This window comes from Nymphalis io, chromosome 11 (assembly GCF_905147045.1).
Source record: "Nymphalis io chromosome 11, ilAglIoxx1.1, whole genome shotgun sequence".
NCBI lineage: Eukaryota > Metazoa > Arthropoda > Insecta > Lepidoptera > Nymphalidae > Nymphalis > Nymphalis io.
The window spans coordinates 8,814,493-8,958,671 of record NC_065898.1 but is presented as its reverse complement, the minus strand read 5'-3'; the positions used below and the strand labels follow the sequence as shown (position 1 = coordinate 8,958,671).

Below are 144,179 nucleotides of genomic sequence, written 5' to 3'. Positions count from 1 at the left end.
AAAATCGAATCGATAAACAGTAATCGATGTAGTTTGTCGATAGTCGATTACTGTTTCTTAGTGTTTCTTAGATTTTATTAAGAAATATTTGTTTAATTATTTAATTACCAGTTAAAATGATTACTTCATTTGTAATATCTGATATGGACGCTGCGCAAGCCTTACTGGACCTTCATCACGGGACAAGAACTGTGGTAAGCATTTTAAGCAGCTTTATTAGCTCTACAGTAGGTAATATTTAAGATAAATATTTTTTTAAATATTCGAATTAATAATCTAATACTACATTTTTGCAGCCAGCGCCACTGCCACTTCCTAATACAAGCACCCCAAAGAGTATTCACCCAAATATTGTAATGAAAAATCTAAGAAAAATAATTTAAAATATGTCAAGAATAAACTGATGTCTGACAAAGGAACGCAAACTGACTGAGTTGAATTTACCCGAAATTAAAAAGACGTATATTATAAAAGAATTACACGCTGAAATAGAATGTCTTAAGTAAAAGCTGAAAAGAAAAAAAACGGAAACATCCTCAATTACTGTTTCATATGTAATAAACATGTAATAAATCGGGTGTTTCTAGTGATGAATATTCGGAAAACACATACCGCCGAAAATCCTACAAAAGTAAAACAAAACAAACTACTACTACTGACTTTGTTAGTAAAATATTACTTGCTTAATAATATAGTTTTTTTAATGTTAATTATTTGACATCACTAAATAACTTCTATTTATAATTATTTTTAGAGTCCTCTTGGAAACTGTGATTCAACATTTGCAAATGAACGCGATGACTTTACAAACAGTAACATGAGAGCTCGTAAAGAAGAGAAAAGAACTTTAAAACTAAGAAATACGAATTAGTCAAATAAAGAAATGGTATGGGTTTTGGCGCCTTAGTTTATTTTAAACGGAATATATTTAATAATTAATATAAACTAAATCAAGGCAAGGAAATAACTCCATAGAGCGCCTTGTCATTCAAGGCAAGGTGGATGGCACCAGACCACGTGGAAGGACGCCCATGCGATGGACCGGCCAAATAAAAACAACTGTTGGCGGTCCTTTGCATGAATGCACGAGGCTTACCACTAACAGGGACATATGGCGAAGGCTAGTGAGGCGAATAATTTTCACATCTGCGCCGAATAATTCATAATACTTCATGGCGACCACGATCGCTCTGACAAGAGTGTCACGACGAAGAAGAAGATAAACTTAATACTTTTAGGTTTTAATTGGAGACGAAAATCCATCAGTTCCAGCCAGACTTTTCAAAAACATGGACTGGACATCTTATACGAATCGCACTCGTAAATTTTTGACAGCTGTCTTTTCAAGAAAGTAGGTTTAAGTGACATTCTTGGATATGTTCACCACTTCAAAGTCGATATTCATATTATCATGGAACAATATTCTTTTCAGGGTATTGGCGACTCATTCGTTAACAGGAAAGCCTTCACCAGCTTTTCCTGACAAACCTGATATGATATTGTTTAAACTGTGGTAGAAAATTGTTCTGTACCAGAGAATGTAGTAAGGTAAAGCTTAACTAACTTTCATTAATGTAAAGATATATTGATTTTATATCAGTTTGTATTCATTTTTCTTATTTCTTGTATTTAGAACCAGCATAACCACGAAATGTGCTGACGAAAGCAAAATGTTTACAACCCGTGAACAAAATAAGAAGAAGCGCAAAATAGTTGAGAAAGAAAATATTTCTCCCTATGAATCCGATTGCTCGAATTCATCTAATTAATAGTAAACTAAAAATTAGAATTAGTTATTTGGGGTCAGGGGAACCGGGACACAAGTTTCAGGTATGTAAGATTATCAATCTAATATGTGGCTATTTTATTTGTCCAATAAATGTAGTGGGTTCCAATAAATAATATTAAAGAATAATTAAGTTCTGAAAATTTAGAATACCGATTATGTTATCTAATGTTTCAGATAAAATGCAGTATCCTCTTAACGTGGATCGTGAACGTCTGGACGCTACGTAGTTCCGCCGCTGGATAGGGACTCGTAGTGCCAGTCTCAAGCCTGGAACTAGGAGGAGAGCTGGCTGCATGCAATATTGAAAACGTGTCATATCATTTTTTTAACCATATACTATTATAATTTAATTTTTTAATTGAATAATATTTTCGCCTACCAACTGAAAATTTTCAATAAAACATAGACACGGGTGCTGTCGTTTTAATTTACTCAAACATTAATATTTACAAAACAATAAAATGAATCAAAACAACTTCATTTTTAATGTGGTAATCATTGAGTGCAGTAAAATTAAGGGTACTACTCGTAGACAGAGAAACTAAGCTTATCTGCCTGCGGTACTACTGTAGTGTGAGTGATATACCATTATAAATTGTGATATGAATATTTATATATATATATATATATATATATATATATATATATATATATATATATATATATATATATATATATAAGTTAAGTTTAGTTATATATAAGTTAAGTTAAGTTAAGTTTTACTCCTTAAATTACACCTACTTAAAGCCTCTTTTAATCACTAGAGGAGTAAAGACAAATAAACAAACTTTGACATTCAATTGACGTGATATAATTGTTTGAGATCATAGACTAGTTTCTCTGTCTACGGTTGAGATAAAAAATAATCTATGATATTCGTTATAGGTACGGGAAAAATTGCGTTTTGAATCTGTTTTTTTCATGATCCTTTTTTTCTATATTAAATATATTAATTAAAATTTAGTATGATAGGCCGCAGCCCCACCCTATCTCAATGATAGAAAATTCTTCATATGTTATCTAATTCATTCTTAAAACATAGTATTATGTAAAAGAGCAAACTATCAAATAAAAGCTAAAAAGTTAAATTGAAAATATTAACATTTAACTTATTACAGATAATAAATGCCAACATTCCTTGTCCCACCTAGGGTGGTTAACAGCATAGTTGGAAAATTGAAACATTAGATACTTGACTTAGACAGAGAAACTAATAGACCAAGGGGCCGTCAAACCGCGATTGAGACAGAATTAGTATGTCAATGTGTGCGTATAATGTTGCCATAGTAACTGCATTCACAGACATTTCATTAGCTGACGCTGCCAGCACTTACGTGATAAATAATTATAGGTTATGATTAATAAACAACAGAAAATCCTATTATGTTCAGGATTTTAATGCGACATAAGGTTGCGTAATATAACATCAATAATGATCACTGATAAACTATAATTAGGGATAAAACCGTCATTCTTACGCGTGATAATACACGCCGGCAATTTGCTACTTGCTATCGCTTTAACATGAAATAAAACGACAATGCACCATTGGATAATCTTCGATATGATATAAGGATGGTTTTCACTGGGTTAGAATAGTTTTCTAACATAAAAATAAGCAAAAATTGAACAATAAACACAATGAACTGATATATAAATATATGATAATACTAGTTATGCGATAAGGAACAAAAGATTTTATAATTCTATCTTTGTCTTTTGTAACGTAATTTTCGTTCTCTTTCTTGTATAAGTAAGAAGGAAATCGTCATTGCGTCTATTACTTTCTCTGTCTACGATATGAATCTATACGCCATTTTTTCGTGAATCCTTAGTGAATTTTAGTTACCTAGTAATTGTATTTATACAATGATGATTGTCTGACTATAACTTTAGATTACCGATTCATTGATTATTATTGTAACTTACCGATTATTAGATTACATCAAACTCCATAACAAGGCTACTAAGGCGTACCTACTAAAAGCAAATCTTAACCAACATTGTTGCAGCCTCAAATATGTCTCCAATCTATGGAGTGCAAATGTATTGTAAACATATAGGTAAAATTGTAAAGGTATTATTTTATTCGTAACAGTGGTAGTCGTGTAAGTCGTGCCAGTGGTACGAATTGCGACAATTTTAAAAGCTTAATTTGAAAATTAATTTAAAAAAGATTTAGTTTTATGATAACTAACTTATAATAGACGATACTAAAAATACTAAACCCTGAATAAACATCCAATGAATGTAGTTTATATGACACGAAAATTCTGTATGAATCGATTTTTTTTTTTTAATTCTCTCGTCTTTACTAAAATAATAATAAATTTAATTTTTTTTTTTGAGTTAAGTAACTAAGTACGTACGACTCTTTTTATAGAGAGAAAGTCATAAGATTAATCTATTACACTGCTTTACAATGGTTGACAGTCGCGAACGACTGACACAAAAAATGAAAACTCAGTGGTAGGTACCTAGTTGACCCTGCTACTACAAATGTTCAAATGTGTACCCTCGATCTTAGATTAAACTTTACATGTTTACATTGGGTTATTTCGATGCTGTTATATTTATGAGCAAAAAAAAAAACTAAGATACCGTTATGCTTTATTTTCATATCTATAGTTACAGTTACCGCGGTTTGTTGGTAATGACATTTAAATTTGTACTTGATTCATTATGGTCATTGTGGTAAAAAAAAAGCTAAAAAATATATTTTATTTTATAGTAATTACATATTTTCAATTGAATAATATATAATTGAATAAATGGTAAAAATTGATCTTAGATCTTTGTCTCCTTAATCTCAAACAGTGGTGGATTCGCCCGATGTCGCAGAAGATGGCGGGACGTTCTCTCGGTTTTGTTGTTCGCGCTTTTTTCTGTACCGTTGACGATTTCTATATAACTTTGCTTCGTCCGAACATTTTGTCGTAATTGAACTCCTGTAATTTTTTTAACACTAAGTCTCCGGACTACAAAAACATATTTTGTCATTTGCTTAATTACTTTTAATAATTAGTTTTAGGTAAAAAATTTTTTGTTAGATGGTATAATACAAATATATTCTATTTTCTTAATAAAATATCTAAACATTAAAAAGTTTAAGGGTACAAAAGTTATGGGATTAAAATATGAATACCAACCTAACAATCCTTTTAGGAACATTGCACCTTTCAGCGACGGTGTTGACAATATCGTCTACTAATTTGGGGTCCAATTGCTTTTTCGGTGGTTTATTCGCAAACGCTGGTGACTGCTTTCCAGTTAAGGAATGAGTGGCTAGAATTCTAAAAAGGTTTATTTTTAATTTAATCATTTTTATTAATATTTTCAAAGATACTTAACGTATTAAGACATAGTCCTTTATTTTAACATTTGGTGCCGCAGATTTCAGTTTGAGGCAAGTGACTCTAATAACTTCGTTTATTAGGGACATTTTTTAAATTAATGTATAATAAGGATCAGCAGCGGATTAAACGAACTTGACCACCGAGGCAATTCGTTTACGTACCATATTTTATTAGGCTTAATTTTAATGAAAAATGCTTTCAAATATTAATCTCGGTTATTATTACGTTATTAATTAAACTATATATTTTTTTAAATATATTTTAATTTTACTAAGAATAATTAAAACGGAGCATTATACAAGGACAATGTAAGAAATAATGCATTTGATTAATTTCTATTTAAATGTTAACCGGAATTAGTAATTACCTTCTAGGAAAGACGGATTGCAACAATCGTCTCGTCGCTGAGGTGTGAGAAGTCCAATCGATTTCTGCCATTAGTCTGGCAGGCACGGTGACATTGCCGTTTCCAATTGAAACCTACGAATTAAAAATACTTTAATAATTATATTGATTTCGCTGTCAGTATAAGTAGGTAGTTGTTAATTTTTTTCATTATTCACTTATTTATGTTAGAATTTATATTAATCAATAATGGCTTTTATTTATTGATTGATCTTTTCCCTATAAACAGGTGATTAAGGTATTATATAGTCAGCACCTCATTACAGCGCCACATACAAAATAGACCATAGAATAAATATAATAGCTGTCTTTAAAATAATCGAGTATAATAATTTATTAAATATTTTGTATCGTAATTCATAATAAAAAATAACTTTAATCTAATGCTATTTGTTTTTATTTAATAATTTTGAAATCAAATTAGGACCATAGAAATTCTATAATTCAGTTGATTATGAGTCCTATGTAATATAAATATGTTTGCAGCCTTTAAGTTGTGGAAGCACATATATAAAGATCCCGGATGGACCAATAATAATGTTGCTGGATTTTTTTTAAGAAATTGTCAGTAGCAGCTCGGACTTCCGAAGTTAGCAGTTTTAACACCCTTGCCTCGGAAAGCACGAAAGCCTTTAGATCTGCACCTGGTCTCTTTCAGTAAATTACTTTTACCCATTGGACGCCAGTGATAGAGAGATACGTTATATATTCTGTGCTAATATTAAAGTCTATTTGGATCATTAGGTCAAGTTTACGTCGAACTTTAGAGATAATTAAATTTTATATACTTAACTACTTATGTATACACATGAATAATTTATAAACATACAAACCATATCAACATTGTTAACCGACAATGGCAAACATGCGTTAGTAGTCTGCGCTGATACTCTACGTATTTTTAAGCCACCAGCCATCTCATCCATTTCGAGCTCAACACTTGACGTATTTTGAAGAACAATGGTCGGTTCTTCTACTGCTAAAATCTCTTCATTCTCATCTAGTCCTCGATCTTCAGATGTCCTATCCATTATTGATCGACTTTTATTTTTTTCGGAATTATATAATACGGCTAGGACCTGCTGGTACAAGTGTTTTAATGCCGTTTCCAGTTCTTCTAAATTGACAATTGAAGGATAATCGAGAACAGGATCGGTCTGCGTTCCTTGATCGAATGTCAGTTTAAGATTCTGAACGTTCCTCTGATTTGCGGCTGAAAAATAAAAGAAAATCTTGTTATTTATGACTTAAATGGCTAAGAGTAAACCTATTATGACTGGCTTAATAATACATTCAGCATTGCATTGCTTCTTTCCTATTTTTGATTTTCTATAGTCAAAAGGGAATACGTTATATACAGGAGAAGGTAACCCAAAGCTAATATGTGGTATATTATATATATTTTATTATATATTTTAATCGTAACCTATTGACATAATTGAAAATGTTTGAATCAGTGCTGTAACTCGGCGGCCGACCAATCATCGTCAGTTGGCTGACTCGCCTAGCGTTGAAAGTTTTCAAGGTAAAACAAAAAACTTTTTAATTTAATTTAATCGTATATTTCGAACACTTAGTCTTTTACTATATCTATACCTATATATATATATATATAATAAAATGTAACTGATCACTGTCTGTACATGGAAGATATTTGAGTAAAACTATTATCGTGGGCCTTAAGGTTTACGCGTTCTTTCCCGACGAGCTCACTTTTTACACACAATCAATGCATGACAAAATAATATTGTTCACGATTTCGCAGAAGATTATTGTTTTTATAATTATTTAAGCACATCTGTTATTTGTCGATTATTATTTTATGTGGTATACATACTTAATACTTATACAACTTTTTGAAGAACTCAAATACTAATTAGTACCTCGGTAGGTAGGTATATATTAAACATAGGTACTCCATTTATATATTTTATATACGAGGATATAGTAAAGATTAAAAAAACCGTATTGATTAATGTGAGATTGCTTCTGTCGAAAAATAAATGCTTCAAAAATGTATACTACGACGCGATCTCGATATCGATATACGATCTTCTTACAATTTATTATATTCATAAAATATACGAGATTTTATAAGTCTTAATAACTATAAGGCTGGTCACAGTTAAATAAATTTAGGCTTAGATATATAATGACCGTTTTTACAGTTATATGATTCCCCTAAATTAAGCTAGGTGGCTCGCTTGAAAATTTTTAAATTATTTTTTACAAATTTTCGCCCGTGTATTCAAGGGAGGTATATAAGTTATAAATATAGTATAGTTCGGTCAGTAATAGTATCGTTATAATATTCTAATAATATTTTACTTCAGTTATTAATTGATCTAAAACATTTGAGAAATGCATCGGTTGCGTACTCTCATGTGTAACGAAATCTTTTGTTTGATATTTATTGGGAGACAAATGTTGGGTACTTAGGTATCCTTAGTTCAAAAGAAACCATTTTAGTTTTATCGTTACCTGCGTTGCGACGCCAATAGATATTGTTTCGACTGTTAAAATTTAAACATTATAGATTAAAATTAATCCTTATTCAGATTTGTTATCTATCTATAATAAAAGAAGCTATCACTTACCACGTGTGTTGTAGCGAAGCTCAAGCAGCGCTTCAGCCGCCTCGATATCGGTGAACATCTTGTAAAGGGAAATGAATTGCAATTTAAAATAAATAAATATTTCTTAATAAAAGCTCACTAAGAAACAGTAAAATTATCGATTCGATTTTGTTTAGTAGTTACAGTTCAAATAAGATTCCGATAGCAATTGTCAGCAGTTATTCAAGGTACCGTGATTTTAAATTGTCCATTTCAGGTATAAAATATAAGGTACATGTTTTATGCATTACTTTGTATAACAAGGCAACCTCAATAAACCTATTGTTTATTTTCCTTATCCTTTTGGATCCTCTTTTCTAGAACGAATGTTTCTACTTGTATCTTTTTAAACTAGTAGGTATTATACTAAAGTTGTACTAAGTAATATAACCGATTAAGTCCAAATAAAGTTAAATGAAATCATTTTTTGAAATGTTTGTTAACCCTTATTATACAAATTTCATTATTTAGTAATTATATTTTGTCTGAAAAAATACATGTTTAATACAATATTTTTATTAAATCTATTAACAATAAATTTGAACGCAAACATTTATTAATTAAACAACTAAATTTAAGCGGGTGGCCTAGCCTATAAGGTCATGATTATTTTATGTTATGTGGGTAATTGGAATGCCGGAGAGACTTCATCTAGAGTTCCCATTAAATTTTAAAGTCTATTTTTTAAATCATTTGCAAAATAAAATTAAAAATAATGAGGTCTCATTGCATACCACTTTTTTTCTCCCTGGACACATTTCTATATTTAAAAATAGTGAATTAAATCTTTTCACCATCTAGTAAATCACTAATAAACAATAAAAATTAAATATTTGTTCGTTTCATCATAAATACAAATTATATAAATGAATATTAAATCATCTCGCATGAGTATATATAAAACTTGCGAGGCGAAAAGGTTTTCAACGGAACCTTAAAATCGAATCAATATAGGTTTATCATGTTTTTATAGAAAATTGGCAACAGTTTTTTATATTAAATGAGTTTTGGATTTTTTTACATTTGTCTTCTCAAAATCCACTACGGCATTTTGATTAAGCAAAAACAGTTATTAATTTTAATGTATCCAAACATTTTAGATCTGACCTAAATACATATGAAAGTAAAAAATAAAATAATATATGAAAATAGTTAAGGGTCTCCTTAGCTATTTTCGAGATTAAACACTACATAAATCAATATATATACTCACTGATATTGCCAATTAGGTGGTCACTTTACAATATCACAACGTCAACGTCAACGTCTGACTCAAGACTGACGAAAATTTGCAACTCGAGTCGAGGGGCTGTTTCTTAACCACCACACGACTCTCATTGTTTCATAATCAGTTACCTAAACTGGCTGTAGTTTCGGCTCCTTTCTGTTATCTTCTTTTGTTTAATATTGAATAAAATTTTGTTTTACAGCGGATTAAGCTACCAAGAACTTGCATTTATAAAATAATGTTTTATAGCCTTCAGGTTTCCTATCTACTTTCATTGTCCAGTACCCTAAAAGGGATCATAAAAATTACGACTATTGTTACTTATTGTCTTTGAAACAATTAATGTTTAAGCGCTTTACTGCTGTATTATTTTAGAGTTATCTTGTACATTTTCTGGGCAATTAGAAATCTAATCCTAATATTATGAATAAAATTTATTGAAGTTGTAAAATGTTACTATTTATAAAATATATTTTCTTTATCTTCAATCGCTTTTGTTATCTTAAGGAGATAATCTTAAAACAGGGTTAGGAGGCTTTTGACATTATTAGACAACATTAAGAATTTTGTTATTGAATAAAGACTTATTTCTTACCAATCGAATTATTTCTTTATAAAATGGAACCTTACACATATTTCTCTGTCTCTCGATCTAGGCTTTACATATAAGTTTTTTTTTTTTATTTTAACACAAAGATATTTATTAAAATACTGACACGCACTAAGCTAATGATCCAAACAGACTAACATTAATTACGATACAAAATATTTAATAAATTATTATACTCGATTATTTGTAGACAGCGATTTTATTTATTCTATGGTCTATATTGTGCGTGGCGCTGTAATGTGGTGCTGACAATATAATACCTTAGTCACCTACGTATATGGAAAAAATCAATCAATAAATAAAAGCCATTATTGACTAATATAAATTCTAACATAAATAAGTGAATAATGAAACAAATTAATAACTACCTACTTATACTGACAATGAAATCAATATTTGTTTATAATTATAAAAAAAATATTAAATTATTTTTAATCTTAATTAAAAGTCGAAATATATATCAATTAGCTTAATTATTTCTTACTCACTATAATAAAAACATGCACCGGAAATATCGAGTTTACACAGTCGCGACAAAAATAAATCATATTTACATTTCAAAATTGTTAAAACAATATTAGATAATCATAAAACATACCCAAAATATCTATTAAATCTTATTTAATTTAATTCGTTACTTATAATAATCTGTAAGGAAATCATAATGTTAACACCGTAAGTACAAAATGTTAGTGACTTGCTTAATTCATTGATCATACCAAAATTATTTTAGTGAGAAAGTTCTTTAAATTATGAATTATAATTTATTATTCCACATTTTATTCGCTTTATAGCAAAAAGTTGTTAATAATATTTCCTGTGTTGTCTAAGTTCTGAATTAGATAGCGCTTTACAAATATACATAAAAATTTGGTTTAATTTATGTCTTACAATGAAACCAGATGGCAGCACGGTCCAGCGCCCATATAACTATATATGTACATAACATTACCTAACTAGGTTTAAATGCCATTCTTGCAAGAGTAACTGAGACACTAAATTGGCAATATCGGTGAGAATTTATTTATTTATATAGTGTTTAATGTTATTTAAAATATTATTTATTTATTTAAGCATCTTGAAAATAGCTAAGGAGATCCTCAACTATCTCCTCATATTATTTTATATTTTATTTTTTACTTTCATATGTATTTAGGACAGACCTAAAATGTTTGGTTCATTATAAAATTAATTACTGTTTGCGCCGCTCGAACTGACTGAACGCGACGCCGCTGTAAAACGATTATTTGTAAAATCAGCCGCGCATCGTCGGTAGTGGGGAATTAAGCGCGGGAGTAAGACGTGTTTCAAGAAGTCAGCAAGTTGAGTTGTTTTCGTTGAAGAAGTGAAGCCAATTGAAGCGAAGATTATTATATGAATATAAAATAGCTCTTTTAAGAGCTTGACATTACCTCATACTACGTCATTGCATGCTGCTTCTTGTTTCAAATAAACAGTTCTTTTCAGAACTATTCATTGTTTCAAACGATGACGTTGTATAATGAGGCATGCGTGGCGTGTGTATTCTTGTTGCTATGCGTACTGCTATACCTATATTGATTCGATTTCAAAGTTCCGTTATCCTTTCCGTAGAAAACCTTTCCGCCTCGCAAATTTTATATGTACTCATGCGAGATGATTTAATATTTATTTATATAATTTGTATTTATTATAAAACAAACGAAATGTAATGGGAACTCTAGCTGAACAGACTTACAGTATTCTCTCCGACATTATGTTATGTGGGTTATCGTACTTACATAACATAAACTAATCATGACATTATCAGCTAGGCCGCCCGCTTAAATAATTTTTTTTTAATAAAAAATGTTTACGTTCAAATTTGTTAATTGATTTTATGAAAATATTATATTAAACATGTATTTTTTCAGACAAAATATTATTATTAAATAATGAAATTTGTATATTTGGACTCAATCAGTTATATTATTTAGTACAACTTTAATATACTTACTAGATTAAAAAGATACAAATAGAAATATTAAGAGTTTAGCCGAAAACCATATATTTTATACCTGGAAAGGACAATTGAAAAGAATGGTATTTTGAATAGCTGCTGACAATTGCTATCGGAAGCTTATTTGAACTATAACCTAAACAAAATCGAATCGATAAACAGTAATCGATGTAGTTTGTCGATAGTCGATTACTGTTTAAAGAAATATTTATTTAATTATTTAATTACCAGTTAAAATGATTACTTCATTTGTAATATCTGATATGGACGCTGCGCAAGCCTTACTGGACCTTCATCACGGGACAAGAACTGTGGTAAGCATTTTAAGCAGCTTTATTAGCTCTACAGTAGGTAATATTTAGGATAAATATTTTTTTAAATATTCGAATTAATAATCTAATACTACATTTTTGCAGCCAGCGCCACTGCCACTTCCTAATACAGGCACCCCAAAGAGTATTCACTCAAATATTGTAATGAAAAATCTAAGAAAAATAATTTAAAATATGTCAAGAATAAACTGATTTGTGACAAAGAAACGCAAACTGACTGAGTTGAATTTACCCGAAATTAAAAAGACGTATATTATAAAAGAATTACACGCTGAAATAGAATGTCTTAAGTAAAAGCTGAAAAGAAAAAAACCGGAAACATCCTCAATTACCGTTTCATATGTAATAAACATGTAATAAATCAGGTGTTTCTAGTAACGAATATTCGGAAAACACATACCTCCGAAAATCCTACAAAAGTAAAACAAAACAAACTACTACTACTGACTTTGTTAGTAAAATATTACTTGCTTAATAATATAGTTTTTTTTAATGTTAATTATTTGACATCACTAAATAACTTCTATTTATAATTATTTTTAGAGTCCTTTTCGAAACTGTGATTCAACATTTGCAAATGAACGCGATGACTTTACAAACAGTAACATGAGAGCTCGTAAAGAAGAGAAAAGAACTTTAAAACTAAGACATACGAATCAGTCAAATAAAGAAATGGTATGGGTTTTGTCGCCTTAGTTTATTTTACACGGAATATATTTAATAATTAATATAAACTTAATCAAGGCAAGGAAATAACTCCATAGAGCGCCTTGTCATTCAAGGCAAGGTGGATGGCACCAGACCACGTGGAAGGACGCCCATGCGATGGACCGGCCATTAAAAAACAACTGTTGGCGGTCCTTTGCATGAATGCACGAGGCTTACCACTAACAGGGACATATGGCGAAGGCTCGTGAGGCGAATAATTTTCACATCTGCGCCGAATAATTCATAATACGTCATGGCGACCACGATCGCTCTGACAAGAGTGTCACGACGAAGAAGAAGATAAACTTAATACTTTTAGGTTTTAATTGGAGACGAAAATCCATCAGTTCCAGCCAGACTTTTCAAAAACATGGACTGGACATCTTGTACGAATCGCACTCGTAAATTTTTGACAGCTGTCTTTTCAAGAAAGTAGGTTTAAGTGACATTCTTGGATATGTTCACCACTTCAAAGTCGATATTCATATTATCATGCAACAATATTCTTTTCAGGGTATTGGCAACTCATTCGTTAACAGGAAAGCCTTCACCAGCTTTTCCTGACAAACCTGATATGATATTGTTTAAACTGTGGTAGAAAATTGTTCTGTACCAGAGAATGTAGTAAGGTAAAGCTTAACTAACTTTCATTAATGTAAAGATATATTGATTTTATATCAGTTTGTATTCATTTTTCTTATTTCTTGTGTTTAGAACCAGCATAACCACGAAATGTGCTGACGAAAGCAAAATGTTTAGAACCCGTGAACAAAATAAGAAGAAGCGGAAAATAGTTGAGAAAGAAAATATTTCTCCATGAATTCGAGCAATCGGATTTATGAATCCGATTATTATATCTTATATCTAATTAAAAGTAAACTAAAAATTAGAATTAGTTATTTGGGGTCAGGGGAACCGGGACACAAGTTTCAGGTATGTAAGATTATCAATCTAATATGTGGCTATTTTATTTGTCCAATAAATGTAGTGGGTTCCAATAAATAATATTAAAAAATAATTAAGTTCTGAAAATTTAGAATACCGATTATGTTATCTAATGTTTCAGATAAAATGCAGTATCCTCTTAACGTGGATCGTGAACGTCTGGACGCTACGTAGTTCCGCCGCTGGATAGGGACTCGTAGTGCCAGTCTCAAGCCTGGAACTAGGAGGAGAGTTGGCTGCATGCAATATTGAAAACGTGTCATATCATTTTTTTAACCATATACTATTAAAATTTAATTTTTTAATTGAATAATATTTTCGCCTACCAACTGAAAATTTTCAATAAAACATAGACACGGGTGCTGTCGTTTTATTTTACTCAAACATTAATATTTACAAAACAGTAAAATGAATCGAAACAACTTCATTTTTAATATGGTAATCATTGACTGCAGTGAAATTAAGGGTACTACTCGTAGACAGAGAAACTAAGCTTATCTGCCTGCGGTACTACTGTAGTGTGAGTGATATACCATTATAAATTGTGATATGAATATTTATATATATTAAGTTTTACTCCTTACATTACATGTAGATGTACTTTAAGTAGTTAAAGCCTCTTCTAATCACTAGAGGAGTAAAGACAAATAAACAAACTTTGACATTCAATTGACATGATATAATTGTTTGAGATCATAGACTAGTTTCTCTGTCTACGGTTGAGATAAAAAATAATCTATGATATTCGTTATGGGTACGGGAAAAATTGCGTTTTGAATCTGTTTTTTTCATGATTCTTTTTTTCTATATTAAATATATTAATTAAAATTTAGTATGATAAGCCGCAGCCCCACCCTATCTCAATGATAGAAAATTCTTCATATGTTATCTAATTCATTCTTAAAACATAGTATTATGTAAAAGAGCAAACTATCAAATAAAAGCTAAAAAGTTAAATTGAAAATATTAACATTTAACTTATTACAGATAATAAATGCCAACATTCCTTGTCCCACCTAGGGTGGTTAACAGCATAGTTGGAAAATTGAAACATTAGATACTTGACTTAGACAGAGAAACTAATAGACCAAGGGGCCGTCAAACCGCGATTGAGACAGAATTAGTATGTCAATGTGTGCGTATAATGTTGCCATAGTAACTGCATTCACAGACATTTCATTAGCTGACGCTGCCAGCACTTACGTGATAAATAATTATAGGTTATGATTAATAAACAACAGAAAATCCTATTATGTTCAGGATTTTAATGCGACATAAGGTTGCGTACTATAACATCAATAATCATCACTGATAAACTATAATTAGAGATAAAACCGTCGTTCTTACGCGTGATAATACACGCCGGCAATTTGCTACTTGCTATCGCTTTAACATGAAATAAAACGACAATGCACCATTGGATAATCTTCGATATGATATAAGGATGGTTTTCACTGGGTTAGAATAGTTTTCTAACATAAAAATAAGCAAAAATTGAACAATAAACACAATGAATTGATATATAAATATATGATAATGCACTAGTTATGCGATAAGGAACAAAAGATTTTATAATTCTATCTTTGTCTTTTGTAACGTAATTTTCGTTCTCTTTCTTGTATAAGTAAGAAGGAAATCGTCATTGCGTCTATTACTTTCTCTGTCTACGATATGAATCTATACGCCATTTTTTCGTGAATCCTTAGTGAATTTTAGTTACCTAGTAATTGTATTTAAACAATGATGATTGTCTGACTATAACTTTAGATTACCGATTCATTGATTATTATTGTAACTTACCGATTATTAGATTACATCAAACTCCATAACAAGGTTACTAAGGCGTACCTACTAAAAGCAAATCTTAACCAACATTGTTGCAGCCTCAAATATGTCTCCAATCTATGGAGTGCAAATGTATTGTAAACATATAGGTAAAATTGTAAAGGTATTATTTTATTCGCAACAGTGGTAGTCGTGTAAGTCGTGCCAGTGGTACGAATTGCGACAATTTTAAAAGCTTAATTTGAAAATTAATTTAAAAACGATTTAGTTTTATGATAACTAACTTATAATAGAATAATATATAAGTGAATAAATGGTAAAAATTGATTTTAGATCTTTGTCTCCTTAATCTCAAACAGTGGTGGATTCGCCCGATGTCGCAGAGGATGGCGGGACGTTCTCTCGGTTTTGTTGTTCGCGCTTTTTTCTGTACCGTTGACGATTTCTATATAACTTTGCTTCGTCCGAACATTTCGTCGTAATTGAACTCCTGTAATTTTTTTAACACTAAGTCTCCGGACTACAAAAACATATTTTGTCATTTGCTTAATTACTTTTAATAATTAGTTTTAGGTAAAAAAATTTTTGTTAGATGGTATAATACAAATATATTCTATTTTCTTAATAAAATATCTAAACATTAAAAAGTTTAAGGGTACAAACGTTATGGGATTAAAATATGAATACCAACCAAACAATCCTTTTAGGAACATTGCACCTTTCAGCGACGGTGTTGACAATATCGTCTACTAATTTGGGGTCCAATTGCTTTTTCGGTGGTTTATTCGCAAACGCTGATGACAAAAATGTATACTAAGGTGCGATCTCGATATCGATCTACGTTCTTCTTACAATTTATTATATTCATAAAAAGTGAGAGGTTTAATAAATTTTAATAACTATAAGGTTGATCATAGTTAAATAAATTTAGGTTTAGAGAATATGTACAGGTCATTCACTTATATGATTCACCTAAATTAAACTAAATAGGCTCGCTTGAAAATTTTTAAATTATTTTTACAAATTTTCCTCGCGTATTCAAGGGAGGATTCAATATTAGGTTTAAATATAGTATAGTACAGCCAGTAATAGTATCGTGGTTATAATACTCTAATAATATTTTACTTCAGTTATTATTTGATCTAAAACATTTGAGAAATGCATCGGTTGCGTACTGTCTCATATGTAACGAAATCTTTTGTTTGATATTTATTGGGAGGTAAAATGTCGGGTACTTGAGTATCCTTAGTTCAAAAGAAGCCATTTTAGGTTTATCGTTACCTGTGTTGCGACGCCAACAGATCTTGTTTCGACTGTTAAAATTTAAACGTTATAAATTAAAATTAATCCTTATTCAGATTTGTTATCTATCTATAATAAGAAGCTATCACTTACAAATATTTTCGTAATTACCTTGACGGGGGTTGTTGTGCAGCTCCAGGAGCTGTAAACTTATACAAATTTTTGAAGTACGCAAATACTAACTAGTACCTCGGTAGGTAGCCTATATATATATTTTATACACGAGAATATAGTAAAGATTGAAAAAAACCGTATTGAATAATTTGAGATTGTTTCTGTCGAAAAATAAATACTTCAAAAATGTATACTACGACACGATCATTCGATATACGATCTCGATATCGATGTACGATCTTCTTACTATTTTATAATATTCGTAAAATATACGACATTTTATAAATCTTAATTTCCATAAGCCTGGTCACAGTTAAATAAATTTAGGTTTAGAATATATGTAGGTATTTTTACACTTATATACACAGTAACAGCCTGATGATATATTAATAAACACAAATTAAGCACATTCAAATTCAGTGGTGCTTGCCAGGTACGAACCCACGATCATCGGTTAAGATTCACGCGTTCTAACCACTGGACCATCTCGGCTTTTCAATTAACCTTGGTGGCGCGCTTGAATTTTTTTAACTTATTTATTACAATATTAGGTATAAATGTAGTATAGTACAGCCTATGTCCTTCCTTGGGGTTTCAGCTTAATACGAAATATCATGTATAAAGCGTAAGAACCAGACAGACTATTATTATCGTATTGTATAATACGTTGTTCTTGTATAGTCATGTAGTAGTGCTTCCATCCACACTCCAACAACGACTGACTTCTCTCTGCTCGGGTCGGTATTTATATAGTATCGTTGCCATGGTAACGGAGACAAACGAATGAGCTTGTATGGTAGTTTATTCAGAACAATTTTTTTTTAAATCATCACTACAAAATTGTCGTCCATTATCAGCTGTTATTATTATTGGATTCCCTAATCTACTAAAAATTTCCTCAATTATTCGTATTATGTCCATACTTGTTATTTTGCGAAGAATCTTTACTTCCTTATACCGGCTGAAATAATCTACGATTACAAATATGTAATCGTTGCTTGGTAGGGGCCCTAGCAAATCGATACATGTATCTACCCAGGGTTCGCTTGGTAATGCCCTTCTTTTTAAGGGGTTAGGAGGATTGGGAGTTGAGACCAATGTGGTGCACATTAGTCTCAACTCCCTTGCAGCATTTTATTAAGTTTTCCGTTTCCTTGTCATACCAGGCTACAACACTTTGGACCTTAGCCACGCCTTCATGGAAACTTTTCCCGGGTGTCCTTCATGAGCAACTTCCAATACTTTACTTCGCAGTTTCTTTGGAATTACGATCCTTGTCCCTCTTAAAATATCTTCATAAAAACATAGTTCACTTTGAAATATTTTGTAATTTTTTACTTCTTCCCAATTGTTATTATACAGGCCTTCTCTTACTTTCAAAATTTCTTCGTCCTGTTTTGATGCCTCTGAAATTTTTTTGAAGGATAGCGCAATTGGTCGGCTAGCTTCGACAACTTGATGTATATAGCTTTCTGAAACGTATTGTGGTAGTTTTTCCGATTTGTATAATATTGATAAGCAATCTGCAATGTTTTCTTTTCCGGGTTTATAAACTACTTTGAATCTATACGCTTGAAGGCGTAATAACCATCTTTCTATTCTTGCACATGGTTTGGATTTAGGGCCAAATATAACCTCTAGTGGTTTATGATCCATCACTAGCTCACTCTTTCCCAAATAAAAATACATAAAAATGTTCGACTGGTCTGGGCAAGACCAAAGCTAAGGCTTCTTTTTTGTTTGACAATATCTTCTCTCGCAATCAGTTAAAGTCCGATGACCATATGCTATAATTCGTGGTCCGTGATCGTTAATTTGAACTAATAGCAGATCCCAGTCCTACTGGACTGGCATCTGCTATGACTACAGTTCGGTCATTGACGTCATAATATCCTAAGGTGGAAATGTCGGACAATGCCATTTTTAGTTTGTTAAACGCATATTCCTGTTTGGTCCACCATAAAGTGGTGATTTCTGTGGTTTTATTTTGTTTGTTTCTCAGTAGCATTTTCAGCGGTTCCGTAGTTGTCGCCAAGTTTGGAATCCATTTACCAACGTAGTTTATTAATCCCAAGAAGCTCTGAAGCTCACCTGTGTTCATTCTCCATTGAACATATATATATATATATAGTTGATATATATTTGTCTAAAGGTTTAACTCCTTTGTAGGACAGTTCATGTCCTAGAAATTGTACGTTTTGTTCTCTGAAGACACATTTGTCTTTTCTAAGAACCACATTATTTTGTCTGAGAGTCTCCATAACTTTCTATAATCTTTCCATATACATATATGTCATCAACGAAATTAATTACACCTTCACACCTTAATAATATTCGTTCTAAGGTCTTTTGAAAAATTTCCGGAGCACTCGAGATCCCAAACATTAGTCGCTTATATCTAAAAAGACCTTTAGTTGTTATGAAGGCAGTTATATGTCTAGAAGTAGGATGGAGTCCAATTTGATGAAAAGCGTCTTTAATGTCCAGTTTTGAAAAGTATTTTGCATTTTTCATTTTCGGAAGCAGTTTGTCCATAGTGGGTAATGGATGATTTTCACGTAATATGGTTTTAGTAGCCCGTCTCATGTCTACGCAAAGCCTAATTTCTCCAGTGGTTTTGAAGACCGGCACTATTGGAGATACCCATCTCGAAGACCTTTGAACCTCTTCAATAATGTCTCTCTCTATGAGTTCCTGAATTTTCCTCTCAACCTTTTCTTCAAGTGGTATAGGTATCCTCCTTAATGGTTGAGACAGCACAGCCTGAAGAGTATTCGCTTCGGCTATTATGTTTGTTAATGAGAATGTATCTCCATTTTGTAGTATTTTCTTCCTGAGCTCTTTTGAGGAACATTTTTCGGTTATTTGATCAATTATTTGGTCTTCTTTATCTTTAAACTGACACTTATCGGCTTGTTTTCTCAGCCGTACCAAAAAAATTTCAAATTTCTCATTTGTTTCCTGCTTTATTAATCGGAAAATATGACCTTACTTTGTTTCGGTAGAAAGAATGTATCAAGTTTAGCTATAGCCACTTCAAAAACATCAACTCCATCATCTGGTGACAAATTTGCTCCTGGTATGTTATAAAATATTTCTTGTAGCTCAATTCCTCCAAAATGTAGTAAAGACGCTCGTTTCTTTTCATTCGTCTCGATACCAGCAGCATCGAGATAAAAAAGCAGTGCCCTCTTCCAGCGCTCCCATCTTGCCCCTACCGAAGTAGGCTCTCCTTCACAATCAAATTTATCCAATGTTAATTGAGAGCTCATCATTTAGAACCTGAAACTGATAAATGTATTTTAACTATAATTGTTAACTATGTTTGACGTCTGATGATATGTCAACTTATTGACCGTGGCTATATACCACTGTTTATTAATACTACTGCATATTAACTTTGTCATTCTTTCATGACTGTCAATTTAATGACCAGTAGCTATAATACTGCTTATTAATTTTGTCATTCATGCATGACTGTCAATTTAATGACCACTAGTTATACTACTGCATATTAATTTTGTCATTCTCGCATGACTGTCAATTTAATGACCAGTAGCTATACTACTGCTTACTATTGCCTTTACTTACGTACTCACTAGGTTTAATTCCGAATTAAAAGGTACCTTCTTCCTTTTTTGTAAGAAAAAAAAGTTTAAATCCTCGTCGCCAATGTATAATACGTTGTTCTTGTATAGTGACGTAATAGTGCTTCCATCCACGGTCCAACAACGACTGACCTCTCTGCTCGGGTCGGTATTTATAGTATCGTTGCCATGGTAACGGAGACAAACGAATGAGCTTGTGGGGTAGTTTATTAATACTGACATACACACATATTATACACGTATAATAACTCAACATTCATATTATTATTACATTATTTTATGATGTCAAAAAAGTATGTTAATTTACGTTTTGACGTAATTTAATTTACCAAAATAAACGTATCTACCTACATGTAAGAAAACGTAGCAACCCTCTTCAAAGACAACATGAGTAGTTGTATTGTGTATGAAGATTACTGGGTTAAATATGTGGATAATAATAATAAGGAATCGATAGGTATCCGATTGGTAAGATAAGTTTTCATTCAATTACAAAATCTTAATTTTATTTAATAATGTTTAAAACCTCCTAACCCTGTTTTAAGATTATCTCCTTAAACTAACAAAAGCGATTGAAGATGAAAAAAATATATTTTAGAAATAGTAACATTTTACAACTTTAATACATTTTATTCAAGATATTAGGATTTTAAAGACTTCTTATTGTCCAGAAAATGTATAAGATAAGTCTAAAATAATACAGCAGTAAAGTGCTTAAACATTAATTGTTTCAAAGATAATCAATAACTTAGTCCTATTTTTTATGATCCCTTTTAGGGTACTGGACAAAGAAAGAAGATAGGAAACCTGAAGGCTAAAAAAGATTATTTTTTATAAATGCAAGTTCTTGGTACCTTAAGCCGCTGTGAAACAAAATTTCATTCAATATGAAACAAAAGAAAATAACAGAAAGGAGCCGAAAGTAAAGCCAGCTTATTTACCTGATTTCAAAACAATGGGATCGTCTGCTGGTTAAAAAACAGCCCCTCGAGCGAGTTGATTTTTTAATCGGGTTGCAAATTTTCGTCCATCTACGTTGAGTGATAGCGTATGTCAGCGACTCGCCAGAATTGTCCCCAGGATCCATAATAATGAGACAATATAATATAAATGAATTTAATTATATTTTTGATCAACTACTCAGTACAACAATCGTCAAAAGAATGCCAGCCGCCAGCAAATCCTTACTTTTTAAATAACTAAATTACGACATGTTTATTTTTAGCAATAATATACCATATGTACTTTATTACAAATATAATTAATATTAACGTTTTATAATTATAAAAACAATATTAAATTATTTTTATCTTAATTAAAAGTCGAAATATATTTCAATTAGCTTAATTATTTATTACTCACTATAATAAAAACATGCACCGGAAATATCGAGTTTACAGAGTCGTGACAAAAATAAATCATATTTACATTTCAAAATTATTAAAACAATATTAGATAATCATAAAACATACCCAAAATATCTATTAAATCTTATTTAATTTAATTCGTTACTTATAATAATCTGTAAGGAAATCATAATGTTAACACCGTAAGTACAAAATGTTAGTGACTTGCTTAATTCATTGATCATACCAAAATTATTTTAATGAGAAAGTTCTTTAAATTATGAATTATAATTTATTATTCCACATTTTATTCACTTTATAGCAAAAAGTTGTTAATAATATTTCCCGTGTTGTCTAAGTTCTGAATTAGATATCGCTTTACAAATATATATAAAAATTTGGTTTAATTTATTACTTACAATGAAACCAGACGGCAGCACGGTCCAGCGCCCATATAACTAACTATATATGTACATAACATTACCTATCTAGGTTTAAGTGACATTCTTGCAAGAATAACTGAGACACTAAATTGGCAATATCGGTGAGAATTTATTTATTTATATAGTGTTTAATGTTATTTAAAATATTATTTATTTATTTAAGCATCTTGAAAATAGCTAAGGAGATTCTCAACTATTTCCTCATATTGTTTTATTTTTTATTTTTTACTTTCATATGTATTTAGGACAGACCTAAAATGTTTGGTTCATTATAAAATTAATAACTGTTTGCGCCGCTCGAACTGACTGAACGCGACGCCGCTGTAAAACGATTATTTGTAAAATCAGCCGCGCATCGTCGGTAGTGGGGAATTAAGCGCGGGAGTAAGACGTGTTTCAAGAAGTCAGCAAGTTGAGTTGTTTTCGTTGAAGAAGTGAAGCCAATTGAAGCGAAGATTATTATATTAATATAAAATAGCTCTTTTAAGAGCTTGACATTACGTCATACTACGTCATTGCATGCTGCTTCTTGTTTCAAATAAACAGTTCTTTTCAGAACTATTCATTGTTTCAAACGATGATGTTGTATAATGAGGCATGCGTGGCGTGTGTATTCTTGTTGCTATGCGTACTGCTACACCTATATTGATTCGATTTCAAAGTTCCGTTATCCTTTCCGTAGAAAACCTTTTCGCCTCGCAAATTTTATATGTACTCATGCGAGATGATTTAATATTTATTTATATAATTTGTATTTATTATAAAGCAAACAAATTTATTTAAATTAGATGTTATATTAGTGATTTACTAGACCGTGAGAAGATTTAATTCACTATGTTTAAATATAGAAATATGTACAGGGATTAAAAAAGAGTGGTAAGTAATGAGACAGAAAAAAAATTAATGGAATTTTTTTTGCAAATTATTTGAAAAATAGACTAAAATGTAATGGGAACTCTAGCTGAACAGACTTACAGTATTCTCTCTGACATTATGTTATGTGGGTTATCGTACCTACATAACATAAACTAATCATGAATGTATCAGCTATGCCGCCCGCTTAAATATTTTTTTTTTAATAAAAAATGTTTACGTTCAAATTTCTTAATTGATTTTATGAAAATATTATATTAAACATGTATTTTTTCAGACAAAATATTATTACTAAATAATGAAATTTGTATATTTGGACTCAATCAGTTATATTATTTAGTACAAATTTAATATACTTACTAGATTAAAAAGATACAGATAGAAATATTAAGAGTTTAGCCGAAAACCTTATATTTTATACCTGGAAAGGACAATTGAAAAGAATGGTATTTTGAATAGCTGCTGACAATTGCTATCGGAAGCTTATTTGAACTTAATCTCAAACAGTGGTGGATTCGTCCGATGTCGCAGAAGATGGCGGGACGTTCTCTCGGTTTTGTTGTTCGCGCTTTTTTCTGTACCGTTGACGATTTCTATATAACTTTGCTTCGTCCGAACATTTCGTCGTAATGGAGCTCCTGTAATTTTATTAACACTTAGTCTCCGGACTACAAAAACATATTTTGTCATTTGCTTAATTACTGTTAATAATTAGTTTTATGTTATCTGATTTTTTGTTAGATGTTATAATACAAAAAATATTCCAATTTCTTAATAAAATATCTAAAAATTTAAAAGTTAAAAGGTACGGTAATACGATAGTACGGTACGGTAGTACGGTAATTTATGGGATTAAAATATGAATACCAACCTAACAATCCTTTTAGAAACATTGCACCTTTCAGCAACGGTGTTGACAATATCGTCTACTAATTTGGGGTCCAATTGCTTTTTCGGTGGTTTATTCGCAAACGCTGGTGACTGCTTTCCAGTTAAGGAATGAGTAGCTAGAATTCTAAAAAGGTTTATTTTTAAATTAATCATTTTTATTAATATTTTCAAAGTATGCTTGAAACTACCTATATTTACAAGTACTATATTTACAAGTATGTTTGAAATATAACAAAATATTTGTTCTATATTTGGCTATTATATCAATTGCAGTCAAACAACGAGATTTATAAGAAGTAAAGGTAAAATATAAGCATTGGTGGTAGGGCTTTGTGCAAGCTCGTCTGGGTAGGTACCACCCACTCATCAAATATTCTACCGCAAAATAGCAATACTTGATATTATTAAAAATACCCGAGGGCTTGCGGGTGCGTTGCCGGCCTTTAAGGAATGAGTATGCTCTTTTCAACAGAGTGAACATTCTAGTAACAATAAACTTGATTACAAAAACATTTCGCCGGAGTTCGATCCTACGGTGTACAATCAATGCACAGATGTATGTGCGTTAAGCGCGTAAGACTATTACGATGCATAGAACCTGATCAGCTACTTAACTACTAGTTTTGTTGGAGTACTAGGGAATAGTCTTATCAATGGCAATAAGAGACAGAGATCCAACAGGAAATAGAAATGATAACAGACACGGTAAAATTAATCTCAGCACAGACTTCTAGTATCTTGGCCATTATCAACGATAACTGGCTGCTTACTGAATTACAAAGAATCTGTGATATTTTGAGCAATAATTTATACAAAGACAAAGTAATTTTTGATGGGTATTTCCTAAAGGCGCGAAGTATAAGGTGTGTAAATGAATCACGATGATATCGAATATGTGGGTTAGGTTAAGTTAGCGTTTTTAAAAATTTTTAGTTTCTAAAAATGTCCCGTTTCATAAAGGAATATGTTAAGACTTGAGTAGATTGTGTTTATGAAAAAAAAAGTTAAAACTAGAGAAGGCTTACTCCAAGCTATTGACAAAGTAGAAATTCCTTGCCACGCTTGTACATCGACCATTTCGGGCTGTTCGTTAAGACTAAAATACTCACATACTGGTGACTGTGAACTCATTTACGAAGTTTAATATTTCAGAATAGGTATACAACATTTTTAGTTTTATTTTCGTAGGATATTAGTATTTATTGTTTTTTGCCTGGATTTAGATAGGACAACATAAGGTTGGGCTTGTAAAAAACAGAATTTTTGAGAAGCAGAAAATTGTGTCTATTCAAACTGAGTATATTAAAACTGAAATTTAAATTTGTATTTTCAAACAACTTACTTAACCAGCTGTTGAAATATTTCAAAACGTACAAAAGTAATAAAAACTGTCTATAATTTTACCTCGGTATATTTCATAAGAATTAATGCCATGTTTATAAAAATGACTTCGCAAATAATGTATTATTTTAAAACAAATTTGGTTACTATAGAAAAGGTTATAGTAAGTTAACCTTAAAAGATAAACGTATGCTATCGTGACTTTTTTTAGAACAACTTTTTTTTTCTTTCAAGAGTGTAACCGTTTACGCAGCGCACGCAACGGAAGCTAAAGTGTATACATCTTCATGTATTTTTAACATTTTAATTGATGCTCCAATCCTATTGGTCGTAGCGTGATGTTATATTATAGCCCAAAAATTTTCCTCGATAAATGGGCTATCCAACACTAAAATATTTTTTTAAATAAAACCAGCAGCTCCTGAGGTTAGCGCGTCCGACCAAACAAACTCTTAAGCCTTATTACGTTAGTATAGAAAAATAAAGTTTTGTTGGTTAAATAGTTTTGTTTAACCTGAATATTTTGAAAAAATTGTGCATATGATCATGTATAAAATAAATTTTGGTTCAACCCATTTAGGTCACAATCAAATATATTAAGTAAAACTATAAGCATCACTGGAAGTCCCCTGATAAAAAAGAACGCCTTAATATACTTTTTCACATCAGAATGATATTTCATGCTTCTTACTTTAAACTCACAGACATCCATACAACCATTTATCCTATACCTGTAGGATAGCTAGTTAAATATATAGTATCGAAAAACAAAATAAATGTGTATTACATATATTTATGTATTTATTAAGTATCTACAATAAAGGATACACACTTAAAAGTACATTACATCATGGAATAATGTTTTTGTGCAAATATGAGTTAAGTACAGAACAAAATATAAAATGTATTTCAATAGTAATAAAAATTACTAATTTCATTCAAATTATGCCACCTATGTATTCTACCAACCCGCATTGGAGCAGCGTGGTGGAATAAGCTCCAAACCTTCTCCTCGAAAGGGAGAGGAGGCCATGGCCGAGCAGTGGGACATTAACAGGCTATTACTGTACTGTTACTGTAAAAACTAAAATAATGAAAATAATAATAATACAATTTTAAACAAAACATTATGTATTGAGAAACAATTATTTAAACTTATATAATTCTAAGGTTAATATATATAGGTTAGTGTGCTGTTTAGAAAGCGCATTATATAGTCTGCAGATCCTTCCTTAGCAGCATAGTGTCCGAGATTTGAATTGTATGTAGAAATATAAAAGTGATTGTAGACGTTTTTGAGAGATAAGAGAGAAGATACATTAAGATTAATTTGTTGAAGAAAGTTGCTACAATCTAATGTTCCATTTATTATTTTATGCAACATAAGCATGTCAGTTATTATTCTTCTGGAGTTTAGGGAGGTCATCTTATAGTGCTGAAGCCTATCTCAGTAGGTAGGAATACTTTTAAGGTCAGATTCACTGTATGACAAGTGGAAGAGAGAACGTTCTTGGATGCTTTTTAGTCATTTAATGTGTCCATTTTAATGTGAGTTCTAGATTATATTGTTGTATTCAAGGATAGGACGGACAAGTGTGTTAAATAATATAATTTTGGTGGGCGGCTTCATAAAATCTTTGTTATTTCTTAAGTCAAATCCTAATAATTTTAATATATTGTTATATTTTGTTTTTATTTCGTAATAAATATAAAGTTTATTTAAATAAGCTACTACCCTAATCTAATAGAATGTATTACAACGAATACGGACAGAGATTAACCAGGTCCCTGTTACCAGGAAACGCCATGCGTCTCCGATACACGTGTGTTCGATGCAAATAACGCAATGTTGAAGTCAACAGCATATATAATAAACAAAATCTTTATTTTTGAGTTAGTGATCTGTTAAAAAAAGTATGCATAGCTACCAAATATTTAAATAAAGATACTAAATGGGTACTACATGCTGGTAGTATTTTAAAGCTGATCTATCACTTTGTACAGTCATTTTGATGCACACTACAGCGCGGCAATCGGCGTGCTTTATATATATAAGCGTAGGCGCGTTTAACCGACAATGGACCTGCATAAGCTGAATCCTGCATGAAGCTATTTTATGTGTTTGATCATATAGATCTGAATGTAAGTTACATTGGAAGAATCTGAATATCTGAAACTGATATATTTTTTTAATTTGTTTTTTTTCCTTTCAACTTTCAATCATCACCATTTTAAAGACTATCATTTATAAGCTTAAGCTAGAGTTTCAGCTAATTCAACTGAACAGTTGTTTTGTAGCATTTTTTATCGAATAAATGTTCAACGTGATTCTTGAAATTGACATAACTTTTTATCTATTTATAAACCGATTGAATTAAGCAAATACTAAATTTTATGTGAAGTTTTCCACAATATATTAGTGAAAACCGCATGCAAATCAATCAAGCCGCAACAAACGGACAGACAAACAAACATTGTTTTGGGTTCTATTGCATTGATAAAGGCCCCCAATAATAGTTTTACTCCTATTTTTTTCATGTAGAGACAGCGATCGGTTACATTTTTGTTATATGTATAGATGATTGATATAAAGAGGCTGGTTATAGCCTATTCTTGGTTTTAAGGGAATGAAAACAAGGGTAAAACTGCTGTAGCACCAGATCGAATGCAGCCGTATTGCTTCGTTAGAACTTGATATAATAGTGATATGAAATGCGATGATGATGACAACGAAGAATCAGAGTAATTAATTCTATTTTGCCATGTTTTTCGGATATTTGTAATTGATATTATTGATTGATTGATATTTTGGCTACAAAATGTGTTTGTATTGTTACAGGTCAAGAGCGAGAATGGATGGATTCGCAACTTGACCTTTGATTTTCTATTGGAGTTCGGATTGGTTCACGACTTTACTTTTTTCTATGGTTGTATGTACTGGCGAGAGACGGGAGTGAGAATGGATGGGTGAGAATGGATCGCTACCTGTATTCGTCACGTACTTACCTAATTTTAAGGATTGAAAATGTTGAAAAAGTTGGTTGTTTTATGGTAAAATTGTTGATAATAATTTAGTTTTAAGGGTTAAAGAAAAAATATAAAATTGAGTTAATTACGGACAATGGTTGACAAATGTTTAGTAAATCTATGAGTTTTTGTTTATACTGTGATATGGTTGTTTTGATGTAATGTAATTATCTAAAGTTTGAATCCTAAAAGTTTTATCGTAATGTATTGTATTTTTTTGTATATGTAAGTAATATGAATTACGATAGTTTAATTTATGGTTTTAATTTTTTTTTTAATTTATTTATTTTTCATGCAATCGATAAGTCAGTTTACCGAGTGTAAGGTTCTCACCTGAGACGTGTATGGGGTCATACACGTTATCCGGATAGTCGAGTGTAAGGTTTGACTGATTTTTAATAATTATTTTGAGATTTTTAGAAAATAATTGTAATATTTTTAACTAAATTAACACTGGTTGGAAATTATTGAGCGTATAAAACTACGCGATATATAAAAAAAGAAAAAACACGGGAAGATCGACTCGTTCGATGGTTGCCAGGGTGATTGCAGGAATTCAAATAAAAATTGTAATTGAATTGTAAAATATTAATTAGTAAAAAATTATATAACAAGATACGTGTGGAAGAGAATAAAATGTTTAAAGTAAATATGAAGGATTGTTTTACTGGGGTATTCTTACAAAAGATATATTGATTTTATATCAGTTTATATTAATTTTTCTTGTTTCTTGTGTTTAGAACCAGTATTACAACAAAATGTGCTGACGAAAGCAAAATGTTTAGAACACGCGTACAAAATAAGAAGAAGCGCTAAAAAGTTAAGAAAGAAAATATTTCTCCCTATAACTCCGATTGCTCAAATTCATCTAATTAATAGTAAACTAAAAATTAGAATTAGGTAATGGGGTCAAGGGAACCGGGACACAAGTTACAGGTATGTGAGATTATCAATCTATTATGTGACTATTTTATTTGTTTTAAGAAAAGTTGCGGGCTCCAATAAATAATTTTAAAAAAATAAGTTCTGAAAATTTAGAATACCGATTATGTTATCTAATGTTTCATAAGCCGAGATGGCCCTGTGGTAAGACCGCGTGAATCTTAACCGATGATCGTGGGTTCAAACCCGGGCAAGCACCACTGAATTTTCATGTGCTTAATTTGTGATTATAATTCATCTCGTGCTTTACGGTGAAGGAAAACATCGTGAGGAAACCTGCATGTGTCTAATTTCACTGAAATTCTGCCACATGTGAATTCTACCAACCCGCATTGGAGCAGCGTGGTGGAATAAGCTCCAAAACCTTCTCCTCAAAAAAGAGGAGAGGAGGCCTTTAGCCCAGCAGTGGGACATTCACAGGCTGTTACGGTATCTAATGTTTCAGAAAAAATGCATAAAATGCAGTATCCTCTTAACGTGGATCGTGGACGTCTGGACGCTACGTAGCTCCGCCGCTGGATAGGGACTCATAGTGCCAGTCCCAAGCTTGGAACAAGGAGGAGAGTTGGCCGTATGCAATAGTTGAGAACGTGTGATATCATTTGTTTAACATAACTATTAAAATTTAATTTTTTAATTGAATAATATTTTCGCCAACCAACTGAATTTTTAAGACAGACACGGATGCTGTCGTTTTATTTTAATCAAACATTAATATTTACGAAATACTTAATAAAATTAATCAAAACAACTTCATTTTTAATATGGTTAACATGGACTGCAGTGAAATTAGTAATAATTAATTGATTAATTATTCCTACTCGTAGACAGAGAAACTAAGCTTATCTGTCTACGGTACTACTATAGTGTGAGTGATATACCATTATAAATTGTGATACGAATATTTATATATTGTTAAACTCAACGCTACGACCAACGCGTATATAATTTAGAATAACCTAATATTTATTGAAGTTAATTTGATTATAAATTTTGTTTTAATGTTATTTAACTTCGTGATATGATTTTTACAACGACCGACATTATAATGATTTAACTTTTGTATAAAAAGCGATGTATTTACAATGAACAATCATAATTATTGTTGAACTTGAACAGGGTGGTTACTCTGCCTCTTTAATGAATATTGTATATAACAACACAACACTTCTTTCGCTATCCTGGCTCACCTTCTGTTTCATCTCAGAATTGGGATCGGCCTAAAAATATATCAGGACCGTACATCTGGTCTTGGGAACTAAAAAAGGAACAGTGATCCATCTATATCATCTGAAGAAGAAGAAGAAATGTTGGCAAGAAAGAAAAATGAATCTGAGACAATGACTAAGAACTTTCACGGAAAAATGTCATTACTTAAGAAATGCAAGATTAGTGGTGAAGATGCTATATCCTGTATAATAAGAGGTGGATTGAAATGGTGAATTCCACTAGAGAATTCCGCTAGACGATCTACTTGGAGAAGAGGCCGCGCTGAAGGTGTTTCGTCGAATACTATTTCAAGCACACAAGAACTCGCAGATGTCGTCGAACGGGGCACGAGACGAAGGATTATAAGGCGACAACGCGCTGCGAGTACTGTCATCGCTGGTGGCACAGCATCGCGACGTGCTGGTTTTCTTCAAGCGGTTCAAGCCAGCCCACACAAAAGGTCAGCAACGTTTTACAAAGTACCTACGATATTTTGTTAGACTTATTTAAGAAAATTGCTTATGTATGGTTATGTATGGTATGATAATTGCTTATGAAAGGTCACGGTTGAATCGCATATATACAGGCAGCAAATTAAATTTACTTTCCCTCGCAATAGCAAAAAAAAAAAAAACTACAACTTTAACCCTCTAATATAATTTGGGCTTTGGGAGCAGTCAATTACATTCTTTAGGTAAATGTGAGATAGAAGTAAATGTTGATAATATTGTACTAATGGACAAGTTGAGATATCATCTTCCCGACATAGATTTAATAATAGGACATACGTTGATTAATCAAAATCATGTTAGCTTAGTGACCACCGCCGCATGTGTTTCGTTTTGCACGACAAATAAATTGAACATTGACGTTATAGGTATTAATTTAGATTCAAATGACTTTATAAATAGTTTTCCTGTACTCTTAACTGAAAATATTAATATAAAAAATGTAATTATGCCTTCGTGTCCTAACGGACATAGACACGGACCCTAACGGGTTATTGATTATTTATACACGGAGAACAAATCGTATTTGATACACGGGGTCTATTACGAGTTAGGAGGTACATCTTATTACATACCAGAATGTTTAATTAATTGTAAAGATTGTTTTATCAAAGTAATTAATGTATGAAATGATGAAATTTCATGAAAAAAGCGTCTGTGTGACAAAAAGCGTCTGTGTGACTAAAGGCGTCTGTGTGACAAAAAGCGTCTGTGTGACAAAAAGCGTCTGTGTGACAAAAAGCGTCTGTGAGACTAAAGGCGTCTGTGTGACTAAAAGCGTCTGTGTGACTAAAAGCGTCTGCGTGACTAAAAGCGTCTGTTTGACTAAAAGCGTCTGTGTGACTAAAAATATGTGTCACTGGTAAAGGCTTCAATAATAAGTAACAGAAAAATAACATATTACTAATTAGTAACATTAATATGAAACGATATACTTTTGGCCTGCATTTTTTTTCCAGATATCCGATGCCGGTGAAAACTCTACCAGCCGTGGGGCACGGCAGTTTCAGGATGGCCGAGTGTTAAACACAACGCTACGACCAACGCGTATATAATTTAGAATAACCTAATATTTATTGAAGTTAATTTGATTATAAATTTTGTTTTAATGTTATTTAACTTCGTGATATGATTTTTACAACGACCGACATTATAATGATTTAACTTTTGTATAAAAAGCGATGTATTTACAATGAACAATCATAATTATTGTTGAACTTGAACAGGGTGGTTACTCTGCCTCTTTAATGAATATTGTTTATAACAACACAACACTTCTTTCGCTATCCTGGCTCACCTTCTGTTTCAATATATTAAGTTTTACTCCTTACATTACATCTACCGATAGCCTAATCTAACTACTAGAGGAGTAAATACAAATAACCAATTTTTGACGTTCAATAGACATGATATAATTGGTTGAGATCATAGCATTAGTTTGTCTGCCTACGGTTGAGATATAAAATAATCTGTGATATTCATTATGGGCACGGGAATAACGCCGTTTTTAAATCTGATCTGATTTTTTTTCTATATTAAATACATTAATTAAAATTTGGTATGGCAGGCCTATCTCATTGATAGAAAACTCTTCATATGTTATCATAATTCGTTCTTAAAACATAGTATTATGTAAAAGAGCAAACTATCAAATAAAAGCTAAAAAGTTAAATTGAAAATATTAACATTTAACTTTTTACAGATCATAAATGCCAACATTCCTTGTCCCACCATGGGTGGTTAACAGTATATTTGGAAAACTAAAACGTTAGATTCTTGACGTCGACAAAGAAACTAACGGACCAAGTCCCCGTGCAACCGCGATTGAAACAAAGATAGTATGTCAATTTATGCATATAATGTTGTCATAGTAACTGCATTCCCTGTTTTGGGAGATAAATAATTTTCAGGATTTAATTAAAACAAAATGAGGTTAAATTTTACTTTTTATTTATTTTTTAATTAAAATATTTTTTGGTTTTCCAACTACACCCAAAAACCGTTGCATTGTTTGTTTTTGTTTCCGTTATCAATAGTGTTTCAGTATCTATATATGGTACTGGATTAGCATTCTCCTCAGATGTTGCAATCTAAAACACTCAATTAAATTATTTATAAAACATGTTTGCCACATATATTCTTTGTTAACCTCTTGAGTTGGAATGCATATTTAATAAATTCAAAGAGAATGTTAAATAGGATAAAGAATAAATTAAAATAACATATTTATAGATAACGAAGCATTTAATTTTATTATTGGACTCCGTATTTATTTGTTTACATTGTCATCGAGTCGCAATTTTAAATCTAAAATCGAGACATTTTATTAGGTTTCGCTGTCAGCACTTACATGATAAATAGTTATAAGTTATGAATGATAAAAACTGGAAAATCCTATTATCTTCAGGATTTTAATGCAATATAAGATTGCGTCATGCTATGGCATAAAAAATCATCACTGAGAAACTACATTTAGGGATAAAACCGTGGTCGTTTTTATATCGAAGATTGTATAATCTTCCATATAAGGATTATTTCTGTCTTTTCACAGGGTTAGAATCGTTTGTCACACAATGAACGCACCAACTGTCCAGTTTGTTTCGCTACTTGAGTATCCGACCTTGATAAAACTAATTACGCGATAAGGGACAAAAGATTTACACACATATAATAATTGGATGGAATTCGGTTGAACGGCGTAGATATCGATGTTCTGCGACGCCATCTAGTGACGAAGTATAAAAAATGCATAATAGAATGGCCTTCTACGTAAAAAAGAAAATGTATAGTCAGACAACTGTCTGGCTATAACTTTAGATTACCGATTCATTGATTATTATTGTAACATACTAATAATTACATCGAACTTTATAACATGGTTACTAGGGCATACCTACTATAAGCAAATCTTAACGAACATTGTTGTAGCCTCAAATATGTCTCCAATCTATGGAGGGCAAATGTATAATAAAAATATAGGTAAAATTGTAAAGCTATTATTTTATTCGTATCGTACCTGTACCAGTGCTACGAATTGCGAAAATTTTAATATTATTTTGAGTTAAGTAACTAAGTACGTACGACTCTTTTTATACAGAGAAAGTTTCAAGATTAATCCATCACACTGCTTTACAATGTTTGATAAATGAGCAAAAAAAACTAAGATACCGTTATGCTTTATTTTCATATACATAGCTACAGTTAACCGCAGTTTTTTGGTCATGACATTTAAATTTAAACTTGATTTATTATTTTGTCAAAAAAGCTATTAGTATATTTTATACTTTATTTAAAAGTAATTACATATTTTAATTGATTAATAAATGGTACAAATTGATATTAGATCTTTGTCTCTTTAATCTCAACTGTGGTGGATTCGTCCGCTTCTCAGAAGATGGCGGAACGTTCTCTCAGTTTTGTTGTTCGTGCTTTTTCTGAACCTTTGACGATTTTTATATAACTTTGCTTCGTCCGAACATTTCGTCGTAATGGCGCTCCTGTAATTTTATTAACACAGTCTTCGGACTACAAAAACATATTTTTTCATTTACTTAATTAATTCTAATAATTAGTTTTATGTTATCTGTTTCTTTTGTTAGATGGTATAACACAAAAATATTCCATTAATAAAATATCTTAAAATTAAAAAGTTGAAAGGTACAAAAGTTATGGGATTAAAATATGAATACCAACCTAATCCTTTTAGGAACATTGCACTTTTCAGCGACGGTGTTGACAATATCGTCTACTAATTTGGGGCCCAATTGCTTTTTCGGTGATTTGTTCACAAACGCCGGTGCTTGCTTTCCAGTTAAGGAATGAGTAGCTAGAATTATAAAGAGTTTTATTTTTAATTTAATCATTTTTATTAATATCCTTTATTTTACCATTTGGTGTCGCAGAATAGTTTTCAGTTTGAGGCAAAGTGACACTAATTATATCCTACATCTTGAATATTATGGCTGCCTGTCCACCGGAGCGGAGCGAGGCAGCGGAGCGGAGAAACGGATAAATATTAACCAATAAGATTGCACAAAATCTCCGCTCCTCTTTAGTGGACAGGGAATTGCGAACTTGTTTAAAAATTCATACAAAACCGGTAAGCGGAGCGGAGATGCGGAGCGGGGAAGTGGAGCGGGGAAGCGAGTGCGGGCTGCGCTCGCGCCCCGCAGTGTGCCAGTGACCAGCGTAGTCTGACTAGTGCATTTGTGGACGACGTAGTGAAGAAAATGGATGAAAAACTTATCGATAGTGTGAAAAAGTTTCCGTGCATTTGGAACACGTCTTCAGAATTTTACAAATGCAATGAAACAAAAGATGCTGCGTGGAACCAAATAATCATTGAAACAAAAATATCGCATGGTAAGTAATATTATAAATCTTTATTCTATAATACCCTCTAGTAGGCGTATGTTCATATATTTTTTCGATCATTTAAACAAAAGATGCTCAGTGCCATACAAGTCGAGTTAAAATATGATGCTAACTAAACTATAATTTTTTTTATTTAACTGAAGAATACCTAAATAATATCCGATACCTAAACCATATTACTGATTAGAGATTCTTTTCAAAATTCTAGAATCTTGCCATGGAACCTTCCCCTGATTATTGAAGTATGAACAATACATTTCGCGAACTTCATATCCATCGTTACTAGAATGTTGTGTTTCTGTAATATCATCAACAGATAATAATGTTTGCTCCATGTTACTTTCAATATTGTTTATATAATCTGGTTGTCTTTGAATTAAAAAATTGTGCAAAACACATATTGCTTTTATTGCCTTGTCAACAGTTTCTATTTTGCATTCGAAGTCTTTACGATACACGTACCATTTTCTCGTCAATACACCGAAAGTTGCCTCAACAATGCGACGTGCTCTAGATAATCGGTAATTAAATATTTTTCTTTCTGTATTTAGTCTTATCACGTGGGTATGGCCTCATAAAATTTTCAATTAATGGGAAAGCTTCGTCTCCTATGAATACGAACGGAATTTTTGCGCCACCTTGATACAATGGTGCCGGCGCAGGTAAATTTAATCTCTTCTCTTTTAGACTTTTCCCAAAAACGCTGTTATCAAAAATTCCTGCGTCAGAAAATCTCCCCATAGAGCCCACATCAATCATAATGATTTTTCTTCTGGCATCAGCTAAACACATCAATACTACAGAAAACCTCTTTTTGTAGTTGAAAAACGAGGACCCAGTTTTCGAGGGAGCCTTGATGTATACGTGCTTGCCATCAAGAGCACCTGTACAATTTTTAAATTGCCATAGTTCATCAAAATCTTTTGCGATTTCTTTCCAGTCCTTTTCGGTTGGTTGCGGCATAACAAGAGGTTGCAATACATTCCATAAAGCATCACAAACCTCATCAACTATTCTCGATACACTTTTCAATCCAATTTTAAAATTCTCTCCCATCGTTGTAAATGACTGACCGGTTGCTAAATACCTAAAAATAAACCTATTTAATTATACGTAACGTATGTGCATCTATTATTTTTTTATAAATAGACCATAGAATACATTGTGTATGTTAACTGTTTCAGTGAAAACTGCAAAATCGCGATGGAAACAACTAAGAGATAACCATCGAGATGCCTTAAAAAGACAAAATGCATATATTGTTCTATCAGAGTTTTCATAAACTTCATTAAGTTCATGAAAAGTACATCTTAAAGCTCTATAAGAATTTTCGAATGTTTCGAAGTTTGGAAAAAGGTAAAATATTCACTGTGTTCTGAACGATGTTTGATATGATTTCTTAACCAAAATCTATGTTTCCTTATAGAATTGTTCAAATGGTATATAATTCTGTTTCTTCTGACTCCAACTCTTCTGCCTCGAGTAATGTAAAGTAATAACGTATTAACTGTTTCGACAACATGTCTGCTGTCACTGACATTTCGCGTAGCACTAAATCAATCGCTTGCCGCCGAGAGCTCGAAATAACTCGTCGCGTACTCATATCCCCGCGTATGAAAAATAGTCCGCAACTCCGCTCCGCATTACTTTCTAGCTCCGCTCTGGTGGACATACACAGACTGCAACTCCGCTCCGCATTACTCTGTTACTCCGCTCCGCTGCCTCGCTCCGCTACGGTGGACAGGCAGCCTTAAACGTGTATAAGAATCAATATCTTTTATTAGGGACATTTTTTAAATTAATGTATAATCTGTTCCGAGTAATGTTTTTACATCTCAAGGTACATTTATTTATTCTGTAAATAGGTAAACGTAAATCGACGATCGCCTAAATATTTGTTCTATATTTGGCTATTACATCAATGACAGTCAAACAACGATATTTATAAGACGTAAAGGTTCGTTTACGTACCATATTTTATTAAAGTTTTAATCTAAATGGAAATAAATCGGACAATGCTTTCAAATATTAATCTCGATTATTAATACGTTAATAATTAAATTATATTTTTTTAATGTATTTTAATTTCACTAAGAATATTGTCACGGTGTTCGTTCCACCAAGTTACCGTTACATTAATAAAACTGATCATAAAGATTATAAAATTTTAATTATAAAATTTACAACATAAAAAATCAGGGGGTGGGCCCTTGACAGCATCTGGTCAATTAAGTTAACATTCATGCAATAAAATATTACAAATTAGTTGTAGGCGAGTTGGCATCGGTTAAAATTAAGTAATAGACTTAAATAAAGAAATAAGCAGGATAGTGCAAACCCCGAACGCATTGTCACAATGAGTGAACAAATAAATAAAAGCAGTGCGAAGCAGCAAAAAGCACCAGCAGTAACAGCAGGCCACAGGACAAGCAGCCTCTCCTTCACAAAACAGCGGAGCCTCCAACAGCCCCAAATCAGCCACAATTCCTAGGTTGAGTTCACCGAAAAATATTATATTACTTTGTAATGCAATATACAAAGTATATATAAAATTAAAGAAAAATAAACACTCCCTGTGAACAAAACAACTTATTACCTATCTTGCATAAATACTAAGAAGGTCCTAAGAATGCCCTAGACACAGGTACAAAGAAAAATAAGTTAATAAAATCAAGTAATAACCTAAACAATTGAGGTTATTAAAGTTAACTTTTAAAGTGTCAGAATATGGCAAATTATTGCTTAATTAGCAATAAAATATTATTAGAAAGCATGAACTATACTTAATTTAATGGAACAAAGCTTTTAAACAATTCGAATCACATTAGGATTCGACCCAGGTCACCTAGTACATTGACAAGGTCTATGTTCAGTTTTTGAACAAAATATTAAGAAATTGATAAAAATAAATATTGAACCACGTGATATATTGAATTGAATGTAATTTATGCATCAACTCACCTCAGGAGTGTTTAAATATGTAGAAATAAGGCAATATATGACTTATATTGCAAGAGGCACGGTTTCGATACAAAGACTGGAATTAAACGAAGAATCGATTAAATACTACTCAAATAACAAATAATATGCCTCGACTAAACGAATACAATGTGTTTTACTTACGGCTTGGTAACTCGAACCTCTTAAATAAGTTTTACAAAGTAGATGACCTATATTCAACGAATATACTTACAAAAAGGAATATATTTAATCGTTTAAACTGACAGGCATCGGTAAGCGACCGGCGCTTGCTCAACGATCAAAAAGATGTTTGACCGGCGAACAACGTAGTGCTGCCATCTCTCAAACAGCATAGATAATAAATGTCGAAACAATGAATGCCGATTCGATAACCGTAATTTATTTTATAAACCGGTTAGGTTAGGTAAAATAAATACAATATTTTAATAAAATTAAAATATTGAAAAATTAAAATTTTTAGGGTTACAAAATTTAAAACAAAGCATAATACAAGGACAATGTAAGAAGGAATGCACTTGATTAATTTCTATTTAAATGTTAACGGGAATTAGTAGTTACCTTCTAGGAAAGACGGCTTGCAACAATTGTCTCGTCGCTGAAGTGTGGGAAGTCGAATCGTTTTCTGCCATTAGTCTGGCAGGCACGGTGATTTCATTGTCAGTATAAGTAGGTAGTTGTTAATTTTTTTCGTTATTTATGTTAGAATTTATATAAGGCAATAAAAGCCTTATTTATTGATTGATTTTTTCCATATAAGTAGGTGATTAAGGTATTATATTGTTAGCACCACATAACAGAGTCACACACAATATAGACCATAGAATAAATAAAATCGCTGTCTATAAATAATCGAGTATAATAATTTATTAAATATTTTGTATCGTAATTAATATTAGTCTATTTGGATCATTAGGTCAAGTTTACGTCAAACTTTAGAGTTTTCGAAGTAAGATCGAAGAGCTTAGTGCGTGTCAGTATTTTAATAAATATCTTAGTGTTATAATTTAAAAAAAAACTTATATGTAAAGTCTAGATCGAGAGACAGAAAAATATGTGTAAGGTTCCATTTTATAAAGAAATAATTCGATTGGTAAGAAATAAGTCTTTATTCAATAACAAAATTCTTAATGTTGTCTAATAATGTCTAAAGCCTCCTAACCCTGTTTGAAGATTATCTCCTTAAGATAACAAAAGCGATTGAAGATGAAGAAAATATATTTTATAAATAGTAACATTTTACAACTTCAATAAATTTTATTCATAATATTAGGATTTTAAAGATTTCTAATTGCCCAGAAAATGTACAAGATAAGTCTAAAATAATACAGCAGTAAAGCGCTTAAACATTAATTGTTTCAAAGACAATAAGTAACTATAGTCGTAATTTTTATGTTCCCTTTTAGGGTACTGGACAATGAAAGTAGATAGGAATTTACCTGAAATTCTATAAAAAATTATTTCACAAAAGAAGATAATATATTTAGATCAGATCTAAAATGTTTGGATACATTAAAATTAATAACTGTTTTTGCTTAATCAAAATGCCATAGTGGGTTTTTTGAGAATACTAATGAAAATTTTACATTATTTGTAAAAAAATCCAAAACTCATTTAATATAAACTGTTGCCAATTTTCTATAAAAACATGCTAAATCTATATTGATTCGATTTTAAGGTTCCGTTGTGCTTTCCGTAGAAAACCTTTTCGCCTCACCGCAAGTTCTATATATGCTCATGCGAGATGATTTAATATTCATTTATATAATTTGTATTTATTATGAAACGAACAAATATTAAATTTTTATTGTTTATTAGTGATTTACTAGATCGTGAAAAGATTTAATTCACTATTTTTAAATATAGAAATATGTCCAGGGATAAAAAAGTGGTATGCAACGAGACCTCATTATTTTTAATTTTATTTTGCAAATGTTTTAAAAAATAGACTAAAATTTAATGGGAACTAGGTGAAGTCTCTTCGACATTCCAATTACCCACATAACATAAAATAATCATGACCTTATAGGCTAGGCCACCCGCTTAAATTTAGTTCTTTAATTAATAAATGTTTGCGTTCAAAATTTATTGTTAATAGATTTAATGAAAATATTATATTAAACATGTATTTTTTCAGACAAAATATAATTACTAAATAATGAAATTTGTATAATATGGGTTAACAAACATTTCAGAAAATGATTTTATTTAACTGTATTTGGACTTAATCGGTTATATTGCTTAGTACAACTTTAGTATAATACTAGTTTAAAAAGATACAGGTAAAAACATTGGTTCTAGAAAAGAGCATCCAATAGGATAAGGAAATAAACAATAGGTTTATTGAGGTTTCCTTGTTTTTTTTTTTTTTTTTTATAGAATAGGAAGGCGGACGAGCATATGGGCCACCTGATGGTAAGTGGTCACTAAGGGTCCGTTCACACAGACCGGCTCGGAGAGGAGAGCAGATTTTTATCACGTTGGAAACAGTGTTTTGAGTGATTGTAGTAAAGTTTATTTTTGCATTTGCACCTTTTTTGTCATTAAAAATGCCTGAACGCGCTTCGTGTGAAGTAATAAAAGGAGCCGACCGGCTCCGCTTGCGTGCTCTTTCTCGCTCGCACCCGCTTTCAGATCTCTTCCAGCCGGTCGATGTGAAATAGTTGGCGGCTCCGCTCCGGCCAATTCCAAGCGTATACGACCCGGTCTGTGTGAAAAGAAAAAAGCAGGCCGATGCTCTCCGAGCCGGTCTGTGTGAACGGACCCTAACGCTCTTAGACATTGGCATTGTAAGAAATGTCAACCATCGCTTACATATCCAATGCGCCACCAACCTTAGGAACTAAGATTTTATGTCCCTTGTGCCTGTAATTACACTGGCTCACTCACCCTTCAAACCGGAACACAACAATATCAAGTATTGCTGTTTTGCGGTAGAATATCTGATGAGTGGGTGGTACCTACCCAGACGAGCTTGCACAAAGCCCTACCACCAGTATACAAAGTAATGCTTAGCGACCGAGTTGAGCCCAAAACATGTACCTTATATTTTATACCTGGAATTGACAATTTAAAAGCACGGTACTTTGAATAACTGCTGACAATTGCTATCGGATTCTTATTTGAACTGTAACTACTAAACAAAATCGAATCGATAATTTTACTGTTTCTTAGTGAGCATTTATTAAGAAATATTTATTTATTTTAAATTGCAATTCATTTCCCTTTACAAGATGTTCGCCGATATTGACGCCGCTCTAGCGCTGCTGGAGCTGCACAACAGCCCCCGTCAAGGTAATTACGAAAATACTTGTAAGTGATAGCTTATTATTATAGATAGATAAGAAATCTGAATAAGGATTAATTTTAATTTATAACGTTTAAATTTTTACAGTCGAAACAAGATCTATTGGCGTCGCAACGCAGGTAACGATAAAACTAAAATGGTTTCTTTTGAACTAAGGATACCTAAGTACCCGACATTTGTCTCCCAATAAATATCAAACAAAAGATTTCGTTACACATGAGACAGTACGCAACCGATGCATTTCTCAAATGTTTTAGATCAAATAATAACTGAAGTAAAATATTATTAGAATATTATAACGACACTATTACTGACTGAACTATACTATATTTATAACTTATATACCTCCCTTGAATACACGGGCGAAAATTTGTAAAAAAAAATTTAAAAATTTTCAAGCGAGCCACCTAGCTTAATTTAGGTGAATCATATAACTGTAAAAACGGTCATTATATATCTAAGCCTAAATTTATTTAACTGTGACCAGCCTTATAGTTATTAAGACTTATAAAATCTCGTATATTTTATGAATATAATAAATTGTAAGAAGATCGTATATCGATATCGAGATCGCGTCGTAGTATACATTTTTGAAGCATTTATTTTTCGACAGAAGCAATCTCACATTAATCAATACGGTTTTTTTAATCTTTACTATATCCTCGTATATAAAATATATAAATGGAGTACCTATGTTTAATATATACCTACCGAGGTACTAGTTAGTATTTGAGTTCTTCAAAACGTTGTATAATTATTAAGTATGTATACCACATACAAATGTATCGACAAATAACAGATGTGCTTAAATATTTAAAAATAATAATCTTCTGCGAAATCGTGAACAATATTATTTTGTCATGCATTGATTGTGTGTAAAAAGTACATAAGTAGTTATATATATATATATATAGGTATAGATATAGTAAAAGACTAAGCGTTCGAAATATACGATTAAATTAAAAAACTTTCAACGCTAGGCGAGCCAGCCAACTGACGATGATTGGTCGGCCGCCGAGTTACAGTACTGATTCAAACATTTACAATTATGTCAATAGGTTACGATTAAAAGTGGTATATTAGCTTTGGGTTACCTTCTCCTGTATATAACGTATTCCCTTTTGACAATAGAAAATCAAAAATAGGAAAGAAGCAATGCAATGCTGAATGTTCTATTAAGCCAGTCATAATAGGTTTACTCTTAGCCATTTAAGTCATAAATAACAAGATTTTCTTTTATTTTTCAGCCGCAAATCAGAGGAACGTTCAGAATCTTAAACTGACATTCGATCAAGGAACGCAGACCGATCCTGTTCTCGATTATCCTTCAATTGTCAATTTAGAAGAACTGGAAACGGCATTAAAACACTTGTACCAGCAGGTCCTAGCCGTATTATATAATTCCGAAAAAAATGAAAGTCGATCAATAATGGATAGGACATCTGAAGATCAAGGACTAGATGAGAATGAAGAGATTTTAGCAGTAGAAGAACCGACCATTGTTCTTCAAAATACGTCAAGTGTTGAGCTCGAAATGGATGAGATGGCTGGTGGCTTAAAAATACGTAGAGTATCAGCGCAGACTACTAACGCATGTTTGCCATTGTCGGTTAACAATGTTGATATGGTTTGTATGTTTATATATTATTCATGTGTATACATAAGTAGTTAAGTATATAAAATTTAATTACCTCTAAAGTTCGACGTAAACTTGACCTAATGATCCAAATAGACTTTAATATTAGCACAGAATATATAACGTATCTCTCTATCACTGGCGTCCAATGGGTAAAAGTAATTTACTGAAAGAGACCAGGTGCAGATCTAAAGGCTTTCGTGCTTTCCGAGGCAAGGGTGTTAAAACTGCTAACTTCGGAAGTCCGAGCTGCTACTGACAATTTCTCAAAAAAAATCCAGCAACATTATTATTGGTCCATACGGGATCTTTAAATATGTGCTTTCACAACTCAAAGGCTACAAACGTATTTATATTACATAGGACTCATAATCAACTGAATTGTAGAATTTCTATGGTCCTAATTTAATTTCAAAACGATTAAATAAAAACGAATTGCAATTATTTTTAAAGAACGCTTGACGTATTGTTAAAAAGCTTAAACACATTAAACTATAAAGTTATTATTTAGTATGAATTACGATACAAAATATTTAATAAATTATTATACTCGATTATTTTAAAGACAGCTATTATATTTATTCTATGGTCTATTTTGTATGTGGCGCTGTAATGAGGTGCTGACTATATAATACCTTAATCACCTGTTTATAGGGAAAAGATCAATCAATAAATAAAAGCCATTATTGATTAATATAAATTCTAACATAAATAAGTGAATAATGAAAAAAATTAACAACTACCTACTTATACCGACAGTGAAATCAATATAATTATTAAAGTACTTTTAATTCGTAGGTTTCAATTGGAAACGGCAATGTCACCGTGCCTGCCAGACTAATGGCAGAAATCGATTGGACTTCCCACACTTTAGCGACGAGACGAACATTTACAATTATGTCAATAAGTTACGATTAAAAGTGGTATATTAGCTTTGGGTTACCTTCCCCTGAATATAACGTATTCCCTTTTGTCAGTTAATAGAATTTCAAAAATAGGAAAGAAGCAATGCAATGCTGAATGATAGAACATTCAATAGCCAGTCGTAATGGGTTTACTCTTAGCCATTTAAGTCATATATAACAAGATTTTCTTTTATTTTTCAGCCGCAAATCAATCATTAGCCATGCCAAGTCAGAGCGCACTAAGTAATAATAATATAATAACTCAAACTGACGACCAAGAGGTAATACTTGCATTCAATGCAAAATTGTATTATTTAATTGTAAATAGTAGACGATATTGTCAACACCGTCGCTGAAAGGTGCAATGTTCCTAAAAGGATTGTTAGGTTGGTATTCATATTTTAATCCCATAACTTTTGTACCTTTTAACTTTTTAGATATTTTATTAAGAAAATGGAATATTTTTTGTATTATACCATCTAACAAAAAATCAGATAACATAAAGTAAAAAATTAAGTAAATGACAAAATATGTTTTTGTAGTCCGGAGACTTAGTGTTAAAAAAATTACAGAAGTTCTATTACGACAAAATGTTCGGACGAAGCAAAGTTATATAGAAATCGTCAACGGTACAGAAAAAAGCACGAACAACAAAACCGAGAGAACGTCTCGCCATCTTCTGCGAAGCGGACGAATCCGAATATTTGAGATTAAGGAGACAAAGATCTTTTATTAATTTGTACCATTTGTTAATCTATTAAAATATGTAATTACTTTTAAATAAAGTATAAAATATACTAATAGTTTTTTTTTTTGATAAAATAATTAATCAAGTACAAATTTAAATGTCATGACCAAGAAAACAATATTATCATTATTATATATTTGTATCAATATTACATCTTAACATAAATTAAATCAACATTCACAGAGTAAACAATTGTGTTTTTAGTAAAGTTAACATACTATACAATCTAATCTGAACAAAACAGTGTGACTTTTTTGTGTGGTGGGTGTTTTGCTATAAGCATTTCACTATCTACCGATCATTAACTAATACAAAAGAATTGAGTACAAAGGGACGAAAGCTTTTTACGAAACGTAAAAAGCTGAGTCAATCAATCAAACGCAATATACCAATACTCAATATAAAGTCGATAATATAGACCTCACAGAAAGTAAACTTCGTAACATTATACAGCAAGATTTAGCTTTAACAATACATAATTTAGTAACCACGCAGCTAAATACTATTAATGATCAAATAAAAGGTTTTTGTGAATCACTTAACTTTATTAATGCGCAGTATGAGCAAATGAAATCAAAACTTGAGAAAAAATTAAACATTGTTGACCAACTAAAACGTGAAAATGATAATCTTTAATCCTCTGTAAAAGACCTTACCTCTAGATTAAATATTGTTGAAGTGCATATGAGAGAGTGCAATGTTGAGATAAATGGTATTCCTGAGCATGGAAATGAAAATTTATCAAATGTAATTGTTCAATAAGTAATGTTATTGTAAATCCTTTGACGGAAGACGACATAAAACATGTTACTAGAGTTGCGCAATTTAACCGAAACACCGAAAACGAAAAACCGCGATCAGTCATCGTCAAGCTACAAAGTGCAAGACATCGAGACGCGATGTTAGCGGTTGTTGCTCAATTTAATAAAAAAAATCTAAAGAAAAACTAAATCACATCACCTCGGAATGAGGGACATGTAAACCTATATATGTTTCGGAATATTTATCGCCAGAAAATAAAGCACTTCACGCAGCCACACACACTAGAGCCAAGGAAATGAAATACCGCTTCACTTGGGTGAGAAATGGAAAAAGTTTTGTACGTAAGGATGAATTGAGCCAGGCAAAACAAATCAAGAATGAAGATTGTCTGAAGCTTATAAGCTAACATCATTATTTCTACCAGTATTATGGGTTAGCAAAATGTTAGATATATACTATCAAAACGTAAGAGGCAACAAAAACGTACGATATCCTAAAAAATTTCCTAAATTCTAATTATAAAGTTGTAATTTTTACTGAAATATGGTTGAACTTCGCAATCTCGAGTAATGAGCTGTTTGATTCACGCTATATAGTGTACAGGAAGGATCGTTTTTGTTCAGAACTCTCAAAAAAAGACGGAGGAAGCGTATTAATTACTATATCTAAAGATATTTCTTCTTGCCGAGTATGTCATTGGGAGACCGACAATGAAATGATGTGGGTTAAATTAGACATAACCAGTGATTATTCTGTTAAAAAAGGCGGTGTTTGTGTTGTATACCTACCACCTCCGGTAAAAGTAGAAAATACTAAATTTTTTTTTGAAAATATATATGTTGTTACTAATCAAATTGATGATGTAATAGTAGTAGGCGGTTTTAATATGGGCCTTATTGAATGGAATGCAGGTGATGATTGTACGTATTTGATTCTGTATCATCCTAATCTGTTAATAAGTCTCTCGTATCCTCATATATCATACATCCGACCCAAAGTCTGTATACGATACAATTTTTATAAGGCTGATTATGCAGAGATTGGTAACGAATTAAGTGATATGGATTGGTATTACAAATTTTCCAATTGTAATAATGTTAATGCCATGATAGAGATACTTTACAGCACTCTGTATGAAATAATAGAGCGATTAGTACCTAAGCGAAAATTACGGAATTCTAAGTATACTAAATGGTTCAAACACAACCTTACTAAGTTACTCAAGGAAAAGGAGAAAATATGGTAACCCTAGGGATAAACTTGAATTTCAAATATTGCGTAGTCACTGCCATGATTTATTTGATAGTTGTTATAATAACTACAAAAGAAACGTCGAATATAATATTCAAAAGAATCAGACTTTATTTTGGAATTACTTTAAAAGCAAACGTAATGTAAATTTTTTGCCTGCATCTATGTCGTTGGGTGGCATTAGCGCTAGTTCAGGCGTAGAAATAGCCAACCTTTTCGCTAGCCACTTTTCTTCTGTCTATCCTAATGAATCTACACACACGATAACTCCAAATAATATACATTACACTTCACACACATATAACTCACATTACAACACTTACTAAAATAACATTTAACGAAGAGGTGTTAAAAAAAATTAAATCATTAGATCCTGAAAAAGGAGCGGGTCCAGACGAAATTCCACCTATTTGAATAAAAAGATGCGGCTCTGCTCTAGCTTTTCCATTGACGTTAATTTTTAATAATTCTATAAAGGACGGTATTTTCCCCGAGGAATGGAATAAAGCGCGAATAGTACCAGTTCACAAATATGGAGACCGATCGAATAACTACCGTCCAATCTCTATCCTTTCCTGTCTTTTTAAGCTGTTAGAGAGCCTAGTGTATCCCTTGCTTAATAAACATTTTAACAACATCATCACACACTCGCAGCACAGTTCAAACTAATCTAACACATTTTACTTCAGACTTGGCATTAGCAATGGACAGGGGGGACCAGATAGATGCTATACATGCTGATTTCAGTAGCGCATTTGACAAAGTAAACCATCAAATACTTCTTAATAAATTACATCAGTATGGCCTTGGAACCACTCTACTTAGATGGTTTCAGTCATATTTGGCATAAAGATCTCTTACAGTTGCCGTAACTGGGTTTGAATCTCAGATATATTTAGCTAAAAGTGGGGTTCTAATGGCTCACATTTGGGTCGCCTCTTGTTTCTCGTTTTTATAAACGATATTACTGAGAATATAAAGTATTGTATGTGTTCATTTGTGTTTGCAGACGATCTCAAAATATACAAAACAGTAAAATACGGTCGTATTGTACGACCTCAACAATATTATTGCATGCTGTCATCTCAAAAATATGACTGTTAACGTAGGCAAATGTTTTCATATAAAATTTACCTGTAAGAAAAAACCGCTTGTTTCTAGTTACTCAATTGAAAATAAAATATTACAAGAATTATCGCAAATTAAAGACTTAGGAGTCACTATTGACAGGCGTCTAACCTTTGTAACTCATGTTGATAACATATTTGTTAAAGCGGCTCAAAATCTTGGTTTTATCAAGCGGAACACTCAAGGCTTTTCAAGGAAAACTAAATTACTCTTGTACAATTCATTGGTGCGTAGCTTAGTCTTGAGTATGCTAGTGTTATATGGAACCCACTGTATAGCGTACAATCTCAGCGTATTGAGAGTATTCAGCGAGCCATTACGAAACATCTTGCTTTTTCATGAAAAGGATTTTTCGTATAAATTTTGCCAAAGAACGTTTGGCAAAATTTATACGATTTCTCTTCGGAGTAGGCGCGAAATGTTAGAACTTAAATTCCTACACAGTATTATTAACTATAAGGTAACCAACTCAGACTTAATTGAGAGAATACTGATATCAGTTCCGTCTAAGTCACACAGAAGTACTCACACACACAAAATATTTCATACTCCTTGCGTAAAGTCTCATATTGGTAAACAAGCTCCCTTAGTACGGTTGTATAGTAAATATAATAATATCGTTAGATCAATACCGAGATTGACATTTTTTATGACTCTACCTTAATCTTCAGAAATAAGTTACTTAATTATTATAAAATGCATGATTCGTTTTAATTATTACTTTTAATAATTTTAATTATGATTTCGACGATTGATTCTTTATAATAACAATGACATTATTTATTATTTAATTTTGACATTTTTAATAGTTACAGATGATTTTTTGTTACTTTTAATTTAAATTAGATTAGATGGAATCTGGAAGTGCTATTGTAATTGACATGCATATTAGATTTACTATTCCTGTTTAATAAAATAATTATTTTTAATGCTTTATATGTATGTTGTAAGTATGCTATTACAAATAAATAAATATTTATTCCGAATATATCTCCCCGAATACGCGGGCGAAAACTTGTAATAAATAATTTTAAAAATTTTAAGCGGTATATTAGGTATAAATAGAGTACAGCCAGTAATAGTATCGTGGTTATAATACTCTAATAATATTTTACTTCAGTTATTATTAGATCTAAAACATTTGAGAAATGCATCGGTTGCATACTGTGGTCACGCATAATGAAATCTTTTGTTTGATATTTATTGGAGAACAACCGTCGGGTACTTGGGTGTCCTCAGTTCAATAGAAGTTTATCCACCATACCATTTTAGTTTTATCTTTACCTGTGTTTCGACGCCAATAGATCTGGTTTCGACTGTAAAAATTTAAACGTAATTAATTAAAATAAATCCTTATTTAGATTCGTTATCTATATACAATTAGAAGCTATCACTTACAAGTATTATCATGATGACTCCGGTGGGGGTTTATGTGCAACTCCAGTAAAGCTTACGCAGCGTCGATATCTGAAAACGTAGTCATTTTAACGCTTAATTAACTGCAATTTAAAATAAATAAATACTTCTAAGTAAAAGCTCACTAAGAAACTGTAAAACTGTTTATCGATTCGTTATTGTTTAGAAGTTCAAATAAGCTTTCGATGGCAATTGTCAGCAGTTATTCAAAGTACCGTGCTTTTCATTCCTAGTATAAAATATAAGGTACATGTTTTCGGCTAAACTCGGCCGCTAAGCATTACTTTGTATAACAAGGCAACCTCAATAAACCTATTGTTTATTTTCCTTATCCTATTGGATGCTCTTTTCTAGAACGAATGTTTCTACCTGTATCTTTTTAAGCTAGTAAGTATTATACTAAAGTTGTACTAAGCAATATAACCGATTAAGTCCAAATACAGTTAAATAAAATCATTTTCTGAAATGTTTGTTAACCCTTATTATAAAAATTTCATTATTTAGTATTAATATTTTCTTTGAAAAAATACATGTTTAATATAATATTTTCATTAAATCTTCTTCTTATTTTGTTCACGGGTTCTAAACATTTTGCTTTCGTCAGCACATTTCGTGGTTATGCTGGTTCTAAACACAAGAAATAAGAAAAATGAATACAAACTGATATAAAATCAATATATCTTTACATTAATGAAAGTTAGTTAAACTTTACCTTACTACATTCTCTGGTACAGAATAATTTTCTACCACAGTTTAAACAATATCATTTACTAGAGCTGCGTCTAGTTTCTTTTTAGCAGGTTTGTCAGGAAAAGCCGGTGAAGGCTTTCCTGTTCGCTAACAGAGATGCTAAATGAGCCGCCAATACCCTGAAAAGAATATTGTGCCATGTTAATATGAATATCGACATGAAGTGGTGAACATGTCCAAGAATGTCATTTAAACCTACTTTCTTGAAAAGGCAGCTGTCAAAAGTTTACGAGTGCCATTCGTATAAGTCTAGTCCATGTTCTCGAGAAGTCTGGCTGGAACTGATGCATTTCCGTCTCCAATTAAAACCTAAAATGATTATGTTTATATTAATTATTAAATATATTCCATGTAAAATAAACTAAGGCGCCAAAACCCATACCATTTCGTTATTTGACTTATTCGAATTTCTTAGTTTTAAAGTTCCTTTCTCTTCTTTATGAGCTCTCATGTTACTGTTTGTAAAGACATCGCGTTCTTTTGCAAATGTTCAATCACAGTCTCCAAGAGGACTCTAAAATTAATTATAAATAGAAGTTATTTAGTAATGTCTCATAGTTTACATTAAAAAAAACTATATTACATATACACACATTACGAAAACTCTGTATGAATCGAATTATTTTAATCCTCTCGTCTTTATTAAAATTCTAATATGATTTTGATTTAATTAACTAAGTACATGGTTGACAGTCGCGAACGACAGACATAAATTAAACATGAAAACTCAGTGGTAGATACCTACTTGACCCTGCTACTACAAATGTTCAAATATGTACCCTCGATCTTAGATTAAGCTTCACATGTTCCCATTGGGTTATTTTGATGTTGTTATATTTTTGAGCAAAAAAAAACTAAGACACCATTATGATTTATTGTCATTTCTCATTATTCTATCTTCATTATTGTCAGTTAACCGCGGTTTTTTGGTCATGACATTTAAATTTGTACTCGATTCATTATTTTGTCAAAAAAAGCTATAAAATATACTTTATTTAGAAGTAATTACATATTTTTAATTGATAAATAAATGTTCAAGGAACTTGTACTTGTTGAAAATTTTCAAAGATCTTCTTCACTTTGAGCTCATTCTACCATACTGTTCCACTGCGTTTTAAAATTTACCTATTCCTTTATAAACATACAAGGTTTTCTGATTTTACTTTCTTATGATGCTTAATTTATAAAAAGAACTAACTAAACTTTCTTCAACTTCAACAATAAAGGTTTATTTTTAACAGGTGACCCTCTGTTTCGAACTAAGTGTTTTATCCACTATTTAGATGTATGCTTGAAATATAATCAAATATTCGTTCTATATTTGGCTATTACATCAATTACAGTCAAACAACGAGATAAGTGTTTATAAGAAGGTAGTATAATATAAGTAGGGTAAGGTAAGGTAAGATAGTAATTTTATAATAGCTAAGTTTCGTTTGATTTATACGTATATTAATTACGTAAAATGATTTTTCTTTAAACAATATAAATTAAACAAACGGACGGGCCAAATCTTATGGCCGGCGTCTGTAGTGTCTACAATCTTGGCTTACGCCTAAAGAGGATAATTCGTATGAGCAAATCGTTTTATAATTGCTGTAAATAAATACAAATTGACGGAGGAATAATAACTACCTATATACGATCTCAATATCGATATACGATCTTCTTACAATTTTATTATATTCATAAAAAATACAACATTTTATATACATCTTTATATCTATAAGCCTGGTCTCGGTTAAATAAATTTAGGTTTAGAGAATATATGTAGGTCGTTTTTACACTCATATCATTAACCTTTTTTTTTATCGTGGGGAAATCCTCATGGATACCCTCCATATTTGATGATACATGGAGGGTTATGTCGGACTCTTACCGACTAAAACCACCACGGTTCCAGCGATCCACACTTGGCGAAGTTGCGGGCACGCTTGCGCATTCTTCCGCGCCTCCACCTGTAGCTATTCTTTTTGTCGAACCCTTCGATGTTAAATACCACTGTTGGAATGTGCCGGTTATGCTCACATATTTTTCGACCTGAAGGACCCCATTGCCCGGAGGTTCTCTTCATGGAGGTAAATAGTTGGCGTTGCGATGCCGTCTGTACCCTGTTCTCGAGTGGGCCTACGAGTGCATCTTTCTTCCTTTCTCTCTCCGCCGCCACCTTTTGCTTCATGACACCATCGCAAAAGGTTATCATCGCCTTCCAGGACTTTTCGCTCTCTAGCATGGACTTTACCACAGCTGGTAGCGATAAATCTTCTCCTACAGCTGCAATCAAGTGGCGTCTCGATTCCTCCCATGCAGGGCACACTTGTAAAGTACGTGTCGCTGTGTCCTCCTGCGCTCCGCAAGCATGGCAAATTGTAGTTGGTTCCCTTCCAGCGATTTTCCACAGATATCTCCCGAAACATCCGTGTCCTTAGAGAATCTGCACTAAATGGAAAGTCAGTGGAGAACGTAAAAGGCATTACACCATTTGAGCAGGACCGTCGAATCGCTTCTATTGTAGCGTGGCCTGCAGTGGGCTCCGCCAGTCTCTCTTCCTACTTTCGAATAAGTATCGAAAGTTTATTGGCCCTCCATTATTTTTCCTCTACTGCGTTGTAGAGACCATTACGTCTACAGCATTCAGACCGTCACAAATACGTCTCGGCTAGAACTTCCGCCTCCAAATCCCAACGAGGAGAACCAGCGAGAACGCATGCTGCCTCAAAGGATATTGTTCGGTATCCTCTGATGGTTCTCGTAGCCATGATTCGCTGTGGTCGCCTTATCAGTGCTTTGCTTTTGTTTTTAAGAGCGTTGACCCAAATGGGAGCCCCGTACAGTGGCATCGATTTGATCACCGCGGTATAGAGGCGACTGCATCCATCGTTTGGACCAGCGACATTTGGGAGTAGGCGTCCAAGTGTATTTGCTGTGGCCACCAGTCTAGGACACACTTGTCGGAAGTGATCCAGGAATTACTATCGACTATCAAGAACGAGGCCTAAATACCTAAGAGTCGATCCGACTTCGATGGCAACTCCTCCGACTGTAATACTAGCGGGACGATGGAAGCAGATCGCTCTGGATTTGTAGAGAGCTACCTCTAGCCCTAAATTTCGAATTCTCTCTACCGCCTGAGACACTCCGGCAGTAGCAAGAATAGCGGCCGTTCTAAAGTCACCTCCTCGGGCTGCCACGAGGGTATCGTCTGCATAGCAGACCAGGTTTACACCTTGTGTCAAGTCACCTCTCAAAACCCAATCGTATCCAAGGTTCCATAGAAGTGGGCCAAGAACAGGGCCCTGGGGGACACCACAAGATAGCTTACGTCGACTCCATCCTCCTTGTCCTTTATACGACACTGTTCGATCTGTGAGGTAGGAGTCAATCAAACGGCGTAGATAGAAAGGTACTCGGTGATACCTTAACGCTTCTCTAACACCAGCCCACGGCAAGGTGTTGAATGCATTGGCTATGTCCAAGGACACAGCCAAACAGATATCACCTTGTGCTTGTTCAGCGTCAAACTTGACCCGCATGATTGCGTCCAGCGTCGATCGTCCTCTCCGAAAACCGAATTGATTATCGGAGAGTCCGGGGCCAACTGTACTTAAGTGCACGACGACACGGGAAGCTACAATTCGTTCAAAAAGCTTGCCTATCTCGTCAAGAAGCACGATAGGACGATATGCAGATGGGCTATCGGCCGGCCGTCCATCCTTACGAAGTAGGACTAAGTGACCCTCCTTCCATGTCACCGGGAATCGGCCTTGCTCTAAGCAGGACGAAAAAATACACCTGAGCTTCGTTGCAAATGCTTCGAACATCAGGACGTTGAGCCAGATTCAGCCTGAGATCCCATCCGGTCCAGGGGCTGCATTTTTGGAACGCAGACTTGACAAAGCTGCTTCAAGCTCATCTTGAGTGACCATCAACCAACCAGGCAACAATGTGTCTACATTTTCTTCTATGTGAGGCGTCGACATATCGGCGGCGCCCAAGGGTGGAGCTTACCTCGAACCAATCGATATGGACTGCCCCCATGGGTCTCGATTGACCAGGTCTATCATGTGATGGTATGCAGTCTCTTTCGCACTTTGAATGGCAAGCTTTAGAGCCTTTTTTGCATCTTTGTAGGCCGCATAGAATTGTTCTTCTCCAGCTTCTAATTGAGACTGTTGTCGTCGCCGTCGTCTGCGATGTCTTGTGTATCTCCGTCGGGCTTTAACGCAGGTTTTACGCAATGCGGCAATTTCGTCCGACCACCAATAAACTTGCTGTCTGGAGGGAGTTGCCTCGACCCGAGGCATAGAAGCGTCACAGATGTCAGCCATAGCGCTACGCAGTGAGCTAGCTATCTCATCAATATCGACAGGTTGCTCTATCGGACTGAATATCCATGTCTGAACAATTGCGGCTTCGATCAATACATCCTTGTTCAGACGTTTCGAGCTCCATCGAAGTTTGGTCAGTCTTCCAGCTTGCGCATTCTTTGTTATTTGACTTCCAGTGATTTCGAAAAGAATATACCGGTGATCAGATAGGGTTTCTATGTCCTCAGCGACCCTCCAGTTCTGAACGCGGTTTATCAAAGTGGTACTCGCGAATGTGATATCAACAATTGACCCGCCTTGTTGCCTCACACATGTGTTGATGCTAAGATCGACTTCTGACAACCATTCTTCCACGAGTTTTCCACGGGCGTCAGTAGTTGGACATCCCCACATCACTGATTTTGCGTTCAGATCACCCGCAAGAACCACGGAAATGTGGTTGGTGTGACTGAACACGGCCTCGACCCCATTCAGAAATTGTTCAAATTCTGCCACGGTTTTGTTCGGAGAAAAGTATGTCCCGATGACTAGAACTTTCCCGACGTATGCCGCAATCCATCCACAACCTTTGAACACTGCCAAAATGAAGGGCACCAGGGTTCTGTAGGACCAGGGCTACCGTATTATTTGCATCCCCAACCCAATTATAACCGTCGGCCACATGTGTGGACCACTCGAGCATACTCTGTACGAGTAGATCTTGCGCTCGGGCACAGTGGTTGATGTTATCTTGTAACACCTTAAGGTTCATAGTCGTTTTATGGCTAATTGTCTTCCTCCATGGCTACGACGTCACTTGCCTGACATGTCGTCTGTGAGGGCTTCAAGGTAACAGCGTTCCTAGGCCTATTCTTATCAGAAACAGATGCATTGCAAGCTTTGCACCCCGATGCGTGACTGACTGCGGTCAACCTGTGCTGTGCATTTCGCCCCTTTGTGCCCTATAACGGAATTGCTTGGGTTCTAGGAGTTTGACCTTAGCCGATACCCATCCAACTTGTAGCCGACCAGAATTGACGATCGTTTTCGCTGCTTTTATAGGGCATCGAACCTATACAGATCCTAGCCCAGTTGGCATAACCCGGATTACACCAGGTTTTTTATGGTTTCCACTGGGCAATTCCCAGCCTGAGCTACTGCTACTGCTACCTCTGAAATGGAGATATCAGCACACTTTGTCGGTGTAGTTATCCGGACATTACCCTCATTCAGGTGTTCCCTTAGCTTTTTGGCCAAGGCATCTGCCTGCTCGGCACTGGCTATGCTCGGCACCTCAAGAATTCGAGCTCGGTTAGTGTTGTTGCGTAGGTTATACCTCTGTCCTCTGCTCCCGGTTGCAGCGTTATGACCACCGCTGAAGATTTTGGAGTGCGAAGTTTCACTCGTTTCTTGCTCTCCACGTTTTTCTCTGTAGCTATTGTTACTTGTTTTTTAGCGCCTTTCTTCAATACCGTGGCCCAAGTTTGATTCGTGGATTCCGGTTCCTCAGATGGTACAGAAGACTCTCCATGTTGCATGGCTCTTGCTGCAGCTGCATCTTGAGCGGCAAGGGTCGTTTTCTTTTTTGTCAACTTCTTCTTTTTCTTCTTTTTTGATGGCTAACCATCAAAAAAGAAGGTTAGCCATCAGGCACTCGGTTCTGCCTTTTGTTTGCGAAGAAGTGTTCGTGCCCGTCTTATTCACGTTGTTTGCACGGTCCGCAGCTAGTGGCGGCCGTAGAGGTCTTCTCGGTAGAAGCCTGTCATTTAGGGATTCTATCTCGATCGCATCCATTATGGTCCCCACTTGAATCATTATCGAACGTACGAATTCGTCTGTCAGCGTCTTCTTTGGTGCTTTCTCCGTTTGTTGAATCGTTTGCTTTCCGATTGATCTCGGCAGAAGCAAGATATTCGGGAGAACTCTGTTTAAGTCGCGTGATTTCTTCCCGCAGTTCATAACTTTCCCCTCGAAGATCATTAACTTGCCTCATAAGTTGGCCGATTTCCACCTGTAGCTTTTATGTCTCCGATGTTGACGTCCTACTGTGTAGAGCTTCTACTGCAGCTTTGATAGAGGCCGCTGCTTCTTTTAGGGCACGTTGGAATGTGCCCTTTAAGTTTTTCGACCTTGTTGCTACTTTAAGTATGATATCGACATCATCAACAACCTGTTTATTTAGGGCAACAGCAGTTCGAGCATCGTCACCCTCCACCGTATGCAAACCTAGAGCTTGTCGGTTCTCGTTTGCAGAGCGTGTTCGCTCTTCAAGCTCTTTTTCCGCCTCTAGGCTTGCAGCTTCACGCTTCTTTGCTCGCGACGTCGTTTTTGAACTATTCGACTTCAACGATTTCAGGTTTGTATCTTCGCCTTCATCTTCATCGCTGGACGAAGCTGGTCCAGTTCTAGGCCGTTTTCTGGCTCTCCAGAGTCGTCCTCTTCCTGCTGCTGACTCGATTGAGTCAACGGTCCGCAGACTAGTGTCTGTATCTATGTCTGTATGTAGGGATTTCCAAAGATACTTAACGTATAAAACATAGTCCTTTATTTTAACATTTTGTGTCGCAGAATAGATTTCAAATTGAGGCAAGTGACACTAATTGTATCCTACATCTTGAATATTTAAACGTGTATATAAATCAACTTCGTTTATTAGGGACATTTTTTAAATTAATGTATAATCTGTTCCGAGTAATGTTTTTACATCTCAAGGTACATTTATTTATTCTGTAAATAGGTAAACGTAAATCGACGATCGCCTGATGATTCACCATTTACATGTATGCTTTAAATATAACTAAATATTTGTTCTATATTTGGCTATTACATCAATGACAGTCAAACAACGAAATTTATAAGACGTAAAGGTAAAATATAGGTAAGGTAAGATAGTATTTTTATAAAAGCTAAGTTTCGTTTGATCTATTATATCTATATGAAATTATGTAAAATGTTTTTTCTTCAAACAATATAAGTTAAACAAACGAACGGGCCAAATATATGGCCGCCGTCTGTAGTGTCTACAATCTTGGCTTGTGCCTAAAGAGAGAATAATTCGTAGGAGCAAATAGTTTTATCATTGCTGTAAATAAATACAAATTGACGGAGGAATAATAAATACCTGTATAAATAATTATTATCTGTGAAAAATGATTAATCTTACACTCACCATTGGACCCGTTTCACCCGTTTGGACCCGTTTGGACCCGTTTGTTATCTGAAAATGTACATAATTATATGAGATATAATATATATATATATATATATATATATGTATGTATGAGCATGTCGGTAGTTGAAAATCATATAATCTATACCTATATATATATAATAAAATGTAACTGATCACTGTCTGTACATGGAAGATATTTGAGTAAAACTATTATCGTGGGCCTTAAGGTCTAGCGTTCTTTCCCGACGAGCTAACTTTTTACACACAATCAATGCATGACAAAATAATATTGTTAACGATTTCGCAGAAGATTATTGTTTTTATAATTATTTGAGCACATCTGTTATTTGTCGATGTATTTGTATGTGGTATACATACTTACTACTTATACAACTTTTTGAAGAACTCAAATAGGTTTTGGGTAGGTGTCAAATAAAAGATAACACGGTTTTATAAGAGCTCTTGTTAATTTTTATTAAATAAATTGGAAGATCAATAATTACACTAATACAAATGTTCTAATTGTTCTCCCTACCTGCCAGCTAAATCTCCATAACACGGATTTAATCCCCCAGAAACAGAAACATTGAAATATTTAAAAAAAAAAAAAAAACTTGCACTATGAAGTCCATCAAGCACTCAATTCAAGAACTGACTGAACACTTCAACTCACGGATGGCTGAATTTCAAAAGACTCTTCAGAGTTCTATCCCAGCATCAAGTCCAACCACCAACATAGCGGCTCAGTTTAATACATTTAGAGTCTTTGTTTTAACTGCGTTGGAGAGCCTTCAGAAGCAAGTTGAACTCCTGTCAAAGCAATACATCCAAATGGAGTTAGTTAGTAGAAGGAAGATGCTCTTGCATGGAATTCCTGAAGAAGTAAAGGAGAATGTACCAACTGTGGTGTCGAGGGTTTTATCAGATCATCTCAAGTTGCCTGAGCTTACCATGGATAAGCTCAGCCGATGCCAGCGATTGGGTCAATCCACGCGAGATAAGCCTCGAGCTATTCTTGTCAAATTCCATGATGCGTTGCTTTGTAATAAAATCTGGTACTCGAAAACATCTCCAAAAATACAGGTGTGACTCTTTCGGAATTCCTTACTAAGGAGAGACATGAACTGTTTATGGCTGCGAGACGGAAGTTTGGAATATCTAAATGCTGGACGAAGGATGGTGCCGTTATTGTTACTGGGTCAGACGGTAAGCGCCATCGTCTTGTCACAACAGCTGAACTTAATTCAATTAAATGCACACAAAATGATATTACTTTGGCTACTATTCCTGCTGCTATTCCCAGTACCAGTTCTGTAGATTCAATTGCTAAACCTACTAATATATATTTTGTTTTTTTTTTTTTTTTTTTATTCATATATATTTTAACTTTTTATCCATTTTTATATATATTTATTTTTTAATTATTATTATTTTTAGTATTTTATACATACATATAATAGTTGGTTGTTAATATAACCAGCATGATTTCAAACACTCTCAGTTTAAGCGACTCGAAAGACAATAGTGAGTATCTTAGTACGTCACTAAGATAGTTTTCATAGTGCTTCTCTTCCACTAAACTCTCTTTTAGATTCAACTTTCTCCGGTTTCACTAAAAACTTTAATGTAGTGTATATAAATGCACAGAGTATACCTTCTCATTACCCCGATTTGCTGTCTTCCTTCGATAGTAAAAATATTCATGCCGTCCTTATATCCGAATCTTTCCTGAAACCCTGCTTACCTTCAACTTCTTACTGTTTGCCTGGCTTTCATCTGATCCGGAATGATCGTACCGGTAAAGGTGGTGGTGGAGTGGCAATATATCTCTGTAGTCATATCCCCTTTACTATTTTAAATAAATCTCCTACACAATACTGCGAGTCATCTGAATATATTTTTATTGAAGTCTTATTCGACCATCTCAAACTACTACTGGGCGTTTTTTATAGTCCGTCCCTTACTATTAATTATTTTGATAATTTTGAAAATTTGTTGGAACAATTTAGTGCGTCTGTTGATCACGCAATAATTATGGGAGATTTCAATACTTGTTTAATTAAAGATGATCAACGCGCCAAACGTTTTAAAAATATAATTAATAGCTGTAACCTTAATGTACTTCATACGAACGCAACTCATTTTTTTCCGAATTGTTTGCCATCGCTGTTGGACTTAATGGTTGTTTCCTCGCCTAGTCATGTTGATGCGCATGGTCAGCTTCCCGCTGAAGCCTTTTCTAACCATGACTTAATTTATTTATCCTATGGAATACGGCCTCCGCGGGCTAAGCCCGTAATATTTAGTATCTCCTTTTTATATGTAAATGCACTTACCTGTTCTCTTACAAAAATTCTTTCACCAAAGGTTGTCTGTTAGAGATCGCTATAAGCGATAAGACTGCCTTTGCGCACCATTTTTTTATTTTCTTTTTCTTTGATTGTTTCCTACTTCTCTCATCTAATGTATATGTTGTGCAAAAAGTGTTAAATAAATAAATAAATACTAACTAGTACCTCGGTAGGTATATATTAAACAGAGGTACTCTATTTATATATTTTATATATGAGGATATAGTAAAGATTAAAAAAACCGTATTGATTAATGTGAGATTGCTTCTGTCGAAAAATAAATGCTTCAAAAATGTATACTACGACGCGATCTCGATATCGATATACGATCTTCTTACAATTTATTATATTCATAAAATATACGAGATTTTATAAATCTTAATAACTATAAGGCTGGTCGCAGTTAAATAAATTTAGGCTTAGATATATAATGACCGTTTTTATAGTTATATGATTCACCTAAATTAAGCTAGGTGGCTCGCTTGAAAATTTTTAAATTATTTTTTACAAATTTTCGCCCGTGTATTCAAGGGAGGTATATAAGTTATAAATATAGTATAGTTCAGTCAGTAATAGTATCGTTATAATATTCTAATAATATTTTACTTCAGTTATTATTTGATCTAAAACATTTGAGAAATGCATCGGTTGCGTACTGTCTCATGTGTAACGAAATCTTTTGTTTGATATTTATTGGGAGACAAATGTCGGGTACTTAGGTATCCTTAGTTCAAAAGAAACCATTTTAGTTATATCGTTACCTGCGTGGCGACGCCAATAGATCTTGTTTCGACTGTTAAAATTTAAACGTTATAAATTAAAATTAATCCTTATTCAGATTTGTTATCTATCTATAATAAGAAGCTATCACTTACAAATATTTTCGTAATTACCTTGATGGGGGTTGTTGTGCAGCTTGATGGGGGTTGTGTATAGGGAAATAAATTGCAATTTAAAATAAATAAATATTTCTTAGTAAAAGCTCACTAAGAAACTGTAAAATTATCGATTCGATTTTGTTTAGTAGTTCCAGCTCAAATAAGATTCCGATAGCAATTGTCAGCAGTTATTCAAAGTAACGTGCCTTTTAAATTGTCAATTCCAGGTATAAAATATAAGGTACATGTTTTGGGCTAAACTCGGTCGCTAAGCATTATTTTGTATAACAAGGCAACCTCAATAAACCTATTGTTTATTTCCTTATCCTATTGGATGCTCTTTTCTAGAACCAATGTTTTTACCTGTATCTTTTTAAACTAGTATTATACTAAAGTTAGTACTAAGCAATATAACCGATTAAGTCCAAATACAGTTAAATAAAATCATTTTCTGAAATGTTTGTTTAACCCTTATTATACAAATTTCATTATTTATTAATTATATTTTGTCTGAAAATATACATGTTTAATATAATATTTTCATTAAATCTATTAACAATAAATTTGAACGCAAACCTTTATTAATTAAAGAAATAAATTTAAGCGGGAGGCCTAGCCTATAAGGTCATGATTATTTTATGTTATGTGGGTAACTGTAATGCCGGAGAGACTACACCTTGACTTCCCATTAATTTTTAGTCTATTTTTAAATCATTTGCAAAATAAAATTAAAAATAATGAGGTCTCATTGCATACCACTTTTTTATCCCTGTACATACTTCTATATTTGAAAATAGTGAATTAAATCTTTTCACGGTCTAGTAAAGCACTAATAAACAATAAAAATCATCATCAAACGGTGACGGTGAGCGGTAACTATAAGTAAAATTAAGTTGTCGGTACACAGGTTTACGTCATTGCTTTAAATAATAATCAGGCGCTCCAACAATGACGCTATAATTCTCACAAAGACCTTGCTCAATAATTCTGTACTCTGCAGTGAACTGTTTGACAACCGTTACTTGGTTTATAGGAGGGACAGAGATACTTCTAGTTTGCAGTGTAAAGAGGAAGGGGGAGTTTTAATTGCTATTAAGAAAACCATTAAATCAAAACGAGTTAAAGCCTGGGAAAGTAGTTGTGAGGATCTCTGGGTGGTCATAGATATTCCTGGATTACGTTCTGCTTGTCATGCAGCTTTCTGTGCAGTGTATCTCCCTCCGCCAGTGCGCCGTTCTACACTAGAATGCTTTCTGGATCACTGCAATACAGTTTTTGAGCAATCGACAGACTCTCTTGTGAGTATTGTGGGAGATTTTAATTTAAGTAACATTGATTGGCAATTAGCAGTGAGTTCAAGCAATAATATTGTACCAGTACAAGTGAAATTTTGTTAGATTTTATTCATATCAATGGACTCAATCAGTTTAATTTTGTGAAGAACACTGCTGATCGGATACTAGATCTTATCCTCTCGACGAATTCTTTATGTTATATCAGGCAATCTGTTAACCCCCTTAAGTAATGTTGACCAACAGTATCCACCTCTTGATATTGTAATTCCCTTGAAAATTGTAACAAGGCTTCCGTATGAAAACATTAAAGCAAGACCAATTTTTCAGAAGGGAGATTATCTATCAATTTGTGAAAAATTAAAAACATAGACTGGGATGCTATATTTAGGGGACAGTTTGATGTGAATGGGATGTTACGGATCTTTTATGATACACTGAACGCAGTCATCAAAGAATTTATACCATTTCGTGTGCCTAAGAGTAACACATATACTGTCTGGCTTAACTACAGATTTATTAAAATAATAAAAGTGAAATATAGGATAAGAATACGTTACAGAAAATATAAAAACCCGTTAGATGAAGTAGATTTAAAATATATTAGTAAAAAATGTGATAGACTAGCCACCGTATGCTATAATAATTAAATAAAATCTTTAGAAGATATGGAAAAACTACCACTTCAGATGCTACAGAAATTTGTAAGCTATTTTCAAATTACTTTTCCTCTGTCTATTATTATATTCTATTCAATTCAAACTATCTTAAATTATTAGAAAATTATAGTCTATAGTATATGTTTAAATCAGCCTGTTTTAGACGAAGATACTATACTTAAAAAACTAAAAAGTGTAGGTATCAATAAGGGTGCCGTTCCTGATGGAATTCCACCGATGTTTATCGTTGCATGCTCCTCTGAATTAGTTCACCCACTGTCAATAATTTATAATAAGTCTTTAGTGTCTGGGGTTTTTCCATCAGTGTGGAAAGTTGCAAAGGTGGTTCCTATTTATAAATCAGACGACAAAGAATCTTTATTCAACTACAGACCAATCTCAATTTTATCAAAATTCGCAAAAATATTCGAATCATTAATTTGTCCTTACATCTATAAGCACCTCAAATTATAATTAAGAGATCATCAGCACGGATTTGTTGATTTCCGATCCACCGATTCAAATCTGGTTCCATTTACAGAATTATTAATTGGTGCAATACTCGGGCCATCAAGCTAATGTAATAAACACCGACTTCAGCAAGGCCTTTGATAAAGTTCCACACAATATTTTAATTTCCAAACTACGTGCTTACGGTATTTCTGGTTGTTTCCTAAAGCGATTGAGTTCATATCTACAAGACAGACAATTCTTTGTGGTAATGAATGGTTATGAATCGAATATACAAAAAATATCGTCAGGTGTTCCTCAAGGTTCCCATTTGGGACCAGTGTTGTTCAATTACTTTATTAATGATTTTCCAAACTGTTTTCTTTTCTCTGACGTTTTATGTTTGCTGATGATTTAAAGTTTGTCAGTGTAATTAAGTCAAATGAAGATCTATACGTTTACAAAGCGACATCAATAGGCTCATACTATGGTGCTGGTATGGTACAAGGCTCCCTCGCAGCTCGATCACACCACTCTGTCCACCTCTTAGAAAGACTGCGTTAGGTGCCAACTCTTCCTGTTCGAGATTATGTAAAGTGATAAATACTTGCAGTGATCAAATCGATCTACATTATGATTGAAATCAACTTGTACTGGCTTATCTTACTTTGATTAGTAAAATAACTACTTTTATAAGACACTTTCAGATATACATATTCTTGTTATTCATTTTTTTTTTTTCGTGTATCGTAATTAAATTTTCGTTTATCTATGATTAGTGTTAAATGAATTTGCTGTAGCTACTTTTTTCTTTTTATGTAATGTAAGTATTACAAGCGGTGTTTACCTATAATTAGTTGTTGCACTATTCTATGTATATATATATTTTAAAATGTATTATGTGTTATATTCAGTGAAAACAACTGTTGGTAAACCTTAATAAATAAATAATAATAATAAATAACTATACGTTTAAACATGACCGAGGAACTGTTAACACTTGTGTGTTTTATGTGGGTTAAATGAGTTAATGAAAAACAGTCCAATAATTAATACACTCAATTTATAATATTCAGACAGCGTAACGTTGTGCCAGGAATTATTTAAAATGATTGAGCTCATTTCGTGCGTCCTACCCACTTTATACAAAAAATAATCAGAAGTCAGTTTACGAACTAATAAAGTTAAATTATTGTTTACATCGTAATTTAATAATATGATGATTAACGAAATTATTAATAATGAATTATAGACATAATAAGGTATAGGTAAATAAATCACGAAGATAAATATCATTGGGAGTAGTTATTATAAGCCACACTTGTTAACAGAACTGATATAAACAGATCCGTTTCGTTTGACATTATTCGATAAACGATGCGATCGAAATCACGCACTATAATCGCAGTATAATTGCATAATTCATATCAAAACAAATTCGTAGTTCTTAATTGTAACATATCTATCACAATCCTCAGAAGTCAAAATTCACGTTTGACGTTTCTTAGTTCCGAAATCTAAACAGAGTAGGTATTGTGGTCTGCCACCAAACTTATGACTTATTCTGACTTTTGCTATCTTAGCTAAGGTTAGAACATACTCTGTGGAAAACGGGCACGCTCGTTCTGATCCGCAAGGACGGGCGTCCGCCCGATCAGCCGTCGGCCTACCGCCCAATCGTGTTGCTCGACGAGGTGAGCAAGCTCTTCGAGCAGGTGCCCGCTGCCCGTCTCGTCGGCAGCATGGAGCCGGGACTCGACGAGCGGCAATACGGGTTCCGTCCCGGCCGCTCGACGCTCGATGCAATCGCCAGGGTGAGGGCCCTGGCCGAGGAGGAAGTGTCTCGGGGCGGGGTGGTGTTGGCAGTGTCGCTGGATATTTCCAATGCCTTCAACACCCTGCCATACGGTGATGGAGGCCCTGCGGTTCCACGTTGTGCCGGGCTACCTGCGGCGTACCGTGGCCGATTACTTCTCGGGCAGGGCGGTGGCCTTCCCGACTGCGGACGGATGGGCCGTTAGGTCGTTGTCGTGCGGTGTTCCGCAGGGGTCGGTACTAGGACCGCTCCTGTGGTGCATCGGCTACGACTGGGTGCTGCGCGGGGCCACGTTGCGGGGGGTCAGCGTCACGTGCTACGCTGACGACACCCTCGTGTCGGCCCGCGGCAGATCATACCGGGAGGCGGCTTATCTCGCCACGGCTGGGGTGGCGCACGTGGTCCACCGAATACGCGCGCTGGGAATCGAGGTGGCCCTACACAAATCCGAGGCCCTCGTCTTTCACGGGCCTCGGAATGCGCCACCTCCGGGGGCGGCGATAACGGTGGGCGGAACTTCCATCGCCGTCGGGTCGACGATGAAGTACCTGGGACTCGTACTCGACGGCAGGTGGAAGTTCGAATAGCACTTCCGGCGCTTGGCCCCAAAGTTGGTGACTGCAGCCGGGGCGCTAGGTAGGGCTCTGAACAACCGTAACGTCGGCGATGGCGCTCAGAGCAGCTCGGGCGTACCGCACGGTGTCGGACGGATGTGGCGGGAGGAGGCCCGCGAAAGGGTATTCGCCGAGTGGTCGGAGAAACTGGGTGCTAGCCGGGACCTCGTTGCGGCCATTCGGCCGGTGCTGAGGAAGTGGGTCGAGCGCAAGCATGGCCCACCCACGTATCACCTGACACAGCTTTTGACCGGCCACGGTTCACGGTTCGGTCGTCGAGAAGATGGCCGGAAGCGAAGAGATCTGGGTGGCAGTGTCCCGGTTCAGCGGATGCGTCATGTCGCAAAAGGAGGAAGCAGAGCGGGAGTGGGAGGACGACGTGTACTCACTCCCGCAACGAAGAAGGAGACCTCATCGACGGCGACGTGCTTACGCAGGCCGGACGCTGCCGCAGAGTTAAAGTGTGGTTGGCGGCGGAGCCAGTTTTATTTGTTGATCCGCCGCGTCGAGCCCTGACGCTCAGCCTCCAGTGGCGGACTCGGGGGAGTCGGTCACGTTACAGGACGGAGGCACAGAGAGGAGGGAGGTGCGCCCTAAATCCTGGCGCGCTCTCGAGATGGGTCGCCTCATGGCGACGACCGCTGGCGGGGTTGCGGTTGTAAGTCACAACGTTCCCGTGACCCCGCCGCCTTGCGGAGAGGCGGAATTCCGGGGAGGTTTTAGTGGGTAGGACGGGGCCGTCTGCCCCGTGAGTCCCACATACCCGTCCCGGTCCGCCCGGACCGGGCGGCAGGCGTAAATGCCTTTCCTCCCCGACAAAAAAAAAAAGGTTAGAACATACTGTCGACTTTTCCTGTCAAACTACTACGTATAACCATAAATTACAATATTCTTTATTATCTGTTATAAGTTAAATGTTAATATTTTCAATTAAACTTTTTAGCTTTTATTTGATATTTTGCTTTTTTACATAATACTATGTTAAAAGAGTGAATTATGATAACATACTAAATATTAATTAATATATTTAAAATATTAACATTTAACTTATTACAGATAACAAAGATTAAAGAATATTGTAATATATTATATTATATTGTATTCAACCGGAATTAGTAATTACCTTCTAGGAAAGACGTCTTGCAAAAATCGTGTCGTCGTTGAATTGTGGGAAGTCCGATCGATCTCTGCCATTAGTCTGGCAGGCACGGTGATATTGCCGTTTCCAATTGAAACTTACGAATTTAAAATACTTTAATAATTATATTGATTTCGTTGTCAGTATAAGTAGGTAGTTGTTATTTTTTTCATTATTCACTTATTTATGTTAGAATTTATATTAGTCAATAATGGCTTTTATTTATTGATTGAACTATTCCCTATAAACAGGTGATTAAGGTTTATATAGTCAGCACCTCATTATAGCGCCACACACAACATAGACCATAGAAAAATCGCTGTCTATAAATAATCGAGTATAATAATTTATTAAATATTTTGTATCGTAATTCATAATAAATAATAACTTTATAGTTTAATGTGTTTAAACTTTTTAGCAATACTTCAAGCGTTCTTTAAAAACAATCGTAATTTGTTTTATATTTAATAATTTTAAAATTAAATTAGGACTAGAAATTCTATAATTATACAGGTTGACTGGTTGAACACTATCGATACTTAAGGACGTGATTTTTGACGATCATATATGATTAAAACAAATACATATAACATAAATATTAACAAACTTCTAAGTAAAGTTAACCAAGAGTTAAGCGTGATCCAATCCCCCTTCATACTTTAATCCTGGCTTAGGACAGGCAAAAATAACAAGATATTTCACTCGTTTAAGCAACAAATTTGTTGACTAGGTAAATGATGTGAACTTGGGACAAAAATTAATATGAACTGTTTACCTATCTTGGTATTTCCGGCGTATTTAAAAATGGAATCATACTTATTTACAACGATTGTCAATCATGAAACTACCTATTTACCTACATAACTACACTAACTTTATTCGTGGCTCGTAATAGTTAGCACTGGGTTCTTGAACATGTCGAAAATGATACGGGTGTAGCCCTTCTTTGTGAAGTAGATTCCATACAGTCCACTGAGATACAGGTCACACTCACACACAGATTAGTTATACGCGTAAGATCGATTGCTAGGCGCGCGCGCGGGAAAACGGACGTGCGAACCTTACGGCGGCGCTCACCTGACTAATTGGCCGCGGGGCAGGTGTTGCAAGTGACGCGCGGCACAGTACAACACCGCGCCGCACGCGCCGCCGACGGCGACGGCTTTTGTCCACACTTCATTTATTTAAAAAAATTAAAAATGAAGTACCTATTTTTTACATAATTCGAATGAGAATCATGTACCGAGTATCCTACTAAAATATTGATAGTATTCAACCAGTCACCCTGTATATTACTACATTCTGTGCTATTTGGATCATTAGGTCAAGTTTACGTCAAACTTTAGGGGTAATTAGAGTTTATATACTTAACTACTTATGTATACATATGAATAATATATGAATATACAAACCATATCAACATTGTTAACCGACAACGGCAAACTTGCGTTAGTAGTCTCCGCTGATGCTCTCGGTATTTTTAAGCCACCAGCCATCTTATCCATTTCGAGCTCAACACTTGTCGTGTTTTGACGAACAATGGTCGGTTCTTCTAATTCTAAAATCTCTACATTCTCATCTAGTCTTCGATCTTCAGATGTCCTATCCATTATTGATCGACTTTCATTTATTTCAACATTAAATCTTGTTATATATGACTTAAATGGCTTAAGAGTAAACTCATTACGACTGGCTTAATAGAACATTCATCATTGTATTGCTTCTTTCCTTATTTTTGATTTTCGATTAATTGCCAATGGGAATACGTAATATTTTTTTTTTTATAGAATAGAAAGGCGGACGAGCATATGAGCCACCTGATGGTAAGTGGTCACCAACGCTCTTAGACATTGGCATTGTAAGAAATGTCAACCATCGCTTACATATCCAATGCGCCACCAACCTTGGGAACTAAGATTTTATGTCCCTTGTGCCTGTTATTACACTGGCTCACTCACCCTTCAAACCGGAACACAACAATATCAAGTATTGCTGTTTTGCGGTAGAATATCTGATGAGTGGGTGGTACCTACCCAGACGAGCTTGCACAAAGCCCTACCACCAGTGAAGGGGTAATAGTGAAGGGGGAATATATAGGGGAAGGCCCAAAGCGGGCACACCACTTTTACCCGTAAGCTATTGACATAATTGTAAATGTTTGAATGCAGTACTGTACCTCGGCGGTCGACCAATCATCATGAGTTGGCTCGCTCGCCAAGCCTTAAAAGTTTTCAAATTAAAACAAAAAACTTTTTAATTTCATTTACACTAAAATATTTGAAAATTATTAAAAAACGTAAACGTAACGTAACGTAACGAAGCCACGTTAGACGCATAGTTTCTCAATGAGGTGGCAATATTATTTGGAGGCCCTATTTAAAACTGGCTAGTTCGCACAACGCTCTAAATAGATCTTTTTCCACAGGAATTTACACAAAATAGAAACTTTTTCGATGACCGACTTCTTTCCGTCAATTTTGACGGACCGACCAGAACCTATAAATAGTGGCTGAAGCCAATCAGCCTGCGTATATAATATATCCAAGACTCTCGGTGTGCTGGTCTCATCACAAGCCTGATCTAAATACCCGTGATTTAATTGATTTTGACCGTACAGTCTAGGTGAGAATTTCGTCCAAAATCCTACGCTTCTGGATGAAATTATTATAAACCAATCGAAACACAAAACTTGAATGCAGTCAGGATCACCGACTATTTCTAATGCAAGAATATCAAGACAAGAATTTAAAAAAGTTGATGCTAAAATTGTTCTAAAATCCGCACAGAATCCTTAATCTTTCATGTCAATCCTAAAAAGAGACTGATTATATTAGTAGGCGAGCTTGGTTTAGTTATTGAAGATTATATAATGTTAATTTAAATCTTACTAAAAAGGTTTATTACCATAATAAATTGATAAGGGTTAATGCAACTTTATTTCTCATTAAGAATCAAATTAACTGACATGAGAACATAAGATAATTACAATAACATCAGCGTAGTAAAGTATAGTTATATAATGTATAAAGAATATTAGTAAAAAATGAAAAAAAAATACAGTTTCGAAGAGGGTATCTGTGAAAACCCTGCATTATTGTCGCTAGACTGGTCTTATCGCAAATACACGGATTAAGTACAGCTAGGAAGTGGTATGAGTGAAAGAGAGAGAATTTATGACTTTATTATTATTTGTTTTATTTTATTTATTAATTTTTTTTTATTAAATGTAATAAATTATTGTACATAATTATACAGTTTGTTTCATTTTATGTACCTGTGTTATTTTATATTGCTTCGAACATATATTTTTAATAGTCTCATAAACTGACGCATACTTTTTGCTTCTTTAATATTTTTTGGTAAACTATAAAAATGTTTCGCTCCGTCAAACATAATATTTTTCTTCGCATAGTTAATAGTACGAGGCTTTGATAGTTTTATGTCATTGGTGTTTCTAAATTTTGTTTTCTTGGTGATTGTTGGTTTTGTATTTCTGTGTATATATTTTTATCTTTTGTTAAGATTTATTTATTACAATGTGTAATAATTCCACGAAAAATGTTAAGTAGGTATTTATTAAAGTAAAATATCAGTCGGTTCTTATAAGCCATATTTAACATTTTCAAAGATCTTCTTCACTTTGAGCCCATTCTACCATATTATCCCACTGCGTTTTAGAATTTACCTATTGCATTATATACATACAAGGTTTCCTGATTTTACATTCTTATAATGCTAAGTATATAAAAAGAATATCTAAACTTTCAACAATAAAAGTTTATTTTTAACAGGCGACCCTCGGTTTCGAACTAGATGTTAAAATTCGCCAATTCGAACAATCTTATCGCACTAAGAAACACAACCTCGCTCAACGACGTCCGAAAGGCGAATCTAGTATAGTATAAGTAAGGTAAGGTAAGATAGTATTTTTATAATCGCTTCGTTTTTATAATCGCAAAGTTTCGTTTGATTTATATGTATATAAAATTACGTAAAATGTTTTTTCTTCAAACAATATACATTAAACAAATGGACGGGCCAAATCTTATGGTCGCCGTCTGTAGTATCTACAATCTTGGCTTACGCCTAAAGAGGATAATGTATGTAGTATGAACAAATAGTTTTATAATTGCTGTAAATAAATACAAATTGACGGAGGAATAATAATTACATATATAAATAAGTATTATCTGTAATAAATGAATAATCTTATACACACCATTGGACCCGTTTTCATCTCTTTTATAGTATTCACACACAATGAAAGAACAGTTTTCACTTGATGGTCTTGTCTTTCAACATCACTTTCAACTCTTTGACATAATGTTTGTTATCTGAAAATGTATATAATTATATGATAACAAGATATAATATATGAACATAAAAATTCATACGATATTTAAAATCTAAAATCTCCAAATAATATCTAAAAAAAATACTTCTGTCGGAACAGCTGTGTCAAATACACTTATTTTATAATAATTGCGTGAAAAAAAGGAGGTACTTACCTCTCTTTACCTATAGAGCATGTCGGTAGTTGAAAATCAAATAATCTATACCTATACATATGATAAAAATGTAACTGATACTGTCTGTACATGGAAGATATTTGAGTAAAACTTTTATCGTGGGCCTTTATCAACGCAATAAAACCCAAATCAATGATTGTTAGAATTTTTGTCTGCTTGTGCACGATAATCTTAGAAACGGCTTAACTGATTTGGGTACGGTCAATTTGGTATTCAGCCGTTTCAAAGATTAGCCTGCACAAACAGACGAACAGACAGACAAAACGAAATTAAATAACGAAAGTGACTCACCAGAAACTCGAAGAATTCGCGCCCTGCGTGCACCATCGTTACGCTTGTCACGAAGTAAAATATGTTTTGTTCGTCTACCCTTTCGACGAGAAGCCACAACTTTTGATCCATGTTCTATTAAATTTAAATCTACACGACGTAGTCAATATCTATCTAATATAATAAAATGTAATATGCAATTTCTTCCTAACACGATGCTGTACAAAAATTAACCGAACAGTAGAGGGTAGGTGCGGTGCGTGTCAGTACGCAGGTAAAGATAAAATGGCTACAATCATACAATGGCTTCTATTGAACTAAAGATACCCAAGTACCCGACATTTGTCCCCCACTAAATATCAAACAAATTCGTTACACATGAGGCAATACGCAACCGATGCATTTCTCAATATGCGTCGGTCCCTTGGAAGGAACGTTGCTTCAGTGGGAATGACCCGACAGCTAGTGCCGCTGCTGTTGCTGGCGAGATCATGCTGGGAATGGAATACTACATTCCTAGCTCAGGTCTCGTCAGTAGGAGTACGCGTAACCGTTGGTTCACTCGTGAATGTGCCGATGCTGTATCAGCTAAGCAGGCGGCATATCGCAAGTGGATCAACGGCTGCATTAGCGGGGCATCTAACATTGACTCACTGAAAGCAAACTATAATAAAAATTCCAAGTCCTGTAGAAAGGCATACACGAGAGCGGATGCACAGCGCATTGTACAGATTGGTCATGACCTTGTTTCGCATCCTAGGGGCTCCCGTAGCTTCTGGCGTCTGACCAAGTCTGTGCAAAACAATTTCTGCCAACCTTCGCTGCCACCGCTCAGAAATCCGGACGGATCGCTAGCTCACAGTCCGCAAGAGCAAGCTGATCTCCTGGCTAAACTCTTTGCCGACAATTCCGTCATCGATGATTGTAGTGCACTGCCACCTACAATACCTGCATGTGGCCATACGATGCCTGACATTAAAATCAGGCAACGTGATGTGCGTGCGGAGCTGCAATCACTTGATGTACGGAAAGCTAGCGGTCCCGATGGAATACCAGCCATAGTGCTGAAGAAGTGCGCAGCGGAGCTGTCTCCTGTGTTAACGCGCCTGTTCCAACTTTCTCTCTCTTCGGGAAGTGTGCCGGAGGCTTGGAGAAGAGCTAATGTGCAAGCGGTTCCCAAAAAAGGGGATCGGTCTGACCCGGCAAATTATCGGCCAATAGCTATCACCTCAGTACTTTGTAAGGTGATGGAACGGATTTTAAACAACCAACTGATCCATTACCTAGAAGATCACTGTCTAATTAATGATCGTCAGTACGGGTTTCGACCAAAACGGTCCACAGGTGATCTTCTAGCGTACGTAACACACCTCTGGGGTGAAGCTATAGACAAGCATGGAGAATCGTTGGCTGTCAGCCTCGATATCTCCAAGGCTTTCGACAGGGTCTGGCACAGAAGTCTTCTCTCCAAGCTACCGGCATATGGTCTGCCTGCTCAGCTATGCACCTGGATTGCCAGCTTCCTACACAAGCGTAGCCTTCGTGTTTTAGTAGATGGTTGCGCTTCACAATTCTATGTAGTGAATGCTGGGGTCCCCCAGGGATCTGTGCTATCTCCCACACTCTTTCTTTTGCATATCAATGATATGCTCTCCCTTGGGAACATACATTGCTATGCAGATGATAGTACAGTGCATGGTGGATACCACGGACGCGCAGTGGCTGGGCGGGCGGAAACTGAGGAGAGGCGGGAGAATCTTGTCATTGAACTCGATAGGACGTTAGATCTCATCGCCAAATGGGGCTCTGATAATCTTGTTGAGTTTAATGCCAAGAAAACACAGGTATGCGCTCTCACGGTAAAAAGTCAACATTTTCCCCTCTTCCCTCCCTCTGTGGTACTCCGCTGGTGATGCAAAGCAAAATCGCCATGCTGGGGATTGACGTTCGCTGCGACCTTAGTCCAAGGGATTACATCGAGGCTGTTATAAAAACAGCTTCACGGAAACTCGGAGTTCTGAACAAGGTGCGGCGCTTTTTCACGCCACAACAACTGTGCCTGCTGTACAAAACACAGGTACGGTCTTGCGTGGAATATTGCTCGCACCTTTGGGATGGCTCCGCTAAGTACCTACTTGAGGCCTTGGACCGGTTGCAGCGACGTGCCGTACGCATTATTGGCGACGTAAAGGTCACAAACACCCTTGAACCTTTACAATTGCGTCGTGAGATAGCAGCACTGAGCGCTTTCTATCGACTGTATCACGGCGAGTGCTCTGAGGAATTATTCTCTCTAATTCCTGCTTCCCCCTTCCTTCTTCCTTCCTTCTTCCTTTTTCCTTTCCTTCGCGTGGACTTACCACGCGAGCTGGTTCTCGATGTCACCGCCTAACTGTGACATCAATTCCATCGCGAACAAAGAAATTTGGCAACTCCTTTCTTTGTCGCACTTCCAAAAAATGGAATTCCTTACCAGCTCACGTATTCCCCTCCTCTTACAACCCGGGTTCCTTCAAACGAGGCGTGAAGAGGCATCTTGCGGGCCGGCAAGGCGAAGGCGGCTAGTGCAGAACGTTTTTCCCGTCTGTACTGGCCGTCGTCGCGTTTGGACTCTACTACCACTTACCATCAGGTGGAGTAGAGTCATTTGCCCTCCCGGCGATATAAAAAAAAAAAATCAAATGTTTTATATCGATTAATAACTGAAGTACTAACGATACTAGCAGAAGTTCACCATATTTATTATAAGTAATAAAAATATTAAACCATATATATATATATTTATATACATGATGACATTTATTTGTCTTAATAGGCCTTTTACGACACCTTTAATCTAAAAATGAATGTTACAGTTTTCAATACATTTTGTCAAAGACTATAAAGTAATCAGAATCCCACGCTCGGTAAACTAAATATTTAAATTTCTCTCTTCTTAAATGAGGTATAAATTACAACTCGACAAAAAATATCTTATCGGAATCAGTATAATATAATATATAATCGGTAGTATGGTGATGTAATGAGAATAAATGTTCGTAAAAGCCTTAATAAATTAAGTTAAAAGTATGCATTTTACGTGACCATTTAACTAAAGTTAATTCTATGAACAATCGTACACTACTATTGCTACTAATTGATAAATCAAAGGTCCTACCCGTTAACAAACCAGCAATCTTCTGTTAAGGTTTACGTCTTCTTTCCCGACGAACTAACTTTTTACACACAATCAATGCATGACAAAATAATATTGTTAACGATTTCGCAGAAACCCGTTTTTTAATTATTTAAGCACATCTGTTATAAGTCGATATATATGTAGGTATACATACTTAAAAATAAAAAATTGTTTAATTTACAGTAAATATTACACACTTGATACAATAGCTGGGTTGTTTGCTGAAACGATATCATAATTGTATTTTCGGTGGACTCCACACTAAGCAAGCTTGTATCGTGAATACCTTGCTACGATTTATAGACAGCGTTTTACCTACGGTTAATAACGTGTTCTTAAAACATTGTTGTTAACTTTATAGATATATATATAATTTTAAGCAAACTACGCAAGACTATTAAAACTATATAAAATGTCAATAATATTAAATGTATGTATATATAAATACAATATAATGTGGGTGCTATATAGATACATTATTTATATATATTATATTTTATTTATATATATTTTTTTAATCACGATAGCACGGTAAGAATACTTTCTGTCATATCATACGAAAGTGTGACTAACCAAATATAGAGAGCCTGTTTAGCTTTTTTTTATAGTGCAGACTTTGATGTCGCATAATTTGATTACTTTATTATACATGAAAGGCGAAATGAATGGATCAAAGCGTTGAGCGAACGAAGAATTAACGATTGGGACTGGTGCTTTAAAAACACGACGCTTTGGCATATCATTGTAATCGTTGGAGCTAATAACATTTGTAGTCGAAACACAGACAGATTTTTGAATAAACAGATTACGAACACTCAGCATTTTACTTTCTTTATAAACTTAAAACTTATACAAACTTTTGAAGTACGCAAATACTAACTAGTACCTCGGTAGGTATATATTAAACATAGGTAGCCTATTTATATATTTTATACACGAGAATATAGAAAAGATTGAAAAAAACCGTATTGAATAATTTGAGATTGTTTCTGTCGAAAAATAAATACTTCAAAAATGACGACACGATCATTCGATATACGATCTCGATATCGATGTACGATCTTCTTACTATTTTATAATATTCGTAAAATATACGACATTTTATAAATCTTAATATCTAGAAGCCTTGTCACAGCTAAATAAATTCAGGTTTAGAGAATATATGTAGGTCGTTTTTAGAGTTATATACACAGTATACAGTAACAACCTGTTAATATCCCACTGCTGGGCAAAGGCTTCGTCTTCCTTTTAAGTAGAAGGTTTGGAGCTTACTCCACCACGCTGCTCGAATGCGGGTTAGTAGAAAACACATGAGGCTTAATTTCAATGAAATCATACACATGCAGATTTCCTCGCGATGTTTTCCTTCACCGTCAAGCACGAAATGAATTATAAACACAAATTAAGTTTTCACCCACGATCATCGGTTAAGATTCACGTGTCTAACCACTGGACCATCTCGGCTTTTCAAATAACCTTAATTAAGTGGATACTGTACGATAATCGAAAGCGCTCGTCGCAATGGCTGAACCCTGGAGACCCTGCCAAATCCTGCGCTAAACGAAAATTGACTCAGAAAAAGTTACTTGTGAGTGTTGGTGGACTAGCGCCGGTGTCGTTCACTTCAGCTTTCTAAAATCTGGCCAAACGATTACGGCAGATATCTATTGTCAGCAACTGCAAACAATGAAGGAAGAACTAGCTGCTAAACAACCGAGATTGGTCAATCGCTCTAGGCCACTGCTGCTTCACGACAACGCAAGACCACACACTGCACAACAAACAACCATTAAGTTAGATGAGCTACAATTGGAATGTCTGCGATATTCACCGTACTCCCCGGACCTTGCTCCAACAGCTTACCATTTTTTCCGGAATTTGGACAACTTCTTACAAGGAAAAAAATTCAACTCAACGGTGCAAACGTTGGTTTATTAAATACATTTTACAAAAAAAAATTGACTTTATATTCCTCCCGTACAAAACGCCAATTTCATATGTAAGGACCTAATATGCCAATAGTAGTACTAGTAGTAACAGCCTGTTAATGTCCCACTGCTGGGCTAAGGCCTCCTCTCCCTTTTGAGGAGAAGGTTTGGAGCTTATTCCACCACGCTGCTCCAATGCGTATTGGTAGAATACACATGTGGCATAATTTCAATGAAATTAGACACATGCAGGTTTCCTCACGATGTTTTCCTTCACCGTAAAGCACGAGATGAATTATAATCACAAATTAAGCACATGAAAATTCAGTGGTGCTTGCCCGGGTTTGAATCCACGATCGTCGGTTAAGATTCACGTGTTCTAACCACTAACAGGGGGTCCTGGTCTCCTCGGTAAGTCGTATATACGTGTCAAAATGTAGATACGACATGAGATGATTTCACTTTGACCAAGTCAATATACCAATGTGTGCGTATAATGTTGCCATAGTAACTGCATTCCCTGTTTTGGGAGATAAATAATTTTCAGGATTTAATTAAAACAAAATGAGGTTATTAAATTTTACTTTTTATTTTTTAGTTAATTTTTGTTTTGTTTTCCAACTACACCCAAAAACCGTTACATTGTTTGTTTTTGTTTCCGTTATCAATAGTGCTTCAGTATCTTTATATGGTACTGGATTAGCATTTTCCTCAGATGTTGCAATCTAAAATACTTAATTAAATTATTTATAAAGCATGTTTGCCACATGTATTCTATGTTAATATAATAAATTATAATAATAATAAATTCAAGAAGAATATTAAATAATATTGTCATTAGGAAATTACAAATAGGAGAAAGAATAAATTAAAATAACATATTTATAGATAACGAAGCATTGTAGGCTGTTATTAGACTCCGAATTTATTTCGCAACTTTTAATCAAAAATCGAGACATTTTATTAGGTGACGCTGCCAGCCCTTACATGATAAATATTTATAGATTATGAATGATAACAACAAATCCTATTATCTTCAGGATTTTAATGCGATATAAGGTGGCGTCATGCTATGGCATAAATAATCATCAATAAGAAACTATATATAGGGATAAAACGGTCTTTCTTACCTGTGAAAACACACGCTGGCAATTTTATTCTTGCTATCGCTTTAACATGAAATAAAACGACAATGCACCATTGTATAATCTTCGATATAATATAAATCCTTATATCATTATGTTTGTTTTACTTTTCACTGGGTTAGAATCGTTTTCTAATATAAAAATAAGCAAAAATTGAACAATAAACACAATGAACGCACCTACTGTCAAGTTTGTTTCATACTTGAGTATCCGACCTTGATAAAACTAGTTACGCGATAAGGGACAAAAGATTTGATTATTCTATCTCTGTCTAAAACATTTATTTTCCATAGTGAATATCATAGATTATTCAAGATGTCGACCAATGTTATCGCGTCAATTGATATCGGTGACCAATGGTCGGTGTCTTATCTGGGTTTATTTGTTTTTTATTTGGGTTTACTCCTCTAGTGATTAGAATAGGCTATCGGTAGATGTAATGGAAGGAGTAATACTTAATATATGTATATAAATGTTGGAATAGGCTAATAAGTAGTACTTCAATGTGAAGTGTGATCCTCAGGTGTCACCGGTTAAGATATAATAGTTGACACTTTTTACATGGCCAGTAGATATAGCCTCCCGTATTTTACTAAAAATAATGAACGGTCCTGGGGTTGGGGTAGAGTGAAAGGAGCAAACGTGCCAGATAGCAAAGCGGGCCAAAATCTCAATTAATACGAAAAACAAATTCCAGTTAAAAAATTTGACGGCGCGGCTGGGGGTAAATTTCGTAATTATTAGGATGAAGAACATAATTAAGCATCTTTTTATTTTCATTTTATATTCCTTAAATAATGTAATTTCATTTTATTTATTGTGTAAATAAAACAAAATTGTAAATATAAAATTTGTTTATTAATAAAAAAGCAAATAGTAATAGTATACGATCGCAACTTTCATTATCATGATCCTACTAACTTAGTAGTTTTTTCTTTTTATATTTGGAGGATATATTCGCAGGCTTATGACAAACTTTTGATCGTTAATGTTTTTTTGTTCTGTTTTATGCCATTTCCATCTTAATTCTTGCTCTTATTACAGTTTCTCGCAGTTTCTAGTTCCCAATTGATTTTTACTGCGTTATATAGTTTTTTTAATAGTATTTATGATTGGAAGTATTTTTATAAATTCAAATATAATGCTATCAAATCTTGGCAGTCATTTAGCCTTCTTTTGAATGGCATAAAATGCGATGTTTTGCAACGCCATCTAGTGACGAAGTATAAAAAATGGATAATAGAAAATAAATTTCCTTCTTTTCCATAGAAGTCCTATGTAAAAGAAGGAAATGCATAGTCAGACAACCATAATTGTATTTATACAGTGATGATTGTCTGACTATAACTTTATATTACCGATTCATTGATTATTATTGTAACTTACTGATTATTACATCGAACTTCATAACAGGGTTACCTACTAGAAGCAAATCTTAACCAACATTGTTGCAGCCTCAAATATGTCTTCAATCTATGGAGGGCAAACGTATTGTAAAAATAAAGGTAAAATTGTAAAGGTATTATTTTATTCGTATCGTACCTGTACTAGAGTTACGCATTGGGACAATTATAAAAGCTTAATTTGAAAATAATTTAAAATCGATTTAGTTTTATGATAATTAACTTATAATAGACGATACTAAAATCACTAATCACTAAATAAATACCCAATGAATGAAGTTAATATGACACGAAAGTTCTGTTTGAATCGATTATTTTAATTCTCTCGGCTCGGATACCGTTATGCTTTATTTTCATATATATAGCTACAGTTAACCCCGGTTTTTTGGTTATGACATTTAAATTTGTACTTGATTCATTATTTTGTCCAAAAAAAGCTATTAATATATTTTATACTTTATTTAAAAGTAATTACATATTTTTAATTAATTAATAAATGGTACAAACTGATATTAGATCTTTGTCTCCTTAATTTCAAACAATGGGACGTCCTATCGGTTTTGTTGTTCGTGCTTTTTTCTAAACCGTTGACGATTTCTATATAACTTTGCTTCGTCCGAACATTTCGTCGTAATGGAGCTCCTGTAATTTTATTAACACTTAGTCTCCGGACTACAAAAACATATTGTCAAGTTTCCATGAAGGCGTGGCTAAGGTCCAAAGTGTTGTAGCCTGGTATGACAAGGAAACGGAAAACTTAATAAAATGCTGCAAGGGGTGCACATTAGTCTCAACTCCCAATCCTCCTAACCCCTTAAAAAGAAGGGCATTACCAAGCGAACCCTGGGTAGATACATGTATCGATTTGCTAGGGCCCCTACCAAGCAACGATTACATATTTGTAATCGTAGATTATTTCAGCCGGTATAAGGAAGTAAAGATTCTTCGCAAAATAACAAGTATGGACATAATACGAATACTTGAGGAAATTTTTAGTAGATTAGGGAATCCAATAACAATAACAGCTGATAATGGACGACAATTTTGTAGTGATGATTTAAAAAAAAAATGTTCTGAATAAACTACCATACAAGCTCATTCGTTTGTCTCCGTTACCATGGCAACGATACTATATAAATACCGAACCGAGCAGAGAGAAGTCAGTCGTTGTTGGACCGTGGATGGAAGCACTACTATGTGACTATACAAGAACAACGTATTATACAATACGATAATAAATTAGATATAGTCGATATAAAGTCGTCGAAATGTAAATGGAACTGTGTCTGTCTGGTTCTTACGCTTTATACATGATATTTCGTATTAAGCTGAAACCCCAAGGAAGGACATAGGCTGTACTATACAATATTTATATCTAATATTGTAATAAATTTATTTAACTGTGACCAGGCTTATGGATATTAAGATTTATAAAATGTCGTATATTTTACGAATATTATAAAACAGTAAGAAGATCGTACATCGATATCGAGATCGTATATCGAATGATCGTGTCGTAGTATACATTTTTGAAGTATTTATTTTTCGACAGAAACAATCTCAAATTATTCAATACGGTTTTTTTCAATCTTTACTATATTCTCGTGTATAAAATATATAAATAGGCTACCTATGTTTAATATATACCTACCGAGGTACTAGTTAGTATTTGCGTACTTCAAAAATTTGTATAAATTTACAGCTCCTGGAGCTGCACAACAACCCCCGTCAAGGTAATTACGAAAATATTTGTAAGTGATAACTTCTTATTATAGATAGATAACAAATCTGAATAAGGATTAATTTTAATTTATAACGTTTAAATTTTAACAGTCGAAAGAAGATCTATTGGCGTCGCCACGCAGGTAACGATATAACTAAAATGGTTTCTTTTGAACTAAGGATACCTAAGTACCCAACATTTGTCTCCCAATAAATATCAAACAAAAGATTTCGTTACACATGAGACAGTACGCAACCGATGCATTTCTCAAATGTTTTAGATCAATTAATAACTGAAGTAAAATATTATTAGAATATTATAACGATACTATTACTGACCGAACTATACTATATTTATAACTTATATACCTCCCTTGAATACGCGGGCGAAAATTTGTAAAAAATAATTTAAAAATTTTCAAGCGAGCCACCTAGCTTAATTTAGGTGAATCATATAAGTGAATGACCTGTACATATTCTCTAAACCTAAATTTATTTAACTATGATCAACCTTATCAAATCTTGTACTTTTTATGAATATAATAAATTGTAAGAAGATCGTAGATCGATATCGAGATCGCACCTTAGTATACATTTTTGTCATCAGCGTTTGCGAATAAACCACCGAAAAAGCAATTGGACCCCAAATTAATAAATTATTAGTAGACGATATTGTCAACACCGTCGCTGAAAGGTGCAATGTTCCTAAAAGGATTGTTAGGTTGGTATTCATATTTTAATCCCATAACTTTTGTACCCTTAAACTTTTTAATGTTTAGATATTTTATTAAGAAAAAAAAATATATTTGTATTATACCATCTAACAAAAAATCAGATAACATAAAACTAATTATTAACAGTAATTAAGCAAATGACAAAATATGTTTTTGTAGTCCGGAGACTAAGTGTTAATAAAATTACAGGAGCTCCATTACGACGAAATGTTCGGACGAAGCAAAGTTATATAGAAATCGTCAACGGTTTAGAAAAAAGCACGAACAACAAAACCGATAGGACGTCCCATTGTTTGAAATTAAGGAGACAAAGATCTAATATCAGTTTGTACCATTTATTAATTAATTAAAAATATGTAATTACTTTTAAATAAAGTATAAAATATATTAATAGCTTTTTTTGGACAAAATAATGAATCAAGTACAAATTTAAATGTCATAACCAAAAAACCGGGGTTAACTGTAGCTATATATATGAAAATAAAGCATAACGGTATCCGAGCCGAGAGAATTAAAATAATCGATTCAAACAGAACTTTCGTGTCATATAAACTTCATTCATTGGGTATTTATTTAGTGATTAGTGATTTTAGTATCGTCTATTATAAGTTAATTATCATAAAACTAAATCGATTTTAAATTATTTTCAAATTAAGCTTTTATAATTGTCCCAATGCGTAACTCTAGTACAGGTACGATACGAATAAAATAATACCTTTACAATTTTACCTTTATTTTTACAATACGTTTGCCCTCCATAGATTGAAGACATATTTGAGGCTGCAACAATGTTGGTTAAGATTTGCTTCTAGTAGGTAACCCTGTTATGAAGTTCGATGTAATAATCAGTAAGTTACAATAATAATCAATGAATCGGTAATATAAAGTTATAGTCAGACAATCATCACTGTATAAATACAATTATGGTTGTCTGACTATGCATTTCCTTCTTTTACATAGGACTTCTATGGAAAAGAAGGAAATTTATTTTCTATTATCCATTTTTTATACTTCGTCACTAGATGGCGTTGCAAAACATCGCATTTTATGCCATTCAAAAGAAGGCTAAATGACTGCCAAGATTTGGTAGCATTATATTTGAATTTATAAAAATACTTCCAATCATAAATACTATTAAAAAAACTATATAACGCAGTAAAAATCAATTGGGAACTAGAAACTGCGAGAAACTGTAATAAGAGCAAGAATTAAGATGGAAATGGCATAAAACAGAACAAAAAAACATTAACGATCAAAAGTTTGTCATAAGCCTGCGAATATATCCTCCAAATATAAAAAGAAAAAACTACTAAGTTAGTAGGATCATGATAATGAAAGTTGCGATCGTATACTATTACTATTTGCTTTTTTATTAATAAACAAATTTTATATTTACAATTTTGTTTTATTTACACAATAAATAAAATGAAATTACATTATTTAAGGAATATAAAATGAAAATAAAAAGATGCTTAATTATGTTCTTCATCCTAATAATTACGAAATTTACCCCCCGCCGCGCCGTCAAATTTTTTAACTGGAATTTGTTTTTCGTATTAATTGAGATTTTGGCCCGCTTTGCTATCTGGCACGTTTGCTCCTTTCACTCTACCCCAACCCCAGGACCGTTCATTATTTTTAGTAAAATACGGGAGGCTATATCTACTGGCCATGTAAAAAGTGTCAACTATTATATCTTAACCGGTGACACCTGAGGATCACACTTCACATTGAAGTACTACTTATTAGCCTATTCCAACATTTATATACATATATTAAGTATTACTCCTTCCATTACATCTACCGATAGCCTATTCTAATCACTAGAGGAGTAAACCCAAATAAAAAACAAATAAACCCAGATAAGACACCGACCATTGGTCACCGATATCAATTGACGCGATAACATTGGTCGACATCTTGAATAATCTATGATATTCACTATGGAAAATAAATGTTTTAGACAGAGATAGAATAATCAAATCTTTTGTCCCTTATCGCGTAACTAGTTTTATCAAGGTCGGATACTCAAGTATGAAACAAACTTGACAGTAGGTGCGTTCATTGTGTTTATTGTTCAATTTTTGCTTATAATTACTGCGCGTCCGTGGTATCCACCATGCACTGTACTATCATCTGCATAGCAATGTATGTTCCCAAGGGAGAAACCCAACTCTGAAATTTTTTTGAAGGATAGCGCAATTGGTCGGCTAGCTTCGACAACTTGATGTATATAGCTTTCTGAAACGTATTGTGGTAGTTTTTCCGATTTGTATAATATTGATAAGCAATCTGCAATGTTTTCTTTTCCGGGTTTATAAACTACTTTGAATCTATACGCTTGAAGGCGTAATAACCATCTTTCTATTCTTGCACATGGTTTGGATTTAGGGCCAAATATAACCTCTAGTGGTTTATGATCCGTCACTAGCTCACTCTTTCCCAAATAAAAATACATAAAAATGTTCGACTGGTCTGGGCAAGACCAAAGCTAAGGCTTCTTTTTTGTTTGACAATATCTTCTCTCGCAATCAGTTAAAGTCCGATGACCATATGCTATAATTCGTGGTCCGTGATCGTTAATTTGAACTAATAGCAGATCCCAGTCTTACTGGACTGGCATCTGCTATGACTACAGTTCGGTCATTGACGTCATAATATCCTAAGGTGGAAATGTCGGACAATGCCATTTTTAGTTTGTTAAACGCATATTCCTGTTTGGTCCACCATAAAGTGGTGATTTCTGTGGTTTTATTTTGTTTGTTTCTCAGTAGCATTTTCAGAGGTTCCGTAGTTGTCGCCAAGTTTGGAATCCATTTACCAACGTAGTTTATTAATCCCAAGAAGCTCTGAAGCTCACCTGTGTTCATTCTCCATTGAACATATATATATATAGTTGATATATATTTGTCTAAAGGTTTAACTCCTTTGTAGGACAGTTCATGTCCTAGAAATTGTACGTTTTGTTCTCTGAAGACACATTTGTCTTTTCTAAGAACCACATTATTTTGTCTGAGAGTCTCCATAACTTTCTATAATCTTTCCATATACATATATGTCATCAACGAAATTAATTACACCTTCACACCTTAATAATATTCGTTCTAAGGTCTTTTGAAAAATTTCCGGAGCACTCGAGATCCCAAACATTAGTCGCTTATATCTAAAAAGACCTTTAGTTGTTATGAAGGCAGTTATATGTCTAGAAGTAGGATGGAGTCCAATTTGATGAAAAGCGTCTTTAATGTCCAGTTTTGAAAAGTATTTTGCATTTTTCATTTTCGGAAGCAGTTTGTCCATAGTGGGTAATGGATGATTTTCACGTAATATGGTTTTAGTAGCCCGTCTCATGTCTACGCAAAGCCTAATTTCTCCAGTGGTTTTGAAGACCGGCACTATTGGAGATACCCATCTCGAAGACCTTTGAACCTCTTCAATAATGTCTCTCTCTATGAGTTCCTGAATTTTCCTCTCAACCTTTTCTTCAAGTGGTATAGGTATCCTCCTTAATGGTTGAGACAGCACAGCCTGAAGAGTATTCGCTTCGGCTATTATGTTTGTTAATGAGAATGTATCTCCATTTTGTAGTATTTTCTTCCTGAGCTCTTTTGAGGAACATTTTTCGGTTATTTGATCAATTATTTGGTCTTCTTTATCTTTAAACTGACACTTATCGGCTTGTTTTCTCAGCCGTACCAAAAAAATTTCAAATTTCTCATTTGTTTCCTGCTTTATTAATCGGAAAATATGACCTTACTTTGTTTCGGTAGAAAGAATGTATCAAGTTTAGCTATAGCCACTTCAAAAACATCAACTCCATCATCTGGTGACAAATTTGCTCCTGGTATGTTATAAAATATTTCTTGTAGCTCAATTCCTCCAAAATGTAGTAAAGACGCTCGTTTCTTTTCATTCGTCTCGATACCAGCAGCATCGAGATAAAAAAGCAGTGCCCTCTTCCAGCGCTCCCATCTTGCCCCTACCGAAGTAGGCTCTCCTTCACAATCAAATTTATCCAATGTTAATTGAGAGCTCATCATTTAGAACCTGAAACTGATAAATGTATTTTAACTATAATTGTTAACTATGTTTGACGTCTGATGATATGTCAACTTATTGACCGTGGCTATATACCACTGTTTATTAATACTACTGCATATTAACTTTGTCATTCTTTCATGACTGTCAATTTAATGACCAGTAGCTATAATACTGCTTATTAATTTTGTCATTCATGCATGACTGTCAATTTAATGACCACTAGTTATACTACTGCATATTAATTTTGTCATTCTCGCATGACTGTCAATTTAATGACCAGTAGCTATACTACTGCTTACTATTGCCTTTACTTACGTACTCACTAGGTTTAATTCCGAATTAAAAGGTACCTTCTTCCTTTTTTGTAAGAAAAAAAAGTTTAAATCCTCGTCGCCAATGTATAATACGTTGTTCTTGTATAGTGACGTAATAGTGCTTCCATCCACGGTCCAACAACGACTGACCTCTCTGCTCGGGTCGGTATTTATAGTATCGTTGCCATGGTAACGGAGACAAACGAATGAGCTTGTGGGGTAGTTTATTAATACTGACATACACACATATTATACACGTATAATAACTCAACATTCATATTATTATTACATTATTTTATGATGTCAAAAAAGTATGTTAATTTACGTTTTGACGTAATTTAATTTACCAAAATAAACGTATCTACCTACATGTAAGAAAACGTAGCAACCCTCTTCAAAGACAACATGAGTAGTTGTATTGTGTATGAAGATTACTGGGTTAAATATGTGGATAATAATAATAAGGAATCGATAGGTATCCGATTGGTAAGATAAGTTTTCATTCAATTACAAAATCTTAATTTTATTTAATAATGTTTAAAACCTCCTAACCCTGTTTTAAGATTATCTCCTTAAACTAACAAAAGCGATTGAAGATGAAAAAAATATATTTTAGAAATAGTAACATTTTACAACTTTAATACATTTTATTCAAGATATTAGGATTTTAAAGACTTCTTATTGTCCAGAAAATGTATAAGATAAGTCTAAAATAATACAGCAGTAAAGTGCTTAAACATTAATTGTTTCAAAGATAATCAATAACTTAGTCCTATTTTTTATGATCCCTTTTAGGGTACTGGACAAAGAAAGAAGATAGGAAACCTGAAGGCTAAAAAAGATTATTTTTTATAAATGCAAGTTCTTGGTACCTTAAGCCGCTGTGAAACAAAATTTCATTCAATATGAAACAAAAGAAAATAACAGAAAGGAGCCGAAAGTAAAGCCAGCTTATTTACCTGATTTCAAAACAATGGGATCGTCTGCTGGTTAAAAAACAGCCCCTCGAGCGAGTTGATTTTTTAATCGGGTTGCAAATTTTCGTCCATCTACGTTGAGTGATAGCGTATGTCAGCGACTCGCCAGAATTGTCCCCAGGATCCATAATAATGAGACAATATAATATAAATGAATTTAATTATATTTTTGATCAACTACTCAGTACAACAATCGTCAAAAGAATGCCAGCCGCCAGCAAATCCTTACTTTTTAAATAACTAAATTACGACATGTTTATTTTTAGCAATAATATACCATATGTACTTTATTACAAATATAATTAATATTAACGTTTTATAATTATAAAAACAATATTAAATTATTTTTATCTTAATTAAAAGTCGAAATATATTTCAATTAGCTTAATTATTTATTACTCACTATAATAAAAACATGCACCGGAAATATCGAGTTTACACAGTCGTGACAAAAATAAATCATATTTACATTTCAAAATTATTAAAACAATATTAGATAATCATAAAACATACCCAAAATATCTATTAAATCTTATTTAATTTAATTCGTTACTTATAATAATCTGTAAGGAAATCATAGTGTTAACACCGTAAGTACAAAATGTTAGTGACTTGCTTAATTCATTGATCATACCAAAATTATTTTAATGAGAAAGTTCTTTAAATTATGAATTATAATTTATTATTCCACTTTTTACTCACTTTATAGCAAAAAGTTGTTAATAATATTTCCTGTGTTGTTTAAGTTCTGAATTAGATAGCGCTTTACAAATATATATAAAAATTTGGTTTAATTTATTACTTACAATGAAACCAGATGGCAGCACGGTCCAGCGCCCATATAACTATATATGTACATAACATTACCTATCTAGGTTCAAGTGACATTCTTGCAAGAGTAACTGAGACACTAAATTGGCAATATCGGTGAGAATTTATTTATTTATATAGTGTTTAATGTTATTTAAAATATTATTTATTTATTTAAGCATCTTGAAAATAGCTAAGGAGATCCTCAACTATTTCCTCATATTATTTTATATTTTATTTTTTACTTTCATATGTATTTAGGACAGACCTAAAATGTTTGGTTTATTATAAAATTAATAACTGTTTGCGCCGCTCGAACTGACTGAACGCGACGCCGCTGTAAAACGATTATTTGTAAAATCAGCCGCGCATCGTCGGTAGTGGGGAATTAAGCGCGGGAGTAAGACGTGTTTCAAGAAGTCAGCAAGTTGAGTTGTTTTGGTTGAAGAAGTGAAGCCAATTGAAGCGAAGATTATTATATGAATATAAAATAGCTCTTTTAAGAGCTTGACATTACCTCATACTACGTCATTGCATGCTGCTTCTTGTTTCAAATAAACAGTTCTTTTCAGAACTATTCATTGTTTCAAACGATGACGTTGTATAATGAGGCATGCGTGGCGTGTGTATTCTTGTTGCTATGCGTACTGCTACACCTATATTGATTCGATTTCAAAGTTCCGTTATCCTTTCCGTAGAAAACCTTTTCGCCTCGCAAATTTTATATGTACTCATGCGAGATGACTTAATATTTATTTATATAATTTGTATTTATTATAAAGCAAACAAATTTATTTAAATTAGATGTTATATTAGTGATTTACTAGACCGTGAAAAGATTTAATTCACTATTTTTAAATATAGAAATATGTACAGGGATTAAAAAAGAGTGGTAAGTAATGAGACAGAAAAAAAATTAATGGAATTTTTTTTGCAAATTATTTGAAAAATAGACTAAAATGTAATGGGAACTCTAGCTGAACAGACTTACAGTATTCTCTCCATTATGTTATGTGGGTTATCGTACCTACATAACATAAACTAATCACGAATGTATCAGCTATGCCGCCCGCTTAAATATTTTTTTTTAATAAAAAATGTTTACGTTCAAATTTCTTAATTGATTTTATGAAAATATTATATTAAACATGTATTTTTTCAGACAAAATATTATTACTAAATAATGAAATTTGTATATTTGGACTCAATCAGTTATATTATTTAGTACAACTTTAATATACTTACTAGATTAAAAAGATACAGATAGTAATATTAAGAGTTTAGCCGCAAAACCTTATATTTTATGCCTGGAAAGGACAAATGAAAAGAATGGTATTTTGAATAGCTGCTGACAATTGCTATCGGAAGCTTATTTTAACTATAACCTAAACAAAATCGAATCGATAAACAGTAATCGATATAGTTTGTCGATAGTCGATTACTGTTTCTTGTGTTTCTTAGATTTTATTAAGAAATAATTGATTCATTATTTGGTCAAAAAAAAAAGCTATAAAATATATTTTATTTAATAGTAATTACATATTTTCAATTGAATAATATATAATTGAATAAATGGTAAAAATTGATTTTAGATCTTTGTCTCCTTAATCTCAAACAGTGGTGGATTCGCCCGATGTCGCAGAAGATGGCGGGACGTTCTCTCGGTTTTGTTGTTCGCGCTTTTTTCTAAACCGTTGACGATTTCTATATAACTTTGCTTCGTCCGAACATTTCGTCGTAATGGAGCTCCTGTAATTTTATTAACACTTAGTCTCCGGACTACAAAAACATATTTTGTCATTTGCTTAATTACTGTTAATAATTAGTTTTATGTTATCTGATTTTTTGTTAGATGTTATAATACAAAAAATATTCCAATTTCTTAATAAAAGTTAAAAGGTACGAAATTTATGGGATTAAAATATGAATACCAACCTAACAATCCTTTTAGAAACATTGCACCTTTCAGCGACGGTGTTGACAATATCGTCTACTAATTTGGGGTCCAATTGCTTTTTCGGTGGTTTATTCGCAAACGCTGGTGACTGCTTTCCAGTTAAGGAATGAGTAGCTAGAATTCTAAAAAGGTTTATTTTTAATTTAATCATTTTTATTAATATTTTCAAAGATACTTAACGTATTAAGACATAGTCCTTTATTTTAACATTTGGTGTCGCAGATTTCAGTTTTAGGCAAGTGACTCTAATAGTATCCTACATCTTGAATATTTAAACGTGTATAAGAATCAACTTCGTTTATTAGGTACATTTTTTAAATTAATGTATAATCTGTTTCGAATAATGTTTTTACATCTCAAAGTACATTTATTTATTCTGTAGATAGGTAATCGCAAATCGACGATCGATTTAAGTATTGTCTCAAATCGTTATATTTTTCCCCGTATAGGATCGGATTAAAAAAACTGTACATTGCTAGTTTGTCAGTCATTGTCTACCCTGGGACGTCGGGATCAGCAGCGGATTAAACGAACTTGACCACCGAGGCAATTCGTTTACGCACCATATTTTATTAGGCTTAATCTAAATGGAAAATGCTTTCAAATATTAATCTCGGTTATTTATACGTTATTAATTAATCTATATATTTTTTTAAATATATTTTAATTTCACTAAAAATAATTAAAACGGAGCATAATACAAGGACAATGTAAGAAATAATGCATTTGATTAATTTCTGTTTAAATGTTAACCGGAATTAGTAATTACCTTCTAGGAAAGACGGCTAGCAACAATCGTCTCGTCGCTGAGGTGTGGGAAGTCCAATCGATTTCTGTCATTAGTCTGGCAGGCACGGTGACATTGCCGTTTCCAATTGAAACCTACGAATTAAAAATACTTTAATAATTATATTGATTTCACTGTCGGTATAAGTAGGTAGTTGTTAATTTTTTTCATTATTCACTTATTTATGTTAGAATTTATATTTATCAATAATGGCTTTTATTTATTGATTGATCTTTTCCCTATAAACAGGTGATTAAGGTATTATATAGTCAGCACCTCATTACAGCGCCACATACAATATAATAATTTATTATATTGTATGTGGCGTGTGTCTTTAAAATAATCGAATATAATAATTTATTAAATATTTTGTATCGTAATTCATAATAAAAAATAACTTTAGTCTAATGCAATTTGTTTTTATTTAATAATTTTGAAATCAAATTAGGACCATAGAAATTCTATAATTCAGTTGATTATGAGTCCTATGTAATATAAATATGTTTGCAGCCTTTAAGTTGTGGAAGCACATATATAAAGATCCCGGATGGACCAATAATAATGTTGCTGGATTTTTTTAAAGAAATTGTCAGTAGCAGCTCGGACTTCCGAAGTTAGCAGTTTTAACACCCTTGCCTCGGAAAGCACAAAGACTTTAGATCTAATTTACTTTCAGTAAATTACTTTTACCCATTGGACGCCAGTGAAGGAATAGAGAGATACATTATATATTCTGTGCTAATGTTAAAGTCGATTTGGATCATTAGGTCAAGTTTACGTCAAACTTTAGAGGTAATTAAATTTTATATACTTAACTACTTATGTATACACATGAATAATATATAAACATACAAACCATATCAACATTGTTAACTGACAATGGCAAACATGCGTTAGTAGTCTGCGCTGATACTCTACGTATTTTTAAGCCACCAGCCATCTCATCCATTTCGAGCTCAACACTTGACGTATTTTGAAGAACAACGGTCGGTTCTTCTACTGCTAAAATCTCTTCATTCTCATCTAGTCCTCGATCTTCAGATGTCCTATCCATTATTGATCGACTTTCATTTATTTCAACATTAGATAACAAGACTAGGACCTGCTGGTAGAAGCGTTTTAATGCCGTTTCCAGTTCTTCTAAATTGACACTTGAAGGATAATCGAGAACAGGATCGGTCTGCGTTCCTTGATCGAATGTCAGTTTAAGATTCTGAACGTTCCTCTGATTTGCGGCTGAAAAATAAAAGAAAATCTTGTTATTTATGACTTAAATGGCTAAGAGTAAACTTATTATGACTGGCTTAATAGAACATTCAGCATTGCATTGCTTCTTTCCTATTTTTGATTTTCTATTGTCAAAAGGGAATACGTTATATACAGGAGAAGGTAACCCAAAACTTATATACCACTTTTAATCGTAACCTATTGAAATAATTGTAAATGTTTGAATCAGTGCTGTAACTCGGCGGCCGACCAATCATCGTCAGTTGGCTGACTCGCCTAGCGTTGAAAGTTTTCAAGGTAAAACAAAAAACTTTTTAATTTAATTTAATCGTATATTTCGAACACTTAGTCTTTTACTATATCTATACCTATACCTATATATATATAATAAAATGTAACTGATCACTGTCTGTACATGGAAGATATTTGAGTAAAACTATTATCGTGGGCCTTAAGGTTTACGTGTTCTTTCCCGACGAGCTCACTTTTTACACACAATCAATGCATGACAAAATAATATTGTTCACGATTTCGCAGAAGATTATTGTTTTTATAATTATTTAAGCACATCTGTTATTTGTCGATTATTATTTTATGTGGTATACATACTTAATAGTTATACAACTTTTTGAAGAACTCAAATACTAATTAGTACCTCGGTAGGTATATATTAAACATAGGTACTCCATTTATATATTTTATATACGAGGATATAGTAAAGATTAAAAAAACCGTATTGATTAATGTGAGATTGCTTCTGTCGAAAAATAAATGCTTCAAAAATGTATACTACGACGCGATCTCGATATCGATATACGATCTTCTTACAATTTATTATATTCAAAAATATACGAGATTTTATAAGTCTTAATAACTATAAGGCTGGTCACAGTTAAATAAATTTAGGCTTAGATATATAATGACCGTTTTTACAGTTATATGATTCCCCTAAATTAAGCTAGGTGGCTCGCTTGAAAATTTTTAAATTATTTTTTACAAATTTTCGCCCGTGTATTCAAGGGAGGTATATAAGTTCTAAATATAGTATAGTTCGGTCAGTAATAGTATCGTTATAATATTCTAATAATATTTTACTTCAGTTATTAATTGATCTAAAACATTTGAGAAATGCATCGGTTGCGTAGTGTCTCATGTGTAACGAAATCTTTTGTTTGATATTTATTGGGAGACAAATGTCGGGTACTTAGGTATCCTTAGTTCAAAAGAAACCATTTTAGTTTTATCGTTACCTGCGTTGCGACGCCAATAGATATTGTTTCGACTGTTAAAATTTAAACGTTATAAATTAAAATTAATCCTTATTCAGATTTGTTATCTATCTATAATAAAAGAAGCTATCACTTACCACGTGTGTTGTAGCGAAGCTCAAGCAGCGCTTCAGCCGCCTCGATATCGGTGAACATCTTGTAAAGGGAAATGAATTGCAATTTAAAATAAATAAATATTTCTTAATAAAAGCTCACTAAGAAACAGTAAAATTATCGATTCGATTTTGTTTAGTAGTTACAGTTCAAATAAGATTCCGATAGCAATTGTCAGCAGTTATTCAAGGTACCGTGATTTTAAATTGTCCATTTCAGGTATAAAATATAAGGTACATGTTTTATGCATTACTTTGTATAACAAGGCAACCTCAATAAACCTATTGTTTATTTTCCTTATCCTTTTGGATGCTCTTTTCTAGAACGAATGTTTCTACTTGTATCTTTTTAAACTAGAAGGTATTATACTAAAGTTGTACTAAGTAATATAACCGATTAAGTCCAAATAAAGTTAAATGAAATCATTTTTTGAAATGTTTGTTAACCCTTATTATACAAATTTCATTATTTAGTAATTATATTTTGTCTGAAAAAATACATGTTTAATACAATATTTTTATTAAATCTACTAACAATAAATTTGAACGCAAACATTTATTAATTAAACAACTAAATTTAAGCGGGTGGCCTAGCCTATAAGGTCATGATTATTTTATGTTATGTGGGTAATTGGAATGCCGGAGAGACTTCATCTAGTTCCCATTAAATTTTAAAGTCTATTTTTTAAATCATTTGCAAAATAAAATTAAAAATAATGAGGTCTCATTGCATACCACTTTTTTTCTCCCTGGACACATTTCTATATTTAAAAATAGTGAATTAAATCTTTTCATCATCTAGTAAATCACTAATAAACAATAAAAATTAAATATTTGTTCGTTTCATAATAAATACAAATTATATAAATGAATATTAAATCATCTCGCATGAGTATATATAAAACTTGCGAGGCGAAAAGGTTTTCTACGGAAAGGACAACGGAACCTTAAAATCGAATCAATATAGGTTTATCATGTTTTTATAGAAAATTGGCAACAGTTTTTTATATTAAATGAGTTTTGGATTTTTTTACATTTGTCTTCTCAAAATCCACTACGGCATTTTGATTAAGCAAAAACAGTTATTAATTTTAATGTATCCAAACATTTTAGATCTGACCTAAATACATATGAAAGTAAAAAATAAAATAATATATGAAAATAGTTAAGGGTCTCCTTAGCTATTTTCGAGATTAAACACTACATAAATCAATATATATACTCACTGATATTGCCAATAAAGGTGGTCACTTTACAATATCACAACGTCAACGTCAACGTCTGACTCAAGACTGACGAAAATTTGCAACTCGAGTCGAGGGGCTGTTTCTTAACCATCACACGACTCCCATTGTTTCATAATCAGGTACCTAAACTGGCTGTAGTTTCGGCTCCTTTCTGTTATCTTCTTTTGTTTAATATTGAATAAAATTTTGTTTTACAGTGGATTAAGCTACCAAGAAATTTGCATTTATAAAATAATGTTTTATAGCCTTCAGGTAATTTCCTATCTACTTTCATTGTCCAGTACCCTAAAAGGGATCATAAAAATTACGACTATAGTTACTTATTGTCTTTGAAACAATTAATGTTTAAGCGCTTTACTGCTCTATTATTTTAGAGTTATCTTATACATTTTCTCGACAATTAGAAATCTTTAAAATTCTAATATTATGAATAAAATTTATTAAAGTTGTAAAATGTTACTATTTATAAAATATATTTTCTTCATCTTCAATCGCTTTTGTTATCTTAAGGAGATAATCTTAAAACGGGGTTAGGAGGCTTTAGACATTATTAGACAACATTAAGAATTTTGTAATTGAATAAAGACTTATTTCTTACCAATCGAATTATTTTTTTATAAAATGGAACCTTACACATATTTCTCTGTCTCTCGATCTAGGCTTTACATATAAGTTTTTTTTTTTTTTATTTTAACACAAAGATATTTATTAAAATACTGACACGCACTAAGCTAATGATCCAAATAGACTAACATTAATTACGATACAAAATATTTAATAAATTATTATACTCGATTATTTGTAGACAGCGATTTTATTTATTCTATGGTCTATATTGTGCGTGGCGCTGTAATGTGGTGCTGACAATATAATACCTTAATCACCTACTTATATGGAAAAAATCAATCAATAAATAAAAGCCATTATTGACTAATATAAATTCTAACATAAATAAGTGAATAATGAAACAAATTAATAATTACCTACTTATACTGACAATGAAATCAATATTTGTTTATAATTATAAAAAAAATATTAAATTATTTTTAATCTTAATTAAAAGTCGAAATATATTTCAATTAGCTTAATTATTTCTTACTCACTATAATAAAAACATGCACCGGAAATATCGAGTTTACACAGTCGCGACAAAAATAAATCATATTTACATTTCAAAATTATTAAAACAATATTAGATAATCATAAAACATACCCAAAATATCTATTAAATCTTATTTAATTTAATTCGTTACTTATAATAATAATCTGTAAGGAAATCATAATGTTAACACCGTAAGTACAAAATGTTAGTGACTTGCTTAATTCATTGATCATACCAAAATTATTTTAATGAGAAAGTTCTTTAAATTATGAATTATAATTTATTATTCCACTTTTTACTCACTTTATAGCAAAAAGTTGTTAATAATATTTCCTGTGTTGTTTAAGTTCTGAATTAGATAGCGCTTTACAAATATATATAAAAATTTGGTTTAATTTATTACTTACAATGAAACCAGATGGCAGCACGGTCCAGCGCCCATATAACTATATATGTACATAACATTACCTATCTAGGTTCAAGTGACATTCTTGCAAGAGTAACTGAGACACTAAATTGGCAATATCGGTGAGAATTTATTTATTTATATAGTGTTTAATGTTATTTAAAATATTATTTATTTATTTAAGCATCTTGAAAATAGCTAAGGAGATCCTCAACTATTTCCTCATATTATTTTATATTTTATTTTTTACTTTCATATGTATTTAGGACAGACCTAAAATGTTTGGTTCATTATAAAATTAATAACTGTTTGCGCCGCTCGAACTGACTGAACGCGACGCCGCTGTAAAACGATTATTTGTAAAATCAGCCGCGCATCGTCGGTAGTGGGGAATTAAGCGCGGGAGTAAGACGTGTTTCAAGAAGTCAGCAAGTTGAGTTGTTTTCGTTGAAGAAGTGAAGCCAATTGAAGCGAAGATTATTATATGAATATAAAATAGCTCTTTCAAGAGCTTGACATTACGTCATACTACGTCATTGCATGCTGCTTCTTGTTTCAAATAAACAGTTCTTTTCAGAACTATTCATTGTTTCAAACGATGACGTTGTATAATGAGGCATGCGTGGCGTGTGTATTCTTGTTGCTATGCGTACTGCTACACCTATATTGATTCGATTTCAAAGTTCCGTTATCCTTTCCGTAGAAAACCTTTTCGCCTCGCAAATTTTATATGTACTCATGCGAGATGATTTAATATTTATTTATATAATTTGTATTTATTATAAAACAAACGAAATGTAATGGGAACTCTAGCTGAACAGACTTACAGTATTCTCTCCGACATTATGTTATGTGGGTTATCGTACTTACATAACATAAACCAATCATGACATTATCAGCTAGGCCGCCCGCTTAAATAATTTTTTTTTAATAAAAAATGTTTACGTTCAAATTTGTTAATTGATTTTATGAAAATATTATATTAAACATGTATTTTTTCAGACAAAATATTATTACTAAATAATGAAATTTGGACTTAATCAGTTATATTATTTGGTACACCTTTAATATACTTACTAGATTAAAAAGATACAGATAGAAATATTAAGAGTTTAGCCGAAAACCATATATTTTATACCTGGAAAGGACAATTGAAAAGAATGGTATTTTAAATAGCTGCTGACAATTGCTATCGGAAGCTTATTTGAACTATAACCTAAACAAAATCGAATCGATAAACAGTAATCGATGTAGTTTGTCGATAGTCGATTACTGTTTAAAGAAATATTTATTTAATTATTTAATTACCAGTTAAAATGATTACTTCATTTGTAATATCTGATATGGACGCTGCGCAAGCCTTACTGGACCTTCATCACGGGACAAGAACTGTGGTAAGCATTTTAAGCAGCTTTATTAGCTCTACAGTAGGTAATATTTAAGATAAATATTTTTTTAAATATTCGAATTAATAATCTAATACTACATTTTTGCAGCCAGCGCCACTGCCACTTCCTAATACAAGCACCCCAAAGAGTATTCACCCAAATATTGTAATGAAAAATCTAAGAAAAATAATTTAAAATATGTCAAGAATAAACTGATGTCTGACAAAGGAACGCAAACTGACTGAGTTGAATTTACCCGAAATTAAAAAGACGTATATTATAAAAGAATTACACGCTGAAATAGAATGTCTTAAGTAAAAGCTGAAAAGAAAAAAAACGGAAACATCCTCAATTACTGTTTCATATGTAATAAACATGTAATAAATCGGGTGTTTCTAGTGATGAATATTCGGAAAACACATACCGCCGAAAATCCTACAAAAGTAAAACAAAACAAACTACTACTACTGACTTTGTTAGTAAAATATTACTTGCTTAATAATATAGTTTTTTTAATGTTAATTATTTGACATCACTAAATAACTTCTATTTATAATTATTTTTGGAGTCCTCTTGGAAACTGTGATTCAACATTTGCAAATGAACGCGATGACTTTACAAACAGTAACATGAGAGCTCGTAAAGAAGAGAAAAGAACTTTAAAACTAAGAAATACGAATTAGTCAAATAAAGAAATGGTATGGGTTTTGGCGCCTTAGTTTATTTTAAACGGAATATATTTAATAATTAATATAAACTAAATCAAGGCAAGGAAATAACTCCATAGAGCGCCTTGTCATTCAAGGCAAGGTGGATGGCACCAGACCACGTGGAAGGACGCCCATGCGATGGACCGGCCAAATAAAAACAACTGTTGGCGGTCCTTTGCATGAATGCACGAGGCTTACCACTAACAGGGACATATGGCGAAGGCTAGTGAGGAGAATAATTTTCACATCTGCGCCGAATAATTCATAATACTTCATGGCGACCACGATCGCTCTGACAAGAGTGTCACGACGAAGAAGAAGATAAACTTAATACTTTTAGGTTTTAATTGGAGACGAAAATCCATCAGTTCCAGCCAGACTTTTCAAAAACATGGACTGGACATCTTATACGAATCGCACTCGTAAATTTTTGACAGCTGTCTTTTCAAGAAAGTAGGTTTAAGTGACATTCTTGGATATGTTCACCACTTCAAAGTCGATATTCATATTATCATGGAACAATATTCTTTTCAGGGTATTGGCAACTCATTCGTTAACAGGAAAGCCTTCACCAGCTTTTCCTGACAAACCTGATATGATATTGTTTAAACTGTGGTAGAAAATTGTTCTGTACCAGAGAATGTAGTAAGGTAAAGCTTAACTAACTTTCATTAATGTAAAGATATATTGATTTTATATCAGTTTGTATTCATTTTTCTTATTTCTTGTATTTAGAACCAGCATAACCACGAAATGTGCTGACGAAAGCAAAATGTTTACAACCCGTGAACAAAATAAGAAGAAGCGCAAAATAGTTGAGAAAGAAAATATTTCTCCCTATGAATCCGATTGCTCGAATTCATCTAATTAATAGTAAACTAAAAATTAGAATTAGTTATTTGGGGTCAGGGGAACCGGGACACAAGTTTCAGGTATGTAAGATTATCAATCTAATATGTGGCTATTTTATTTGTCCAATAAATGTAGTGGGTTACAATAAATAATATTAAAGAATAATTAAGTTCTGAAAATTTAGAATACCGATTATGTTATCTAATGTTTCAGATAAAATGCAGTATCCTCTTAACGTGGATCGTGAACGTCTGGACGCTACGTAGTTCCGCCGCTGGATAGGGACTCGTAGTGCCAGTCTCAAGCCTGGAACTAGGAGGAGAGTTGGCTGCATGCAATATTGAAAACGTGTCATATCATTTTTTTAACCATATACTATTAAAATTTAATTTTTTAATTGAATAATATTTTCGCCTACCAACTGAAAATTTTCAATAAAACATAGACACGGGTGCTGTCGTTTTAATTTACTCAAACATTAATATTTACAAAACAATAAAATGAATCAAAACAACTTCATTTTTAATGTGGTAATCATTGAGTGCAGTAAAATTAAGGGTACTACTCGTAGACAGAGAAACTAAGCTTATCTGCCTGCGGTACTACTGTAGTGTGAGTGATATACTATTATAAATTGTGATATGAATATTTATATATATATATATATATATATATATATATATATATATATATATATATATAAGTTAAGTTAATATATAAGTTTAGTTATATATAAGTTAAGTTAAGTTAAGTTTTACTCCTTACATTACACCTACTTAAAGCCTCTTTTAATCACTAGAGGAGTAAAGACAAATAAACAAACTTTGACATTCAATTGACGTGATATAATTGTTTGAGATCATAGACTAGTTTCTCTGTCTACGGTTGAGATAAAAAATAATCTATGATATTCGTTATAGGTACGGGAAAAATTGCGTTTTGAATCTGTTTTTTTCATGTTTTTTTCCTTTTTTTCTATATTAAATATATTAATTAAAATTTAGTATGATAGGCCACAGCCCCACCCTATCTCAATGATAGAAAATTCTTCATATGTTATCTAATTCATTCTTAAAAAGTAAAAGAGCAAACTATCAAATAAAAGCTAAAAAGTTAAATTGAAAATATTAACATTTAACTTATTACAGATAATAAATGCCAACATTCCTTGTCCCACCTAGGGTGGTTAACAGCATAGTTGGAAAATTGAAACATTAGATACTTGACTTAGACAGAGAAACTAATAGACCAAGGGGCCGTCAAACCGCGATTGAGACAGAATTAGTATGTCAATGTGTGCGTATAATGTTGCCATAGTAACTGCATTCACAGACATTTCATTAGCTGACGCTGGCAGCACTTACGTGATAAATAATTATAGGTTATGATTAATAAACAACAGAAAATCCTATTATGTTCAGGATTTTAATGCGACATAAGGTTGCGTAATATAACATCAATAATGATCACTGATAAACTATAATTAGGGATAAAACCGTCATTCTTACGCGTGATAATACACGCCGGCAATTTGCTACTTGCTATCGCATTAACATGAAATAAAACGACAATGCACCATTGGATAATCTTCGATATGATATAAGGATGGTTTTCACTGGGTTAGAATAGTTTTCTAACATAAAAATAAGCAAAAATTGAACAATAAACACAATGAACTGATATATAAATATATGATAATACTAGTTATGCGATAAGGAACAAAAGATTTTATAATTCTATCTTTGTCTTTTGTAACGTAATTTTCGTTCTCTTTCTTGTATAAGTAAGAAGGAAATCGTCATTGCGTCTATTACTTTCTCTGTCTACGATATGAATCTATACGCCATTTTTTCGTGAATCCTTAGTGAATTTTAGTTACCTAGTAATTGTATTTATACAATGATGATTGTCTGACTATAACTTTAGATTACCGATTCATTGATTATTATTGTAACTTACCGATCATTAGATTACATCAAACTCCATAACAAGGCTACTAAGGCGTACCTACTAAAAGCAAATCTTAACCAACATTGTTGCAGCCTCAAATATGTCTCCAATCTATGGAGTGCAAATGTATTGTAAACATATAGGTAAAATTGTAAAGGTATTATTTTATTCGTAACAGTGGTAGTCGTGTAAGTCGTGCCAGTGGTACGAATTGCGACAATTTTAAAAGCTTAATTTGAAAATTAATTTAAAAAAGATTTAGTTTTATGATAACTAACTTATAATAGACGATACTAAAAATACTAAACCCTGAATAAACATCCAATGAATGTAGTTTATATGACACGAAAATTCTGTATGAATCGAATTTTTTTTTTAATTCTCTCGTCTTTACTAAAATAATAATAAATTTAATTTTTTTTTTTTGAGTTAAGTAACTAAGTACGTACGACTCTTTTTATAGAGAGAAAGTCATAAGATTAATCTATTACACTGCTTTACAATGGTTGACAGTCGCGAACGACTGACACAAAAAATGAAAACTCAGTGGTAGGTACCTAGTTGACCCTGCTACTACAAATGTTCAAATGTGTACCCTCGATCTTAGATTAAACTTTACATGTTTACATGTTTTAATTATTACAACTTTACATTGGGTTATTTCGATGCTGTTATATTTATGAGCAAAAAAAAAACTAAGATACCGTTATGCTTTATTTTCATATCTATAGTTACAGTTACCGCGGTTTGTTGGTAATGACATTTAAATTTGTACTTGATTCATTATGGTCATTGTGGTCAAAAAAAAAGCTAAAAAATATATTTTATTTAATAGTAATTACATATTTTCAATTGAATAATATATAATTGAATAAATGGTAAAAATTGATCTTAGATCTTTGTCTCCTTAATCTCAAACAGTGGTGGATTCGCCCGATGTCGCAGAAGATGGCGGGACGTTCTCTCGGTTTTGTTGTTCGCGCTTTTTTCTGTACCGTTGACGATTTCTATATAACTTTGCTTCGTCCGAACATTTTGTCGTAATTGAACTCCTGTAATTTTTTTAACACTAAGTCTCCGGACTACAAAAACATATTTTGTCATTTGCTTAATTACTTTTAATAATTAGTTTTAGGTAAAAAATTTTTTGTTAGATGGTATAATACAAATATATTCTATTTTCTTAATAAAATATCTAAACATTAAAAAGTTTAAGGGTACAAAAGTTATGGGATTAAAATATGAATACCAACCTAACAATCCTTTTAGGAACATTGCACCTTTCAGCGACGGTGTTGACAATATCGTCTACTAATTTGGGGTCCAATTGCTTTTTCGGTGGTTTATTCGCAAACGCTGGTGACTGCTTTCCAGTTAAGGAATGAGTGGCTAGAATTCTAAAAAGGTTTATTTTTAATTTAATCATTTTTATTAATATTTTCAAAGATACTTAACGTATTAAGACATAGTCCTTTATTTTAACATTTGGTGCCGCAGATTTCAGTTTGAGGCAAGTGACTCTAATAACTTCGTTTATTAGGGACATTTTTTAAATTAATGTATAATAAGGATCAGCAGCGGATTAAACGAACTTGACCACCGAGGCAATTCGTTTACGTACCATATTTTATTAGGCTTAATCTAAATGAAAAATGCTTTCAAATATTAATCTCGGTTATTATTACGTTATTAATTAAACTATATATTTTTTTAAATATATTTTAATTTTACTAAGAATAATTAAAACGGAGCATTATACAAGGACAATGTAAGAAATAATGCATTTGATTAATTTCTATTTAAATGTTAACCGGAATTAGTAATTACCTTCTAGGAAAGACGGATTGCAACAATCGTCTCGTCGCTGAGGTGTGAGAAGTCCAATCGATTTCTGCCATTAGTCTGGCAGGCACGGTGACATTGCCGTTTCCAATTGAAACCTACGAATTAAAAATACTTTAATAATTATATTGATTTCACTGTCGGTATAAGTAGGTAGTTGTTAATTTTTTTCATTATTCACTTATTTATGTTAGAATTTATATTAATCAATAATGGCTTTTATTTATTGATTGATCTTTTCCCTATAAACAGGTGATTAAGGTATTATATAGTCAGCACCTCATTACAGCGCCACATACAAAATAGACCATAGAATAAATATAATAGCTGCCTTTAAAATAATCGAGTATAATAATTTATTAAATATTTTGTATCGTAATTCATAATAAAAAATAACTTTAGTCTAATACTATTTGTTTTTATTTAAAAATTTTGAAATCAAATTAGGACCATAGAAATTTTATAATTCAGTTGATTATGAGTCCTATGTAATATAAATATGTTTGCAGCCTTTAAGTTGTGAAAGCACATATATAAAGATCCCGGATGGACCAATAATAATGTTGCTGGATTTTTTTTAAGAAATTGTCAGTAGCAGCTCGGACTTCCGAAGTTAGCAGTTTTAACAGCCTTGCCTCGGAAAGCTCGAAAGCCTTTAGATCTGCACCTGGTCTCTTTCAGTAAATTACTTTTACCCATTGGACGCCAGTGATAGAGAGATACGTTATATATTCTGTGCTAATATTAAAGTCTATTTGGATCATTAGGTCAAGTTTACGTCGAACTTTAGAGGTTAAATTTTATATACTTAACTACTTATGTATACACATGAATAATATATAAACATACAAACCATATCAACATTGTTAACCGACAATGGCAAACATGCGTTAGTAGTCTGCGCTGATACTCTACGTATTTTTAAGCCACCAGCCATCTCATCCATTTCGAGCTCAACACTTGACGTATTTTGAAGAACAATGGTCGGTTCTTCTACTGCTAAAATCTCTTCATTCTCATCTAGTCCTCGATCTTCAGATGTCCTATCCATTATTGATCGTCTTTCATTTTTTTCAAAATTAGATAATACGGCTAGGACCTGCTGGTACAAGCGTTTTAATGCCGTTTCCAGTTCTTCTAAATTGACACTTGAAGGATAATCGAGAACAGGATCGGTCTGCGTTCCTTGATCGTTCCTCTCGGGTAGATTTGGCATGGGTAATGATTGATTTGCGGCTGAAAAATAAAAGAAAATCTTGTTATTTATGACTTAAATGGCTAAGAGTAAACCTATTATGACTGGCTTAATAGAACATTCAGCATTGCATTGCTTCTTTCCTATTTTTGATTTTCTATTGTCAAAAGGGAATATGTTATATACAGGAGAAGGTAACCCAAAGCTAATAATACCACTTTTAATCGTAACCTATTGAAATAATTGTAAATGTTTGAATCAGTGCTGTAACTCGGCGGCCGACCAATCATCGTCAGTTGGCTGACTCGCCTAGCGTTGAAAGTTTTCAAGGTAAAACAAAAAACTTTTTAATTTAATTTAATCGTATATTTCGAACACTTAGTCTTTTACTATATATATATAATAAAATGTAACTGATCACTGTCTGTACATGCAAGATATTTGAGTAAAACTATTATCGTGGGCCTTAAGGTTTACGCGTTCTTTCCCGACGAGCTCACTTTTTACACACAATCAATACATGACAAAATAATATTGTTCACGATTTCGCAGAAGATTATTGTTTTTATAATTATTTAAGCACATCTGTTATTTGTCGATTATTATTTTATATGGTATACATACTTAATACTTATACAACTTTTTGAAGAACTCAAATACTAATTAGTACCTCGGTAGGTATATATTAAACATAGGTACTCCGTTTATATATTTTATATACGAGGATATAGTAAAGATTAAAAAAACCGTATTGATTAATGTGAGATTGCTTCTGTCGAAAAATAAATGCTTCAAAAATGTTTACTACGACGCGATCTCGATATACGATCTTCTTACAATTTATTATATTCATAAAATATACGAGATTTTATAAGTCTTAATAACTATAAGGCTGGTCACAGTTAAATAAATTTAGGCTTAGATATATAATGACCGTTTTTACAGTTATATGATTCCCCTAAATTAAGCTAGGTGGCTCGCTTGAAAATTTTTAAATTATTTTTTACAAATTTTCGCCCGTGTATTCAATGGAGGTATATAAGTTATAAATATAGTATAGTTCGGTCAGTAATAGTATCGTTACAATATTCTAATAATATTTTACTTCAGTTATTAATTGATCTAAAACATTTGAGAAATGCATCGGTTGCGTACTGTCTCATGTGTAACGAAATCTTTTGTTTGATATTTATTGGGAGACAAATGTTGGGTACTTAGGTATCCTTAGTTCAAAAGAAACCATTTTAGTTTTATCGTTACCTGCGTTGCGACGCCAATAGATATTGTTTCGACTGTTAAAATTTAAACGTTATAAATTAAAATTAATCCTTATTCAGATTTGTTATCTATCTATAATAAAAGAAGCTATCACTTACCACGTGTGTTGTAGCGAAGCTCAAGCAGCGCTTCAGCCGCCTCGATATCGGTGAACATCTTATAAAGGGAAATGAATTGCAATTTAAAATAAATAAATATTTCTTAATAAAAGCTCACTAAGAAACAGTAAAATTATCGATTCGTTTTTGTTTAGTAGTTACAGTTCAAATAAGATTCCGATAGCAATTGTCAGCAGTTATTCAAGGTACCGTGATTTTAAATTGTCCATTTCAGGTATAAAATATAAGGTAGATGTTTTATGCATTACTTTGTAAAAATTACGGCAACCTCAATAAACCTATTGTTTATTTTCCTTATCCTTTTGGATGCTCTTTTCTAGAACGAATGTTTCTACTTGTATCTTTTTAAACTAGAAGGTATTATACTAAAGTTGTACTAAGTAATATAACCGATTAAGTCCAAATAAAGTTAAATGAAATCATTTTTTGAAATGTTTGTTAACCCTTATTATACAAATTTCATTATTTAGTAATTATATTTTGTCTGAAAAAATACATGCTTAATACAATATTTTTATTAAATCTATTAACAATAAATTTGAACGCAAACATTTATTAATTAAACAACTAAATTTAAGCGGGTGGCCTAGCCTATAAGGTCATGATTATTTTATGTTATGTGGGTAATTGAAATGCCAGAGAGACTTCATCTAGAGTTCCCATTAAATTTTAAAGTCTATTTTTTAAATCATTTGCAAAATAAAATTAAAAATAATGAGGTCTCATTGCATACCACTTTTTTTCTCCCTGGACATATTTCTATATTTAAAAATAGTCAATTAAATCTTTTCACCATCTAGTAAATCACTAATAAACAATAAAAATTAAATATTTGTTCGTTTCATCATAAATACAAATTATATAAATGAATATTAAATCATCTCGCATGAGTATATATAAAACTTGCGAGGCGAAAAGGTTTTCAACGGAACCTTAAAATCGAATCAATATAGGTTTATCATGATTTTATAGAAAATTGGCAACAGTTTTTTATATTAAATGAGTTTTGGATTTTTTTACATTTGTCTTCTCAAAATCCACTACGGCATTTTGATTAAGCAAAAACAGTTATTAATTTTAATGCATCCAAACATTTTAGATCTGACCTAAATACATATGAAAGTAAAAAATAAAATAATATATGAAAATAGTTAAGGGTCTCCTTAGCTATTTTCGAGATTAAACACTACATAAATCAATATATATACTCACTGATATTGCCAATTAGGTGGTCACTTTACAATATCACAACGTCAACGTCAACGTCTGACTCAAGACTGACGAAAATTTGCAACTCGAGTCGAGGGGCTGTTTCTTAACCACCACACGACTCCCATTGTTTCATAATCAGTTACCTAAACTGGGTGTAGTTTCGGCTCCTTTCTGTTATCTTCTTTTGTTTAATATTGAATAAAATTTTGTTTTACAGCGGATTAAGCTACCAAGAACTTGCATTTATAAAATAATGTTTTATAGCCTTCAGGTTTCCTATCTACTTTCATTGTCCAGTACCCTAAAAGGGATCATAAAAATTACGACTATTGTTACTTATTGTCTTTGAAACAATTAATGTTTAAGCGCTTTACTGCTGTATTATTTTAGAGTTATCTTACACATTTTCTCGACAATTAGAAATCTTTAAAATTCTAATATTATGAATAAAATTTATTGAAGTTGTAAAATGTTACTATTTATAAAATATATTTTCTTCATCTTCAATCGCTTTTGTTATCTTAAGGAGATCATCTTAAAACAGGGTTAGGAGGCTTTAGACATTATTAGACAACATTAAGAATTTTGTAATTGAATAAAGACTTATTTCTTACCAATCGAATTATTTTTTTATAAAATGGAACCTTACACATATTTCTCTGTCTCTCGATCTAGACTTTACATATAAGTTTTTTTTTTTATTTTAACACAAAGATATTTATTAAAATACTGACACGCACTAAGCTCTTCGATCTTACTTCGAAAACTCTAAAGTTTGACGTAAACTTGACCTAATGATCCAAATAGACTAACATTAATTACGATACAAAATATTTAATAAATTATTATACTCGATTATTTATAGACAGCGATTCTATTTATTCTATGGTCTATATTGTGCGTGGCGCTGTAATGTGGTGCTGACAATATAATACTTTAATCACCTACTTATATGGAAAAAATCAATCAATAAATAAAAGCCATTATTGACTAATATAAATTCTAACATAAATAAGTGAATAATGAAACAAATTAATAACTACCTACTTATACTGACAATGAAATCAATATTTGTTTATAATTATAAAAAAAATATTAAATTATTTTTAATCTTAATTAAAAGTCGAAATATATTTCAATTAGCTTAATTATTTCTTACTCACTATAATAAAAACATGCACCGGAAATATCGAGTTTACACAGTCGCGACAAAAATAAATCATATTTACATTTCAAAATTATTAAAACAATATTAGATAATCATAAAACATACCCAAAATATCTATTAAATCTTATTTTATTTAATTCGTTACTTAAAATAATCTGTAAGGAAATCATAGTGTTAATACCGTAAGTACAAAATGTTAGTGACTTGCTTAATTCATTGATCATACCAAAATTATTTTAATGAGAAAGTTCTTTAAATTATGAATTATAATTTATTATTCCACTTTTTACTCACTTTATAGCAAAAAGTTGTTAATAATATTTCCTGTGTTGTTTAAGTTCTGAATTAGATAGCGCTTTACAAATATACATAAAAATTTGGTTTAATTTATTACTTACAATGAAACCAGATGGCATCACGGTCCAGCGCCCATATAACTATATATGTACATAACATTACCTAACTAGGTTTAAGTGCCATTCTTGCAAGGGTAACTGAGACACTAAATTGGCAATATCGGTGAGAATTTATTTATTTATATAGTGTTTAATGTTATTTAAAATATTATTTATTTATTTAAGCATCTTGAAAATAGCTAAGGAGATCTTCAACTATTTCCTCATATTATTTTATATTTTATTTTTTACTTTCATATGTATTTAGGACAGACCTAAAATGTTTGGTTCATTATAAAATTAATAACTGTTTGCGCCGCTCGAACTGACTGAACGCGACGCCGCTGTAAAACGATTATTTGTAAAATCAGACGCGCATCGTCGGTAGTGGGGAATTAAGCGCGGGAGTAAGACGTGTTTCAAGAAGTCAGCAAGTTGAGTTGTTTTCGTTGAAGAAGTGAAGCCAATTGAAGCGAAGATTATTATATGAATATAAAATAGCTCTTTTAAGAGCTTGACATTACCTCATACTACGTCATTGCATGCTGCTTCTTGTTTCAAATAAACAGTTCTTTTCAGAACTATTCATTGTTTCAAACGATGACGTTGTATAATGAGGCATGCGTGGCGTGTGTATTCTTGTTGCTATGCGTACTGCTATACCTATATTGATTCGATTTCAAAGTTCCGTTATCCTTTCCGTAGAAAACCTTTTCGCCTCGCAAATTTTATATGTACTCATGCGAGATGATTTAATATTTATTTATATAATTTGTATTTATTATAAAACAAACAAAATGTAATGGGAACTCTAGCTGAACAGACTTACAGTATTCTCTCCGACATTATGTTATGTGGGTTATCGTACTTACATAACATAAACTAATCATGACATTATCAGCTAGGCCGCCCGCTTAAATAATTTTTTTTTAATAAAAAATGTTTACGTTCAAATTTGTTAATTGATTTTATGAAAATATTATATTAAACATATATTTTTTCAGACAAAATATTATTACTAAATAATGAAATTTGTACATTTGGACTTAATCGGTTATATTATTTAGTACAACTTTAATATACTTACTAGATTAAAAAGATACAGATAGAAATATTAAGATTTTAGCCGAAAACCTTATATTTTATACCTGGAAAGGACAATTGAAAAGAATGCTATTTTGAATAGCTGCTGACAATTGCTATCGGAAGCTTATTTGAACTATAACCTAAACAAAATCGAATCGATAAACAGTAATCGATGTAGTTTGTCGATAGTCGATTACTGTTTCTTAGTGTTTCTTAGATTTTATTAAGAAATATTTGTTTAATTATTTAATTACCAGTTAAAATGATTACTTCATTTGTAATATCTGATATGGACGCTGCGCAAGCCTTACTGGACCTTCATCACGGGACAAGAACTGTGGTAAGCATTTTAAGCAGCTTTATTAGCTCTACAGTAGGTAATATTTAAGATAAATATTTTTTTAAATATTCGAATTAATAATCTAATACTACATTTTTGCAGCCAGCGCCACTGCCACTTCCTAATACAAGCACCCCAAAGAGTATTCACCCAAATATTGTAATGAAAAATCTAAGAAAAATAATTTAAAATATGTCAAGAATAAACTGATGTCTGACAAAGGAACGCAAACTGACTGAGTTGAATTTACCCGAAATTAAAAAGACGTATATTATAAAAGAATTACACGCTGAAATAGAATGTCTTAAGTAAAAGCTGAAAAGAAAAAAAACGGAAACATCCTCAATTACTGTTTCATATGTAATAAACATGTAATAAATCGGGTGTTTCTAGTGATGAATATTCGGAAAACACATACCGCCGAAAATCCTACAAAAGTAAAACAAAACAAACTACTACTACTGACTTTGTTAGTAAAATATTACTTGCTTAATAATATAGTTTTTTTAATGTTAATTATTTGACATCACTAAATAACTTCTATTTATAATTATTTTTAGAGTCCTCTTGGAAACTGTGATTCAACATTTGCAAATGAACGCGATGACTTTACAAACAGTAACATGAGAGCTCGTAAAGAAGAGAAAAGAACTTTAAAACTAAGAAATACGAATTAGTCAAATAAAGAAATGGTATGGGTTTTGGCGCCTTAGTTTATTTTAAACGGAATATATTTAATAATTAATATAAACTAAATCAAGGCAAGGAAATAACTCCATAGAGCGCCTTGTCATTCAAGGCAAGGTGGATGGCACCAGACCACGTGGAAGGACGCCCATGCGATGGACCGGCCAAATAAAAACAACTGTTGGCGGTCCTTTGCATGAATGCACGAGGCTTACCACTAACAGGGACATATGGCGAAGGCTAGTGAGGCGAATAATTTTCACATCTGCGCCGAATAATTCATAATACTTCATGGCGACCACGATCGCTCTGACAAGAGTGTCACGACGAAGAAGAAGATAAACTTAATACTTTTAGGTTTTAATTGGAGACGAAAATCCATCAGTTCCAGCCAGACTTTTCAAAAACATGGACTGGACATCTTATACGAATCGCACTCGTAAATTTTTGACAGCTGTCTTTTCAAGAAAGTAGGTTTAAGTGACATTCTTGGATATGTTCACCACTTCAAAGTCGATATTCATATTATCATGGAACAATATTCTTTTCAGGGTATTGGCAACTCATTCGTTAACAGGAAAGCCTTCACCAGCTTTTCCTGACAAACCTGATATGATATTGTTTAAACTGTGGTAGAAAATTGTTCTGTACCAGAGAATGTAGTAAGGTAAAGCTTAACTAACTTTCATTAATGTAAAGATATATTGATTTTATATCAGTTTGTATTCATTTTTCTTATTTCTTGTATTTAGAACCAGCATAACCACGAAATGTGCTGACGAAAGCAAAATGTTTAGAACCCGTGAACAAAATAAGAAGAAGCGCAAAATAGTTGAGAAAGAAAATATTTCTCCCTATGAATCCGATTGCTCGAATTCATCTAATTAATAGTAAACTAAAAATTAGAATTAGTTATTTGGGGTCAGGGGAACCGGGACACAAGTTTCAGGTATGTAAGATTATCAATCTAATATGTGGCTATTTTATTTGTCCAATAAATGTAGTGGGTTCCAATAAATAATATTAAAGAATAATTAAGTTCTGAAAATTTAGAATACCGATTATGTTATCTAATGTTTCAGATAAAATGCAGTATCCTCTTAACGTGGATCGTGAACGTCTGGACGCTACGTAGTTCCGCCGCTGGATAGGGACTCGTAGTGCCAGTCTCAAGCCTGGAACTAGGAGGAGAGTTGGCTGCATGCAATATTGAAAACGTGTCATATCATTTTTTTAACCATATACTATTAAAATTTAATTTTTTAATTGAATAATATTTTCGCCTACCAACTGAAAATTTTCAATAAAACATAGACACGGGTGCTGTCGTTTTAATTTACTCAAACATTAATATTTACAAAACAATAAAATGAATCAAAACAACTTCATTTTTAATGTGGTAATCATTGAGTGCAGTAAAATTAAGGGTACTACTCGTAGACAGAGAAACTAAGCTTATCTGCCTGCGGTACTACTGTAGTGTGAGTGATATACCATTATAAATTGTGATATGAATATTTATATATATATATATATATATATATATAAGTTAAGTTAAGTTAATATATAAGTTTAGTTATATATAAGTTAAGTTAAGTTAAGTTTTACTCCTTACATTACACCTACTTAAAGCCTCTTTTAATCACTAGAGGAGTAAAGACAAATAAACAAACTTTGACATTCAATTGACGTGATATAATTGTTTGAGATCATAGACTAGTTTCTCTGTCTACGGTTGAGATAAAAAATAATCTATGATATTCGTTATAGGTACGGGAAAAATTGCGTTTTGAATCTGTTTTTTTCATGATCCTTTTTTTCTATATTAAATATATTAATTAAAATTTAGTATGATAGGCCGCAGCCCCACCCTATCTCAATGATAGAAAATTCTTCATATGTTATCTAATTCATTCTTAAAACATAGTATTATGTAAAAGAGCAAACTATCAAATAAAAGCTAAAAAGTTAAATTGAAAATATTAACATTTAACTTATTACAGATAATAAATGCCAACATTCCTTGTCCCACCTAGGGTGGTTAACAGCATAGTTGGAAAATTGAAACATTAGATACTTGACTTAGACAGAGAAACTAATAGACCAAGGGGCCGTCAAACCGCGATTGAGACAGAATTAGTATGTCAATGTGTGCGTATAATGTTGCCATAGTAACTGCATTCACAGACATTTCATTAGCTGACGCTGCCAGCACTTACGTGATAAATAATTATAGGTTATGATTAATAAACAACAGAAAATCCTATTATGTTCAGGATTTTAATGCGACATAAGGTTGCGTACTATAACATCAATAATGATCACTGATAAACTATAATTAGGGATAAAACCGTCATTCTTACGCGTGATAATACACGCCGGCAATTTGCTACTTGCTATCGCTTTAACATGAAATAAAACGACAATGCACCATTGGATAATCTTCGATATGATATAAGGATGGTTTTCACTGGGTTAGAATAGTTTTCTAACATAAAAATAAGCAAAAATTGAACAATAAACACAATGAACTGATATATAAATATATGATAATACTAGTTATGCGATAAGGAACAAAAGATTTTATAATTCTATCTTTGTCTTTTGTAACGTAATTTTCGTTCTCTTTCTTGTATAAGTAAGAAGGAAATCGTCATTGCGTCTATTACTTTCTCTGTCTACGATATGAATCTATACGCCATTTCGTGAATCCTTAGTGAATTTTAGTTACCTAGTAATTGTATTTATACAATGATGATTGTCTGACTATAACTTTAGATTACCGATTCATTGATTATTATTGTAACTTACCGATTATTAGATTACATCAAACTCCATAACAAGGTTACTAAGGCGTACCTACTAAAAGCAAATCTTAACCAACATTGTTGCAGCCTCAAATATGTCTCCAATCTATGGAGTGCAAATGTATTGTAAACATATAGGTAAAATTGTAAAGGTATTATTTTATTCGTAACAGTGGTAGTCGTGTAAGTCGTGCCAGTGGTACGAATTGCGACAATTTTAAAAGCTTAATTTGAAAATTAATTTAAAAAAGATTTAGTTTTATGATAACTAACTTATAATAGACGATACTAAAAATACTAAACCCTGAATAAACATCCAATGAATGTAGTTTATATGACACGAAAATTCTGTATGAATCGAATTTTTTTTTTTAATTCTCTCGTCTTTACTAAAATAATAATAAATTTAATATTTTTTTTTGAGTTAAGTAACTAAGTACGTACGACTCTTTTTATAGAGAGAAAGTCATAAGATTAATCTATTACACTGCTTTACAATGGTTGACAGTCGCGAACGACTGACACAAAAAATGAAAACTCAGTGGTAGGTACCTAGTTGACCCTGCTACTACAAATGTTCAAATGTGTACCCTCGATCTTAGATTAAACTTTACATGTTTACATTGGGTTATTTCGATGCTGTTATATTTATGAGCAAAAAAAAAACTAAGATACCGTTATGCTTTATTTTCATATCTATAGTTACAGTTACCGCGGTTTGTTGGTAATGACATTTAAATTTGTACTTGATTCATTATGGTCATTGTGGTCAAAAAAAAAGCTAAAAAATATATTTTATTTAATAGTAATTACATATTTTCAATTGAATAATATATAATTGAATAAATGGTAAAAATTGATCTTAGATCTTTGTCTCCTTAATCTCAAACAGTGGTGGATTCGCCCGATGTCGCAGAAGATGGCGGGACGTTCTCTCGGTTTTGTTGTTCGCGCTTTTTTCTGTACCGTTGACGATTTCTATATAACTTTGCTTCGTCCGAACATTTTGTCGTAATTGAACTCCTGTAATTTTTTTAACACTAAGTCTCCGGACTACAAAAACATATTTTGTCATTTGCTTAATTACTTTTAATAATTAGTTTTAGGTAAAAAATTTTTTGTTAGATGGTATAATACAAATATATTCTATTTTCTTAATAAAATATCTAAACATTAAAAAGTTTAAGGGTACAAAAGTTATGGGATTAAAATATGAATACCAACCTAACAATCCTTTTAGGAACATTGCACCTTTCAGCGACGGTGTTGACAATATCGTCTACTAATTTGGGGTCCAATTGCTTTTTCGGTGGTTTATTCGCAAACGCTGGTGACTGCTTTCCAGTTAAGGAATGAGTGGCTAGAATTCTAAAAAGGTTTATTTTTAATTTAATCATTTTTATTAATATTTTCAAAGATACTTAACGTATTAAGACATAGTCCTTTATTTTAACATTTGGTGCCGCAGATTTCAGTTTGAGGCAAGTGACTCTAATAACTTCGTTTATTAGGGACATTTTTTAAATTAATGTATAATAAGGATCAGCAGCGGATTAAACGAACTTGACCACCGAGGCAATTCGTTTACGTACCATATTTTATTAGGCTTAATCTAAATGGAAAATGCTTTCAAATATTAATCTCGGTTATTATTACGTTATTAATTAAACTATATATTTTTTTAAATATATTTTAATTTTACTAAGAATAATTAAAACGGAGCATTATACAAGGACAATGTAAGAAATAATGCATTTGATTAATTTCTATTTAAATGTTAACCGGAATTAGTAATTACCTTCTAGGAAAGACGGATTGCAACAATCGTCTCGTCGCTGAGGTGTGAGAAGTCCAATCGATTTCTGCCATTAGTCTGGCAGGCACGGTGACATTGCCGTTTCCAATTGAAACCTACGAATTAAAAATACTTTAATAATTATATTGATTTCACTGTCGGTATAAGTAGGTAGTTGTTAATTTTTTTCATTATTCACTTATTTATGTTAGAATTTATATTAATCAATAATGGCTTTTATTTATTGATTGATCTTTTCCCTATAAACAGGTGATTAAGGTATTATATAGTCAGCACCTCATTACAGCGCCACATACAAAATAGACCATAGAATAAATATAATAGCTGTCTTTAAAATAATCGAGTATAATAATTTATTAAATATTTTGTATCGTAATTCATAATAAAAAATAACTTTAGTCTAATGCTATTTGTTTTTATTTAAAAATTTTGAAATCAAATTAGGACCATAGAAATTTTATAATTCAGTTGATTATGAGTCCTATGTAATATAAATATGTTTGCAGCCTTTAAGTTGTGAAAGCACATATATAAAGATCCCGGATGGACCAATAATAATGTTGCTGGATTTTTTTTAAGAAATTGTCAGTAGCAGCTCGGACTTCCGAAGTTAGCAGTTTTAACAGCCTTGCCTCGGAAAGCTCGAAAGCCTTTAGATCTGCACCTGGTCTCTTTCAGTAAATTACTTTTACCCATTGGACGCCAGTGATAGAGAGATACGTTATATATTCTGTGCTAATATTAAAGTCTATTTGGATCATTAGGTCAAGTTTACGTCGAACTTTAGAGGTAATTAAATTTTATATACTTAACTACTTATGTATACACATGAATAATATATAAACATACAAACCATATCAACATTGTTAACCGACAATGGCAAACATGCGTTAGTAGTCTGCGCTGATACTCTACGTATTTTTAAGCCACCAGCCATCTCATCCATTTCGAGCTCAACACTTGACGTATTTTGAAGAACAATGGTCGGTTCTTCTACTGCTAAAATCTCTTCATTCTCATCTAGTCCTCGATCTTCAGATGTCCTATCCATTATTGATCGTCTTTCATTTTTTTCAAAATTAGATAATACGGCTAGGACCTGCTGGTACAAGCGTTTTAATGCCGTTTCCAGTTCTTCTAAATTGACACTTGAAGGATAATCGAGAACAGGATCGGTCTGCGTTCCTTGATCGTTCCTCTCGGGTAGATTTGGCATGGGTAATGATTGATTTGCGGCTGAAAAATAAAAGAAAATCTTGTTATTTATGACTTAAATGGCTAAGAGTAAACCTATTATGACTGGCTTAATAGAACATTCAGCATTGCATTGCTTCTTTCCTATTTTTGATTTTCTATTGTCAAAAGGGAATATGTTATATACAGGAGAAGGTAACCCAAAGCTAATAATACCACTTTTAATCGTAACCTATTGAAATAATTGTAAATGTTTGAATCAGTGCTGTAACTCGGCGGCCGACCAATCATCGTCAGTTGGCTGACTCGCCTAGCGTTGAAAGTTTTCAAGGTAAAACAAAAAACTTTTTAATTTAATTTAATCGTATATTTCGAACACTTAGTCTTTTACTATATATATATAATAAAATGTAACTGATCACTGTCTGTACATGCAAGATATTTGAGTAAAACTATTATCGTGGGCCTTAAGGTTTACGCGTTCTTTCCCGACGAGCTCACTTTTTACACACAATCAATACATGACAAAATAATATTGTTCACGATTTCGCAGAAGATTATTGTTTTTATAATTATTTAAGCACATCTGTTATTTGTCGATTATTATTTTATATGGTATACATACTTAATACTTATACAACTTTTTGAAGAACTCAAATACTAATTAGTACCTCGGTAGGTATATATTAAACATAGGTACTCCGTTTATATATTTTATATACGAGGATATAGTAAAGATTAAAAAAACCGTATTGATTAATGTGAGATTGCTTCTGTCGAAAAATAAATGCTTCAAAAATGTTTACTACGACGCGATCTCGATATACGATCTTCTTACAATTTATTATATTCATAAAATATACGAGATTTTATAAGTCTTAATAACTATAAGGCTGGTCACAGTTAAATAAATTTAGGCTTAGATATATAATGACCGTTTTTACAGTTATATGATTCCCCTAAATTAAGCTAGGTGGCTCGCTTGAAAATTTTTAAATTATTTTTTACAAATTTTCGCCCGTGTATTCAATGGAGGTATATAAGTTATAAATATAGTATAGTTCGGTCAGTAATAGTATCGTTACAATATTCTAATAATATTTTACTTCAGTTATTAATTGATCTAAAACATTTGAGAAATGCATCGGTTGCGTACTGTCTCATGTGTAACGAAATCTTTTGTTTGATATTTATTGGGAGACAAATGTTGGGTACTTAGGTATCCTTAGTTCAAAAGAAACCATTTTAGTTTTATCGTTACCTGCGTTGCGACGCCAATAGATATTGTTTCGACTGTTAAAATTTAAACGTTATAAATTAAAATTAATCCTTATTCAGATTTGTTATCTATCTATAATAAAAGAAGCTATCACTTACCACGTGTGTTGTAGCGAAGCTCAAGCAGCGCTTCAGCCGCCTCGATATCGGTGAACATCTTATAAAGGGAAATGAATTGCAATTTAAAATAAATAAATATTTCTTAATAAAAGCTCACTAAGAAACAGTAAAATTATCGATTCGTTTTTGTTTAGTAGTTACAGTTCAAATAAGATTCCGATAGCAATTGTCAGCAGTTATTCAAGGTACCGTGATTTTAAATTGTCCATTTCAGGTATAAAATATAAGGTAGATGTTTTATGCATTACTTTGTAAAAATTACGGCAACCTCAATAAACCTATTGTTTATTTTCCTTATCCTTTTGGATGCTCTTTTCTAGAACGAATGTTTCTACTTGTATCTTTTTAAACTAGTAGGTATTATACTAAAGTTGTACTAAGTAATATAACCGATTAAGTCCAAATAAAGTTAAATGAAATCATTTTTTGAAATGTTTGTTAACCCTTATTATACAAATTTCATTATTTAGTAATTATATTTTGTCTGAAAAAATACATGCTTAATACAATATTTTTATTAAATCTATTAACAATAAATTTGAACGCAAACATTTATTAATTAAACAACTAAATTTAAGCGGGTGGCCTAGCCTATAAGGTCATGATTATTTTATGTTATGTGGGTAATTGAAATGCCAGAGAGACTTCATCTAGAGTTCCCATTAAATTTTAAAGTCTATTTTTTAAATCATTTGCAAAATAAAATTAAAAATAATGAGGTCTCATTGCATACCACTTTTTTTCTCCCTGGACATATTTCTATATTTAAAAATAGTCAATTAAATCTTTTCACCATCTAGTAAATCACTAATAAACAATAAAAATTAAATATTTGTTCGTTTCATCATAAATACAAATTATATAAATGAATATTAAATCATCTCGCATGAGTATATATAAAACTTGCGAGGCGAAAAGGTTTTCAACGGAACCTTAAAATCGAATCAATATAGGTTTATCATGATTTTATAGAAAATTGGCAACAGTTTTTTATATTAAATGAGTTTTGGATTTTTTTACATTTGTCTTCTCAAAATCCACTACGGCATTTTGATTAAGCAAAAACAGTTATTAATTTTAATGCATCCAAACATTTTAGATCTGACCTAAATACATATGAAAGTAAAAAATAAAATAATATATGAAAATAGTTAAGGGTCTCCTTAGCTATTTTCGAGATTAAACACTACATAAATCAATATATATACTCACTGATATTGCCAATTAGGTGGTCACTTTACAATATCACAACGTCAACGTCAACGTCTGACTCAAGACTGACGAAAATTTGCAACTCGAGTCGAGGGGCTGTTTCTTAACCACCACACGACTCCCATTGTTTCATAATCAGTTACCTAAACTGGCTGTAGTTTCGGCTCCTTTCTGTTATCTTCTTTTGTTTAATATTGAATAAAATTTTGTTTTACAGCGGATTAAGCTACCAAGAACTTGCATTTATAAAATAATGTTTTATAGCCTTCAGGTTTCCTATCTACTTTCATTGTCCAGTACCCTAAAAGGGATCATAAAAATTACGACTATTGTTACTTATTGTCTTTGAAACAATTAATGTTTAAGCGCTTTACTGCTGTATTATTTTAGAGTTATCTTACACATTTTCTCGACAATTAGAAATCTTTAAAATTCTAATATTATGAATAAAATTTATTGAAGTTGTAAAATGTTACTATTTATAAAATATATTTTCTTCATCTTCAATCGCTTTTGTTATCTTAAGGAGATCATCTTAAAACAGGGTTAGGAGGCTTTAGACATTATTAGACAACATTAAGAATTTTGTAATTGAATAAAGACTTATTTCTTACCAATCGAATTATTTTTTTATAAAATGGAACCTTACACATATTTCTCTGTCTCTCGATCTAGACTTTACATATAAGTTTTTTTTTTTATTTTAACACAAAGATATTTATTAAAATACTGACACGCACTAAGCTCTTCGATCTTACTTCGAAAACTCTAAAGTTTGACGTAAACTTGACCTAATGATCCAAATAGACTAACATTAATTACGATACAAAATATTTAATAAATTATTATACTCGATTATTTATAGACAGCGATTCTATTTATTCTATGGTCTATATTGTGCGTGGCGCTGTAATGTGGTGCTGACAATATAATACTTTAATCACCTACTTATATGGAAAAAATCAATCAATAAATAAAAGCCATTATTGACTAATATAAATTCTAACATAAATAAGTGAATAATGAAACAAATTAATAACTACCTACTTATACTGACAATGAAATCAATATTTGTTTATAATTATAAAAAAAATATTAAATTATTTTTAATCTTAATTAAAAGTCGAAATATATTTCAATTAGCTTAATTATTTCTTACTCACTATAATAAAAACATGCACCGGAAATATCGAGTTTACACAGTCGCAACAAAAATAAATCATATTTACATTTCAAAATTATTAAAACAATATTAGATAATCATAAAACATACCCAAAATATCTATTAAATCTTATTTTATTTAATTCGTTACTTAAAATAATCTGTAAGGAAATCATAGTGTTAATACCGTAAGTACAAAATGTTAGTGACTTGCTTAATTCATTGATCATACCAAAATTATTTTAATGAGAAAGTTCTTTAAATTATGAATTATAATTTATTATTCCACTTTTTACTCACTTTATAGCAAAAAGTTGTTAATAATATTTCCTGTGTTGTTTAAGTTCTGAATTAGATAGCGCTTTACAAATATACATAAAAATTTGGTTTAATTTATTACTTACAATGAAACCAGATGGCATCACGGTCCAGCGCCCATATAACTATATATGTACATAACATTACCTAACTAGGTTTAAGTGCCATTCTTGCAAGGGTAACTGAGACACTAAATTGGCAATATCGGTGAGAATTTATTTATTTATATAGTGTTTAATGTTATTTAAAATATTATTTATTTATTTAAGCATCTTGAAAATAGCTAAGGAGATCTTCAACTATTTCCTCATATTATTTTATATTTTATTTTTTACTTTCATATGTATTTAGGACAGACCTAAAATGTTTGGTTCATTATAAAATTAATAACTGTTTGCGCCGCTCGAACTGACTGAACGCGACGCCGCTGTAAAACGATTATTTGTAAAATCAGACGCGCATCGTCGGTAGTGGGGAATTAAGCGCGGGAGTAAGACGTGTTTCAAGAAGTCAGCAAGTTGAGTTGTTTTCGTTGAAGAAGTGAAGCCAATTGAAGCGAAGATTATTATATGAATATAAAATAGCTCTTTTAAGAGCTTGACATTACCTCATACTACGTCATTGCATGCTGCTTCTTGTTTCAAATAAACAGTTCTTTTCAGAACTATTCATTGTTTCAAACGATGACGTTGTATAATGAGGCATGCGTGGCGTGTGTATTCTTGTTGCTATGCGTACTGCTATACCTATATTGATTCGATTTCAAAGTTCCGTTATCCTTTCCGTAGAAAACCTTTTCGCCTCGCAAATTTTATATGTACTCATGCGAGATGATTTAATATTTATTTATATAATTTGTATTTATTATAAAACAAACAAAATGTAATGGGAACTCTAGCTGAACAGACTTACAGTATTCTCTCCGACATTATGTTATGTGGGTTATCGTACTTACATAACATAAACTAATCATGACATTATCAGCTAGGCCGCCCGCTTAAATAATTTTTTTTTAATAAAAAATGTTTACGTTCAAATTTGTTAATTGATTTTATGAAAATATTATATTAAACATATATTTTTTCAGACAAAATATTATTACTAAATAATGAAATTTGTACATTTGGACTTAATCGGTTATATTATTTAGTACAACTTTAATATACTTACTAGATTAAAAAGATACAGATAGAAATATTAAGATTTTAGCCGAAAACCTTATATTTTATACCTGGAAAGGACAATTGAAAAGAATGCTATTTTGAATAGCTGCTGACAATTGCTATCGGAAGCTTATTTGAACTATAACCTAAACAAAATCGAATCGATAAACAGTAATCGATGTAGTTTGTCGATAGTCGATTACTGTTTCTTAGTGTTTCTTAGATTTTATTAAGAAATATTTGTTTAATTATTTAATTACCAGTTAAAATGATTACTTCATTTGTAATATCTGATATGGACGCTGCGCAAGCCTTACTGGACCTTCATCACGGGACAAGAACTGTGGTAAGCATTTTAAGCAGCTTTATTAGCTCTACAGTAGGTAATATTTAAGATAAATATTTTTTTAAATATTCGAATTAATAATCTAATACTACATTTTTGCAGCCAGCGCCACTGCCACAGTATTCACCCAAATATTGTAATGAAAAATCTAAGAAAAATAATTTAAAATATGTCAAGAATAAACTGATGTCTGACAAAGGAACGCAAACTGACTGAGTTGAATTTACCCGAAATTAAAAAGACGTATATTATAAAAGAATTACACGCTGAAATAGAATGTCTTAAGTAAAAGCTGAAAAGAAAAAAAACGGAAACATCCTCAATTACTGTTTCATATGTAATAAACATGTAATAAATCGGGTGTTTCTAGTGATGAATATTCGGAAAACACATACCGCCGAAAATCCTACAAAAGTAAAACAAAACAAACTACTACTACTGACTTTGTTAGTAAAATATTACTTGCTTAATAATATAGTTTTTTTAATGTTAATTATTTGACATCACTAAATAACTTCTATTTATAATTATTTTTAGAGTCCTCTTGGAAACTGTGATTCAACATTTGCAAATGAACGCGATGACTTTACAAACAGTAACATGAGAGCTCGTAAAGAAGAGAAAAGAACTTTAAAACTAAGAAATACGAATTAGTCAAATAAAGAAATGGTATGGGTTTTGGCGCCTTAGTTTATTTTAAACGGAATATATTTAATAATTAATATAAACTAAATCAAGGCAAGGAAATAACTCCATAGAGCGCCTTGTCATTCAAGGCAAGGTGGATGGCACCAGACCACGTGGAAGGACGCCCATGCGATGGACCGGCCAAATAAAAACAACTGTTGGCGGTCCTTTGCATGAATGCACGAGGCTTACCACTAACAGGGACATATGGCGAAGGCTAGTGAGGCGAATAATTTTCACATCTGCGCCGAATAATTCATAATACTTCATGGCGACCACGATCGCTCTGACAAGAGTGTCACGACGAAGAAGAAGATAAACTTAATACTTTTAGGTTTTAATTGGAGACGAAAATCCATCAGTTCCAGCCAGACTTTTCAAAAACATGGACTGGACATCTTATACGAATCGCACTCGTAAATTTTTGACAGCTGTCTTTTCAAGAAAGTAGGTTTAAGTGACATTCTTGGATATGTTCACCACTTCAAAGTCGATATTCATATTATCATGGAACAATATTCTTTTCAGGGTATTGGCAACTCATTCGTTAACAGGAAAGCCTTCACCAGCTTTTCCTGACAAACCTGATATGATATTGTTTAAACTGTGGTAGAAAATTGTTCTGTACCAGAGAATGTAGTAAGGTAAAGCTTAACTAACTTTCATTAATGTAAAGATATATTGATTTTATATCAGTTTGTATTCATTTTTCTTATTTCTTGTATTTAGAACCAGCATAACCACGAAATGTGCTGACGAAAGCAAAATGTTTAGAACCCGTGAACAAAATAAGAAGAAGCGCAAAATAGTTGAGAAAGAAAATATTTCTCCCTATGAATCCGATTGCTCGAATTCATCTAATTAATAGTAAACTAAAAATTAGAATTAGTTATTTGGGGTCAGGGGAACCGGGACACAAGTTTCAGGTATGTAAGATTATCAATCTAATATGTGGCTATTTTATTTGTCCAATAAATGTAGTGGGTTCCAATAAATAATATTAAAGAATAATTAAGTTCTGAAAATTTAGAATACCGATTATGTTATCTAATGTTTCAGATAAAATGCAGTATCCTCTTAACGTGGATCGTGAACGTCTGGACGCTACGTAGTTCCGCCGCTGGATAGGGACTCGTAGTGCCAGTCTCAAGCCTGGAACTAGGAGGAGAGTTGGCTGCATGCAATATTGAAAACGTGTCATATCATTTTTTTAACCATATACTATTAAAATTTAATTTTTTAATTGAATAATATTTTCGCCTACCAACTGAAAATTTTCAATAAAACATAGACACGGGTGCTGTCGTTTTAATTTACTCAAACATTAATATTTACAAAACAATAAAATGAATCAAAACAACTTCATTTTTAATGTGGTAATCATTGAGTGCAGTAAAATTAAGGGTACTACTCGTAGACAGAGAAACTAAGCTTATCTGCCTGCGGTACTACTGTAGTGTGAGTGATATACCATTATAAATTGTGATATGAATATTTATATATATATATATATATATATATATATATATATATAAGTTAAGTTAAGTTAATATATAAGTTTAGTTATATATAAGTTAAGTTAAGTTAAGTTTTACTCCTTACATTACACCTACTTAAAGCCTCTTTTAATCACTAGAGGAGTAAAGACAAATAAACAAACTTTGACATTCAATTGACGTGATATAATTGTTTGAGATCATAGACTAGTTTCTCTGTCTACGGTTGAGATAAAAAATAATCTATGATATTCGTTATAGGTACGGGAAAAATTGCGTTTTGAATCTGTTTTTTTCATGATCCTTTTTTTCTATATTAAATATATTAATTAAAATTTAGTATGATAGGCCGCAGCCCCACCCTATCTCAATGATAGAAAATTCTTCATATGTTATCTAATTCATTCTTAAAACATAGTATTATGTAAAAGAGCAAACTATCAAATAAAAGCTAAAAAGTTAAATTGAAAATATTAACATTTAACTTATTACAGATAATAAATGCCAACATTCCTTGTCCCACCTAGGGTGGTTAACAGCATAGTTGGAAAATTGAAACATTAGATACTTGACTTAGACAGAGAAACTAATAGACCAAGGGGCCGTCAAACCGCGATTGAGACAGAATTAGTATGTCAATGTGTGCGTATAATGTTGCCATAGTAACTGCATTCACAGACATTTCATTAGCTGACGCTGCCAGCACTTACGTGATAAATAATTATAGGTTATGATTAATAAACAACAGAAAATCCTATTATGTTCAGGATTTTAATGCGACATAAGGTTGCGTACTATAACATCAATAATGATCACTGATAAACTATAATTAGGGATAAAACCGTCATTCTTACGCGTGATAATACACGCCGGCAATTTGCTACTTGCTATCGCTTTAACATGAAATAAAACGACAATGCACCATTGGATAATCTTCGATATGATATAAGGATGGTTTTCACTGGGTTAGAATAGTTTTCTAACATAAAAATAAGCAAAAATTGAACAATAAACACAATGAACTGATATATAAATATATGATAATACTAGTTATGCGATAAGGAACAAAAGATTTTATAATTCTATCTTTGTCTTTTGTAACGTAATTTTCGTTCTCTTTCTTGTATAAGTAAGAAGGAAATCGTCATTGCGTCTATTACTTTCTCTGTCTACGATATGAATCTATACGCCATTTCGTGAATCCTTAGTGAATTTTAGTTACCTAGTAATTGTATTTATACAATGATGATTGTCTGACTATAACTTTAGATTACCGATTCATTGATTATTATTGTAACTTACCGATTATTAGATTACATCAAACTCCATAACAAGGTTACTAAGGCGTACCTACTAAAAGCAAATCTTAACCAACATTGTTGCAGCCTCAAATATGTCTCCAATCTATGGAGTGCAAATGTATTGTAAACATATAGGTAAAATTGTAAAGGTATTATTTTATTCGTAACAGTGGTAGTCGTGTAAGTCGTGCCAGTGGTACGAATTGCGACAATTTTAAAAGCTTAATTTGAAAATTAATTTAAAAAAGATTTAGTTTTATGATAACTAACTTATAATAGACGATACTAAAAATACTAAACCCTGAATAAACATCCAATGAATGTAGTTTATATGACACGAAAATTCTGTATGAATCGAATTTTTTTTTTTAATTCTCTCGTCTTTACTAAAATAATAATAAATTTAATATTTTTTTTTGAGTTAAGTAACTAAGTACGTACGACTCTTTTTATAGAGAGAAAGTCATAAGATTAATCTATTACACTGCTTTACAATGGTTGACAGTCGCGAACGACTGACACAAAAAATGAAAACTCAGTGGTAGGTACCTAGTTGACCCTGCTACTACAAATGTTCAAATGTGTACCCTCGATCTTAGATTAAACTTTACATGTTTACATTGGGTTATTTCGATGCTGTTATATTTATGAGCAAAAAAAAAACTAAGATACCGTTATGCTTTATTTTCATATCTATAGTTACAGTTACCGCGGTTTGTTGGTAATGACATTTAAATTTGTACTTGATTCATTATGGTCATTGTGGTCAAAAAAAAAGCTAAAAAATATATTTTATTTAATAGTAATTACATATTTTCAATTGAATAATATATAATTGAATAAATGGTAAAAATTGATCTTAGATCTTTGTCTCCTTAATCTCAAACAGTGGTGGATTCGCCCGATGTCGCAGAAGATGGCGGGACGTTCTCTCGGTTTTGTTGTTCGCGCTTTTTTCTGTACCGTTGACGATTTCTATATAACTTTGCTTCGTCAGAACATTTTGTCGTAATTGAACTCCTGTAATTTTTTTAACACTAAGTCTCCGGACTACAAAAACATATTTTGTCATTTGCTTAATTACTTTTAATAATTAGTTTTAGGTAAAAAATTTTTTGTTAGATGGTATAATACAAATATATTCTATTTTCTTAATAAAATATCTAAACATTAAAAAGTTTAAGGGTACAAAAGTTATGGGATTAAAATATGAATACCAACCTAACAATCCTTTTAGGAACATTGCACCTTTCAGCGACGGTGTTGACAATATCGTCTACTAATTTGGGGTCCAATTGCTTTTTCGGTGGTTTATTCGCAAACGCTGGTGACTGCTTTCCAGTTAAGGAATGAGTGGCTAGAATTCTAAAAAGGTTTATTTTTAATTTAATCATTTTTATTAATATTTTCAAAGATACTTAACGTATTAAGACATAGTCCTTTATTTTAACATTTGGTGCCGCAGATTTCAGTTTGAGGCAAGTGACTCTAATAACTTCGTTTATTAGGGACATTTTTTAAATTAATGTATAATAAGGATCAGCAGCGGATTAAACGAACTTGACCACCGAGGCAATTCGTTTACGTACCATATTTTATTAGGCTTAATCTAAATGGAAAATGCTTTCAAATATTAATCTCGGTTATTATTACGTTATTAATTAAACTATATATTTTTTTAAATATATTTTAATTTTACTAAGAATAATTAAAACGGAGCATTATACAAGGACAATGTAAGAAATAATGCATTTGATTAATTTCTATTTAAATGTTAACCGGAATTAGTAATTACCTTCTAGGAAAGACGGATTGCAACAATCGTCTCGTCGCTGAGGTGTGAGAAGTCCAATCGATTTCTGCCATTAGTCTGGCAGGCACGGTGACATTGCCGTTTCCAATTGAAACCTACGAATTAAAAATACTTTAATAATTATATTGATTTCACTGTCGGTATAAGTAGGTAGTTGTTAATTTTTTTAATTATTCACTTATTTATGTTAGAATTTATATTAATCAATAATGGCTTTTATTTATTGATTGATCTTTTCCCTATAAACAGGTGATTAAGGTATTATATAGTCAGCACCTCATTACAGCGCCACATACAAAATAGACCATAGAATAAATATAATAGCTGTCTTTAAAATAATCGAGTATAATAATTTATTAAATATTTTGTATCGTAATTCATAATAAAAAATAACTTTAGTCTAATGCTATTTGTTTTTATTTAAAAATTTTGAAATCAAATTAGGACCATAGAAATTTTATAATTCAGTTGATTATGAGTCCTATGTAATATAAATATGTTTGCAGCCTTTAAGTTGTGAAAGCACATATATAAAGATCCCGGATGGACCAATAATAATGTTGCTGGATTTTTTTTAAGAAATTGTCAGTAGCAGCTCGGACTTCCGAAGTTAGCAGTTTTAACACCCTTGCCTCGGAAAGCTCGAAAGCCTTTAGATCTGCACCTGGTCTCTTTCAGAAAATTACTTTTACCCATTGGACGCCAGTGATAGAGAGATACGTTATATATTCTGTGCTAATATTAAAGTCTATTTGGATCATTAGGTCAAGTTTACGTCGAACTTTAGAGATAATTAAATTTTATATACTTAACTACTTATGTATACACATGAATAATATATAAACATACAAACCATATCAACATTGTTAACCGACAATGGCAAACATGCGTTAGTAGTCTGCGCTGATACTCTACGTATTTTTAAGCCACCAGCCATCTCATCCATTTCGAGCTCAACACTTGACGTATTTTGAAGAACAATGGTCGGTTCTTCTACTGCTAAAATCTCTTCATTCTCATCTAGTCCTCGATCTTCAGATGTCCTATCCATTATTGATCGACTTTCATTTATTTCAACATTAGATAACAAGACTAGGACCTGCTGGTAGAAGCGTTTTAATGCCGTTTCCAGTTCTTCTAAATTGACACTTGAAGGATAATCGAGAACAGGATCGGTCTGCGTTCCTTGATCGAATGTCAGTTTAAGATTCTGAACGTTCCTCTGATTTGCGGCTGAAAAATAAAAGAAAATCTTGTTATTTATGACTTAAATGGCTAAGAGTAAACCTATTATGACTGGCTTAATAGAACATTCAGCATTGCATTGCTTCTTTCCTATTTTTGATTTTCTATTGTCAAAAGGGAATACGTTATATACAGGAGAAGGTAACCCAAAACTTATATACCACTTTTAATCGTAACCTATTGAAATAATTGTAAATGTTTGAATCAGTGCTGTAACTCGGCGGCCGACCAATCATCGTCAGTTGGCTGACTCGCCTAGCGTTGAAAGTTTTCAAGGTAAAACAAAAAACTTTTTAATTTAATTTAATCGTATATTTCGAACACTTAGTCTTTTACTATATCTATACCTATACCTATATATATATAATAAAATGTAACTGATCACTGTCTGTACATGGAAGATATTTGAGTAAAACTATTATCGTGGGCCTTAAGGTTTACGTGTTCTTTCCCGACGAGCTCACTTTTTACACACAATCAATGCATGACAAAATAATATTGTTCACGATTTCGCAGAAGATTATTGTTTTTATAATTATTTAAGCACATCTGTTATTTGTCGATTATTATTTTATGTGGTATACATACTTAATAGTTATACAACTTTTTGAAGAACTCAAATACTAATTAGTACCTCGGTAGGTATATATTAAACATAGGTACTCCATTTATATATTTTATATACGAGGATATAGTAAAGATTAAAAAAACCGTATTGATTAATGTGAGATTGCTTCTGTCGAAAAATAAATGCTTCAAAAATGTATACTACGACGCGATCTCGATATCGATATACGATCTTCTTACAATTTATTATATTCAAAAATATACGAGATTTTATAAGTCTTAATAACTATAAGGCTGGTCACAGTTAAATAAATTTAGGCTTAGATATATAATGACCGTTTTTACAGTTATATGATTCCCCTAAATTAAGCTAGGTGGCTCGCTTGAAAATTTTTAAATTATTTTTTACAAATTTTCGCCCGTGTATTCAAGGGAGGTATATAAGTTCTAAATATAGTATAGTTCGGTCAGTAATAGTATCGTTATAATATTCTAATAATATTTTACTTCAGTTATTAATTGATCTAAAACATTTGAGAAATGCATCGGTTGCGTAATGTCTCATGTGTAACGAAATCTTTTGTTTGATATTTATTGGGAGACAAATGTCGGGTACTTAGGTATCCTTAGTTCAAAAGAAACCATTTTAGTTTTATCGTTACCTGCGTTGCGACGCCAATAGATATTGTTTCGACTGTTAAAATTTAAACGTTATAAATTAAAATTAATCCTTATTCAGATTTGTTATCTATCTATAATAAAAGAAGCTATCACTTACCACGTGTGTTGTAGCGAAGCTCAAGCAGCGCTTCAGCCGCCTCGATATCGGTGAACATCTTGTAAAGGGAAATGAATTGCAATTTAAAATAAATAAATATTTCTTAATAAAAGCTCACTAAGAAACAGTAAAATTATCGATTCGATTTTGTTTAGTAGTTACAGTTCAAATAAGATTCCGATAGCAATTGTCAGCAGTTATTCAAGGTACCGTGATTTTAAATTGTCCATTTCAGGTATAAAATATAAGGTACATGTTTTATGCATTACTTTGTATAACAAGGCAACCTCAATAAACCTATTGTTTATTTTCCTTATCCTTTTGGATCCTCTTTTCTAGAACGAATGTTTCTACTTGTATCTTTTTAAACTAGTAGGTATTATACTAAAGTTGTACTAAGTAATATAACCGATTAAGTCCAAATAAAGTTAAATGAAATCATTTTTTGAAATGTTTGTTAACCCTTATTATACAAATTTCATTATTTAGTAATTATATTTTGTCTGAAAAAATACATGTTTAATACAATATTTTTATTAAATCTATTAACAATAAATTTGAACGCAAACATTTATTAATTAAACAACTAAATTTAAGCGGGTGGCCTAGCCTATAAGGTCATGATTATTTTATGTTATGTGGGTAATTGGAATGCCGGAGAGACTTCATCTAGAGTTCCCATTAAATTTTAAAGTCTATTTTTTAAATCATTTGCAAAATAAAATTAAAAATAATGAGGTCTCATTGCATACCACTTTTTTTCTCCCTGGACACATTTCTATATTTAAAAATAGTGAATTAAATCTTTTCACCATCTAGTAAATCACTAATAAACAATAAAAATTAAATATTTGTTCGTTTCATCATAAATACAAATTATATAAATGAATATTAAATCATCTCGCATGAGTATATATAAAACTTGCGAGGCGAAAAGGTTTTCAACGGAACCTTAAAATCGAATCAATATAGGTTTATCATGTTTTTATAGAAAATTGGCAACAGTTTTTTATATTAAATGAGTTTTGGATTTTTTTACATTTGTCTTCTCAAAATCCACTACGGCATTTTGATTAAGCAAAAACAGTTATTAATTTTAATGTATCCAAACATTTTAGATCTGACCTAAATACATATGAAAGTAAAAAATAAAATAATATATGAAAATAGTTAAGGGTCTCCTTAGCTATTTTCGAGATTAAACACTACATAAATCAATATATATACTCACTGATATTGCCAATTAGGTGGTCACTTTACAATATCACAACGTCAACGTCAACGTCTGACTCAAGACTGACGAAAATTTGCAACTCGAGTCGAGGGGCTGTTTCTTAACCACCACACGACTCCCATTGTTTCATAATCAGTTACCTAAACTGGCTGTAGTTTCGGCTCCTTTCTGTTATCTTCTTTTGTTTAATATTGAATAAAATTTTGTTTTACAGCGGATTAAGCTACCAAGAACTTGCATTTATAAAATAATGTTTTATAGCCTTCAGGTTTCCTATCTACTTTCATTGTCCAGTACCCTAAAAGGGATCATAAAAATTACGACTATTGTTACTTATTGTCTTTGAAACAATTAATGTTTAAGCGCTTTACTGCTGTATTATTTTAGAGTTATCTTGTACATTTTCTGGGCAATTAGAAATCTTTAAAATCCTAATATTATGAATAAAATTTATTGAAGTTGTAAAATGTTACTATTTATAAAATATATTTTCTTTATCTTCAATCGCTTTTGTTATCTTAAGGAGATAATCTTAAAACAGGGTTAGGAGGCTTTTGACATTATTAGACAACATTAAGAATTTTGTTATTGAATAAAGACTTATTTCTTACCAATCGAATTATTTCTTTATAAAATGGAACCTTACACATATTTCTCTGTCTCTCGATCTAGACTTTACATATAAGTTTTTTTTTTTTATTTTAACACAAAGATATTTATTAAAATACTGACACGCACTAAGCTAATGATCCAAACAGACTAACATTAATTACGATACAAAATATTTAATAAATTATTATACTCGATTATTTGTAGACAGCGATTTTATTTATTCTATGGTCTATATTGTGCGTGGCGCTGTAATGTGGTGCTGACAATATAATACCTTAGTCACCTACGTATATGGAAAAAATCAATCAATAAATAAAAGCCATTATTGACTAATATAAATTCTAACATAAATAAGTGAATAATGAAACAAATTAATAACTACCTACTTATACTGACAATGAAATCAATATTTGTTTATAATTATAAAAAAAATATTAAATTATTTTTAATCTTAATTAAAAGTCGAAATATATATCAATTAGCTTAATTATTTCTTACTCACTATAATAAAAACATGCACCGGAAATATCGAGTTTACACAGTCGCGACAAAAATAAATCATATTTACATTTCAAAATTGTTAAAACAATATTAGATAATCATAAAACATACCCAAAATATCTATTAAATCTTATTTAATTTAATTCGTTACTTATAATAATCTGTAAGGAAATCATAATGTTAACACCGTAAGTACAAAATGTTAGTGACTTGCTTAATTCATTGATCATACCAAAATTATTTTAGTGAGAAAGTTCTTTAAATTATGAATTATAATTTATTATTCCACATTTTATTCGCTTTATAGCAAAAAGTTGTTAATAATATTTCCTGTGTTGTCTAAGTTCTGAATTAGATAGCGCTTTACAAATATACATAAAAATTTGGTTTAATTTATGTCTTACAATGAAACCAGATGGCAGCACGGTCCAGCGCCCATATAACTATATATGTACATAACATTACCTAACTAGGTTTAAATGCCATTCTTGCAAGAGTAACTGAGACACTAAATTGGCAATATCGGTGAGAATTTATTTATTTATATAGTGTTTAATGTTATTTAAAATATTATTTATTTATTTAAGCATCTTGAAAATAGCTAAGGAGATCCTCAACTATCTCCTCATATTATTTTATATTTTATTTTTTACTTTCATATGTATTTAGGACAGACCTAAAATGTTTGGTTCATTATAAAATTAATTACTGTTTGCGCCGCTCGAACTGACTGAACGCGACGCCGCTGTAAAACGATTATTTGTAAAATCAGCCGCGCATCGTCGGTAGTGGGGAATTAAGCGCGGGAGTAAGACGTGTTTCAAGAAGTCAGCAAGTTGAGTTGTTTTCGTTGAAGAAGTGAAGCCAATTGAAGCGAAGATTATTATATGAATATAAAATAGCTCTTTTAAGAGCTTGACATTACGTCATACTACGTCATTGCATGCTGCTTCTTGTTTCAAATAAACAGTTCTTTTCAGAACTATTCATTGTTTCAAACGATGACGTTGTATAATGAGGCATGCGTGGCGTGTGTATTCTTGTTGCTATGCGTACTGCTATACCTATATTGATTCGATTTCAAAGTTCCGTTATCCTTTCCGTAGAAAACCTTTCCGCCTCGCAAATTTTATATGTACTCATGCGAGATGATTTAATATTTATTTATATAATTTGTATTTATTATAAAACAAACGAAATGTAATGGGAACTCTAGCTGAACAGACTTACAGTATTCTCTCCGACATTATGTTATGTGGGTTATCGTACTTACATAACATAAACTAATCATGACATTATCAGCTAGGCCGCCCGCTTAAATAATTTTTTTTTAATAAAAAATGTTTACGTTCAAATTTGTTAATTGATTTTATGAAAATATTATATTAAACATGTATTTTTTCAGACAAAATATTATTATTAAATAATGAAATTTGTATATTTGGACTCAATCAGTTATATTATTTAGTACAACTTTAATATACTTACTAGATTAAAAAGATACAAATAGAAATATTAAGAGTTTAGCCGAAAACCATATATTTTATACCTGGAAAGGACAATTGAAAAGAATGGTATTTTGAATAGCTGCTGACAATTGCTATCGGAAGCTTATTTGAACTATAACCTAAACAAAATCGAATCGATAAACAGTAATCGATGTAGTTTGTCGATAGTCGATTACTGTTTAAAGAAATATTTATTTAATTATTTAATTACCAGTTAAAATGATTACTTCATTTGTAATATCTGATATGGACGCTGCGCAAGCCTTACTGGACCTTCATCACGGGACAAGAACTGTGGTAAGCATTTTAAGCAGCTTTATTAGCTCTACAGTAGGTAATATTTAAGATAAATATTTTTTTAAATATTCGAATTAATAATCTAATACTACATTTTTGCAGCCAGCGCCACTGCCACTTCCTAATACAGGCACCCCAAAGAGTATTCACTCAAATATTGTAATGAAAAATCTAAGAAAAATAATTTAAAATATGTCAAGAATAAACTGATTTGTGACAAAGAAACGCAAACTGACTGAGTTGAATTTACCCGAAATTAAAAAGACGTATATTATAAAAGAATTACACGCTGAAATAGAATGTCTTAAGTAAAAGCTGAAAAGAAAAAAACCGGAAACATCCTCAATTACCGTTTCATATGTAATAAACATGTAATAAATCGGGTGTTTCTAGTAACGAATATTCGGAAAACACATACCTCCGAAAATCCTACAAAAGTAAAACAAAACAAACTACTACTACTGACTTTGTTAGTAAAATATTACTTGCTTAATAATATAGTTTTTTTTAATGTTAATTATTTGACATCACTAAATAACTTCTATTTATAATTATTTTTAGAGTCCTTTTCGAAACTGTGATTCAACATTTGCAAATGAACGCGATGACTTTACAAACAGTAACATGAGAGCTCGTAAAGAAGAGAAAAGAACTTTAAAACTAAGACATACGAATCAGTCAAATAAAGAAATGGTATGGGTTTTGTCGCCTTAGTTTATTTTACACGGAATATATTTAATAATTAATATAAACTTAATCAAGGCAAGGAAATAACTCCATAGAGCGCCTTGTCATTCAAGGCAAGGTGGATGGCACCAGACCACGTGGAAGGACGCCCATGCGATGGACCGGCCATTAAAAAACAACTGTTGGCGGTCCTTTGCATGAATGCACGAGGCTTACCACTAACAGGGACATATGGCGAAGGCTCGTGAGGCGAATAATTTTCACATCTGCGCTGAATAATTCATAATACTTCATGGCGACCACGATCGCTCTGACAAGAGTGTCACGACGAAGAAGAAGATAAACTTAATACTTTTAGGTTTTAATTGGAGACGAAAATCCATCAGTTCCAGCCAGACTTTTCAAAAACATGGACTGGACATCTTGTACGAATCGCACTCGTAAATTTTTGACAGCTGTCTTTTCAAGAAAGTAGGTTTAAGTGACATTCTTGGATATGTTCACCACTTCAAAGTCGATATTCATATTATCATGCAACAATATTCTTTTCAGGGTATTGGCAACTCATTCGTTAACAGGAAAGCCTTCACCAGCTTTTCCTGACAAACCTGATATGATATTGTTTAAACTGTGGTAGAAAATTGTTCTGTACCAGAGAATGTAGTAAGGTAAAGCTTAACTAACTTTCATTAATGTAAAGATATATTGATTTTATATCAGTTTGTATTCATTTTTCTTATTTCTTGTGTTTAGAACCAGCATAACCACGAAATGTGCTGACGAAAGCAAAATGTTTAGAACCCGTGAACAAAATAAGAAGAAGCGGAAAATAGTTGAGAAAGAAAATATTTCTCCATGAATTCGAGCAATCGGATTTATGAATCCGATTATTATATCTTATATCTAATTAAAAGTAAACTAAAAATTAGAATTAGTTATTTGGGGTCAGGGGAACCGGGACACAAGTTTCAGGTATGTAAGATTATCAATCTAATATGTGGCTATTTTATTTGTCCAATAAATGTAGTGGGTTCCAATAAATAATATTAAAAAATAATTAAGTTCTGAAAATTTAGAATACCGATTATGTTATCTAATGTTTCAGATAAAATGCAGTATCCTCTTAACGTGGATCGTGAACGTCTGGACGCTACGTAGTTCCGCCGCTGGATAGGGACTCGTAGTGCCAGTCTCAAGCCTGGAACTAGGAGGAGAGTTGGCTGCATGCAATATTGAAAACGTGTCATATCATTTTTTTAACCATATACTATTAAAATTTAATTTTTTAATTGAATAATATTTTCGCCTACCAACTGAAAATTTTCAATAAAACATAGACACGGGTGCTGTCGTTTTATTTTACTCAAACATTAATATTTACAAAACAGTAAAATGAATCGAAACAACTTCATTTTTAATATGGTAATCATTGACTGCAGTGAAATTAAGGGTACTACTCGTAGACAGAGAAACTAAGCTTATCTGCCTGCGGTACTACTGTAGTGTGAGTGATATACCATTATAAATTGTGATATGAATATTTATATATATTAAGTTTTACTCCTTACATTACATGTAGATGTACTTTAAGTAGTTAAAGCCTCTTTTAATCACTAGAGGAGTAAAGACAAATAAACAAACTTTGACATTCAATTGACATGATATAATTGTTTGAGATCATAGACTAGTTTCTCTGTCTACGGTTGAGATAAAAAATAATCTATGATATTCGTTATGGGTACGGGAAAAATTGCGTTTTGAATCTGTTTTTTTCATGATTCTTTTTTTCTATATTAAATATATTAATTAAAATTTAGTATGATAAGCCGCAGCCCCACCCTATCTCAATGATAGAAAATTCTTCATATGTTATCTAATTCATTCTTAAAACATAGTATTATGTAAAAGAGCAAACTATCAAATAAAAGCTAAAAAGTTAAATTGAAAATATTAACATTTAACTTATTACAGATAATAAATGCCAACATTCCTTGTCCCACCTAGGGTGGTTAACAGCATAGTTGGAAAATTGAAACATTAGATACTTGACTTAGACAGAGAAACTAATAGACCAAGGGGCCGTCAAACCGCGATTGAGACAGAATTAGTATGTCAATGTGTGCGTATAATGTTGCCATAGTAACTGCATTCACAGACATTTCATTAGCTGACGCTGCCAGCACTTACGTGATAAATAATTATAGGTTATGATTAATAAACAACAGAAAATCCTATTATGTTCAGGATTTTAATGCGACATAAGGTTGCGTACTATAACATCAATAATCATCACTGATAAACTATAATTAGGGATAAAACCGTCGTTCTTACGCGTGATAATACACGCCGGCAATTTGCTACTTGCTATCGCTTTAACATGAAATAAAACGACAATGCACCATTGGATAATCTTCGATATGATATAAGGATGGTTTTCACTGGGTTAGAATAGTTTTCTAACATAAAAATAAGCAAAAATTGAACAATAAACACAATGAATTGATATATAAATATATGATAATGCACTAGTTATGCGATAAGGAACAAAAGATTTTATAATTCTATCTTTGTCTTTTGTAACGTAATTTTCGTTCTCTTTCTTGTATAAGTAAGAAGGAAATCGTCATTGCGTCTATTACTTTCTCTGTCTACGATATGAATCTATACGCCATTTTTTCGTGAATCCTTAGTGAATTTTAGTTACCTAGTAATTGTATTTAAACAATGATGATTGTCTGACTATAACTTTAGATTACCGATTCATTGATTATTATTGTAACTTACCGATTATTAGATTACATCAAACTCCATAACAAGGTTACTAAGGCGTACCTACTAAAAGCAAATCTTAACCAACATTGTTGCAGCCTCAAATATGTCTCCAATCTATGGAGTGCAAATGTATTGTAAACATATAGGTAAAATTGTAAAGGTATTATTTTATTCGCAACAGTGGTAGTCGTGTAAGTCGTGCCAGTGGTACGAATTGCGACAATTTTAAAAGCTTAATTTGAAAATTAATTTAAAAACGATTTAGTTTTATGATAACTAACTTATAATAGAATAATATATAAGTGAATAAATGGTAAAAATTGATTTTAGATCTTTGTCTCCTTAATCTCAAACAGTGGTGGATTCGCCCGATGTCGCAGAGGATGGCGGGACGTTCTCTCGGTTTTGTTGTTCGCGCTTTTTTCTGTACCGTTGACGATTTCTATATAACTTTGCTTCGTCCGAACATTTCGTCGTAATTGAACTCCTGTAATTTTTTTAACACTAAGTCTCCGGACTACAAAAACATATTTTGTCATTTGCTTAATTACTTTTAATAATTAGTTTTAGGTAAAAAAATTTTTGTTAGATGGTATAATACAAATATATTCTATTTTCTTAATAAAATATCTAAACATTAAAAAGTTTAAGGGTACAAACGTTATGGGATTAAAATATGAATACCAACCTAACAATCCTTTTAGGAACATTGCACCTTTCAGCGACGGTGTTGACAATATCGTCTACTAATTTGGGGTCCAATTGCTTTTTCGGTGGTTTATTCGCAAACGCTGATGACAAAAATGTATACTAAGGTGCGATCTCGATATCGATCTACGTTCTTCTTACAATTTATTATATTCATAAAAAGTGAGAGGTTTAATAAATTTTAATAACTATAAGGTTGATCATAGTTAAATAAATTTAGGTTTAGAGAATATGTACAGGTCATTCACTTATATGATTCACCTAAATTAAACTAAATAGGCTCGCTTGAAAATTTTTAAATTATTTTTACAAATTTTCCTCGCGTATTCAAGGGAGGATTCAATATTAGGTTTAAATATAGTATAGTACAGCCAGTAATAGTATCGTGGTTATAATACTCTAATAATATTTTACTTCAGTTATTATTTGATCTAAAACATTTGAGAAATGCATCGGTTGCGTACTGTCTCATATGTAACGAAATCTTTTGTTTGATATTTATTGGGAGGTAAAATGTCGGGTACTTGAGTATCCTTAGTTCAAAAGAAGCCATTTTAGGTTTATCGTTACCTGTGTTGCGACGCCAACAGATCTTGTTTCGACTGTTAAAATTTAAACGTTATAAATTAAAATTAATCCTTATTCAGATTTGTTATCTATCTATAATAAGAAGCTATCACTTACAAATATTTTCGTAATTACCTTGACGGGGGTTGTTGTGCAGCTCCAGGAGCTGTAAACTTATACAAATTTTTGAAGTACGCAAATACTAACTAGTACCTCGGTAGGTATATATTAAACATAGGTAGCCTATATATATATTTTATACACGAGAATATAGTAAAGATTGAAAAAAACCGTATTGAATAATTTGAGATTGTTTCTGTCGAAAAATAAATACTTCAAAAATGTATACTACGACACGATCATTCGATATACGATCTCGATATCGATGTACGATCTTCTTACTATTTTATAATATTCGTAAAATATACGACATTTTATAAATCTTAATATCCATAAGCCTGGTCACAGTTAAATAAATTTAGGTTTAGAATATATGTAGGTATTTTTACACTTATATACACAGTAACAGCCTGATGATATATTAATAAACACAAATTAAGCACATTCAAATTCAGTGGTGCTTGCCAGGTACGAACCCACGATCATCGGTTAAGATTCACGCGTTCTAACCACTGGACCATCTCGGCTTTTCAATTAACCTTGGTGGCGCGCTTGAATTTTTTTAACTTATTTATTACAATATTAGGTATAAATGTAGTATAGTACAGCCTATGTCCTTCCTTGGGGTTTCAGCTTAATACGAAATATCATGTATAAAGCGTAAGAACCAGACAGACTATTATTATCGTATTGTATAATACGTTGTTCTTGTATAGTCATGTAGTAGTGCTTCCATCCACACTCCAACAACGACTGACTTCTCTCTGCTCGGGTCGGTATTTACATAGTATCGTTGCCATGGTAACGGAGACAAACGAATGAGCTTGTATGGTAGTTTATTCAGAACAATTTTTTTTTAAATCATCACTACAAAATTGTCGTCCATTATCAGCTGTTATTGTTATTGGATTCCCTAATCTACTAAAAATTTCCTCAATTATTCGTATTATTTTGCGAAGTCCATAATTGTTATTTTGCGAAGAATCTTTACTTCCTTATACCGGCTGAAATAATCTACGATTACAAATATATAATCGTTGCTTGGTAGGGGCCCTAGCAAATCGATACATGTATCTACCCAGGATTCGCTTGGTAATGCCCTTCTTTTCAAGGGGTTAGGAGGATTGGGAGTTGAGACTAATGTGCACCCCTTGCAGCATTTTATTAAGTTTTCCGTTTCCTTGTCATACCAGGCTACCACACTTTGGACCTTAGCCACGCCTTCATGGAAACTTTTCCCGGGTGTCCTTCATGAGCAACTTCCAATACTTTACTTCGCAGTTTCTTTGGAATTACGATCCTTGTCCCTCTTAAAATATCTTCATAAAAACATAGTTCACTTTGAAATATTTTGTAATTTTTTACTTCTTCCCAATTGTTATTATACAGGCCTTCTCTTACTTTCAAAATTTCTTCGTCCTGTTTTGATGCCTCTGAAATTTTTTTGAAGGATAGCGCAATTGGTCGGCTAGCTTCGACAACTTGATGTATATATCTTTCTGAAACATATTGTGGTAGTTTTTCCGATTTGTATAATATTGATAAGCAATCTGCAATGTTTTCTTTTCCGGGTTTATAAACTACTTTGAATCTATACGCTTGAAGGCGTAATAACCATCTTTCTATTCTTGCACATGGTTTGGATTTAGGACCAAATATAACCTCTAGTGGTTTATGATCCGTCACTAGCTCACTCTTTCCCAAATAAAAATACATAAAAATGTTCGACTGCCCAGACCAAAGCTAAGGCTTCTTTTTTGTTTGACAATATCTTCTTTCGCAATCAGTTAAAGTCCGATGACCATATGCTATAATTCGTGGTCCGTGATCGTTAATTTGAACTAATAGCAGATCCCAGTCCTACTGGACTGGCATCTGCTATGACTACAGTTCGGTCATTGACGTCATAATATCCTAAGGTGGGAATGTCGGACAATGCCAGTTTTAGTTTGTTAAACGCATATTCCTGTTTGGTTCACCATAAAGTGGTGATTTCTGTGGTTTTATTTTGTTTGTTTCTCAGTAGCATTTTCAGCGGTTCCGTAGTTGTCGCCAAGTTTGGAATCCATTTACCAACGTAGTTTATTAATCCCAAGAAGCTCTAAAGCTCACCTGTGTTCATTCTCCATTGAACATATATATATAGTTGATATATATTTGTCTAAACTCCTTTGTAGGACAGTTCATATCCTAGAAATTGTACGTTTTGTTCTCTGAAGACACATTTGTCTTTCCTAAGAACTACATTATTTTGTCTGAGTCTCCATAACTTTCTATAATCTTAGATCGTGTTCTTCCAAATTCTTTCCATATACTAATATGTCATCAACGAAATTTATTACACCATCATACCTTAATAATATTCGTTCTAAGGTCTTTTGAAAAATTTCCGAAGCACTCGAGATCCCAAACATTAGTCGCTTATATCTAAAAAGACCCATAGTTGTTATGAAGGCAGTTATATGTCTAGAAGTAGGATGGAGTTCAATTTGATGAAAAGGGTCTTTAATGTCCAGTTTTGAAAAGTATTTTGCATTTTTCATTTTCGGAAGCAGTTTGTCCATAGTGGGTAATGGATGATTTTCACGTAATATGGTTTTAGTAGCCCGTCTCATGTCTACGCAAAGCCTAATTTCTCCAGTGGTTTTGAAGACCGGCACTATTGGAGATACCCATCTCGAAGACCTTTGAACCTCTTCAATAATGTCTCTCTCCATGAGTTCCTGAATTTTCCTCTCAACCTTTTCTTCAAGTGGTATAGGTATCCTCCTTAATGGTTGAGACAGCACAGCCTCAAGAGTATTCGCTTCGGCTATTATGTTTGTTAATGAGAATGTATCTCCATTTTGCAGTATTTTCTTCCTGAGCTCTTTTGAGGAACATTTTTCGGTTATTTGATCAATTATTTGGTCTTCTTTATCTTTAAACTGACACTTATCGGCTTGTTTTCTCAGTCGTACCAAAAAATTTTCAAATTTCTCATTTGTTTCCTGCTTTATTAATCGGAAAATATGACCTTACTTTGTTTCGGTAGAAAGAATGTATCAAGTTTAGCTAGAGCCACTTCAAAAACATCAACTCCATCATCTGGTGACAAATTTGCTCCTGGTATGTTATAAAATACTTCTTGTAGCTCAATTCCTCCAAAATGTAGTAAGGACGCTCGTTTCTTTTCATTCGTCTCGATACCAGCAGCATCGAGATAAATAAGCAGTGCCCTCTTCCAGCGCTCCCATCTTGCCCATACCGAAGTAGGCTCTCCTTCACAATCAAATTTATCCAATGTTAGTTGAGAGCTCATCATTTAGAACCTGAAACTGATAAATGTATTTTAACTATAATTGTTAACTATGTTTGACGTCTGATGATATGTCAACTTATTGACCGTGGCTATATACCACTGTTTATTAATACTACTGCATATTAACTTTGTCATTCATTCATGACTGTCAATTTAATGACCAGTAGCTATAATACTGCTTATTAATTTTGTCATTCATGCATGACTGTCAATTTAATGACCACTAGTTATACTACTGCATATTAATTTTGTCATTCTCGCATGACTGTCAATTTAATGACCAGTAGCTATACTACTGCTTACTATTGCCTTTACTTACGTACTCACTAGGTTTAATTCCGAATTAAAAGGTACCTTCTTCCTTTTTTGTAAGAAAAATAATACGTTGTTCTTGTATAGTGACGTAATAGTGCTTCCATCCACGGTCCAACAACGACTGACCTCTCTGCTCGGGTCGGTATTTATAGTATCGTTGCCATGGTAACGGAGACAAACGAATGAGCTTGTAGGGTAGTTTATTAATACTGACATACACACATATTATACACGTATAATAACTCAATATTCATATTATTATTACATTATTTTATGATGTCAAAAAAGTATGTTAATTTACGTTTTGACGTAATTTAATTTATCAAAATAAACGTATCTACCTACATGTAAGAAAACGTAGCAACCCTCTTCAAAGACAACATGAGTAGTTGTATTGTGTATGAAGATTAACGGGTTAAATATGTGGATAATAATAATAAGGAATCGATAGGTATCCGATTGGTAAGATAAGTTTTCATTCAATTGCAAAATCTTAATTTTATTTAATAATGTTTAAAACCTCCTAACCCTGTTTTAAGATTATCTCCTTAAACTAACAAAAGCGATTGAAGATGAAAAAAATATATTTTAGAAATAGTAACATTTTACAACTTTAATACGTTTTATTCATGATATTAGGATTTTAAAGACTTCTTATTGTCCAGAAAATGTATAAGATAAGTCTAAAATAATACAGCAGTAAAGTGCTTAAACATTAATTGTTTCAAAGATAATCAATAACTTAGTCCTAATTTTTATGATCCCTTTTAGGGTACTGGACAAAGAAAGAAGATAGGAAACCTGAAGGCTAAAAAACATTATTTTTTATAAATGCAAGTTCTTGGTACCTTAAGCCGCTGTGAAACAAAATTTCATTCAATATGAAACAAAAGATACCATATGTACTTTATTACAAATGTAATTAATATTAACGTTTTATAATTATAAAAACAATATTAAATTATTTTTATCTTAATTAAAAGTCGAAATATATTTCAATTAGCTTAATTATTTATTACTCACTATAATAAAAACATGCACCGGAAATATCGAGTTTACAGAGTCGTGACAAAAATAAATCATATTTACATTTCAAAATTATTAAAACAATATTAGATAATCATAAAATATCTATTAAATCTTATTTAATTTAATTCGTTACTTATAATAATCTGTAAAGAAATCATAGTGTTAACACCGTAAGTACAAAATGTTAGTGACTTGCTTAATTCGTTGATCATACCAAAATTATTTTAATGAGAAAGTTCTTTAAATTATGAATTATAATTTATTATTCCACATTTTATTCACTTTATAGCAAAAAGTTGTTAATAATATTTCCTGTGTTGTTTAAGTTCTGAATTAGATAGCGCTTTACAAATATATATAAAAATTTGGTTTAATTTATTACTTACAATGAAACCAGACGGCAGCACGGTCCAGCGCCCATATAACTAACTATATATGTACATAACATTACCTATCTAGGTTTAAGTGACATTCTTGCAAGAGTAACTGAGACACTAAATTGGCAATATCGGTGAGAATTTATTTATTTATATAGTGTTTAATGTTATTTAAAATA

General features: G+C 32.4%; 4 protein-coding genes, 4 long non-coding RNA genes and 1 pseudogene across 9 annotated transcripts; 3 read left to right on the top strand and 6 right to left on the bottom strand.

The window, feature by feature from the left end:
- The first annotated feature begins 29,232 nt into the window (after positions 1 to 29,232).
- On the top strand, positions 29,233 to 30,337 carry LOC126771995 (uncharacterized). Its single transcript, XR_007669589.1, has 3 exons — positions 29,233 to 29,341; positions 29,437 to 29,632; positions 30,084 to 30,337. It is a non-coding gene; the product is annotated as an uncharacterized LOC126771995 (long non-coding RNA).
- A 7,662-nt stretch (positions 30,338 to 37,999) lies between these two features.
- On the bottom strand, positions 38,000 to 38,897 carry LOC126772011 (uncharacterized). The gene is made up of 3 exons (XR_007669607.1): positions 38,854 to 38,897; positions 38,692 to 38,767; positions 38,000 to 38,303 (listed from the first exon to the last, which is right to left on the bottom strand). It is a non-coding gene; the product is annotated as an uncharacterized LOC126772011 (long non-coding RNA).
- Positions 38,898 to 41,942: 3,045 nt separating this feature from the next.
- On the top strand, positions 41,943 to 44,688 carry LOC126771985 (uncharacterized). Its single transcript, XM_050492187.1, has 3 exons — positions 41,943 to 42,003; positions 43,264 to 43,643; positions 44,451 to 44,688. The coding sequence occupies exons 1-3, from the start codon at positions 41,943 to 41,945 to the stop codon at positions 44,568 to 44,570; spliced, it is 561 nt and encodes a 186-aa protein (XP_050348144.1). The 3' UTR covers positions 44,571 to 44,688.
- A 5,157-nt stretch (positions 44,689 to 49,845) lies between these two features.
- On the bottom strand, positions 49,846 to 51,114 carry LOC126772013 (uncharacterized). Its single transcript, XR_007669609.1, has 4 exons — positions 50,995 to 51,114; positions 50,812 to 50,921; positions 50,575 to 50,731; positions 49,846 to 49,913 (listed from the first exon to the last, which is right to left on the bottom strand). It is a non-coding gene; the product is annotated as an uncharacterized LOC126772013 (long non-coding RNA).
- A 7,598-nt stretch (positions 51,115 to 58,712) lies between these two features.
- On the top strand, positions 58,713 to 67,548 carry LOC126772071 (uncharacterized; annotated as a pseudogene).
- Positions 67,549 to 77,763: 10,215 nt separating this feature from the next.
- On the bottom strand, positions 77,764 to 78,523 carry LOC126772019 (uncharacterized). Of its 2 annotated transcripts, none has more exons than XR_007669619.1 (2): positions 78,325 to 78,523; positions 77,764 to 77,927 (listed from the first exon to the last, which is right to left on the bottom strand). It is a non-coding gene; the product is annotated as an uncharacterized LOC126772019 (long non-coding RNA). The 2 variants fall into 2 exon arrangements; XR_007669618.1 differs by having other exon boundaries at positions 77,764 to 77,919.
- Positions 78,524 to 89,930: 11,407 nt separating this feature from the next.
- LOC126771971 (protein insensitive-like) lies at positions 89,931 to 104,374 on the bottom strand. The gene is made up of 5 exons (XM_050492170.1): positions 104,289 to 104,374; positions 91,941 to 92,186; positions 91,067 to 91,179; positions 90,276 to 90,419; positions 89,931 to 90,089 (listed from the first exon to the last, which is right to left on the bottom strand). The coding sequence occupies exons 2-5, from the start codon at positions 92,136 to 92,138 to the stop codon at positions 89,951 to 89,953; spliced, it is 594 nt and encodes a 197-aa protein (XP_050348127.1). The 5' UTR covers positions 92,139 to 92,186; positions 104,289 to 104,374; the 3' UTR covers positions 89,931 to 89,950.
- Positions 104,375 to 115,270: 10,896 nt separating this feature from the next.
- Positions 115,271 to 117,921, bottom strand: LOC126772070 (uncharacterized). The gene is made up of 3 exons (XM_050492242.1): positions 117,864 to 117,921; positions 116,146 to 116,528; positions 115,271 to 115,387 (listed from the first exon to the last, which is right to left on the bottom strand). The coding sequence occupies exons 1-3, from the start codon at positions 117,919 to 117,921 to the stop codon at positions 115,271 to 115,273; spliced, it is 558 nt and encodes a 185-aa protein (XP_050348199.1).
- Positions 117,922 to 126,450: 8,529 nt separating this feature from the next.
- On the bottom strand, positions 126,451 to 130,030 carry LOC126772069 (uncharacterized). The gene is made up of 5 exons (XM_050492241.1): positions 129,973 to 130,030; positions 128,236 to 128,615; positions 127,365 to 127,477; positions 126,791 to 126,934; positions 126,451 to 126,589 (listed from the first exon to the last, which is right to left on the bottom strand). The coding sequence occupies exons 1-5, from the start codon at positions 130,028 to 130,030 to the stop codon at positions 126,451 to 126,453; spliced, it is 834 nt and encodes a 277-aa protein (XP_050348198.1).
- Positions 130,031 to 144,179: the final 14,149 nt, after the last annotated feature.

Excerpts from the sequence above, each read along its gene's own strand:
- LOC126772070 (XM_050492242.1), bottom strand. The coding sequence starts at position 117,921 with ATGTTCACCGATATCGAGGCGGCTGAAGCGCTGCTTGAGCTTCGCTAC. Across the intron at positions 116,529-117,863 it reads GCTTCGCTACAACACACGTG|CCGCAAATCAATCATTACCC; the intron begins GTAAGTGATAGC and ends TTTATTTTTCAG. Across the intron at positions 115,388-116,145 it reads CGGTTAACAATGTTGATATG|GTTTCAATTGGAAACGGCAA; the intron begins GTTTGTATGTTT and ends TTTAATTCGTAG.
- LOC126772069 (XM_050492241.1), bottom strand. The coding sequence starts at position 130,030 with ATGTTCACCGATATCGAGGCGGCTGAAGCGCTGCTTGAGCTTCGCTAC. Across the intron at positions 127,478-128,235 it reads CGGTTAACAATGTTGATATG|GTTTCAATTGGAAACGGCAA; the intron begins GTTTGTATGTTT and ends TTTAATTCGTAG. Across the intron at positions 126,590-126,790 it reads GTTCCTAAAAGGATTGTTAG|GAGTTCAATTACGACAAAAT; the intron begins GTTGGTATTCAT and ends AAAAAATTACAG.
- LOC126771971 (XM_050492170.1), bottom strand. The coding sequence starts at position 92,138 with ATGGATAGGACATCTGAAGATCGAGGACTAGATGAGAATGAAGAGATT. Across the intron at positions 91,180-91,940 it reads CAGTTAACAATGTTGATATG|GTTTCAATTGGAAACGGCAA; the intron begins GTTTGTATGTTT and ends TTTAATTCGTAG. Across the intron at positions 90,090-90,275 it reads GTTTCTAAAAGGATTGTTAG|GAGCTCCATTACGACGAAAT; the intron begins GTTGGTATTCAT and ends ATAAAATTACAG.
- LOC126771985 (XM_050492187.1), top strand. The coding sequence starts at position 41,943 with ATGTTCGCCGATATTGACGCCGCTCTAGCGCTGCTGGAGCTGCACAAC. Across the intron at positions 42,004-43,263 it reads GCACAACAGCCCCCGTCAAG|CCGCAAATCAGAGGAACGTT; the intron begins GTAATTACGAAA and ends TTTATTTTTCAG. Across the intron at positions 43,644-44,450 it reads CGGTTAACAATGTTGATATG|GTTTCAATTGGAAACGGCAA; the intron begins GTTTGTATGTTT and ends TTTAATTCGTAG.